The following is a 122,085-nucleotide window of genomic DNA, read 5'->3' as shown; positions in this document are numbered from 1 at the left end:
GGCACTTTGAGTATGAACAACCTGTTAAGGTCACACTACTTGTCTATGTCAAATATATATTCAGATGTTGACTAGGCCACTCAAAAATCTCTTTTTTTTTTTGTAAGCCAAACATAGGTAGACTTTCTGCTGGACTTCATATTACTGTCTTACAGGAACTTATCTTTTTTTTTCTACTGGAGTGGGGTTGTGTTTCTCTACAGCAAGTTGTCCAGGTCCTGAAGCAGTAAAGAAAAGCCCCCAATCATCACACTAACACCGCCATGTTTTTTTTACGAATTGATATTTTTACTAAAAGATGGCAGGAAGGCACACCCTTCCAAAAGGTTTAACTTTCATGTGAAGTGTAAATAGTATTTCCTCAAAGTCTTGGGGATTATCAACACGTTATGAGACTTTGGGTATCTTTGTTATTTTTGGTTACCAAGGGATTTGACTTGGAACTCTCTTATGGGCCTTTTTGTAACCTCTTGGATTACTGTTTGATGCACTCCTGGAGTAGTTTTGGTAGGTCAGCCACACCTGGGAAGACCGCTGCTCCATGTTTTCCCCACTTGTGGATAACAGCTCTCACTGTGGTTCACTGGAGTCCCAAAGCATTAGAAATTGCTTTGTAACACTTTCCAGTCTGAGAAATGTCAATCTTAAATTTCTTTTAATTGGAAGATGATGTGTTGCGTTTTGAGATCTACTTTATGTGGGCATAAATGTTCTAGTTAGGGGATTTCTTCTTTGTGCAAGTGTGTAAGCAACCAGTCCTGTTTGTGGCAAAAGAAACTGAGCTAAAAGAAGTGTGGTTAACCACAGTTAATTCATGAATTAACAAGACTGTAAGAAATACATTTTTCACGTAAGGCCAGGACGGTTAGCAGGTGTTGTTTTTTTCTTTATCAGTCAAAGGCCAGGGTAAAAAGCTGAGCTTTTAAAAGACAATTAAATGATGATATGCTCTGTGCAGTGCGGACAGGTACAAGTCGAGTTTTCCAGCCTTGGGGCAGCCACACTGAAAGCTTGATCACCTCTGCATTTCAATATTGATCTTTGAACATAAAGGAGAAACTGGCTGGTTGATTGGAGTGTTCTCAAAGGTGTTTGGATGTTGAGATTATGTAGATACGATGAGCTAAACAATTAAAACTTTAAAAGTGAGCATTACAATTATAAATCAATGCGAGGATGGACAAGAAACCAATGAAGGGATTTTAAAACTGTAGGTATGTGTTTATGCTTCTTTGTACCAGTTAAAAGATGAGCTGCGGCGTTCTGAACTATTTGCAGACGCTGCAGGGTTGATTTATCTATATAAAGAGTTAAAAATCAAGGGCGCGAAAAGATAAAAACATGAATACATTTCTCGAGGTCCCTAAAAAAGAGAGAAAGCTTTGTTTTAGCAATGAGTCACAGTTAGAAAAAGACTGAATTAATAACATCGCTCGACTGTTTGTCCAACTTAAGGGAACTATCCAGAAAAACACCCAAATTCCTTACTGCAGAGTGACCGCTAAAGAACCAAGAGCATCAGCTGCCAAACCAAATTACCCCAGTCTTCTTTTTATTATGGTTAAGAAAATGTAACCCCGTTATTTCAGCCAGACAATTTAAAAAAGGTGTAAGTGCATCACTGCAAATAGTTTAACTCGCATATAGGCGGGAACGTCATCGGAAAAACAATGAAAAGGTCTGCTGTGCTACCTGAAGATAGATCCTAGTGGCAAAATGTACAAAACAATCAGCATTGGTCCTAATATGTACCCTTGAGGAACCCCAAAAATGGATAGGGGCTGCTGAAGAAATTTAAGATTGACATGCCCTAGTTTTGTCTCATGAACGATGAAAACTAAGCCAATCTGCAAAATAATTCTTGCATTCTTGTATGCATTCACATGCACACAAGAATCCTTCTTGTACCGCTCCTGCTTCAACCTTTTGTGTCCGAATCAAAAATGGTTTGGGAAAATCACGTTGTAGCATTGTGGTCTAAGACGAGACATACCGCTGCGACGAAAGCAAGAGCAGCTGAGCCCACAGCCGAACCAACATAAACTTGGCAACGCAGGAGGACGCATGCACAGCTACGGCTATCACATCTGTTTTGTAAGAATCCACGATTTAATCTTTGACAGAAGAACAACAAGAAGTGCCTTGACTAGCTTACCTTCTTGTGGTTTACTCATAACTCTTGCTGCTTATGTTTTAATTCGATACCGTGATTGGCTAAAACAAACCTTTGGTAGGCGGGCACTAGGTGTCGTTTCGCCCAATCAGCTCTGAGAGCCCTGCTTCAATTCCCTCCTTTCCTCAAACGGATTCAAATGAAGCAGTCCAATATTGATAATGTGCAGAACTAGAGTGCTACACATTATCAATCTGGTTGGCCAGGTTAATTGCAGACCTCTAAATGTTTAAACATTTAAAAAAGTTATTTAAGAACTATTTAAAACAAAAAGGAGCAAATCTTTGCACATGTGAAAGTTAGACCTCATATTTTAAAATAAGAAATTACTTAAATGTAATTGCCGTAAATATTTCTGCCTCAAGTGTTTTCACTGCTCTTTATAGAGAGCCTGAACTAACGTGGTCTCAAAAGTATCTAATTGCAGTGATATTTTTATCTATTGCAGAAATAAACCATGCAGCTGCATGCAGTGTCAATTTGACATATTAGCTTTGCAGAAACTATTTATTGTTTACCTATTTACTGTTAAAAGTTACAGGTATAATGGTACTGTAAATGATCATTATCTTGAAGTTCTGGGTTAAATTTTTAAATGTGCAATGTAACATCAGCACTTTTTTGATCAAGTTTAGTCGAACATACTTTTTCCTCTGTGACTACAGTTATTAATTCTTACTTTGTAATTAGAAAGGATGTTTAGTTTGTTTAAGTTTTAGCATTCAGAGCTTGAAACATAGTATTTAACTGAGGATTTGCATGGCTTTACTTTCCTTAGAGACATGAGTGAAAAAAAACTCAGTTGGAATTAACTACTTTGGTTTAATCTTAGGAAACTGGACTACTAAGAAAGAGCTCAGTTATTATATTTCTTCTCAATAATCTGTTTTTAGAAACATTTTAAAAACTTTCTCATAATTTCAAATAACAGGTACCACTTTAGAAGAAGGGCTTAGGAGCAATTAATAATTATATTTAAAAAGCTATTAACACTTATAAGTCATTTTAAATTAGCATTTATAAGCACTTGTAAATGACAACTTGTCTCAATTAAATCACTTGTACAAATCAATGTTTCTAATAATAATAATCATAATAATAATCATAATAATTACGCAATTATAGGGCAGTTACAAGACACTTCATTCACTAATGTAAAATCACTATTTAGTGAGGCACTGGTCACTTAGAACATCTCTCTTAGTCTCCAATGCATTTTAACTCTCTTTTAATGGTTTTCACAATATTTATTTGGTACAGCTTCATTATCAACAGGACCCTTAACTGTTTATTAGTTATTTGAAAGTGAAAACTTATTGTGAGCTTACAAAAATAGCAGTTTACCTAACAGTCTTCTTTATGCCATCCTGCTGCTGCTAAAACACTCTCGACTCTAAATTATGGTTGAAAAATAATTCCTAAAAATGCCCCTTCATATGACATTTAGTACTTGTCTATACACTATTTATTAAAATCAAAATGTATTGCAATACATTAGCTTTTTTATATTTGACTACAGAATAATTTTAAATAATCATACTCTGAGCAAATTGACTTAGGTTTAAAGTTGCAGGAGAGGCAACTGATATCTAAAAAAGGCCTGAACCGGTGGTTTACATGACTACATAGGGTTTTGTTGGCAGTTAGCAGAATATAATTATCCCTAGGAACGAGTACAGTGTAAATATATGGTAATAACTCTGCTTTACATGGATCTGATACTCAGGTTGGCCTGTAGGAGGAGCTTGAACGATTAAAGTGAAGTCCTGAGAGGAGCAGCCGCCTGCCAGAAGAGATCGTCTATTAAAAAAGCAAAATTCAATATTTTGTTGCTTTCTCTGAAATTTTCATGAGATAAGTCCTTATTTATTTATTTATTTTTGTGTGCAGAATCTCACAATTAATTTTTTATTTTATTTATTTTTTTGCTTGCTTTGACACTTATACCTTTAAATCATTCAAACATGTAAAGGATCATAATTCAAGGAACCGCTCTTTGTTGTATATAACAAACAATGTGGCAAAAACCAAAATTTTCACTCCTTTACCAATTTTCTGGTTATTTTGTCTTTAATGTTTTCCATTTTGTATCCGTGGTTGCAATGTTGTAAAGTGATAAGTAATAAGAAAAATGCTAAAATCCCATGTAAAACTGCCTTTTGCTGTACACAGAGACGAGAGTAATTTTCACAGGTATGTCTCTAAGGTATTACACAAACAGGCTTCCCTGTTTGTGTAATATTTTTAGCAGGTTCTATATGTTATTTTAACGCTGACTCTCCTATCAAATACGATAAATTATGGCCCCTGATCAAATCAAAATAACTAGACAAAGATATGAGGAAGTTATAGAAGACTACTTTTAATCATCTATCAAAGTGCATACAGGAGATCCTCATGGCAGACATGGTTACAAAACCTCCCTCGGCGGAAAGCTCCTCCTGACCCAAAGGACACAAATGATGAACGGGTGAATTGGCCAGAAAAAATGGCAGTGATAATACCGATTGTCATGTAAAAAAATAGTTTTGGACCATATTAAAAAGTCAAAGAAAACCTTTTTTTTAAAGGAATACTGTAAAGGATATTTTCTAATGAACAGTTTTGTGGCTCACCACCCAGGGTGGCAAGAACTAAGGGGCGCCACAATTGTTCAATAGAAAAACGTTTTCACCGGCGGCTCTGGCTTTCTGACACAATCCAAAAACATGACAGTTTGGTAAATTTGTTGCTCTAAATTGCACAAGTGTGTTTTTGTATAGTTGTGTGTTCTCTGTGATAGAATGGCAGCCTGTCCAGGTTGTACCCATCCTCAGTATCAAATGCATACTGTTCATCGTCTTAGTAGCAGGCAAAGCAGCTGTAGGTGGATGAGCGCCAACTACTGGACTGGAGTGTGTGCATCAGTGTAACCACTGGGCCAGAAATTTGAAGCTGAGAAAGGAACCATTACATTTTTTTACATGGGAAATTAAAGCTGTAGATTATTAATTGACCAGCTTAACATAAAACAGATTCATGTGGTGTTTTTTATTATTATTATTTCTTACAGTTTCAGAGAGGTTACTAGCTAAAATGTTTCAGTTTTTTTGGAGAATGAGAAGCTCTGTGTAATTAAGAGCCTAAACGTGACACGTGAGACCTGTGCTTTTGCGTTTTGTGACTTTCAGAAATCATTTTGTTAAAAAAAAAGAACAAAAAAATCAACACACACTGTGAATCCTCCCCATTTAATCAGACCTCAGCGTAAAGGGAGACAGAGCGGGTCCCCTGCAGTTTATAATACATTTAGACACCTGTACAGCAACGGCATCCTCACTCTCTTTTGAAGGCACCCTGGGAATTGATCACCTGTAAAGCCCAAGGTTTGACATTTTGCAGACAAAAGAAATGTCGGTGAGAGTCAACTTTGCCTAATGATAGATCCCCATTGCTGCTGCTTTGTTGCACGGTGCTGTATATTTTATTTTTTTTCCCTGATAAAGTTAAGAGCAAACAGGCCTGCCACAGAGAGTCTCCTGCAGCCTCAGCCGCCTTAATGAGACAAATAAATGAATTTAGAGTTGCCACATAGAGCTCCTGAAAGCTTATTATCAGGATTATTATTGAACTGTTATGAATGGTGGAGAAAAAAAAAAAGATGTTGGACTGTAAGGAGGGGGGGGGGTGCATGATGGGGCTGATGCTACATATGTCCTTGATTACCTTCCTTCGGCTTTTATTCTAATAAGTGGCATTCTTTGTACTCCATGGGACAGCTAGACAGTCTGACACACGATGAGAATAAATATTGCATGTGGTAGACATTAAGCTGTCATCCTGAAGAAGAAAAAAAAAAAAAGGAGACAAGATGGAGAAATCTGTGTGGTGTTCGTCGGCGCTACACTTTGCCTGCTCTTGTCACAATTGTCACATCTTGATGACTCCCCCCTCTCTACCCCAGCCCCCTTATTTTCTCTCGCCCAGTCAACCGCCATAAATGACAGCATGGATACCCCATATAGAGAAAAAAAAATTTGGTGATGCAGATTGTACTCTTGCGGGCTTGAATTCATAATGTTTGCCTTCTCCTTTTCCTCGCCTACTCGTAAATACCCCTAAACACTGATCTAGCTTTGAAAACGTCGCCTCGGCGACCATTTTGAAGACCAAAAAAAAAAAAAAAAAAAACTGGGACCAGCGGTTTGTTAAGCTTCGTAGTGTGTGCGGATATTTAAAGTTGGGAAATTTAATGGGTGCACGTATCAAAGAAAATCAAGTTGCTTTAAGAAAAAAAGCTTGTTACCAGCACACCCTCGAGGTTTGTTAGAGATACGATGCTCTTAATTAAAGCTGCTCCCATTGTGCATGCACCGTGTTCTGTTTCCTCCAGCCTGTGATTGCTTTGAAGGCTAAAAGAAGTTGATAATATTGAGGATAAAGTGCATGTGTGTGTGTGTGTGTGTGTGTGTGCTGCTCCGAGGCTGATGTGTAATGCTTCTCTGTGCAGCTATGGCCACAGGGAGGAGAGAGCGTCTGCACTCTTGTCGCTCAGGAGCTCACCACTGGGAGGATGAAAAGCATCCCACAGAGACCCTGACTTCCCAGCCTCAAAAGCGACCATGAGCTCATACCTCTCATTTCTGTCTTCCTAAGCAGAAGAAGCCGGGGAGGGGATCGTGTGCTGCAGCATCCTAACGTCATAAATGACTAATCTTATTCAACCTGCGACCAGCAGAACAGAGATATTTTGGTGTGTGTGTGTGTGTGTGTGAAATAGCTCAGGTTCAGGTGCTGGAGCCTCCACCTGCGGGCGTGGAGCAGATTACTCGTGCGGCTTCCCAGCGTTCAGTTGCATCTGAAAGGAGAACTCAAACTGGAGGTTGTGACCCACCGCTTTCGCTGGCTTAACTGGTGCCCCTCGTTAATAAAGTCTACCTGCGTACAGACGCAGGTCATTGTCTCAGGTAGAGCTGTCCCTGTACTTAAAAAAAAAAGTGCCATTGTTTTCCCCCTCCTGAGCCGTTTAGGCAGATCAAAGCTGGGACAAAGCCCAGGAAAGCCCCGGGCATACAGAAAGACAGGAATTATCCCCCCCCCCTCAGGATTCCCACACAAAGAAAGGACAAATAAGCTCCAGAGGGTGGCCCCCTGTGGGACGTCACTATTCAGAGCCAATCTGTCGTAGATGGTTCAATTGTTTGTTTGTTTTCCTCATTATTTGCAATGCGACGTTTCAACACGGGAGAACCCGTAAACGAAACGGCCATTGACTCAAATATTCATATCCCCTTGAAGTTTTACACATTTATCCCACGTTACAACCACACATCAACGTGTTATTGGAGGTTTTATGCGACGGACCGCCATGTCAGGAAGGCCAAGAAGTTGAATTTTAGTCTCATCATCTCACCAGAGCCAGTTCTTCCACATGTTTTCTGCACCTCCAGCATGGCTTGGAGAAAATTGCAAATAGGATTTCTTTCAACGACAGCTTTCTTCCTGCCACTATATTTCTCAAAGGTATGACCACACAGTTAACAGCTGCTCTTCCACCTGAGCTGGTGATCTCCACAGCTCCTCCAGAGTTACTATACTGCTTCTCGCTGTGTTTTTTTGGTCTTCATGATGCTATTTTTTCACCAACGTTCTCTAACAAACCTCTTAAGCCTTCGAACAACAGCTGGATTTATGCTTAGATTAAATCACATCCAGGTGGATTAGTTAGGTGACTTCTGAAGGGAATAGACTATACAGGATTATATTTAAGGGTATCAGCGTATAGAGGGCTGAATACAAATGAACACCACAATTTTTATATATTTCCTTCCCCTTCATAATTATGTGCTCCTATGTGTCGGCCCTTCACCAAAAGTGCGTGTTTAAACATTCAGGCCGCGCAAGATGAGCACGATGCTTTCATCTTGACCTGTTTTATTCATTTAAACGAGAACAATGGTGTATATTTCTGAAAGGTTTGATCAAACAGCGAGCAGCAGAGCTGGGTTTCTGTCTGTGATCTGAGACCAAAAAGCAGCAAACATGGCTCGCGCCTTTGCCTTGTTTGAAGCCTTCATGCCGCTGAATGATTAGCAGAAATAATGTCCCTGTCACCCTTAATCACATTAAAACGTGGTTAACATTTAATTTTTCCCACTTGATATGCAAGAATTTCCACTTGATTTGCAGCCGAGGCCATTGAAGTTCCATTATAAAGAGAATAAAAATTTCAGGCATCATTTGTTCAGAGGGGGATATCAGGACCAGAAAGTGCTGAATCTGTCTATTAGCAGAGCAGTGAGAGATGGCACTCAGCATTGGGACATAATGGGAGACTGACAAGAGACACTTGCACTCAAACAGTCTTTCTTTAGACTTGTAAAAAGCTTTCAAAAGTGTATCTTACTAAAGGAGCGGGTTATTCGTAGCTTTTATTGTTGGATTTATGAAATACCACGCAAGGGGGAAGAAATCGGATCGCAAAGCCGCGCAGAAACACATGAAAGGTGAACTGAAGCAGGGTTTACATAAATATTTCATCAAATTTGAACATCCACATAAATAATTGGAAGCCACATAAATACACATAGCAAAGTGAGACCAGGACGTGGTTGCGATGCTGACAGAAGTGCTTTCGGGCGCGGTGTTGACGGTGCATCAAAGCTCTTAATTGACAGCGCTTTGTTTCTGGAGTTGAGGCAAGGGGGTGTTTCATGTTCCCTCATGGCAAGGTGTTTTGTCTGCACCTATGTCACTCAGTGTAAGGTACCGGAGACCCCCGGTGCTCATTTGCGGCTCACATTCTCCGTCTCGGCTTCACATTATTAAAATCATCCCTCAGCCCTCCACCAATAGCCTCTTTGTTACCCGGCCGGCTCGGCTCGGCTCTGTCAAAGTCTTCACCAATTACAGTCCCAGGTACAATGGTCTATTCAAAGGATCACAGCCCTTGACTGGTGTGGAGAGAGTGATTTGTGAATCGTTATTCAAGCCGCCTGTAGAGAAAGCAATACCTGAGGAATGCAAATAACGTGCCACCAAATAGACAGCTGTGCCGCTAAAAGTGACAAACTACAGCTGTTATTATCTCAGATTGGATTTTTCCCCCCTCTTGGAGCACCCTTCCATCTCCTATGTTTTGAGGCTTTTTGGCTTTTTTCTCGCATTCCCGTGAGACCTTGGTTGCCACCTTTTATTCAAAATGCAGAAAGAAAAGGGAAATATTAGGTTATGGCTCTTAATAGCTGTGCATGTAAACTGAGAAACAAACTGACACATAAACAGCATTCAGTCAAAGCAAACGCCGTCGTCCTTGCGTGTGTTTTACCCTGTCATATGTTGTGTATTGATAATCATTAGGTAGGAGCGGTGATCTGGTGATGCGGGCAATAACGCCCGGGACATTGTTATTGGAAGTGATCTGATATTGAGGCGCTCTGGGTTCCTCCTGGCCTTTGATTCCTTATGGGGCCTTTAAACAGGAAACCCGGGATTACACATAATGACAGGGACCCCCTCAGAATCAATCCGGGGCCCAGGAGCCGACGTGTGAAAATGGATTTGTGCGATGCTGCTCTTTGCCGTCCATCCAATCCCAGCCTTGAAGCTTGCCGGGCTAATCTCATAATTGCCCTAACCACCTTGTATTGTTCTGACTGAGGGTTGCCATTAAGTATGGGGATATCTTTGTCCTGTAATGTCAGGTGTCCTGCTGGAACGGGGGGGGGACCAAAAAATAAAAAGACGACGTGACAAAGGCATTTAAAAGTAAGGAAACACTTAGTGCTTATTTGTTCTTTTTTACTCCAGGCTCTAGGCTAAACGCTTATTTAACAAAGGTTAATTAAATGTCCTCCATTGTAAAAGATTTGGCAAAACAGCTGAAGGTTTGGGTTTTCTGTTATCTCTGGAAACATTAGGTTCCTTTTTAGCTGAATTTAGAGGGATACACCATGTTTTTTTATTTTATTTTAGTTATATCGTTTTATTGTTAGATATATAGCTGAAAAACCCTCAACCATTAAATTGTGCCCTTTATTTATATCTGCCAACATTTTTTTATTTTATCCTCTTCTCTGTGCATGTTGGCAACATGATCTTGGTTTCTGGCCCAGCCCCATTTGTCACAGGTCCAGCTGTTTTAAGCTGCTTAGTTATTGGTATTATAAGAGCAGGTTTAGGCCAGGAGCTGTTTTCTCGTAGCCCTTTTCAGACTTATTAAGGCCAACATACATTTGGTTACTTGAGCAACATGTGACTAGGGCTACATTCATACCACATGCCCTGTCATAGAGGACATTTCTTTGCAAGGCTGTTGACAGAAAGATTTAAATATGAATCAATCTCCGGTGGTGACCTGCATACACAGAAGATTCAACGTCATACTAGTCACGCTGTGGTGACGGCAATAAATGAGGATGCAACAGGGTTCAGTGTGTGTTAGAGATGCTTGTTTAGTCCATTGTTTGTATTTGATGGGACCGCTCTTCACTACTACCGGGCGCAAAAGTGTGATATGTGTCACCTTTAATTGATGAAATATTTGGATATAATACAACATGAAGGCTCAGAATGGGTTCGCTTTGAAAAATAACACATGCATATTTGATTTAGGACCACATATGATAAGCCCAAAGTCTGATTTGGGGAAAAAAAACATGGATTTGCCCTGTTCAGGTCACATTTATGGTATGCTCAGTTTGACTCAGGACTGGGTCTGACATCAGAATCGAGCAGAGTGCCTTCTCTTGGCAGCTGGGATTTGCTTATTGTTGTGTTTACTTACTGGTATTACTGGTATTTGTGTAGCAGATGGTATTTCTCCTTATTTTATGTATTCAAACACTGAAGAAACATGGATACTAACAGATACTGGACTGTGAATAGTGTACTGTGTCACTAGCTTAAGGAGATATAAGCCATCATTACCCATGTTCTCTATGCACAACAGCTATATTGATCGCATGAAGTGAGAATTCCTACTTAATCAATTTATTTCAGTACTTTACAGAGAGAGGGGAAAATTCATATTTGAGATTTATTAAATAGGGAAATAGTTCAAGCCTTTTTATGTTGTTTTCTGCTAATGATTATAGCTTATTTCTAAGGAAGCCCCAATGTTTAGTCTCTCAGAAAAGTAGAATATACCTGAAAAATATATATTTTTTATAACATTTTGCCATTGTATGGCCTATAGATATGTCTATCTTATGGCCTTCATGAATATCAGGAAAACTGTTGTTCACAGAGGGCTGCACCAGAGAGCGCCACAAGTGGCGCAACAGAAAATTGAGTGGAAGGAAGACATGCAGTTCCTCACGATTGTGTAGGCCATGTCATAACATTTCTTTATTAAGAATCCTGTTTCTATTGCTCTTCTAAATTTGTAAGAGACACATTTCAGAGTTTTCATTAGCTGTGAGCATCAACATGAATGTGAACATTTAAATATAAGTAAAACTGTGTATTTACTGCATATTCAGCTAAGACTAAGAAAAAGCCAACACCTATTTGGAAAATTGCAACATTATGCCAGAGGTAAGCAGGAAGTCACAGAATAAAATTTAAATGGCTCTTTTTCAATAAAAATCACCGAACAGCTTTAGTTATATATATTTCATAAAGGGGCTGGATGGGGCACTTATGACTAAAAAACAATTTGTCAGGGAACTTTTGTAATAAAGTGTAATAAATAAATATTTTCAACGTTAAGGATGGATTATTTTAAATGTGGGTGATCTAATTAAAAAATCTATTTATTTGATACCTTCTTACACATTCTTATTACAAGCACCAATAATTGTGTAGGCTTTTATAATAAACTCTGATCTATTTTTTTGGAACATACAATTGCAAAAAATAGCCACATTTGTTGTTTTCATAACAAATGACACACTTTTTAAGTCCCCTATACAGATCCGAAACCTGTATGAAACAAAAATATGCATGGCCATTTTTTTTTCACTTCCCCCCTAACCTAAACTTTAAAGTAAATTACAACCTTTGTAGCAATGATTGATGAAAAATTTCAAAGCTAATATTTGCTCTTATTGAATATCTAAGATAATATTCAGCTTTCTTTGTGTTCCAAAGAAGTATCAGTTAGAATAAACACTAATATTAAGTGTACAATTTACTTCTGGCACTCTAAAACCCTTTTTGGTATCATTTAATTTACAGAAAATTTTAAAAAAGTAATCTTTGTGCTTATTTTACTCTGGTATATAAGTCAAAACAAACCCTTTTTACACTCTCTGGAAGAAAGCTTCCAAATATATATATATATATATATATATATATATATATATATATATATATATATATATATATATATATATATATATATATATATATATATATATTCCTATTCTCTGCTACTCTCATGAATATGCATTTCAGAGGCAACAACAAATACTTCCTTCTCAGTCGAACCTGGTTGTCGTTGTTGTTTCTCCGTCAGGTTGGTGAAAATAAAGGAGTGGGTGGACAGTCACGACCCCGGAGCCTTGGTCATCCCCTTCAGCGGCAACCTGGAGAGTCAGCTGCAGGACATGAGCGAAGAGGAGAGACAGAAGTGCTGCAAGGAGCACAAGACGCAGAGGTTAATTAGCATTCAGTCTCCCCACACTTTATTATCAGCTGTGTCCTCCATGCACTCCTTTAATTGCATGTGCTGATAGAATAATAAATGGCAGAGTAATTACCATTATAAAGCAAAGGATCCCTCTTCTTCCTGAACAACTCAGTCAAAGGGTTTTCCTCCAAATTAAGTTTTTAACTGTCATCTGTCATCTGTAGGTATAATTATAACTTGGTGCATTTTGGGTTTATTGTTCTCGTCTGAAAACCTCTATGGAGAGAAAAATTGTGACAGCGACGACATTTTTTTTTTTCCTTCTTTTTTTTTTTTTTTCTTCTTCTTCTCAGCAAAGACCGAGGCGTCGAGTTGAATTCTTAAAAACGTTAAATGGGACTACAAGCATTCTAATTAATCATGCAAACCATTGGAGAGTTGAATGTCTCGTGTGAAATGAAGTGACCCATCTCGCTCACTTAATGAGTTTGTATTAGAACAAACGGCGCCGTGCCGCTGGAGCGGACTTTGCCTAGGCGTCAGTGTCAGCGGAGTATAATGAAACAATTCAGACCCTTTTTGATTCACGCTGAAATATCTCTCCGCCAGCGCCCTGGGCAAGATCATCAAGGCAGGCTACGCGGCCCTGCAGCTGGAGTACTTCTTCACCGCCGGCCCAGATGAGGTCCGCGCCTGGACCATCCGGGTAAGAGTCGGCCGCAGCGGCACGCCGTGAACACGCACACACAGCATCCCACGTTCCACCCTGCTGGCACCCTCGCTGATATCACACGCTTCCAACTTTGTCATGGTCGTGCTTTAGCTAGTCATTACAGGCCGAGGATAACTTCAATTACTGGTGAGCTGCTGAACGGTGAAAGTGGGGGCCCACATTGATTGAGGAGGACAACAATTGATTTTGCCCATTACGTCCGTGAGAATGTTTCCATCCTGTGCAGATCTGCCTGCCCTCCTCCTGCCGCTGGAGATAAGGAGGCCGTGCATTGTGCCTGCCTAATCTGTGTGACGGAGGGTGTCTGTGCCAAAATTGATGTCGCTTTTCATCCGACTGTTTGCGGGCCTTGCTGGGGGCTCCTCCTCCGTGTGTGTCTCAGTTTACAGAGCCCTGCCCGCCAAGAGCTGCGTGCAATGGGATCACAGGATTTACATCAATACAGATGTCGGCTTTGCATGTTGGTATTGTGTGTTTTCCTCTTCTTTTTTTTTTCTTCTTTGAGTGGATGGAAGTGCAGATTTAAAAAGGTTGCGTTAAAAGGCTATATATTTTTAAAAAAAGGATTATATCTTATTGATTGTATGCTATTCAAGCTGTTTTCAATCACAGTGTTGCCATGGAGATTGAATTTAATTAATTTCAAAAAGAATATACGGACATTGTATTGTAGCACAAAGAAATGATCTCCAAGCAGATCAGAGTAGCTCTTTTTCCCGCTGAGTCTCGGTCATTCTTACGCAGAGTTTAACAAACCTCTAAATGGGTCGCTATAGATTTATTGTTTTTACCATTTAGACATCACAAAATCCTTACTGAATTGTAAACTCCAGCAATGTTTGCGTTGTTAGTTCATCTTTTTGATTAATAGTTCAAAGAAAATGTTTGTTTCACACATTTTCACTTTTTTCCCTCTCAGGCCATTAATAACCTCTCCTCCTTATAATGAACACCATTCAGAGTCGCTTAAAGTCCTTGTGAAAACAGACTAAAGAAGGAAGGTAAAAATAGTTTTTATCTAAATTTTAGAAATAGCTCTTGATTTTTTTTTTTTTTTTTTTTTTTCTTATTCAAGTTATGGCCACAAACTTCATATTCATATTTCTTGGAGATTTTATAGATGAAAAGAAACACAGTTGTGCGTAACTGATGGATAATTGTCTAAATGTTTATCGTAGGGAAATCTGAAAAGAGTGGCGTGCGTTAATATTCAGCCCCCAGGATTGTAGTTGTTGGTCAGAAATATTTGCTTCTTCTTTGTGAAATAACTCATTCTGATTCAGGTTGGATGAAGAGCTGTAAGCAGCAATTTTTCAGGTCTTGCCACAGGTGCTCATTTAGCTTTTGGTCTGGACTTTGACCGGGCCATTCTAACACATGAATATGCGTTGATGTGAACCACTCCAGGGGAGCTCTGGCTGTATGTTTAGGGTTGTTGTCCTGCTGGGAGGTGAACTTTCACCCCCGGTCTGAAGTCTTTTTCTGCCTCTGACCGGTTTTCTTCAAGCTTCTCCAATCTTCATCCATCTCCCCATCAGCTCTTGCCAGCTTTCCTGTTCCTGTGAAGAAAATAATCCCCACAGCATAAAGCTGCCACCGCCGTGTTTCATTATAGGGATTGTGTTCAGGGTTATGTGCAGTAGTGATTTTCCAGCCAGAACACCAGATAGCCAGTTTCATGCTTGCTGTGTCCCCTTTAGATGGCTTTAAAGATAACTCCTTGTGACGTCTGTGGTGCTGTTTATTCACTACTGTTTTCTAGCGGACCTTTTGAGGCCTTCACTGAGCAGAACAGCTGTATTTACGGAGATTGTATTGCCCACAGGAAAACTATATTTGCTAATTTGCTGTATTCTGAAGTAACACAGTATTTAATTTAGGGATATCAAAGTAAGGTAAGATACTTGGCACACTGGTCAGGTTTGTGTTTGTAAGAAAAGTTTGAAAACGTTTTATTATTTGTATTCCCATGTATAATCCTTACTGGTTGTAAAATGGCAAACTGTGAGGGACGATGATGTATAAATGCTTGGCCGTGTATATCCCAGTACCGTGCTCCACAATGATGAAAAAGATGATTTTGGTATTGATAATGCAAAGCAGATGCAGAACTATGGCCAGGTTCTGATCAGGCCCATAAAATCAAACTGGAAATTACAAATTTACTAACATGCTTCTATAAATCATTTATATGTTGCAAACAATCCAGGTCATTTCCAGCAATATAGGCTCTAATTCAGCCCAGATTCAGTTCTAATCAATCCGGTCAATTCAAAGCCAATCCATGACATGAAAAGATTTAATCCAATTCAGTGCAAATAATAAGAAAATTGCAAGCCCAAGTATGGTATGTTAGTATTATTGAACTCTCCTGCTATTAGAAAATATGCAAAACAAGAAGTATTTTACTTATTCAGGTTTTGAATTAGAAATTAAAGTTTAACATACATTAAATTAAATCCTTCCGAACAACGTTGAACACAAAATATTTAAACAAAATTACTACAGGGTGCTTTTAACACTTTTCGTACCATTAGCTTTTGAATTTGAACACAAAAACAACACATAAAAAACAGCCACACTGTTCACTGTGCTCCATCAAATCCCTCTGGTCGTACAGGTCAGCCTTTCCGACACTTCCCAGGACGCTTTCGCTCTTATGCATCTAATTTGCGGAAGAATCCAAAACTTTTCGCAAGGCCTGGGGTGAAGGTGAGCTCACTTCCTGTTTTCTCGTGCAGAACTCGTTATGTCCCAGTCCGATGACATCACCGGATTTATCTCATGATGACTGATGTCCTTGCAATTTACAATAAAAGCCCCCGAATGCTTCAAAGGTATCCTTAAAAAACAGGCATGTGTCTCCTCGGTGTAAGTGATTACAGCTAGCCTTGATTTGTGCGTGAGGGGCATTTAGTCAGGTAAGCATCAGTGAGTAACTATATTAGGCCAATACATCTTGCATTGTAAAAACTACGCTCAGTAATGTCATGTTCCTAAGTTCTTTAACATGCTTTATTAGGCAGCCTCGAGGTGACCATTATCTATCAGCCTGCTCTGCATAGCTCTTAACTAGGACAATGTGGCTCTCCTGTAAAGCACCGGATGAAAAAAAAAAAAAAACCTTAATCTATTTTTCCCCCCCCCCCACATAGACAAACCTTGATGCTGATTAATGGTAGTTAAACACACAAGTGCTCTGTCAGTGAGATTGCAAATAGATGGTAATATATTAGAGTCATTAAATACGCATCATTCTTGTGGCATGAAATATGTTGACCCCAAACCTGATTATATACATAATTAAAACCGCTAAACAGCCCCTGAGCACGGAGCTGTGGAGCGGCTCGACAGGCAGCAGTCACGATGATGCACGGCAGCCATGTCACTTGTTTGGCGCATTTGTCATTTGCGCGCACCATTTCGGTGCATATAAATGACACATTTCATCATTTATCCCTCGTGTCTTATGGTGTTTTTTAAAACTATTCAACTAATACCAAATATCTCTCCAAATATGTTCTGTAGCACGAGGCAACCTTTAGATTCTGACTTTTTAACTTAAGAAAGTTTCTGCTCTTCTGCTTACTACTTATGTAGTTGATAGCACCTAATATTCTATGCCTAATAATATACCTAATATTCTGCTATCATTCTGTTTGTATAAAAGCCATCTGCAACTGCAGCTGACTCCTTGATTTGAGACAAAACCAAAGAATGTGAAGTTTAATTTCCTTTTCATTAAAATATCTATAAATGATCACTGTAAGGTCTGAAATTCAGGTTTATGTCTGGGTGCCTCTATCCTGAGAAATGAAGAAATGCGTGAAAAAGCTTGAATGTGCAGAACAGCAGCAGCCAGATTATTGGTTGCTGTTAAGAATTAAAGCATCTTTTAATAATGCCGCACAGTTGTAAATATGTGAAACTGTCCAGAAGATCTTTGATTTGCTAACTTTAGACACCCTTTTACTCATTGGCTGTACAACGCCACTTAACTCACACGTAAAAAAAAAATATATATATATTAGTTAAGTTGATATTTAAGATCGTAGCTGTAGTTGGGTGTACCAATTCCTTTAAAATCTCCTTCATTTCCACTGGTATCTTTGTCCTTTTATCTTTGGTAATGAGCTCCAACTCTTGACGCTAACCTGCAGTTCCCTCCACCTGCTTCCTTCAAGACAGACTTCGTCATGTTGCTTCCAATCTGAAGAAGCATGTTTGTAAAATTAGAAGACCACTTTAAACATGTCTTTCCCAAGGGTGTCAGTACTAGTGAGATAAAATGCAAGTTTTTGTGTGTGACACCAAACCCCAGCACAAAGCTTCTATCCATGAAAGAGACTGGACCAGGTTGCTTTGAGTCGTACACCACACTAAGTTCCCCCAATGTTTGTGTGAACTTGTTGGAGAGTTTCGTCCAAAGCATCACTTTGTGACTTTCTTCAAGTGCATCACCTGGTTCTGAGTCCAAACAGGGGACGACTATAGAGCCAGAACAAAGATGGCTGCTAGACCCGAAGCAACTATTCCTGCAGTCATGTGAGGGTCTGAGCTGGCAGAACCACAGAGCAGGAACACATATTGACAGCCTCTTCTGACCTACAGTGGGCTTTAAGTCAAACTAATGCTAATGATGACGAGTCACGCCGGTCATAGTTGGCCTTCTCTACACATTCCCACTACAGAAAAGAAGCTGATTGCTGTAACTACTGACTTTTTAAGTTGTAATTAAAGCAACAGTCTTTGCTCATTTGCTCCGTTTGTAGCAGATCTGTGGGGAACTGATCTAGACCAACACACAGCCAATCTACCAGCATTTCTACACTGGTACAGCTTAAAACACAAGCTTTAACTATAACTAATACTCAAGCAGACTACCAAGACATTTCCAATCTAAACGTTCAATCTGTATTCAGTTTTACTGCAGGGTTAACTAAGAGAACCGTTGTAGAATCCACACTAAATTATGTCAAAGCAAGTTTTGGGAACAGAGGGCTCATTTCAATGCAACAGACTATAGATATTTGTAAAATTACTGCAGAAAAATCAGAAGAATCAGCTTTACTCACAGTAGATGCTCAGTTGTCCATTTAAATTAATCTGTCATATTAATCTATCCATACGGTTCCAAAAGCCTCGCTGTGATTTTTATCTTATCATGATTATTAGCATTATTAGCGTTGCAACATTTGTTTTCTGAGACCCCTTTAGGGCTTGTTTGAACACAAACATGTCCGATGTGACTAATTCGATTCAAATTAGTCATTTAAATCACAGAATATTTAAAGATTTCATAAGTCAAACTACAACAGACTCTAAAACACAGCGGTTCTTGGCAGCACATCTCACAACAGCAATATCTCTGGGGGCTAAACATGAATTTGAATTACCAAACTGTGGTGTCTCACAATAGTTTGACCTGATAGAGTGAGGTCTATACCACCTTAGCCTCTCACTGCAACACTGGGTCTTGTTGCTGTCATGACCAGAGAGCTGAGCAGCGACCCACAATGAGACAAGATTGCCTGGACAGAAATCAATACGGCCGAGGAATGGGAATCAGAAGGCATTGATAGCAGCGCTAGGTCCTTATCGGTGTCCAGGCTGCCCTAGCAGGGCCACAGTCGAGTGGAAAGCTATCCAGAAATCTGGACAGAGGCAAGAATACCCCTCGACTGAAAAAAAAAAAAAAAACACCCCTGGAGTCATTACGCCGCTATCACCCTATCAAACACCATGTCGCTCGCATGCTGTAATCCATCTTCTCCAAAACAATTCATTTGTCCTCTTCCTCTCCTTCCTCTGTGACAGAAAGGAACTAAGGCTCCACAGGCTGCGGGGAAGATCCACACGGACTTCGAGAGGGGCTTCATTATGGCAGAAGTAATGAAATTCCAGGATTTTAAAGAAGAAGGCAGCGAGAGCGCTGTCAAGGTGAGCAGTTAGTGTGCCGGAGGAGATGAGGGGAAGTCTCCTGTGATCAGTGGAGCTGACAGTCGCCACGCAGCTCCGACTGAAAACTCCTCTTCACCTTTACTCGGGGGAAGAAATTACTGCACACACTCAGGCACCACCAGTGACAAGCCAGCTGATTGTGGCTCTAAACAATGCCATTGTGCTCCAGCTGTGCATATCTTTATCACAATGTGTTCTAACTGGCTGATGGTAGCTCTTGCTTTTGGCTCGGCGCAGACACTCAGAGGAGGCACTTCCTCAGCTCGCCAGGCGTTTATCAGATCGGTACGGCGCGCCTCAGGCTCGGCGCTCCCTCTCGCCAAGTCCCCACTGCAGGCATGTGACAGTGATATAAAGCGGCAAGTTAAATAAAGTGTAAAATTTCTCAAATAAGGACTGCTTCATGGATGGGTAGCACAGAAATGCGACTTGCATGTCTTCGTTACACATCTGCCAGCCTTTGTTTTGCTCTATTAACTAGTTATGTGCACCGTCGTGTTGTGTGCAATAACATACAGTGCTTTGGAAAGTTGTTCACACCTGCTGAAGTATTTAAAGGTTTTGTCACATTTTAACCACAGCAGTAAAAGCATGGTAGTTTATTGGGATCTAATTTGATAGATCAGTGCAAAGTATTGCATACTTGTGATGTTGGAAGGAGGCGTTACCTGATCATTTTTACCGATGAAAATCTGCAGTGTCATTAATTTCTGTTCCCCTTGACACTGATAGCACTAAATAAAATCCAGTGCAACCAAATTAACATGTGTTTTTTCTCCAGTCTCATTCCATCTATTGGATTTAGATCTGGACTTTGATTAGGCCACTCTGCAACCATTCTAACAAAGCTCTGGCTGCATGTTTAGCGCTGTTCTTCTGCTGGAAGAAGAACAGACTGTAATATATTTGGCACCACCCAACTCCACGCAGCGTCCCCTCAGCATGATGCTGCCAACATCATGTTTTTCCTTGGGGATGGTCCAGGGTGATGGGTAGGGTTGGTTTCAATGATAAAAAGCATTTTGTGTTGGTTTCAATGATAAAAAGCATTTTGCATGTAAAACAATGATAAGTTTTAGTCTCATCTGACCAAAGCTCCTTCTTGCCCGTGGTTGCTGTGGCTTGGAGCAAACCAGAAATGTCTTGGGAAGCTTGATATTTATATTATTATACCATATTTGGTATTTTGTTTTACAAACCAACCCTGCTGTCATTTTGCCACTAGTTCCTCCCCGAGCAGTCTGATGTGTCTCTTGGTCTCCAACAAGCAGCATCATGAATTATCACGAACCTTTCAAGGCAGTTGGTTATCCTGGGTTTTATTTAGGGTTATCACTTGAAAGGGGATTAAACACATTTTTGAGATTATTCACGGTTAAAAACATTGAAAATCCTTTTTTCTTCCACCTTACAATTATGTGCTGCTTTTTGATGGACTCTGACATAAAATCCTGATTAAAATACACCAAAGATGAGGGTTGTAATGTGTTTAAGTGTCAAAAGGGTTATTAATAATAATTTTACAAGATACTATATGTCATGGCATTTTTTTTTTATGAATTATATGAATTTCTCCCCAAAGGGTGTCGGAGATGCTCTAAAGTTCGGGTCTGACATGAGTTTATAAACTTCAAGCGGAAAGTACGGAAAAAGAAATCAACCGATTAAATACTACACTTTTTTTTTTCCTGATGAAACAAACCTCTATTAAGTTGTTGGCTCATTAAATGAAAGCAGAAGTGGCTAACTTTGTTCTGTATGAAGCTTGTGATCAGCAGCCGTAAGCCATGCTGGCGCGATCTCTTTATCAGCAGAATCGACTCCATGTGCCCACTTACAGACTCAGCTAATGTAATTATGGTGGCACAAAAGGCCCATGGAGACCAGCGAGGAAGGAAGCACTAAAAAAAAAAAAACATTTAAACCTCTTTAGTATTCAAGTCCCCTTTTTTATTTTTTTTATATATTTTTTTTTACATTTAATGCAGTGGCAGTGTATTGTCCACACCCCCCCATAAGCTGCTAACAGAGAGTGAATCGTGTTGGTCTCTGGGGGGGTTTCACCATTGTTATCCGGGGTTGAGATCTGAGTGTCAGGTCCTCACTGCTTGCTCTCTCTTTAATCCCTTTTTGAGCCTCAGAAGAACATGGAGCGTCTCTGACTGCGGCATTAAGGTCCATGCTATTTAATGCCAGTTGTGGGAATAGGCTGCATGAATAGGGCCAGAGTACGGGGATATCACATTATTAGTAATCATATCTGCTTAAGCCAAGCTTGCTGCTCCAGATGGCTGCTTTCAAGTGCAAATGAACCAGTTAGATGTGTCGGGTTTAATACATACTCAGGAATCACAAATAGCCATTGATTATTTTTTTTTTCCTGTCTGCCTCTCCATCCTGTGTTTCTGGTGGTATTGAGCTTGGATTAAATGGTCTCCTGAGCCTTTTAAAGGGACATTGATTCCTCTAATTAATTGTGCGCCGTGCAGAACCAGAATGCATAAACCTGTCTATGTTAGCACTTCAAGTCAATTATTTTTTGTTCGCCGGGATGGAGAACAAACACTTACAGTATACAAAAGAAATGTTAGAACTTATTTAGTTTCCTTGAGAAGTTTCGCATCGCCGTAATCAAAGACTTATTAACATTTTGTGCCTGTGCACAAGAAGCTCAAATGGGCAGACGAGAGGATTACTCGCTCAGTGGGAATTCAGCCCCTTCCCCACAAGCAAAACTTACATGCGTTTCTGGGTGTTTGATTCAGTGTGTGGGTTATTGCCAGACGGCCATATGCAGTTTTAGTATTATTTGTTATCATTAGAGTTATTTGTTCTCCTAAATGTGTGGACTTTCATTTTTTTCACATAATTCTTTGGGTGTGCTTCTCCAAGATTATAAGGGTTCCCCGTTTAACCACGATTTTCAAAGTGTTCTGGGAGCGCCCCTGGCAAGTGGAGTTTTGTACACATTTTTTGTACTAATGCGTTAAACCACATATTTCACGTAGTTGGTGTAATGGTATCGAAAGCTTACCTCTGTTCTGTTTTTTGTCATTTTATTAAATCTTTTTTTTTTATGTTTCTTACAGGCAGCTGGGAAATACAGACAGCAGGGAAGAAACTACACCGTTGAGGATGGAGACATCATCTTTTTCAAATTCAACGCACCAAACGCACCAAAGAAGAAGTGACTTGGGAAGGATGTTGTTGATGTTTACACAACTGACTTTATTTTTCTTCATTTTTTTGGGGGTCGGATATATGCAGTGTCATCAAAGTATTCACAACCCTTCACTTTTTCCACATTGTGTTACGTTACCGACCTATTCTGAAATTGATTTTGGTAAAGTTTTCTTTTGAAACAAAAAAAAAAAAAGTCTACTCAGAATACCCCATAAAGACAATGTGAAAATGTCATGGTTGTCAGACATGTTTGGAAATGTATACAAACCTTAACATTTAACTATAACAGATATGTAAGTATTCACACCCTTTGCTGTGACAAATGCTGCTCAGTTGCATCTGATTTCCATTGATTTTCTTTCCCTTTAGATGTTTCATTCTGCAACTTGACAGGAGTCCACCTGTATTAAAATTCAACCGATTGAACAGAATTTGAAAAGGAACTCATTTGTCTTAATGAGGTCTCATGTTGACAGTGGATATCGCAGCACAAACCAAGCGATGATGTCGGCCTCTGAGATTGGTTTGTACTTTCGTTCTGTTCGCACTTTGTGCAAACAAAATGACAATAAAGATATCTATCGATCTATCTTTGTCTCAAGGTACAAATCTGAAGAAGGGGAAAAAAACATATCCACATCACCTAATGTCCTGAAAAGCACCAGGACCTCTTGTGGATTTGACCAAACCGAGTAATCAGAACACATGGTAATTTAGGTGGAGCTCCAATCAGTGCTTGTGGAGAAAAGACCATCCAGAAGGTCCTCTTTCACTAGCCCTCCCCATCAGTCAGGTCTTTATGGTAGGGTGGCCAAACAGAAACGACTCCTCACAAAGATGCACATGGCAGCCAGCTTGAGTTCTCCTCAAACAAACACTTTTTTGGGCAGGAGAAACAAAAGAAGGCCTCCAGGATCCAAAACAAATCTTTTGTGCCTGAACTCAAAGCATCTTGTCTAGAGGAAAACAGACATCGCTCAATACTTTGCTCATGGCATTCCTGCTCTCCAGCATGGCGGTGGCAGCATCATGCTGTGTGAACGTTTTGCCCAAGCAGGATCTGAATGACTCGATAAGAAAACAGCAGCCAACTATGCAGAGGTGTTTCAAGAAAGCCCGCTCCAGAAAGCTCTGGAACGATTCATCTTCCAACACGTCTATGCACCGAAGCACACAGCCAGGATAACAAAGGAATGGCTTCAGGCCAAGCTGTGAATGTCCTTGAGTAGCCCAGTCAGAGCTGGACTTAAATCCAAATAATAATCTCAGGGAAAGATATTAAAGTGGCTGTTTACTAAAGGTAACCATCAGACCTGACTGGGGTTGAGGGAATCTACCATGAAGAATGATAGCTACTCAAAGCAGGTGTATCAAGCTTGTAGAGAAAAAAAAAAGTAAGACATGGGCGTGAAACATCCATCCAATTTTCAAATCTGTCTAAGTAACTAATTTCCATTATAATTTTGGGGTACTGTGTGTAGATATGTGTAATAAAAATCCTCAGATCGATTTTTAAAAAAGTTTCTACTACAAAGTGTGGAATAAGCGAAGGGGTGTGAATAATTTCTGGTGGCACTGGAGTGCTTCTTCCTACATTTTAGTTCCCCAGCTCGAGAGCCAAAACACAGGTTCTGTGCGCTCTGACAGCTTCTCTGTATAAGATCAGGATCGGGGATCAACCCCCCCACCCCACCCAACCCCCCACCTCCAAATCGTAGCAGCATTTTAAGGAGCATATTACTCTCCAGATACTTCATTAATCTCCATCACAGGTGCCAGCGCTGACACAGCTGACAGTGGAGACAATGCCACCTGCTCTGCTCCCCCTGCTGCAGATAATGCATGTTTTACAGTAGGCCAGATGTCTACACTCAATAAAACATTTGACAAAAAACAGCCTGTGTGTGTTTAGGGATGTCTGTATTGAGTGGAGAGCTGCATGGGGACGACGATAGCGGTCCTGCCGGCCACTGATTAGAGAATTAAAAGACACAGCTGACATTGACTGTGGTGTAGAGGGGACAATTATAATTAAGTCTGTTAAGTGATGCTGATTTTGGAAGGGCACATGGAAGATGCAGGTGCTTTTTGGCAAAAGGAAGTGGTCATTTTGAATTATTATTTCCAAGCAGATTAAGTTAACCTTTCACTGAATGTGCTCTCTCTCTCCTGATAAACCGCAGCTGGCCCAAGGCATAAGCAAACTAAACCACGGAAACTTAGGACTCTGAGGCCAGAAAGGCAGGAATATTTTAAGCCAAATCCACAAAGAACAGGCCTGCTTCTTACTTGGCTCCTACGGTTTCTGAATGATACATTTGGATTATTTTAAATGTTAGAATTGCAGTAAAAATTGTATTTAAGATTTTTAGTTCAATTCAGTTTTGTTACATGATGCCCGTTCGCAACCTAACTTGCCTAAAGGCACATTACAAAAAAGGTAATTCAAACAAATCATACAGACGGAGTCCTAGTCAAGGTCATACATTTCAATTGATCTTAGTTATCAAACAGTGCAGTAACGTTTAGTTTATCATTCAAATTGGTTAAAAAGTTTTAGATCTATCTTACATTGAGTCGTTGACTTGCAGCATTAACTCCTCCTGAATTAGCATGCAGCAATAGTGAACAGTAGTCTGCATTGTGTTGTTGACTTTGCAGCATCCCTTCATACCGAGCATGCATGTAGCGACAGTGGAGAGGAAAACTCACCTTTAACAGGTAGAAACCTCCAGCAGAACCAGACTTAGTGTAAATGCCCATCTGACACGACTGACTGGGGGATTGAGACATTGTGCACACGCACAAAAAAATAACTGGCAAATATACTACTTTTAAAAATCTATTACATTTTCATAGTGTAATTGTTATCATTTGTCCTAAATGAACACTGCTTTGTGCTTTATTAAGTTTTTGCTGATATTTTGTGCATTTTTCATGTCTGCGAAGAAATTCAAGCAAGTAACGACTTCTACGGCTCCTTAAAAACACAACCAATTAAACTTGGCCTCTGCATTACTCTGCAGAGTTTGTATTGAAATGCTTCGCACTGGACACAACTACCAGGGCAAAGGACTTGAGTCAGTGAAATTACGTATCTCCACTATGTATGAACAGCTGGAACCTTCTCACTCTCTTTTAGACCAAGTGCTAATTATTTAATAAATGACGTGAAGTAACTGACCATATTCTGTCCACCAGTGAATTTATCATCAGTCAACAAAATATGCATTACATGTACAATATGCAAACAATCAAGCATGATCAATTTGAAGGTGATGGTAATGGTGTAACTGTAAATGGGCCACAAAGGAAAATTCTGCTTTGGTCTGCAGACAATCTTTGCTGTAGTAATTCTGAAAATCCATTGTCTGATCCAGGTAAGTCAATCCAGACCAAGCCCACACCTTATTTTTAGGGCAGGCTCCACTGACGTCAATTCATCTAGAACACATCAGTCAGTAATTATTATGATTTTTATAGTGCCCAGTTTATAAAGGAGGGAGAAAACTCATTCTGCAAGTTTTGGAAGGTATTAATAAGTGAAACTGCAAAAACAATGTGGTATTATCAATGAGTCATATAAAAACAGAGAGTAAGAAAGCTAACCTTAACCTAGCACTTCCGTCTGTAAAGACCTGAGTGGACTGGTGCCCATCTCCAACAGACATTAGGCAACAGGTGGGTACAACCTGGACAGCATTCCAGTCCATCACAGGGAGAAACAACCACACCATACACACACTCACACCTAATGGGCTATTTTGAAGAGAGCAATTAATCAAACACTCATGTTTTTGGACTGTGGGAGGAAACTGGAGTACCCAGAGAGAGCAAAGCAAAACCAGGAGTCTGGTATGAATCCGATAGTGAATCTGTATAGAGAGCTAAAGACTAGGGTGATGGCACATAGGCCTTCCTACCTTAAAGATTTGGAGCTCATTACCAAAGTTGAATCATGAAAATAACAGTGGAAACATGCGAAATATTGGTGAGCAGTTATAAAAAGGATTTGATTTTTGTGATGACAATAAAAATGTTTGCCATTATTTCTTAAGAAAGGTGAAAAAAAGAGAAAAAAGGAGGAAAAAAGAGGGGACAAAAAGAAAAAAAGGGAAAAAAGGGGAAAAAGGAAAAAGAAAGAAAGGTGTAAATAATTTTCAACATGCCAATTTTTGATTTGAATATTTAAAAAAACTAACTTTTTTTAAAGTAATACCCATCATACATTCATTCATTCTTGGATAATGAGAGGAAACAACTTATTTTTCTATGATGATTTAAACAGGTTATTGGATAGTGGTGTAAATACACAAAGTACACAGAACACAGATGTGTTGGTATTGCTGTGTCTTTTTTTGCACTTCAGGTTAAGTTCAATTGTGTTATGTATTCTTTATTTGTTGAGGCATGAAAAATAACTAAGTTAAATTGCTCAAAACAACTTACTGTCAAAAATCAGAACAGCTTAAGGTCACAAATGAAGATGTGAAGGCATAAAGTGCCATTACTTTTAGCTTTGACTTAATGAAAAGGATTTGCTCATCAGAGGTTCTTCTTGACATTTGACCTTACCCAGAAAACAGACTTTCGGGAAGCCCTTCTTTCCAGGATGAGGCGTTTACGTTTTGTCCCTCTGTGTCCGAACTGCGAGGCCCAAAGACGTATTAACAAAACGAGAAGAAGCACTAATTCCCAGCGCGTTTTCCTGCGGAGAAAAACTCCACATTTCAGAACATTCGGTATAGCATGAAAATAGAAGTCTGCACAATCTGGCGGTGCAGCCAGAAAACGATTCCTGTTGTTTGAAGTAGTGTTTTTCTTGCCCCTATACTTTGTGTGTGAGTGTTTGTGAAGCATTTATGCTGATGGAATTGCGGCGCTGCAGCCCGAGCTACTTCGGAGTAAGATTGTGTTCTCGGCGGGAGTCCGGACAAAAGAGCTGTAGATCAGCAGCGCTTTGCTGAATATCTCGTAAGCATTAAGAGTGCAGCGAAAGAAAATGGCCATTTGATGGGGACGAAAAGATTGAATAAAAATGGTCATTTTGCAGGGAGAGAAAAAAAATGTGTTGCATATCCAACTTTTGGATGGGATGTTTTGTGGGGGCTGTAGAAAGCATGGTGTTTGTGATGGAAATAAGGTGGATTACAGTCTTTGAGGTCTGAGATCAGTGGCAAAATATAGGAGGGTGCTCGTTGTGCTTATTTAAAAAGCATCACAGAGGAATATATGTGTATCATAAACCGCTGGGCTTATTTTGCTTCGTTTTAACCACCGATTTTAATCACTCAAACGCCACGCAACAGACAAAGGAGGGACCCAACACTTAGAGGCCTCATATATACTCCTTCGACGAAGCCTCAGCTGACAGTTTTTTAAATGAAACCATTAAAATCCTCTGGAGATCACAATGGGGGCTTGAGACAAAAACTGCTCTTGCATTCTTCTTGGGATGGCAGTGGTGTTGGCCAACCTAAACCCCACACAGAAGATTATTCATCTGCTGCCATTTTGAGGCTCGGGGATTGATGAGCTCTTCCCAGCGGTCTGGTTCGAGGAGAATTTTGTTTTTCATAAAGTGCCAATAAATCTCTCCAGTGCAAGTAATAAAGCTATTTAGAATCAAAACATCATGCAAAAAAAAAAAAAAAAAACCCTTGTTCTATCCCCAACATGATGTTTCAGGCTTTGATAGCAGCAATTTTGCTGTCACATGAAAGGGAAGATTTAGGGATTCAAAAGAGGATTTTGAGTCCTTTCTGCTTTGACATCATGGTTCTTATTTCAAATGAACGTTTGAACGCGGCACCATTAAGAACACAGGCGTGCACGCCGCTGTTCGCCGCTGCTATCAGGTGGATTTTAAAAAAAGCCGACCTGCAGGACTAATAAACGGTCTAACGTGACAGAATCTCTGCAGAAATCTTCTGTCAGTGCCATCAATTAAGTGGTGCCACTCTGGCCCGAGGCAAACCACAGCGGCATCAAATCAAGAAGAGCAAAGAGTGGAAGGCTCGCTTTTAAAACACACACCCAACAAAACAGACCGCGGCCTGCCGTCGTAAATCAAGCTGCGCTCTCACCAACAACCTTTGAAGAATAAAAAAAAAAAAGGATGTATGAGTTTTAACAAATAAACAAGAGGCATTTTTTTCAGAGCTGTAACTATGCACGGGGATTGTGTTGGGAAATCTGATGGTTGTAGCAAACACACTGCAGTGTATCATTACAAAGAAGAAATTATCCTTATTTTGGATGACAATAAAAAGCCGTGTTGTAATTGTTGTTATTGTGCGATTTCCTGCCTGACACTATATGCTGCGCATTGTCAAAACGGCACCGTGATGTGACAAAAATAACAGTAAAATGTTCATATAGGAGGGTTTATGCAGCAATTTCCCCTCCCTTATGTTGCACCACCATGATACAGCGAACTGCTTTGATTTATTGTTCACGCTGTCAAAAGGATGACACTTTGTTGATGCAGCGCTGAGTGAAAAGAATGATATAAACAGCTGAGCTTGGCAAGGAGTCATTAGATTTTACACCATGAAGTTTTGGGTTCTAGTTTTTGCTCTATATATTCTCTGCCATGGTTTTATTGTTTAATATGAGGGTATTTATTGTTAATATTACTAAGTGTACATCCATGTTAAGACTTACATAATTATGAAAATATAAGCAGATAAATTATAGCCATCCAAACTTAAATGGATGTCTTATAACTCTTGTGCTTTTACACCTCAGTTTTCTGATTTCAACACTTTTTTTATAAGATATGATGAGAAGATAGAAAATCCTTTACGGTTGAATCCAAACACATATGTTCTGTGCCCGGTCATGTCTTTTGACAAAATTTTTATAACTATTTGGATTTCACGACAGATGAATAGTTAGGGGCCTTATTTGTTGTTTGGTTTTGTGGACTTTTCCTTTCTGCTTGTGACAAGTATGTGCAGCTGGCAGGGCCCATTTTACACCCAGCTTCATGTATTATACTTATGAAACAGTCAATGTTGTCATTATGTTTTAATAAATCAAAATAGTGTCAAGCAAAAAAAAATGACTGAAAAAAATGCTCCAAATATAAATTTAATCTAGTATGCTGGCTTTTTAACATCTTGCTGACCTACGATCTATATCATCTATGGACGTCCCTGTGTTGTTCTTGAACTTTTAACAACTCTATCTCTGGAGGCAATGGTTCAACAGCTTTTACTGAGAATCAGCTGTAATAGGGTTTGTAGGCCACTAAGTATTTTTCGCAACAGCAAAGCTCTGTAAGACATTAAAGATTCGCACTCTTTTAAGGTTTGACCTAAACATGAAGACATTGCTATGGAATAGTATAATGAAATACAATACATAATTAAATCCATATTATCTCTCAAAAGTGTAATTCAATTCAGTTTATGTATATAGTCCCACTTCACAACAATCAATCCAATCATACACACAGATTCCGAGTCAAGTAAATACATTCCAGTAGTTATCAAATGATGCAATGAAGTTCGGTTTATTATTTAAACTGTTTAAAAAGTTTTCGATCTAAGGAAACCCAAACGTTGTGTCGAGTCACTGACTTGCAGCATTCTCTCCTGGATGAGCATGTAGCAGCCAGTGGCCAGCCATGTTGATTGCAGCAATCCCTTATACCAAGCATGCATGTAGCGAAGGTGGAAAGAAAAACTCAGAGTTAACAGGAAGGACACCTCCAGAAGAACCTGGGTCAGTGTGCACATCAACTTGCCTGCAGGATGAATTCTTGCCTATTTGTGTGTTCACAAACACGAGAATCCATCTTGCACCGCTCCAGCTTAAACAGTTTGTGTCCGAACCAAAAACAGTTCGGGCCAATCACGTTGCATTATATTGGTTTAAGGCGGGACATATCGGTGCAATAAAAGAAAGAGCTGCCGAGCCCACAGCCGAACCAAAATAAACACGGCAGCGCAGGAGGACGCACCCAAAATCCAAGATTTAAGCTTTTAAAGAAGAACAGCAAGAAGTGCCTTGACTAGCTTACCTTCTTGTGGTTTCTCATGACACCTGCTGCTTACATTTTCATTTGATGCCATGATTGGCTGAAACCAACCTTTGGTAGGCGAGCACTAGGTGTCGCTTCGTCCAATCAGCTCAAAGAGTTCTACTGTATGTCCCTCCTTTCCTCAAATGGTTTCGATGGGAGCAGTCCAAGATTGCTAATATGCAGTAGAGTGCTACACACGTTATCTACACGTTATCAATATTGTTGGCCAGGTTACTGTGAACAGCCATCTGTCACAACAGCCTGAGGAATTGAGAAGACAGCATGCACACAGAAGCACTGATCCAGGAGTACTTTCTTTGCGAAAGAAAAGTAAAACAAAAAGGCAATACCAGCTGCATTAATGTGAGATCAATCTTTATTTGTCATCACAACATACAATGAAATTTGTCCTCTGGATTTAACCCAACCTTTTTTTAAAAGAGGAGTGGGCTGCTACTGTGCAGTGCCCAGAGAGCATTCTGAAGAGTCTTGCACAGGGACCCAGATTGGCAGTCAGTGGGATTCAAACCCAAGAACTTGCGGCAACCAAGCCTGAAAGAGGATTTAAGATTATCTCATCGGCACATACAGTGATGAAGGTGATAAGAAAGGTACATTAAATGTCTGCTGAACAGCAGCAACATTTTCTGTGTGAAATTATGCAAATGCAATAAAAGAGCAATTTGTTACCATTTAGCATGTTTGGAAATAATTAGTTTTGGTCTCTTCCTAATGTTTGCTGTGCCCCCTACATGCCAGCAAACAAGACCGCTAATGGCTTTTTTTAACAGTGGCTTTTTTCCTTTATTGTTCAATTTGTGGAGTGCAAAACTACTAGTTACCCTGCTGAGTTGTGGGTTTCTGCAGCTACTCCAGAGTTAACATGGGTCTGTTGACTGCTTCCCTAAATAATGTTACATTTTCAGATTTTTATCAGCAAAAGTTTTTTGTGTGTTTTTTAAATCTTGCATTATTTCCTTCCACTTCGCACTCATGCACTACTCTAATCCATCCTATAAAATACCAGTGAGTTTTTGGAGAAAAAGAGGAATACTACAAATAAATATGAAGACATCCCACTCACAGGTATAAAAACTGCATTACTGATGATGGACCCGATGACTTGGACTGTTCTTCACCCCGTTTATGTATATTATGGCAAAATTAAATTAGGCTCTCTTTATACATTTTTGTCCTGTATTGTTAAAATTAAAATAGAAAACTAAAGTAAATAGAAAACATCCAAATAACATATATTGAAGTTCATGACTGAAGCACAAAAATATGGGGGCCCGAGGGGTATGAATACTTTTGCAAGGTACTGTAAGACCTGTAGTCATTTTATAGTTCTGCAATGTGCTCAAACTACCATAAACTGCAGTTAAATACATGAGACTAATCTAGTTTGTAAAACCGTCTCTTTTGTAATTTATTCTCTAAAATTCCAGCATTTTTCTGCATCCACAGGTAAATATTTTTTGAAATTATGCCAAAAATAAATCTGTGTTCATGAAGTAGATAACAGATGTAGCTGTGTGCAGATTTTTTTGTTGCTTTGAGTTTTTATTGAAGCACTAAAACTCCACCAGAGAAATAACTCTGTCGACTTCAGATTCCTCTCATGAGTTGAATACGAGATCTGTCAATATATTCTCATTTCTTTTGTTTGCGGCTCCATCTGGAGACAACACTCATGCAGCTCTGAAGACAAAACGCGGCTGAAGTTACACGTCTGTGTAGACCACTGCGTCCATCACTGAGTTGCATTTGTATTGCTTTTAGGATATTTGACTTTCCCCTTTAACTTGGAGGTCTTCGCAGAAATTGTTGATACATTTCCAAGGACTCCTGGAGCAAGACAGACGTAGCCGTGAGGTTTTCTAAAGCTGTTTCCATTGGCCTGTGTTTACCTGACACTTGGATTGACAGCAGAGTGATTGGAAATATCCACCATTCACTGCCGTGAGCTCCTGAGTGCAAGAAAAGTGCTTTTGTAGTCTGGCTGTAATGGGCCAAGTTTGAATTGAAGGTTGGGGAGAAATAGCCTCACTGCGGCCGCGCACTGTGAGGAACTGACACACCACAAATAATACTCAGAAGTGGGGTCCTGATAGCATCACAGCCACGGAGCAGATACAATAGCATGCAGGCTCTCATTTCAATGCACTTTCACAATGTCGTAATCTGCACAGTCAGACTGAGGCAAAGAAATCAAGTCAGACACAAAGTCAGGTTCGGTCTTCTCTGTGTATTTTTCTAAAGATACTAGGAAGAAAAGTCCTATATGTGAAAAAAAATCTAATAATTCAACATGAAGTTTCTAATTATTTCACAAGAACACACATCATGAGTAGCTTCTAACATGTAAATCTTAACAACATATTTTGATCTCAATCACTGGTTTTATTTTACCGCTTCTCTTGATTTAACCCTATTAAGCAATTTCATTGGTGTGCTATATATTTTGTTTTTCAGATGAATAAACACCTCATTGAGATAAATGTACATAGGAACATAACTGTATTTCCAACACAAAGTGTATAGATTTTAGACCTTGACAAAGGAGTGGTTGAATGACTTTGGATCTATTCCAAATATCAATAAAGACACAAAAAGATAAATAAAAAAATTATTCACCACATCTTACACTGGGTGAGACATGTTTAGGTGCAGAAAAACGTGTCACAATATTTTTAATTAAAAAAACTTGAAAAACAATCTCGAGCAGGAACTGCTAATCAAACATTCTCACTTAGATAGGAAATCTTTGACCAATCTGTATAATATGATTGATTTTGACTTTGTGAAGTACCTCGAGATGACATGTTTCATGAATTGGAGCTATATAAATATAGTTGAATTTAATTAACTGATCATCACAAAAGGTGATTACCCCCCCCCCCCCCCCCCCATAAATAAAAGTTAAAACTTTTATTCACTGTAGCCTTCAGGTGTCTGTTAACTCAATGGCAAGGAGGAGAAGGTTCAACACTGAACTTAGAGAAGCAATTGCTGCTCTGCGTCAATCTGCCGGGGGTTATAAGGTAATTTGCAAACAATTCCCAGGCCATCTTCTTTGCAGTGAGACAGATTGTTTACAAGTGGAAAACATTCAAGAGAGTTGCTGGTCTTTCCGGAAACTGACATCCAAGCAGGTTTACTCCGAGGTCACAGCCTCCAATGCTTAAAGAAACTGCAAGAAAAAAAAAAAAAAGGAAGAAAAAAAAGAAAGAAAGACGAAGAACCAAAGCAATGTCAAGAATCAAGAATCTTTTAATGTCACTATGTGCTACCATGGTGAAATTACCTTTGAGGCAGATAACGGCTCAGGACGTACACAAATAACATGACACACATACACAACAGACTTAGTATTTGCAGGTTTTTTCCACACATTAGAGCATGCAAGTTCGTATCAGAGTCCGAGAGCTCTGATATTAATCCCTTCGCGAGTGATATGAGCCGTGCTGCATGGATTAGTCCCTCCTTCATAAATCTCAAGTAATGAGGTAATTGCATGTTTCTGGCCATAACAAGTCTGCAAGAATCCAAAAGGTATGCTACAGTGTGCAGAATGTCTAATAAAGGTATCTTTGGAATTAGCTCCAATAATGAGGAGCATTCAGGACTCTTGTTCGTGTATTTTTTGATTACTTTAAACACCTTGTCCTCTATAGATATTTTCAGTGCTCACTTCCTTTCCTTTATGCACAGATAGCCCTGGCATTGGTCTTTTAACAAAGATCAATTTACAAAGATTTAATTCAGGATCTGCAAAGTACTGACTCATTAGACTTGATCATAAATACATGCTACATCTTTCAAAATTGTATTTGCAAATAATAAAAAAAAGCACACATTATTTTCCTTCTACTTCACGATTATGCATACTTTTGAGTAGATCTATCACACAAAATTGCAATAAGGTGTACTGAAAAGTTATCTATGTGTTTGCATTACACTGGGCACAGACTTGATGCAGGAAAACTAAGAATTAAAAAATGCGACACATACCACATGATGTCGTAATACCTGTTCAAAACCCAACTAAGGTAGTATAGAGCCATTCCAAAGTGGGCCCAATACAAAAAGCACACTGTGAGTCCAGGTTCTCTTGGCATTTAGCAAATCTGAGAAAAATCCATATCGGGCCCACATACATGAACCGCACACAGTGTGATAAGACTAAGAGAGGCAAAACTGATGAAGTACTTGCCAAATCATAAAGAGTAAACACAGTATGTTAAAAAGGATTTCTGAAAACCGTGATTTTGTCTGTCCAGGGTGGGCCCTGCCTCTCTCCTAGTGACTGCTGGAAATAGGCACCAGCTAGTGGCAGTTCTAGACCAAATGTTACAGAGGGGGCAGGGTGGTGGCAGTGTTTTTTTCATGGGGGCACAGAACAAAAGAATGAAACAAAAAAAAAAACAGGGCAATATTTCATTGTTGAATTTATTAATAGAGGCACAGAGCCAAGGAGCAATTTGTGGCTCTGAAACTGCAGGTTGCAGGACCCTATATCAATATGGCAGAAGCTAAAAATGAAACTAAAGTGCAATTAATTTGCATTAGTTTGACAAAATAATGACCAGAATATTTAGACAGTACTTCAAAAAAACATGTTAACAGTTGATTTTTGGGGCAAGTTACCCTTTAAAGGAGCACTAAGTGACATTTCACCACTAGGTGGGCTGTTGTGCACTGTCTGTAAACCAAAACAAGATATGTGACAAGCCATGACTCTACACTTTGTTAGACTCTTTCTATCAAAAACAATTAAATTTCACTTATTGCTCCTTCAATTTTAAAAAGTATTGTTAAAGGAAAACTGTAAAGGTAATATATTAAATTGGTCTAAGGATCCAATCGTTTACAGTCTCATGATGATATGCCAGAACATATCATAAGAAACTGATCTAGAGCTATGTCTTTAGTACAAGGTGCCAGGACATGTTCTACATGGTCCGTTATCCCGCTTATCTTGGTCTAATTCTTTTTAAATGGTGCAATTTTAACAGGTGTCTGTAGACTGTTGTGAGCCTCTGTATATTTACAAAGCTGCCTAACTAGCACTGCCTCCCCACCCAACCCCAAAATAAATTAGCAGATTTAAAAAGCTTGTGTTTCTGCAGTGCCCTGCGACAGACTGGCGACCTGTCCAGGGTGTCCCCCGCCTCTCGCCCAGTGTATGCCGGAGATAGGCACCAGCAACCCCCGCGACCCCATGAGGGATAAAGCGGTTTGGAAAATGGATGGATGGATGGATGGTGTTTCTGCAGTTTCTTTGCACAGACCTCCATATTTTTCTACCTAGTCTCTTTTTGCACAAATATAAAACAGCACAATTTTGGCAAGTACTCTTTATCTCAACACACTTGTATATTTTAGGATGTGCATTTCCGATTCTCTTGTCACAACTTAATAGTTGTTTTTTATTGTTTTTCTTTTATGTGTCTGTTTTTTATATATACAATTTTGCTGCTGTCATTTACAGCAAAAATAAAGGTTTATTAAATAAAAGCGCGTTATAAGCTGTACGCACACTTATGCACACAGGCTTATTTGTGGCCAGGTGTGACTTTGTGTTAAGAACAATGTAACTAAAGCTAAACAATATAACTACCGTCTTCACTGCCACAACTTGAACGCTGAACAAGTCCAACAAAGAATAAATGACACTGACAGCGGCAAATGGCAGCAATTCGAAGCTAAGCAACAGCCAATCAGCTTTCAGCAGGGCGGTGGGACTTCCTGTATGCGGCGCAGTCAACAGCGGAGGCCCCACCCTTTGTGTAACCTACCGCCCGTCAATCAAAACAGAAATAAATCAGTCAGTTATCACCTATTTCTGCGCGTATGCAATCAGTTTAATCAGCTCATCATGCCCCGTGGCTTTTGACTATCACGACTTCCCGTTCAAAGACAAGTCACGCGATGACTGGTATGTTCTCTTGTTATCATTCTTCACCCTACGGAAGCTAACTAGCTAACTCGGGCTAGCAGGGATGCTCGTTTGTGATACAGCTAATTATCGCTGTATTCCCGAGCAGTTAAGTAGTTGTCTGGGCGATAGCGCTGTCTAATGCCGCTCGACGTGTTGGTGTTTATGCTAACTTGTCCGCCGACATCTTAAGTCGTCTATATAATTGCCAGGCATGTACAGCTAACATTAGCATCAGTTGCTGTTTTATTGAGCTAACCTCCAGCTTATTTTTACCTCACAGCCCCAGAACAGCCGCTGAAACCGGATGAAATGGACGGCGGTCAGGACAGTTTTATCCAGCAGGATGAAGGCAGGGGCAATCAGGTGAGGTTTCGATCTTGTTTTCGCGACTGCATTGTAAGTCTCGTTGCGGTCTTGCCACCCCCTTAAGGATGGGGACTGAAGTTCGGACATTTCAAACTTGGAAGTGAGGGGGGTCTCATACCCACATTTGAACCTCTCAGGCAACACTCCTCACGAATCCCGCCTCCTTTATCACTGGGACAGATTGTAAACTCCCCTAAGGCTCAAACTTGTTCTGGATTGGTCTCAGGTGCTGCCTGAGGGGCTCAATATCGGGACGCTGTAGTCCTTTTCATTGTCTTCAAGCAATGAGTCACTCTGTCTGTGTGGCCCTGACTAATGGCCACCCACTTTCTTCCCTTTAAACTGCCCCGTTGTGGGGTAGGACGCTCAGCCATCACCCCTCGACCTGCTAGCAACGACCTGCACTCAGGTTGAGTCGCCATCGTCAGAGGTGAACAGAGGTGCTGCAGCTGATGTGGTAAGTCGGCACCTCTGCTACATCTGGTTCAATGTTAGCTGGAGTGAGTCGCTCAGACACAGCTCTTCAAAACTGGTGGTGGGCTTTTACCTACATACGCATGTACAGAGCAGAGCTGCACAGTATATCCAATCACGTTGATCATCACAACAGAAATGCGTGCAACGTTGCAGACCATGGGTCCGTTCTTCGTACGTTGCTTAAAGTACCCGAGATCAAATGAGACATCCAAGATGATTTCATCCGGCTAATCATGATCCGGCTAACTGGGTTCTTCCAACACATCTGTTGTTTATGATTAGTATGGCTGGATTGAGTTATCTGAGACAACTGCGCGTTCATGCGTTTGTTTAAAAGGGGAAATGTATCGATAGTAGAAACATTGATCAGCAACGCTGCTATTGGCTGTTCAGCATGGCTAAAGAACACTCACAGTTTTTCTCCCAAGCAGAACAAGAGCTTTTGAAAGAAGGTTATGCTGAATTTGAGTCATTTATTAAAACGACAGGGAACACCTCAAAGTCTGTTTAAGCCAGGACAGAGGGCTGGCAAAAAGTAGCAGACAAATTAATTCGTAAATACTGTCCATGGTAGATGTTTCTATCACTTTCTACAGTATGAATTTTTGCATTTTAATAATTTGATATTAACTTTGTTCTTTTATATCAGAGCCTCCACGGGACCCACTAGAACATGGGGACAAGTAAAAGTGAAATACAAAAATATTCTACAAAATGGTAGCCTTTAATTATTACACTTTATTTTAAAAAGGCACTTGTTATGTCAAGAGATCTAAATTTCAGTGTCATTCCTTAGAGACGGAAAGTAAAGGACACGTGCAAATTAGGAATTTTAACCAAAAAAAAATCTTTATCCATAAAAAATTCCATTTCCAAGTCATCCACAGTTTACACAGTAAAACTGTATTGCTCCGTGTCTAGATAATCCGTCCATAGTTTTTTCTAATACAATATACGGCTCGACAGGAAGCAAGCCTTTCAAAGTAAACTAAACTTCACAATAAAATGGCCCGAACAAATCTTCTTACTGAATAGGATAAAAATAAAAAGCAAACCATCATACAAATAACTTAAATATTTTAGATTTATAGCTCCAACATCACTTTTTCCTCTTTAAAAGCCACTCTTAAATTATGTGTTTGTCTGTTTATAACAGCCACCAAGAAAAAAATCTCTACTGTCGCGCTGCGCTAAAGGATCCTGTCTATTGCGCAATACGCGATTAATTCGAAAAACTCTGCAAATTATTCTTGCACCTTCCGCAACAGGTTGCTGTCGTAAAAATGGACATGGCTACGGCAGACTTCCCATCTCCTCCGCTTATACAGCCGTGATCTAATCTTGTTTACATGAAATAAGCCTGCTCTGGAGCAGGCTCAAGCTGGCGCACTTGTTGCTATGACAACAAGTGCAGGAAGTCTTTCGAAGAACCAAACGATCCAAGATCATGCCAAATCGTCAACAATGAAATCCTGCTAACTGAGTTAGCGACGTACGAAGAACGGACCCCATCTCTTGGGTGCAATGTTAGGTTACTAGGTGATTAGATTTCATGTGCAGTGTATTCACACTATGCGTGCCAATTAAGTATTTGGCCCGCTGGATGATGTTCCCCCTGCCCTTTGAAGCCCACAGCTGATACAGATTTAGGGTAATCAGGTTATAGATCAAGGTAGAAGGTTTTGGGGATCTGCTTCTTTTATGTTGTGATGATGAAAAAAGAAACAAACGGATGTAGAAAATGTGAGTTAACCATCGCTCATGTCGTCACAAAGTTATACAATACCTCTCAGGTGCATGTTTTCCTGGTATTGTTTAGCCTTTTTACAAAGCAACTGCATTTTGGTGTTAATTTTGGAGAAAGTCCAGCCGTGACTACTTGCCATGTGCTGGTTACAAGTAGCAAGGTTATATGGATTTATTTAAAGTTGTGACGGCAAACGGCTAAGGAGAACGACAACTACACAAGCTTGTTCTAAGTAGTGTCGCAAAATATATGAACTCATAGCAATCACTGCAAAATGGATGTTTACCAACTTGCCAAAGATTGCTGGGGTTGCATTATTAAATCAATAGGTTAGTAGGTTAATTTATTTCCAATTGAATGCATTTGTACTCCGCATACCAACCATGTATTTGGTCAGTTGGAAGATTTTTCCTGGCTTTGATACCCACACTGGATATAGATTTAGATTAATAGATCAAAACAAATAAAGTTTGGGGTTTAACAGTTTTTTTTTGTTGTTGTTTTTTTTTTTTTGGGGGGAGGGGGGGGTGTTATAATAAATATATGGAAAGAAGTAAAAAAGAAAAAATTGGTTAATTGTTACCACGATCGTCCTCAAAACATTTCCCAATTCCAGTGCAATTGCAAGTGGACTAATGTCTTGCTGTCCTTTTACAAAGCAGCTGCATTCGGGTACCAGTCCAACTGTGATAACTAGAATTGGTTGGTTACTATTGACAAGGTATACAATGGTTATAAAATAGTACAACTGCAAAACAGCTAAAACGTTATGACGCATTTCCTATAGTTTAAAGTCCTTTAGAGGTGATCCCAACAAAGGGCATCGTAGTGACTTAAGTTTTCTCCGAATGTACGAAGAGTGGAGTAAAACATTCTGCTTGTCCCCACTTGTTGTTGCACATCTGTTCTGCTTGGTGAAAAAAATCCTCCTCAGCTTTGCCCCTCGCTTACAATAAGGACAAATATGTCTATTTGGAAATAAAACCGCAGACAATCATATTACTGAATCTGCTGCATATCTACCAATAACCTTAGCTATCAGCTAAACGAATTAAGTCGATAAAATTAGCTTTATATATTCCCTGTGTTTCTCTGTAATGGTATATTTAACAAGGAAGTTTACCTAAAATTACTTCAAACTTTAGCAGGTATTTATTCTATATTTTGATTAGGTTTAAATATCAAATTCAAAATCACAATGAAGATAACTGGGAATATAACAAATCATTACCTATTTCTGTTGTTACAGCAGTGCTTGGTTCTGTTTTTTTTTTTACTTTTTAAACAAAAGTATTTTCATTACACCATAAGATATTTACATTTTTTGTGTAGCTACTGTAATACTTTGGTTACTTTACTTAAGGTTTTATAGTAAGAGTCTCACACCAGTCCAATGCCAAGAAAATCAACACAAATTTCCCTCCAATCATTCAACAAACGATTATCTGACCCTTTCTAATGACTGCTGAGCCTTAGCGTACTTATCTATTTAAGACCAGCGTGACTAGATGTGCCATATGTGATGCAAGTCGCTTTAAACCATATCCGTTTTGCACTTTGTTTGAACGTCACTTTCAGAAGTGAACTAGAAGAGCAGCAGCTCTACAAGTAGCTGGCGTTATAAGCTGATACCGATTGTAGATTTCAGTTTTCTGTTATATCTCTTTTTTTGTCACTGGACATTATTTACTTCAGTCCTTCAAACTCAAGTAAGGATTAAATATCTGGTAAAGTTTTCTGTAGGTCATGTACAGTATTTATAACTGTTAGAAAAAGATTTGTGCATTTTTAAGTGTGCTGATTAGTTTAGAGAAAACCATCTAAGTTGTTCCTCTTTTCTGATTAACTCACACTTTGTTCATACTCTTCAAGTTTAAGTAATGCTAAGAATCACAGATGACTTATAAGAAAGAAGTTGCACCCTCTAAAGTAGCTATGTGAGTTGTTATATTTTTCATACTTTGTCCACAAACTTAGTGGGGTTTGACTATTTACTCAGGGTGATTTTTCTTTTTTTTTAGCTCTTCAAAAAGATCTCTTAAAACCTGACACTTGTACAACATCTGAAAATATAGGAAAAGAAGGGCTCAATGCTTAAAGTCAAGATAAAGACAGCAGCTACATTAAACTTATGACATTCATTCATTAGAAGTAGGAAAAATGAATATAAACAATATGCTGTTCTAACATTTCTGCTGTTGCACAACTGCTTTTCTTATAAGTCTTTTTTTATCTAATATTTATTGTATAATTTGTTTGACCATGTAAAACATTATAGACTGCCAGTCAGTGTGAGTCATTGACATTAACAATAAATATTCAGATGTACACCACTGTTCACATTGGGTTGAATTTCCACTATTAGATTTTTATAGACACACCAACCAATGTTAGTGTCCTATTATAGAAGTATGTACATTTTGATTCATCCATGCAATTATTATTTATTATAATTGTTTCCATATGCTTGTGAATTTGATGATACAAATTCATTTTACTACTAAAGGATAAGTAAAGTATCATTCTTTACTACAGCAAATGGTTTAAAAAAACATGGATTTGGCACTCACATGCCCATGCAAATGGGTCTGGCTCCACCATAAACTGTAGTAGTACGTGTTATTATTAGCCACATTAACCTCCTATAGTGCTACAGCTAAACCAAGAAGCTATGGAGAGGCACTGGTTTGCAACACAGTAGTACCAAACGGTACGTGACTAGAACCGAGCATTGTGTAACTGGAATGACCCGTTGCATGACCAGAACTGGGTGCTGCATCATCAGAACGGGACGTCGCATCATTAGAACGTAACGCTGCGTGTTTTCATATCCTTTAAGCTAAATGCATTAATAATAAGCATTGGCTTATGTCACGTGGGAGGATTGCTATTTAAGTGTTGCGTGTACAGGCGCTTTACTGGCCCTTTTTTGAGATAATCGTACACATTAGTGTCATAGAGTTAGCTTGTAGCGTTTGTACAGCTAGCATGTGGCATGGTCATTTCCCTGTCTGTGTCTTATAGGGAAAGTACCTCCAAACAACACTTTTGTGTTTGCCCTGTCAGTTTAAGAGGGTTGTATTTGTTTATCTCTGAATATACTCCCCATTTTAGCAGAGTTTAAAATGGGCCAAAAATGAGGAGATATATACTTGGGGCATTTTGTTAATTAAGAACTGCTTTGTTGATGGAGTAAACCCTGACTGGTTTGACATGATGGAAAAGCAGTGTCTCAAATAATACATTTTTACAACACATGTATAAGAATAGATGTCTTAATGCATAGCAGTAGCAGATTGTAAACAAAATGCATGAGGTAGTATAGTAGAAATCAGCAGTTTAGGCTGCTGGTGGTGGTATAATGGTATGAGGTAGCTTCTCTCTGCACGCTTGCACATTGTTTTTCTAATGGCTACTTCCAGCTGGATAATTCATCACTTTGCAAAGCTCAAATAATCTCAGACTGGTTTCTTAAACATGATAGGTTCTCTGTAGTCTAATGCCTCCACAGTCACCAAGCATGGTGGAACAGTAGATTCTCATTGTGTCTGTGCAACCAACTAATCTGCAGCAGCTGCTTGACGCTATTATCCCAATATGTACCAAAATCTCTGAGGAACCTTTCGGATCCCTTGGTGAATTTCTGCCTATATAAGGCAGTTCCAACCAGTTCTAACAAAGTGTACTTAATAAAATGTCTAGTGAGTTTATATAGCCAATTAAACGGACCCTCAGTGTCCTAGATGCCCAGATCTGATATAGATTTTGGTGACTATGTCACAAAACCTCTCGGAGAGTGGTGGGGGGTATCCTGAAGATGAAAGAGTAGCAGTAAATAGTGAGTAAACTAGGTCAATCACAATTGGTAACATCATCCTTATATTTATTACTAATATTGCAATTGCATGTTTTCTTAATATCCTGTCATCCTAGTCTGAGCTGTGTATTTACAGTAAATGTTCCCACTGAGTTCTAAAAATGGCAACAGATTCATCTGACATTTCTGGAAATGTAACCCTGTAGATGTCTAGAACATTTTGAAACAGTATCCCTGTATGAAGTGGTGATTTCACCAGAGTTTGATTTGCTTTTTATTTAAATAGGAGTATAACTTTGTGGTTATAGAGCTGTCAAGTAAATGGTCAGCAAAGAGTTGTGGTTATTTCAGCGTGTACTCTTTGAATTTCTGCAGCTAAGTTTAATTGGTAAGAAAAATAAAATTTAAAAACTGTACTAATCATTCAATTTCTTTTCTTAGGCATCAGAACCATCTTCTCAGCTTACAGGGACTGAGAAATGGGAAGTGCTAACCCCCACAACAGCAGCAAAGGACGAGTCTGGAATAATACAGATCCCGAGTCAAGGAATATTGACATCAAATGGACAGTATGTTCTTCCTCTCCAAAGCTTACAGAGTCAGCCGATCTTTGTGACGTCTGGCACAGACGCCTCATCTGCCAATTCAGTGCCTAACATTCAGTACCAAGTGATTCCTCAGATTCAGACAGCAGACGGACAGCTGAGCTTCTCCACAACCGGTGTGGAAGGACCAACCCTGACTCAGGATGGCACAGGGCAGATTCAGATCTTGCCTGATGGTAGCCAGAGTCTCAATGTGGCATCATCTGCAAGCATCCTTAACAACCAAAACCTCATGTCACAGACTGGCAGCATCCAGCAGATCCAAGGGGTGTCCTTTGGTGGATCCACTTTTAACAACCAGGGCCAGGTTGTTGCCAACGTGCCTGTGGGCCTGCCTGGGAACATTACTTTTGTTCCTATTAACAGTGTTGACTTGGACTCCCTCGGCCTGTCGGGTGCTCAGACTATAGCAACGGGGGTCACGGCTGATGGCCAGCTGATTATGGCGAATCAGCCAGGAGATAACGCAGAGAGTTTGAACAAGACAGATGATCAGCTCTCACAGACACTACCAGGACATAACTCAAATGCAAATGCTGAGATATTTGTGCCAACGTCTTCCTCTCAGCTACATGTTTCTGCAAACGAAGCCAGTCTGCAGACACAAGACCATTCGTTACAATCTGTGGCTACAGTTCAAGCAGACTCAAGCGCTGCCCTACAAGAAAGCTTCCTCCAACAAAATCAGGAGCAGAGCGTCCAGGTTTCCTCAGCTCAGTCCATCATCCAGCTGCAGCAGATGCCCATTCAGACCACCAATGGCCAGGTGGTCCAGTCCATGACTGCAGGAGGACAGAACCTGCAAAATGTCCAGCTCATCAACCCAGGAACCTTCATTATCCAAGCCCAGACAGTCACCCCATCAGGTCAGATACAATGGCAGACCTTTCAGGTACAGGGCGTGCAGAACCTTCAGAACCTCCAGCTTCCCACCACACCACCCCAGCAGATTACCCTGGCACCCGTCCAGACCCTGTCTCTGGGCAACATCAGTGCAAGTCAGATCCCAAACCTGCAGACGGTGACGGTCAACTCAGTAGCCCAACAGGAAGGAGGTGGACAAACAGAAACCCCAGGAGGTACAGCAGATCTTTTTTTGTTATATATCAATAATACTCTACATCAGGGCTGAAACAGTTAACTGGATTAATCAGGGCCTGAAATTCAAAGCGGGGATTGCGACAGTGGCGCAGAGGTTAGGGAGTTCGTCCAGAAATTTGTGGGTTGCTGGCTCTGACCGTCAGTCGTTGTCGTTGTGACACTTCACCCAAATTCACCCGGTGGTCAGAGGGCCCGTTGGCGGCGATGTACGGCAGCCTGACTTAGTAGCTGTGGCTACTAACATAGCTCACCACCGTCACGGTGTAAATGTGTGTGTTAATGGGTGAATGACTGACTAATGTGAAGCACTTTGGGGTCGTCTGACTAGTTAAAGCACTATACAAGTACAAGCCATTTACCATTTATTGCGCATTATTTTTATATATATATATATATATATATATATATATATATATATATATATATATATATATATATATATATATATATATATATATATATATATATATATATATGAGCGCTTCTGCTACATACTGTGCACAACCTCTACTTCTCTCTAGCGATACGAGCGCGCCCTCTGCCCTCAGATTATCTCTTTTGTTAGCCAACCTACAAGGATTCAACGCTATTAACCATAAAGTAAACCAAACACAGAGCGCTGGTTAAAACGTAAATCCACTGTTACATCAGTGGAAGGGGAACCCATTCCCAAACAAACTCCATAAGAAAGAACTGCTTGCCCCGCCGGAGCCAGTGATGTCGGAAATGACCTGGATACTCCGACAGGTGTCATTACGAAGCAGCCAAAGACAAGTTTGGCTCAAAATATATCCATGACTTGAACACAATAATGGTGAAATGAACTGCTCTCTTTGTAAAACATACAGTGCTGTGCCTTTTACCAGCCGCTGTTATAAGACGTTCACTGTGCGCCGCCACTCAGACGGTGTTTCTCATATAGCAGCGGTGAAAAGAAAACAAGAGGCAGATTCAGCAAATAATGTGATGGCTGAAACTATTGAAAATACACAGTGGCAGTGTGAAGAGGAAACGAAGGGGCTTCTAAACCTGCCTGCTTTATTGCAGACATCGAATTGGCCAAAGCATCTGGTTAAATTCATGAAAGAGATGGAGTGTCCCATTTTTTTTATTTTTTTTATTTAACACAGAGGCAGCAAGCTATGGTACTTACCTTAATTAGAAAGGATTGTCTGAAATTAATAAATTAATTTCTTCCTTTGACTCTTGTGTTATTAACTGAAATAAGTGAATAGAGGAGAACAAACAAGGAACAGAGGAGACGAGAAAGAGAGCCACCTAAGATGACAACTAGGAAGGGAGAAAGTGACAAGAAACTAAAGCTGCGTATCAATCTAAGGTACAAGTAGGACAGTGTAAGACCTCTTTTCAAGCTCATTAACAAAAGTATAAATCCCCCACTGCAAAGCTTGTAAGGGGGGAATTCCCCCCTATTTTGAAAACTGAATTTCAGGCCCTGATTAATCGTGATTAATCTATTATTAAAGTATTCATCAGCTAATTTATTTGTCGAATAATTGTTAACTGGGTTATACAGACTCTAAAACATGTAATTTGTGGAAAGAACAATGCACTCAGAGTAATAATAAAGCCATGTGCATAGAACATATACATTTTGCGTTTAGGATGAAAAACCTTCTTTGTAAATATGCTCTATCCAAGTAAGGGGCATAGTTTTAGCTTCACCTAGTGCAAACTCTGTAAAAATAAAACCGAAAGGAGAATGCTACAAGTTTAACTCCTCCCGGCCAGTAGGTGGCAGACTTGTGCTCACCCGCTCTCTTTCCGACCCTCAATTGTAATTAGTGAAGATTGGAATAAGTGGTTGCCAGGTCCTTCGGTTAGCATTAGCAAACATTTAACTTACCATATTTTTCAGACTATAAGGCACACTTAAAATTCTTAAATCATCAGTATTGCGTTATAGTCCAGTGTGATTTATATATGATTAAAGTTGTGCTTACTGACGGATTTTACTCTGCGCATACAGGTGCGTGTCACACTATAAACTCCTCGGAGGCAAGAAGTCTTTACATCAAACTGATTTATTTGATACACTAAGCTGCTACAAGCAGGCGGTCACAAGGACGCACGGCATCACAGTTCCTCTCTGGTCTCACTGAAAGGTGTGCTGTGGGAGATTGCTGGAAATAAAACTGTGAAAGCCATAGGTGCTCAGCTAGCTAATCACACATTTTACCGTCTGTAAAAAGTCGCTATAGGGTTTGAAAAGTGCAATCGTGCTCGCTATGGAGGCATAAGAGCTGTTTTTTGTTGGGTTTTTTTTTTTTTTTTTTTATAACCCGTATCGGCAGAGCTACCGACATCACAGTCTCAGATTTACATCACATCACCCCAAAGCAATGTCAAATCGAAATTCAATGCAAGACCACCGTTTTACCCCTGGAGGGTGCCACACGGACGATTTTAGACACAAAAGTGGGATTTCAACAAATATGCACTCATTTTTTTTTTCAAAATAATGACCAGGATATGTAGACAGTACTATAAGACAACCATGCTAACAGTTTATTGGCAAAAAAAAGTTGATTTAGGGGTGAGTTAGCAATATAATTAACAGCAATGTAATCAAGCTGCTGTATTTGTGCTTAAGGTTATCATATAGTGAGAATGTTTTAGCCTATGCCTCCCTGAGTTTGTGCTCACACTCCTGAAGGGTTTTTATTTAGCAGGGGTTTTGAAGTGAACATTACAGTAGCCATTGCTATGTGCAAAAACCTTTTTTATTTTATTTAAAAAAATCTCATTCTTATAGTATCTATTGTTAAATTATAATCACTTACTACTACTACTACTATTATTATTATTATTATTATTATTATTATTATTATTATTATTATTATTATTATTATTATTATTATTAGATATTTGTATACTTTTGCAAGGATGTTTTCTATCTGACGCACTTTTACTCTGAGGGAATTTACTTAAATTTTTTTTTAAAGACAAGTGAAAATGTCACATTGCATGAATGAAAGCGCACATATAAAGATTGCAGTAAACAACGGCCATAGAGGTTTTCAGTCCCCAACACTGTGCACTGTCCCTGTCATGCTGTCATTGGTTATGCGGGCACTTAGAGTAGAACAGCAGTTGCTGATGGTTTTAATTACACCTGTGCCTGTCATGTGTGACAAAATGTCTGCTGTTAAGTATGTGAAACAATGACGGATTTAAATAAATAGTTGCCCATTTTAAATCTGGCAAAATAAAAATAAAAAAACGCCATCTTGGACAAACTGAACTACAGACTGCAGTTTGTTTAGAAAGCTTATGGTAAATATGGAATGCATCCAAACAAAATATTATTTTTTTTATCTGTTGTTCAGTTTACCGTAAGAACAGCTGATAAATCACATGTGAATATTTATTTTGTACATTTTCATCCATTCATTTAAGTAATGAAATTCTCAGATATTGCTTGAAAAGCGATTCAAACGGAAACTATAAGAAGCACAAACAAGATCCCAGTTTTTCACCTCTACTTGACCTTTCTTACCCTGACCACAGAGGTGCTTTTTTTTTGTTGTTGTTGTTTTTTTGTTTTGTTTTTTTAGCTTAAACACAAAACAATGCTTTGAGCTTTTTCTGATGGGCGGGATTCTCTCAAGACTATTGGTGCGTTCCTCTACATCGAGGACAAACTGTTATAATTACAATCCGGTGCGTTATCGGAATTTTATCCAAAATAGTTTTCTTCTTTCTACTCAGAAATATGTGCAAACGTATGATATTAAAGGATATCCCGATGAATATAAGCTTTTCTCAAATAAGTGTCCTCTGTTAAAATTAAGACCCATGAGTGTCTGTGTCCAGTCCAGTTTGGTTGACCTTCACAATTCTTTCCACAGATGCTAAATTCAATAATCCTAGGTTAGTTTTCTTGTCTCAACACCTCACCTTTAGTATCCCTGACCAGATAGTGGCTAAAACGTCTTACTATAAAATAAGACAACGCTAAGCTTCAAGAAGTCTACATGCCATTGTTGCTGTTGATTCATTTTATAGGGCTCAAAAGGCCACATGCAATGCATTGTGGGATTGGGGTCGCTATTTTCCAGGGCAACTTGGCTTTTATTTACATTGCTAATTCGCAAAGTGGTTAAAGTGGTTAAAAATGGACCATACTAAAGAGAAAATCGATTGACTGTACAGAGACAAGATAGACGCTATTCCGAAGGTTCTTTATCCGATAAGCTTAGGATTGATCCATATGAGCATGCTAAATGGACAGAGGATTTACATGGCCTGCCACCGCCCACTCGGAAGCTAAGCTTGCTTTCTATCTCGTCATTAGTTAGTTTTCATGGACTAGCAGCCTTGAGATGGTCCACGATCGTCAACTTTTTCATCTTAAAGAGAAAACTCATCATTTCAGGCGTACGTGAACGACAGCTTCACCTCACAGTACACCTCCTCACCTCCAGTGTATACCGGACAAATTTATTTAAAATAATTTTAAGTCTGGCATCCACTCTGCATTTATGTTGGAAATATTTAGGGGTTCATTGGTTAATCTATTTATGAAGCAGGGAATATTCACAAAGGATGTCCTTTACATTCACTTTGATTGCTATCCTTAGCTGGCTAGGTTAGCGCTAGCTGACTTTAGCATAGCCTGCTAAGAGCTCTGTCTGAAACAGCATAACAAGCTTTGACACACATGCCCATTTTTACATTTAAATTACTTCAGTTTTAATGAAATATCACAGATAACCTCGAAGGAGTGAGGATAGTTTATGATGTAATGCCTAAATAAATCTCTCATGCTGTTGAGGCTCTCCTTTACTCATGCTGTTTTTTGTAGCCTCAGCTGACAAGGCTAGTGCTAGCAGCCTGCTAAAAGCTCTGTGTAAAATAGCACAACAAGCTTTGATTCAAACTCATCAATCTGAAAATGCACTGAACTCATACATGTATCGAGATATGCCGTTGGAAGTGAGGTTTGGTCGTCTCACAGCTGCAATCCAGAGTTCATTCTGCATCTATTTGTTAGTTCAGAGATCCGAGCTCCTTGGCTTTGATTCCATGCTGGTAAACTTAAAAATCTCGATCCATCGTTGTTGTTCCTGAGGTGATCGTGTGAACAGGTGTGACAATTGATGACAATTAATGTTTTTAACTTTTTAAAATCAGAAATCAAAGACAGCATTGTGAATGAAGGCAATGTAAACAAGCAGAAACCGGTTTCCCCTGATGCAGTGCGGTTGTGACATCACACTTTCAAGCCCCACTGTGCAAGTTGCATTTGAGTCCCTGTTGGAGCAGTGGGAAATCATGGGGTCACTGGGTCTCCAAAACAAACATAACACACTATGTACTTATTCAGTTCTTTTTATTTTTTGAAGCTTTGGAAGAGGAAAAAAAGCCCTTTTCTCTCTCACCTACCACCATAAACGTAAACGCGTGGACCTTTCTAAACTATTGGTACTTTTCCTACAACTGTGTGCTTTGATTAGATGAGACTATTGAGAAAATTTAATGAAAGGCACCTTGTATTCCTTGTTCAGTATTGGTATTTTTCCAATGCAGGAACCTTTTGAGGGAAGCAAGTGAGTTGTCGGGGGGTAGTTTTTTTTCTCCCTGCTAGAGAAACCAGAACCTCATCAGGCAACAGCGGGTAGAAATCTACCCTTAAATGGCTCTGCTAGGGAGGTAGGACTTTTTGAGTGGACCCTGAACTAAAGGTGGAGTTTTGTGGTGGGAGGATACCAAACATTTCTCACAATTGCCCTCATATTTATTCAGTCATCTCCTCTGCAGGTCATGTTCTCTGTTAACTTCAGTTTTTTTCTTTCCAAACACAACAGTGTTTAAAATCATACCTCATGCTGAATCAGTTTTGTTTTTGTACAGAGTTTACATTCAAATGCAATGATAATATCAGTCAACCAGAGTGGAGATATTTAATTAAAGGAAGCACAGAGTTCCACTTTCAACGCACATGGGAAGAGGAAGAGTAAAGCCTTCATCAAAGCCTTTTTCAACCAGTAATATTAAAATATTTCTCAGGATCTATGTTTTAAGATGCAGATTAAAGCGATCACAGCTGTCCAGGGTTTACCAAAGTGAAGTTTTTTTTGTTGCACACCTGGTCGCTTAGGATCAGAGGAGGTAATCTACATAAACGGCTCGAGTTTGACATTGCTGTGGAAATGGACATAGTAAACAACCTATGTAGATTAAAGGTTTCAGGAAGTTAAGTTCAAGAGAAATGGGGTTCAAAAACCCAAAGCGGAAACTTGTACTCTGGTGGAGGATGTACAGCTTCTGTCAGAAAGGTCCTGGCAGGGTCCATTGTTGAAGTTCATGGCATTATGAGTTTTTAAAATGGCAGAAGATTTCCGATGAAACTATACAAACCTCTCCCAGTAAACTGGAAACGAGATACAATGGATTCTTTAAACTGAATAATGTCCCAGGACATATGGCCAAACCAGCACAGAAATGGCCAAAACGTTTTCCAGACCTAAATCGACAAGAAAACATAAGAGAATCTTCAGGAACCGTCAAAGATCACTCGTTTGGTACGCTCCGATTATGTGAAAATATAGGAGTGCTGATCCAATGGGACAGAGCTAATCAGCAAGGATGCAATTGTGCGTCTGGGAAGTTTGGTCTAAAACATTTTTGGACTTCAAATTAAAGGTTGTTTCACTATTAAAGAAAGAGGCATGGGGTTACATTTGTTAATACATATGTTTTGATTTGGTTCTGTGATAATTTCCAGCTCAGAGGTAAATTACTCGCTGTATCTCACAGAAATAATGAGTAGATGAACTTTGGGGTGAGCAATCTGGACTTGAAATTCGATCCCATCTGGTGATATTTATTGCAATAAAATACAAAAGTGACAATAGAAAATATGTAAAGATTCCTCACAGTCAATCTTGTGTTGCTGCATAAAGTCAGAGCCCCACAAACACAAACAGTGCTCTTAATAATGAAGCTCATTGTCAAATGAGCTACTTTAGTGCACAGGCTACATTACAACTGCGCAATGATGCATCAAAACAGAAAACAACAAAATTAATATTAATCGATGCCCTCATGAAACAAACTGAGAAAGTATGAAAAGTGACTATTTTAAACACGGTTAGTTTTATGGGTTTGCAAACATTGTCAGTTTATAGTTGTCACGCCAAATCACAGTTCCCCCCTCCTAAAACCTATAAATGATGTAGTTGCCATCAATACGTGAACGAGTTGCTGTTGTCTCCCTATAAACGGGTCTCGTAAACAGCTATTGGTGTTAGAACTGCCTGTTGATTGTCATTAGAAATGGACTTTCAGTCAACGAGCTGCTGCAGTGGTTTTCCACTAACATCCATTTACACATTATCGTCAGATATTCGGATAAAGGAAGAGCCAGACTCCGGAGACTGGATGAGCACAGACTCCACCCTAAATGCGGACGATCTGTCTCACCTCCCTGTCAGACTGGGAGAAGAAGAGGACCAGCTCGGTCAGGAGGGCAAGAGGCTGCGCAGAGTCGCGTGTACTTGTCCCAACTGCAAAGAGTCGGGCGGCAGGTGAGGAAGCCCGGCTTGTCTTTACAGCAGTTCTCAGGCCTGGAATGCGTAATGCAAACATAAGGTACCCATTTCTGTGTTTTGCAGAGGATCAAACACGGGGAAGAAGAAGCAGCACATCTGCCACATCGCGGGCTGTGGGAAGGTGTACGGGAAAACGTCGCACCTGCGAGCGCACCTGCGCTGGCACTCGGGGGAGCGGCCTTTCGTCTGCAGCTGGATGTTCTGTGGGAAGAGGTTCACACGCAGCGACGAGCTGCAGAGGCACAGGCGGACACACACAGGTGCGCATCTCTTTTCGGTTCCTCACACCACCATAAAATTTGTGAAATGTGTTAACTTGTGGCTAGTAAACTGAGTCATGTAAGAAAATTACAACCTTGTCCCTGTGTTGACTAGAATGCCAGACTAGGACTGGACACCGGTCAGAGCAAAAATGTGCAGTCTTTGCTTAATTGTTGTTGTTTTTTCCAGTTGTTTTTAAATTACAGTCACGCATATCTGGTTAAAGGCTAGACAGACCTTTGAAAGTCTTGTTGTTCTGATATATTATAGCGAAGTCTCTGCAAGGATGCCTCGTAGTTTCATCCCACTGTCTGCTGCACCTGTTGTCATAATCCATTAAACTACAACCACAGATTAAATTAGATTGTTTGAAAGTTTGCTCCATTTCATTTACAGAACATGCCTACAGCTCTGAAGATCTATTAACTGCTCACCTCCCCTAAATTCGGTACTTTGTCGATCCTCATTTTGCAGCAGTTCCAGCTGCAAGTTGCTTTAGATAAATTTCCTATGAGCTCGCCACATTTTCCGTCTGGGATGTTTGTCCATTCCTCAAAGCTAAACTGCTCCAGCTCCTTCATGTTGGATGGTTTTCACTGGTATAATCACAGCTTCTCAATTGAATTGAGGTCTGGACTTTGACTAGGTCATTCCAACACGTTTCCCCCCTTTTAAACCACTGAAGCTTTGCTGTAGCCGTATGTTTCAGGTTGTTGTCCTGCTGAAAGGTGAACCTCCGTCACAGGCAGACTGTGATATTCTGGTGTTTAGCTCCATCCATCCTTCCTTCCACTTTCTACCAGTTTTTCAGTCCCCACAGCATGATGCTGCCACTACCATGTTTTACTATGGGGATTGTGCTGATGGGGTGTGTTGGGTTTCCGCCAGACATGGTGTTTTCCTTGGTGGCCGAACAGTTAAATCTTTGTCTCATCTGATCAGAACATCTTCCTGCGGACATTTGGGGATTCACCCATATGCCTTTTAGAAAACTCCAAATCTGCCCTCTTATTTTAACACCAAGTAATGGCTTTTCTTCTGGCCCCTCTTCCATAAAGCCCAGCTCTACGGAGAGTACGGCTTGTTGTGGTCCTGGGGACAGATACTCCAGTCTCTCTAACTCCTTCTGTGCTGCCTCTCTGATTAATGCCCTTCTTGCCCTGGTTTGTGAGTTGAGGTGGGCACACCTCTCTTGGAAGGTTTGTTGTGTTACCATCTGCTTTTTATATGATGATGGATGATGCTCTGGGGGAACATGAGATTTCAGTATTATTTTATAACCTCACCCTGACTTGGTTGGAGAGCTCCTTGGTCTTCATGGTGTGATGCGTCCTGCTTAAGGGTGCTGCAGCCTCTGGATGCTTTCAGAAAGGTCTGTTTATACTAGTGTTGCGCCGATGCCCTTTGTTGGCTATTTTTTGGATACCGATAGCTGGCTGTGCAGTATTGGCCGATACCGATACCATCTGTTTGAAATTGATGTGTGTGTGTGTGTGTGTGTATATACAGGGTTCCCGCGCATCCTTAAAAAGTCTTAAAAGGCATTGAATTCTGTAATATAAAACTTGTCAGGATGCAGCTTATTGGCTGCATGCTGAGCCTCTCTCCCTCTCTCTTGTTCCTGCGCAGCCTGATCAGTTTCACCTGGCAGGCTGCAATTAACCCACAACTGCTTCCACCTGTTCCCACTGCTTTATCAGACTCACCTCTTTCGGTTCCCGTTGCCGGTCCATAGCGTTCACTCCCGCTCAGTCCCTGCCAGTTTTTCTTGTCAGCTCCGTTTGTACCCGTCAGCCTGAAGACTCCTTTCACCTGGTCTTGTTACAGTCAGCCCAAAGACTTTCCGACAGTTTGTTTTCTCCAGTATTCAGCTCAGAAGTTCAGACCTCCACCGCTCGGCTCAGACGTTCAGACCTCCACCGCTCGGCTCAGACGCTCAGACCTCCACCGCTCGACTCAGACGTTCAGACCTCTACCGCTCGGCTCGGACGTTCAGCCCTCCACTGCACGGCTCGGACGTCCTGTGCTCCACTACTCGGCTCTGAGGTTCTGCTCGCCTCTGCTCAGCTCTGATGCTCTGCTCGACACTGCTTGGCTCTGACGTTCTGCTCGCCTCTGCTCGGCTCTGATGCTCTGCTCGCCTCAGCTCGGCTCTGACGTTCTGCTCGCCTCTGCTCGGCTCTGATGCTCTGCTCGCCTCTGCTCGGCTCTGACGTTCTGCTCGCCACTGCTCGGCTCTGATGTTCTGCTCGGCTCTGATGCTCTGCTCGCCTCTGCTCGGCTCTGACGTTCTGCTCGCCACTGCTCGGCTCTGATGCTCTGCTCGGCTCTGATGCTCTGCGCTCCACGGCTCTGCTCAGATGTCCTGCTCTCCAGTGCTCGGCTCCAGAGTTCCTCCCGGTCAGTCTCTCCACACTCCTCCTGCCAGCCAGCTTCTACACCCTTCACCTCCGTCCGTTGAAAGACTCTGGTCTAATCATCCATCTTCCACACTATTCAATAAAAACTCACTCATAAGAACTGACTCTGTGTGTGCGTGCTGTGTCCGGGTTCATCCCAGAAAAATATATCATAACATTATGGACCGGCCCAGGGATGAACCCGAGCACGCACAGAGCCTGGTGTAGAAGCTGGTAGGATCTGCCTCGCCTCCGGTTCGTCTCGCCTGGGTCGCAAAGTTGCGACGCCACGCTTCTGGATTCATCTTGCCTGGGTCGCTGTGTTGCGACGCCACGTTTCTGTCTCGTCTCGCCTGGGTCGCAGAGTTGCGACGCCCCGCCTCTGACTCTGTTTTCCTGGTCCGCCTTCCCCGCTGCTCAGCACTAAGGACGGCGCTCCTCGTCGTCGCTGCCCAGCGCTAACTTTTGCTGCTGCCCAGCATATTCAGACTTTGCTGCCCAGCGCCTTCTGGTTTTTGTTTGGAGTTATTTTTTGGTGTTGTGTTCTAGATCTGCTTTAGTTTCTAGTCTTTTTGTATATTTTTTATTGTTTTAGAAGATTTATTTCCGCCTTCTGTTCTTTGTTTTGGCTCAACCTTAGTTTTTGCTTTACTTAGGATTTTTTGAGATTTATGTTGCTTTTGAGTATTTATTTTGTTGGTTTTGTCCGGGTTTTTGTGTCCCAGGTTTACTCTAGTCGTTCGGGGTTTTTTTTAGTAGTCTAGTTTTTGGTTTTCTTAGTCAGCTAGTTCGGGTTTTGTTCTCCGTCTTCTTGTTTTAGCTATAGCCCTGATTTAGTGTTCTAGGTTCGCCTTAGTCTTCTGAGTTTTGTTTTTGAGTTCCAGTTTTTATTTTAGACTTCTCGCTTGCTTCTGTACAGATTTCTAGCTCTAGTTATCTAGTTTTTCATTAGTTAGTCGTACTCGCCCTCACCTCCCTGTTCTGTTTCGTTTCATAGTTTTGCCTTAGCTTTTGGTTCCTTTCCTAGTTTACCAGTCTTGTTTTGGATTTTTCAGTTTGAGATCCTGTAGTTTCGTCAGTCCTGTAGTTTCGTTAGCTCTGTAGTCCCTGTCTAGCCCCTGTAGTTTCAGTCTAGCCCCTGTAAATCCAGTCTAGCCTCTGTAGTTTCTGTCCTAGCCCTGTAGTTCTAGTCTTGTTCTGTACTTGTTTTTTTTTTCTTTATTTTAGTTTTGTTTTGTCTTTATTTTTCCCCCTTTAGTATTTAGGTGTCAGGGTTCCTGCGCCATCTGGGTTCCTGCGTTGGATGGAGTCCAGCGCTCTTAAAGGTCCCTGCGTTCTCTAGGTCCCTGCGCTTTCTAGGTCCCTACACCCTTCTCCTGTTTTCGTTGTATGTTTTGCCCTGTTTAGGTTAGTTTAGTTCCCTTCCGTAGTTGTTTTGTTCTGTCTTGCCCTAGTGTATCTGTGTTGTTCCCCTGTTTAGGCGCGTGCAGGTCGCTGCCAGAGCCCTCCGGCGCACCCATGTCGCCGGCTGAGCCTCTGGTGGGCCAGACTGTCGCTGCCCTGCGCATGCAGGTTGCCGCCAGAGCCCTCCGGCGCTCCTATGTCGCCGGCTGAGCCCTCTGGTGCGCCAGCCTGTCGCTACCCAGTGCACGCAGGTCGCCGCCAGAGCCCTCCGGTGCTTAAGTCGCTGTCTGTGCCCTCTGGCGCGCCTGGCCTGTTACTGCCTAGCTCACCCTCTTGTTGTTGTTCCCTTGTTTAGGCGCTGCCAGAGCCCTCCGGCGCCCCTATGTCGCCGGCTGAGCCCTCTGGTGCGCCAACCTGTCGCTGCCCAGCGCACGCAGGTCGCCGCCAGAGCCCTCCGGTGCTTAAGTCGCTGTCTGTGCCCTCTGGCGCGCTTGGCCTGTTGCTGCCTAGCTCACCCTCTAGTTCCCTGGTGTTTAGGTCTTGTTTTCCTGGCGTTTAGATTTAGTGTTCCCCGGCGTGTTAGGACGCCTTCTGATTCTCGGTTCCCCGGCGTGTTAGGATGCCCTCTAATTCGTGGTTCCCCGGCGTGTTAGGACGCCCTCTTTTCTCGGTTCCTCGGCGTGTTAGTACGCCCTCCGTTCTTGTTCCCTGGTGTTTTAGATATTCCTGTTTCCCTTGTGCCCCGGCGTTCCCTTTGCGCCCCGGCATTCTTCTTCCTTGCGTCCCGGTGTTTTCTTTCCTCGTGTCCCGGTGTTTTCTTTCCTCGCGCCCCGGCGTTCTCCCCACGCCCCGGCGTTCTCTTCCCCAAGCCCCGGTGTTTCCCTCACGCCCCGGCGGGTTTTCCCCTGGCGTTTCTGTACACCAGTCGTGTTCCAGCAGGAGTTGTTGAGCCTTAGTGTTGTCGTACGCCTGTTCTTCCCTCTGGCGTTGTCGTACGCTTGTTCTTCCCTCTGGCGTTGTCGTACGCTTGTTCTTCCCTCTGGCGTTGTCGTACGCTTATTCTTCCCTCTGGCGTTGTCGTACGCCTGTTCTTCCCTCTGGCGTTGTCGTACGCCTGTTCTTCCCTCTGGCGTTGTCGTACGCTTGTTCTTCCCTCTGGCGTTGTCGTACGCTTATCCTTCCCTTTGGCGTTAAGTACGCCCGTTCCTTCCCCTTGGCGTTAAGTACGCCCGTTCCTTCCCTTTGGCGTTAAGTACGCCCGTTCCTTCCCTTTGGCGTTAAGTACGCCCGTTCCTTCCCTTAGGCGTTAAGTACGCCCATTCCTTCCCTTAGGCGTTAAGTACGCCCGTTCCTTCCCCTTGGCGTTAAGTACGCCCGTTCCTTCCCTTTGGCGTTAAGTACGCCCGTTCCTTCCCTTTGGCGTTAAGTACGCCCGTTCCTTCCCTTTGGCGTTAAGTACGCCCGTTCCTTCCCTTTGGCGTTAAGTACGCCCGTTCCTTCCCTTTGGCGTTAAGTACGCCCGTTCTTTCCCCTTGGCGTTTTGTACGCCCGTTCTTTTCCTTTGGCGTTAAGTACGTCCGTTCTTCCCTCTTGGCGTTTTCGTACGCCTATATTTTCCCCGTGACGCTGTCATGCGTCCGTTTCGCCTCGGCGTTTCCCTCACGCCCCGGCGATCTCGCCCCTTGGGCCCCTGCGCTCCTCTCACGCTTCGGCGTTGTTTCTCCTTGGCGTTTCCACACGCCCGTTCCTTGCCCTTGGCGTTTCCACACGCCCGTTCCTTGCCCTTGGCGTTTCCATACGCCCGTTCCTTCCCCTTGGCGTTTCCATACGCCCGTTCCTTCCCTTTTGGCGTTTCCATACGCCCGATCCTTCCCTTTTTGGCGTTTCCATACGCCCGATCCTTCCCTTTTGGCGTTGTGTTGCGCCCGCTCCTTCCCTTTGGCGCTGTGTTGCGCCCGTTCCTTCCCTTTGGCGCTGTGTTGCGCTCGCTCTTTCCCCAGCGCTGTCAAGTACTCGCTTTTTCCCCGGCGCAGTCAAGCGTTCGTGTCTTTCCCTGATGTGCCGCCCCCTGATTGTGCTTTGGCACATCAGTGTTCTCTAGCTCCTTGGTTCCCCCCGTGTTCTTTGGCTCCTTGATTCCCCGCTGTTCTCTAGTTCCTTGGTTCCCCGCTGTTCTCTAGCTCCTTGGTTCCCCGTGTTCTCTGGCCCCTTTGGTTCCCCGTATTCTCTGGCCCCTTTTGTGTTTGCAGGCTCTTTGGTCCCTCAGTGTTCGGTTTCGACTCTTGCCCGCCTTCCTGGGCCCCCTCCACCCGCCCGGCGTGGGGATTCTGGGCCGTCCGGTGTCCGGCCTTGGGGGGGGGGGTACTGTCAGGATGCAGCTTATTGGCTGCATGCTGAGCCTCTCTCCCTCTCTCTTGTTCCTGCGCAGCCTGATCAGTTTCACCTGGCAGGCTGCAATTAACCCACAACTGCTTCCACCTGTTCCCACTGCTTTATCAGACTCACCTCTTTCGGTTCCCGTTGCCGGTCCATAGCGTTCACTCCCGCTCAGTCCCTGCCAGTTTTTCTTGTCAGCTCCGTTTGTACCCGTCAGCCTGAAGACTCCTTTCACCTGGTCTTGTTACAGTCAGCCCAAAGACTTTCCGACAGTTTGTTTTCTCCAGTATTCAGCTCAGAAGTTCAGACCTCCACCGCTCGGCTCAGACGTTCAGACCTCCACCGCTCGGCTCAGACGCTCAGACCTCCACCGCTCGACTCAGACGTTCAGACCTCTACCGCTCGGCTCGGACGTTCAGCCCTCCACTGCACGGCTCGGACGTCCTGTGCTCCACTACTCGGCTCTGAGGTTCTGCTCGCCTCTGCTCAGCTCTGATGCTCTGCTCGACACTGCTTGGCTCTGACGTTCTGCTCGCCTCTGCTCGGCTCTGATGCTCTGCTCGCCTCAGCTCGGCTCTGACGTTCTGCTCGCCTCTGCTCGGCTCTGATGCTCTGCTCGCCTCTGCTCGGCTCTGACGTTCTGCTCGCCACTGCTCGGCTCTGATGTTCTGCTCGGCTCTGATGCTCTGCTCGCCTCTGCTCGGCTCTGACGTTCTGCTCGCCACTGCTCGGCTCTGATGCTCTGCTCGGCTCTGATGCTCTGCGCTCCACGGCTCTGCTCAGATGTCCTGCTCTCCAGTGCTCGGCTCCAGAGTTCCTCCCGGTCAGTCTCTCCACACTCCTCCTGCCAGCCAGCTTCTACACCCTTCACCTCCGTCCGTTGAAAGACTCTGGTCTAATCATCCATCTTCCACACTATTCAATAAAAACTCACTCATAAGAACTGACTCTGTGTGTGCGTGCTGTGTCCGGGTTCATCCCAGAAAAATATATCATAACAAAACTAAGGCCTTAATTGGCATTAAAATGTCTTAAATCAGTCTTTCTTAGGTCTTAATTGTTACCAGGCCATAAATAGGATTTAGTTTTTGTAATCCTTACCAAACAGTAAAATAATTGACACAATTATATATATTTTTAATTTACCGAATGGCTCAATGTAACCATTATTGGTTCCGTCCCGATAGCGGAACCAATAAAAACTGTTGCGGCCGGACCATAGCAAGAGTTGGCACTGGTTATGTTGTGGTTTTTAATACTGATTTATAGTTTATTTTAGTAGGTAACAAAGCAAAGTTTGTGCATTGAGTTCAGTAGTTGTTAAAAATATATCTGTAATTTGTGTGTTTTTTAGCTTTATTCCTATATGGAATGTTTTTCAAAATTTTAAACATGTCTACTGGGCCACAAAGTAATGGTTTATGTTAAAATAAACATTTGGGTGAAGTTGTCGCAACGAGGTTTATCTTGTTTATCGTGAAGTTGGTCTTAACTTTTTATTTCAAGTGGCATTAAAAAGTCTTAAAATGTCTTGAATTTAACTTCCCTTATGCTGTAGGAACCCTGATATATGAAGAACTGCATACTACTTAGGGTAGTAGAACTTTTTATTGCCTACCTGGAATGAGTGACAATAGTTGAATAAACGTTTGGCTCTCAAAGGCCAAAATAGTGCAACATTTGTTAAATTATAACATGTATAATAGTAGTGCAACAGTACAATTACATTATTAATTAAATAATCTCTTTTAAACCCTCAGTTTTGGCTGTCAAATGCCGAAATAGTGCAACTTTCATGAACTTATATAACATGTATAATACTAGTCGGGAGAGAGAAGGCTGCGTTCCAGTGACATATAAACATCAGAATGGTATCAGTGCCCTATTTGTTGGTACTCACCGATACCGATACCACCATTTTAGTGCTGGATCGGGGCCCAGTCCAATACTGGTATCGGTGCAAGCACTAGTTTATACTGACTTCATTTCACTAGTAATGTGACTTTTGAAGGTAATTAATTTATTGCAGAGATCCAAAAGACTCTGGCACAACTTCACCTACGCCCAAGGTGCTTGTAGAGGGTCAAAGAGCTGCTGAAGTGAAGACTCCAGCAACGCTGGTGCAAAACTTAGTTTGCTGACCAACACATTTCGGCTTGTGGCCTTCACCAGGGTCGCCATAAAGAGACAAAACGTTTGGGGAGGTTGTCTAGAGACACACAGCTAGACTGAAGGAGCTGCGTGAATCTCTAGTGGGCGTTGATTGTGGTTTATATGTGACGGCCGTCTGCTGTATTCTGTGTTGTGTACATCTGCAACAAGGAAAGGGTTGAAAGATGGAAGCCTTTACTTTAAAACAAAAAAAAAATCTATAGCTGACTAAAATCTCCCAAAATCTAGCAAAAAAGGTCTGATAAAAGTAAGATTGGACCTTTATCTGCCTCTTTAAGGAGTAAGTTTGATTCGAAAGCTCTAGCATATCACAAAAGGAGCACCATACCCAAAGTGAATAAGGTGGTGGCAGCATTATGCCATTTTGCCAACTGTCTAACTCCATCTCAGTTTGGAGTCCAAGCACAGAACAAAACCAACTAAATAACAACAGTATGGTCTGACCGGACCAGAGTCCAGAATTAAATCTGTCAGAAAATCCGTGGCGTCGCCTGAAAAGAGCTGCTGCCGAGGCGTGTCATCACGATCTGACAGGTTTGGAGAACTTTTGCTAGATATTGGGCTGATGTCACCAAGCCCAGATTAATCTGAGTGTCTAAACATGTTATTATTTTAAGGATGTCGCAGCTTTAAAAAAATGTCCTCCATCCAGCAATCTTTAATCCTTTTATAGCTGTATTGCTATATGGATATATCTTGTGTAATGATTTATTTTATTTTTTATCAGCCTTACCTTATTGCGACACACTGCAGGAGTGTGTTGGCGTATCGTGCACCAAGCTTTTATCAAACTATGTTTTATTTTTCCGGCAGGAGAGAAGAAGTTCGTCTGCCCCGAATGTTCCAAGCGCTTCATGCGGAGCGACCACCTGGCGAAACACATTAAAACCCACCTGAACAAAAAGGGCGTGAACTCTAGCGGCGCCGTGGCGTCGTCCGTGGAGTCGGCAGGCTCCTCGGACAGCATCATCACGGCGGGCGGCACCACCCTCATCCTCACCAACATCCAGCAGGGCTCCAACAACGCCCAGGACATACTGGCCAACGCCGAGATCCCCCTCCAGCTCGTCACCACGGTCGCCGCCAGCGAAGTCATGAAGTGATTCGCTCCCTCGAACTTTCTGCGTTTTTCATACTGTATACCCCAACTTGCATTTTTATTCAAGTTTTGAAGGAAAGTTATAGATTATATATAAATATATATAAATATATATTTTACCACAGAAAATAGTCCATGTCCATCTTTAGTGTCCAAAAAGGAAAAACAAGCAAATGGAGACTAAAAGGTGGAAAAAAGACATTGCAGTAAACACACAAAGAAATGCCTTATTTTGTACAATATTGTGTAGTTTAAATGCCACTTTGTTTAAATTTACCTATTTCTCAATTATGTATTTCTGGGAAAAACTGTTGCTAAGTCAAGCAAATATATTCTCACCTTTCGTTGCTATTGCATCTAAATGATCTTTGTTTGTCTTTTTTTTTTTTAAAAGAGCGATTTAGACCCAACCACAGCAAGTTTTATGCAGCTGAAATGAATTTTTAAAATCCATGCAACAGTTAATTTTTTTTATTATTATTATTGTTGTAATGCATCATTTCCTGGCAGTCAGTCTACTTCCAAAGTTGTTTTTCATCCAGATACATTTTTTTTTATTCCTATACCTATATAAAATTGTTCACACCTGCAACATTAAGCAGGTGAAAATGGAATGAATATATATATATATATATATATATATATATATATATATATATATATATATATATATAAATAATTAATTAATTACACTTCTTCTGGAACATCGAAAAAGTACATTTGTGATATCTAAAATTACAACAGTTCCATACCGTGTAATTCAAATGTTTTTGTACCCTTTTTGGAGGAGGAAAAAAATCTGCAGAGAAAGAATATGTGTTGTAATATAAAAAAGAAATAAAAGCCATTTTCTTTGGAGAATATTTGCCAAATTTGACTCCAAACTCAGGGTGAATCCTGCCTGCGTGCTGTAAGTAGAGTAAATCACCCGTCTAGTTTCTCAGGCCATGTTTCTGTTTGGGATTTTTGTTTTTCTTCTCTGTCATTTTTACAAGTGAAAAGCTTACAAACCTGTCACCATGCCATGTTAATACATGAATACATGTACTGAATATTTTTATAACAAACTTTGTGTTAGGAAAACAGCTTTGCAAAAAGTTTTTTTTTTTTTACTTTTGTCCATTGATCTTATTATGATATCAAAAACTGATTGTTGAAAGTGGTACTTGTAAAGCAGCACTGTTCTCATCACTTTAATCTTGTTTTATCCTCTGATTTCAATGTTTAGTTGGAAACTTTGTTAAAGCCGCCATCAGCGCATGTACAGCTTCTCTAGCCCTGTGTCATTTCAAGTGTTTTACATTCCCCATTTTTCCTCATGTCTTTATCTCATTTCAGACACCCCCCTCCCTCAATCCCCCAAACTGTAAAATTAAATGCACATAACACACTGAGTAGTGACTTTAATGATGATGTGGGAAAGTTGGGTCTGTTTTTTTTGTTTTTTCACATTTTTGTGATCAGTTTTTTTTGTTTGTTTGTTTTTTTTTGGCCAATCTGGCTTCTTTGGGAGCTTTCTCCAACACGCTAAATAAAACATGCAGCATATTAATGTTATTTACTAAATACTGAAAGGTTTATGTTTATTCCACTCTTCTGTAGTAAGAAACAACAGAAATCTGTTAGCATATAACATCAATACAAATATTTTCTGTTAACCTGTCAAATGTCCTTCCTGCTTTATTTTAAAATGCCCTTTTTTTTAATATAACTTAATACAACCATCTGCCGTGGGTGATTTCTTTCACGCTAATTCGACTACAGTGACAAACGTCTCAACCTTTATCATTTTATTTTTTTTTGTCTTCTCTCAACACTTTCACCGTGTTTCCCTGTAAAAAGGCGTCGCCCCGTGGAGTGGTTCATTTCCCCTGTGCGTCCTACACCCTGGGGTAGTAGTCCAGTAGATGTCACTGCAGCTAAGGGAGCGGGAGGAGAGCCATGGTCGACCCCTTGACCTTCCTCTTGTAGCGCTGCCAGGATGAAGATGGGAGTCGGCGAGGCCACCAGCAGGTGCAGACCCTCAATTAGCTGCGAGTTAATGTCACACGGAAATGTCAGGAGGAGAACAAAGCGCTGCCTCGTGACTTTGAGCAAACCTCACACAGGCAGGAGCGGTAATGATTCATAGACAGTGAATGAAAAACATATAATGCTATCTCAAACGTACGGGCCAGCTGTTGAGGTCTGCAGTGTAAGATATTAATATTTAGGCTGTTTTCCATCGATGTTAGATATTAAATACTACCCACAATGTTAATGGTTGTATAAAAGCGCATTATCCCTCCTGGTGTTTAGGAACATCAGTGAGAAGACGCTCTCCTGACGGCTTCGTCTGGTCATTCTTAGTGAGAAGAGCGAGCTTTTTAAGGCCGTATTTAATTTAGAGCACAGCACTTCAGGAAAAAAAAAAAGGAAAAAAAAGTGGCCTATCGTGCACCAAAAAGAAGGACTCGTCTGTTTTCTCGTTTCTTTTAATTTGCATAATTTAATGAATCAAATTCATTGTAATGCAATACCAAGTGCGCCAGCAACATAGAATGACAGTTTGAGTTAATGAAATGTGTTAACGGTATCATCATTTACTTGTATGTTAATTAGTCCAATTAATTTCCCCCGCTCGGTAATCTGAATATTGTAATAATCTTTGCTTCCCTGCAGGAATGAAACCTATGATTCACAGACCTCAGGGACGATCAGTGCTGGGAATCAACGTTTTATTTTCTTTAAGTTGTGGGACCCGTACTGCAAATTTTTTTTTTTTTTTTTTTTTTTGGAAAATTGGAAATTTAGTTATAAACATGCAAATTTTTACTCCCAATTTAAGGATGATTTGCCTGAAGGACTAATACTGGAAATGGTACGCCGCCATTGTATAATGTTTCAACCAGGAGGGTTTTCTGTGCGACTTAGTGTAGTGGGACGGGTTGCCTTGTAGTGTCTGAGGCAGAATTTCTCTATAAAAGAGAGAAAAGGTTAAACGAAAAGGATATTAACCCTGTTGTGCAGTTCAATTTATTATTGTATTAATTGGCCTACAGGCTGTATCTGGACAAATTGGTCTGGTTATAACAATTAAAAAGACATCAAGCCTGTTGCATCTATGGGTTCTTAAGGGGTCAGAGGTGTTAGGAAAATAACACAAAATGTTAATAACACAATATATATTATATAATTATAATAATGATAAGACTATTTTCCTAGCTGTATCATGCTCCTTGTGTGCACATAAATTTGTTGTAGTACCTGCTTTTATGGGCTTGTTCTGTCTGCAGTTGACAGGGTCTCTGCGCTGTTCCTACAAAAATGTATTTCCTTTTTTTCTAGGTCAGAATTCACATTGAAAAATGCAAATAAGTGAAGTGCCAATTCATTTTTTGTGTTACCCATCTAATCCCCTGATCCAGCGTTTCAGATTATTTATTTTCTTCATTTCAGCCTTTCCTTGCCTTTGACCTTCGGTCCTTCTTTGCTTTTGTTCTTCCTGTCTTTCTTCCTTTATGGTTTTGGAAATTGCTTATTAAGAGTCTACCCTCTGCAGAAGTATCTCCCCTAAATTCCCCATGATGAACTTCCATATTTTCAGGTAGTATCAAATGAACTTAAAGTACTGGGTAAGATGGGTCTGGGAAAGCCAGAACTTTTTTATTTAAAAAAAGAAAATGCAGGATCCTTAAATTGGGATGCAGAGGTAGGCCAATGTTTACCAATGCTAGGCCTGGGACCCATCATGCCCCTTCCACCAAGCCCGGGGCCAGTCACCCCTGGGAGCGGGCTACCCACTCCTCCAAAACCGCAAAAATAGACAAAAACTGATCCTTTTTTGACCGATCAAAATCAAACATGAATTTCTCTTGCAGCTCGGTGTGTTTAAATAAGGAAAGAAACGAATAAGTGGTCGCTGTCCTTTCTTTCATATCAAGTGACTAACTTGATTTATGACAAACTTTGCCAACAAACTTCCTCTCTCCCTGGCTCTGTTTTATAAGTATGTCGGCAACACTGTAATAAGAGGAGCTCTCATCGTTCCAATTAGTGAGTCTTAACAGGAACCTTTGGGTTTAATCCCAAAGAAACGGCGGCTTTGATTGGGCGAAAAGCGCCCATCTCGCTGCAGCAAACACTCAGAGAATCTTTGTAATTGTTGCAGCGCAGACATAATGTGAAGCACATTTTGCAGAAAACGAGTCAAACAATTTGACTTGGGTCTCATTTTTTTTTTTAAAAAAGACTTCAGCTATACGAACACAGTGTCTTTTGTGACGGTCCACATTACAAGTTCTCTGTGCGATTTCGTCGCGGCAGATAGCGGTGCTTGTTCTTGCTCCCTTTTTCCGAATTGCTGTGTAATTGAACGCGGCGCTCGGCTTCTCCAATTCATGTGCAAAATGCATAAATAAAATAACTATGTGGAGGGAGAGGAACACTGTAATCATGCAATAACATTTCCCACTGTACGTGTGGTAGAATTCAAAATGCTATTGGGATTATGGATCTTAACCATTGGGAGGTAATGTGAACTGTTGGCAGAAATGACTTATTTCATTATGCTGTCCCAAAAATATGAAATACTTCAGTAAGAGGGCTGCTTCTTCCCTAGCCGTGCCCAATTCTAACTGTTTTCCCCAGTTGTTGAAGGATAGGCCTGCAATTTTGCAAAATGACTATTATTTGCCTTTCTCAAGGGAATCAACAACTTGAAAGTACAGTGCAATGAATTGTTGGGGTTCTGCAGCTGCATTCATTTACAATGTTCCCTTTTTTTTTTTCCTACAGCGGCTCAAAGAATTTAGAGCGGAGAGCTGTTATTTATTTTCTTTTGGATATGAGCTGCAAGCCTCTTCATAAGTGGAAAGCACTTACCACCCAGCCTAATGTATTTGTTTACAACAGAGTAGTGATGCTTGCTTCTTCTTTCTTTTTTTTTTTTTTCTCTTTTTTCCTTTAAACCATTAGGACATTTGGGGCAACATTTTTAAAAGTGTCGCGCCTCCACACACACATTCTTGCCCTTGATCTACTGGAGAAGTCAGACAATAGCATAGATCATTCTTCCCAGGCGCAGAAACCCAGCATGGATCAACTCAATAACCTGATATTCCACGAATGTGGACAATTTAGCAGAAGGTCAGCACCTTTTTTTTTTTTTTTACGCCAGAGACTATTTAGTGACCTCCCTCTGGATCCCCAGCAGGACCGGAGGAGACAAACAGAATTGTCGAGCCAGAAGGTCCATGTGTGCACACTGGACTTCTCAAGGTGAACAGACACCTGGTGTGGGACAGGGGAGCTATTATAAACAGTGTCTTGTAAAAGTATTCATGCTCCTTGAACTTTTTCATATGTTCCATGTTACATCCGCAAACTTCATTGAGATTAATGTGATAGACCAAAACAAAGTAGTACATAATTCTGATTTGGTAACAAAGTTGACTTTGTTTTTTTTAAAACATTTAGATGAATAAAACTCTGAAATTATCGAGGGCTTGGCCGATTACAAGATGGGCATCGAGTTAGCAAAGTATTTTAGGCCCGACGGGAAACATTTAGTCTATTCTCAGCAAAACTGGACTTTGGTTGCTGTATTTAGCGCACCAAAGTCTGCACTTGAGTAAAAGTCACTAGATAGATGTGGTCCTATTTACTATGAAATTAAACAATGTAAAAAGTGTGGTTGTTAAAAGATGAATATTTTGTGTTTCCAACATCATTAGTTGGAAGGAGATTTTAACTTGTCATTTTTGCCCTGATTAAAACTTAAGATTCTCTATCTGCATCACTCACCTGTACTGAACCTCAGACCCACAGTCCCTAGTCTTTAGGCTCTGGCATGTTTTCTTCTACAAGTGCCTTGTATGTATCCCCATCCATCTTCCTGCTAACTCTGACCAGCGTCCCTGTTCCTGCTGAAGAAAAGTAACCCCACAGCGTGATGCTGCCACCAACCTGTTTGGATTTGTAGTGTCTTCCGCTACAAACTGGATTTTGCTTTTAGGCCAAAAGGCTCAATTCTGGTCTCATCTGACCAGGGCAGCTTCTTCGATGTGTTCACCTATATGGGTTGCGCCAAACTGCAAACTTTTAAGCATTTGCCACGGTTCCAGATTTGTGGATTACGTATGTAATGTTTGCCAAATGAACAGATTCTCAAACAAGAGCTACAGATCTCCGCAGCTCCTCCAGAGTCACCAGTGGCCCATTTGTCTGCTCCTCTATTCTCTGGCCAGTTTAGGGGGACAGCCATTTTTTAACCTAACTCTGCCTTTAACTTCTCCACAACGTTTTCCCTTGTCTGTTTGTTGTGTCCCTTGGTCTTTATGACGCTGTTGGTTCTCTAATGTTCTCTAACAAACCTCTGAGGCATTCACAGCACAGCTGGATTTGTACTATTAATAACTTATTCACATGCTGACCTTTAGTACTAATTATGTGGCGTTTAAAGGCCGTTGTTTGTATTCTATTTAGAGTAGTTGCACATCACACTTTTTCAGATTTTTTTGTTTTTTTATTAAAGCATTCATCCTTTTGACCTTTTTTCCCATATTGTCACTTTAAAACCACAAAGTGCAATGTATTTCTTTCATATAACACTTGACACCGGATTTTTCTAAGTAGTGCTTTGATACTTGAGGACTCCGTGCTTCTTGTGTTTCTGCAATGTTCAGGGGGGGATGCAAAAATCTAAAGTACACTGGGTCGAAAAGTACAGCCTGCGCGTCTCCGTGTGTGGTTGGTGTGTCTGCAAATTGCCTTCCATCTTCTTTTTTATTTGCAGAGGTGCCCTTCACAGTTTTAAATTAAACACTCTAGTCTCGGGGAAATTATGGTCTGACCATGTCCTATTTCAAGAGGGTGGAATTCAGACTAGATCCATCTTTGCTGTCTTTATTGCAAAATTTCTTATTCCTGCTGTTTTGCATTTATACTATATGTTTTTTTATCCAGATCCAACTGTGAAAATTGAATCGACAACAATGAGACGCCCGCGTCAACATTTTCCACATTATGCTGTCGCGTTCAAACACAGTGTGTCTGTTTTTTTTAAGCAAGAAGAAAATTGAATGCGATTACGTTATAGATCTATGAGAAGATTAGACGGATAATTTTTAGCCAGTCCTCACAGCAGTCATATAGTTTTCACTCTGTATGAAGTGACTCTCCCCATTGTGCACCTCAAGGTCGGGCCAATGCAACTTTCCTAGCGTTGACTGAGAGGGGGGGGAAAATATGGGACCTTGGGTTCAGTATTTTCTTTTGGTGACAAGAGGTGGCCTCCAACCCATTGAGAGTGATTTCAGATATGAAAGGAGACGTTTTGTATCTGAAAATGTACATTAAACGGTGTCAACAACATCCGAGAGGTCAGGCTATAGAGTCCCCATGGAGACTGAGTCTGGCTGCTGCGCTCGAAGACCCGACAGCCCTTCCCTGAGTGGCGGCTCCGTGATGGCTCTCACTTTCTCTCGTCATGTCCCTGGCAGCTTTGACACAAGTAATATGCATGGAGGCTGACAGTGGCTGGGATGTGCAGCAGAGACAATGATGTACATATCATTTTCCTTGGTGACTGATTGAAGACTGTAATCTGTGCTGGACTTTCTCTCTGATTACACACGTCTCAGGGAGCAAAACAAGGACTCTGAGCTGCCACTGGGCACTGTGCTCATTCAGGGCTTTCAGCCTTCAAGAGGACTGAAGTCCGCCTTTAAGGTGAGCTCAATTTTTGTCCCATTTACACCATTGTTACAAGTGTCGGATAGAATGCATCTAGTAGATAGTGGTCAAACATTGGCTGTCTGAAGATGACACAGAAACAGAGATGTGTCTGCCACCCAAGGTCATCCCATTCTCCCGTCTCTGGTGCAGCCACACTTTAGCTTACCTGTGAAGGCACTCAGGAACAGAGAAACAGTGAATTTTTCCACGCACAGACTGCGTGCTTATAAACTATCCTGGAGGTGCAGCTATGACATGCACATAGAGAACACGATCACCTTATAAAGAATTTTTTTTTTATTAATTCACAGAGATTGAATTTTGAGAAGGTTTTGTATACCACTTATTATCATCACCGTTTAGTTCAAATGTGTTAAAACATGCAAAATATATGACTACAGGCTAAATTGACGACGCTAATACTTTATTTTTATGCGCTTCCACACAGTGTGTTGTTGCCATGGTGCATTCAAATGCACTTCGTACATTATAATATCTGTACCAGGGGTCTGCCACCTGGGGCTCCTGAGCTGCAAGTGGCTCTTTGGACCTTCAGTGAAGAATCTTGAAGAACAAAAAACTCAGATTGTGTAATAATGCATTTGCATTAAATACCATTGTAGTCTTAACACTTCTCAAATAACACTGAGAACCATTTTTATGTTTTTTTAATACGTTTTTTTTAATTGTCAAACCTTGCCAACACTTAATGCTATAATTTTTTTAAAATGTTTTTAAAAAAACACATTATGGGAAAAACTAACATTTACGATTTTGATAATTACTTAATTGACCATGCAGCTTAATTGTTAAACTGTTACAGTGGTTTTGAAAATGTTATTTCTTTAGCTAATAACAAAGCCATAGAGAACAGCAATCCAGAGGTTGGCTTCAGTCAGACTCAGACTGCTGATGTTCATTGTGTGTGCAGGAAGTCTCTTCTAGGCTCAGCAAAATCTAAAATCCTCTTTTACAAAGGAAATATACAGTATTTAACATAAGAACAATTTCAGCACATCACATTAAGGTTCAGTTTTAATGCACTGAGGTTATATTGAACCCCATTCTCCACACAGGATCTGAAGTCACTGAAGCTTTGAGGCTTTTCTAAACAAAACTGAAGCATTGGCTGAAAGAAGATCAACACTGTGAACATTAATAATCTAATTTGGAGATGTGATTTCTTTATGTATTTTGCCTTTGCAATGTAATTTGTAGTTTTATAGTACTTTTATATGAATTATCAATTTGTAACTTTGAATTTGCACAAGCAATTTTAAATTTGTTCTCCTGGATCAAAAGCCTGACTAGGGACGGATCAGGCTGAAATCGTTTTCATGGCTTAGAATGAGTAGTTTATAAATATATGAGTGGGGGTCCACCCAATGAAAGACGGCACGTTGCGTCACCATTTTTGATTACTGTAGCCGAAAGGGGAATAACCTGTTAGCCTTACATGTTTTGCTTGTATGTGGACACATGTTGGTGGAGGAGCAGTATAAAACAAGCAAAGGCGACTGAGGATCACTCTACTTGCCATTTTCTGTTGAAATGGAGTACCATCCATACTATTTACCCCGCGGGTGTCAGGTATAAGGTCAGGTCAGCCATGGTGTGTATGTTGTTCTTATCCGTCTCCAGGTAAGAACAACCGGTGTCCTCCTTGCTGGCGGACACCGGCATGGTGGTGTTTTCCATCCACGACTGATTGGAGGAGTATTTAGGTGGTCGGAAAAGAGAAGGAAGGCAAGGCAAGGCAAGGCAAATTTATTTATATAGCACAATTCAGTACAGAGACAATGCAAAGTGCTTTACATGATTAAAATATAGGAAAATAAAACAGAATAAAAGCAAGTAGGGATAGTGTAGAAACAAAAAAGAACATTTGAAAACAGTAAAACATTTTAACTTGAACATTCAAAGGCAATTCTAAACAAATGTGTTTTTAATCTCGATTTAAAGGAACTCAGGCTTTCTGCACTTTTACAGTTTTCTGGAAGTTTGTTCCAGATAAGTGGAGCATAGGAACTAAATGCTGCTTCTCCTTGTTTAGTTCTGGTTCTAGGTATGCAGAGTAGGCTGGAGCCAGAAGACCTTAATGGTCTGGATGGTTGATACACTGATAACAAGTCTGTGATGTATTTAGGTGCTAAGCCATTCAGGGATTTATAGACTAACAGAAGTATTTTAAAGTCTATTCTCTGAGATACAGGGAGCCAGTGTAATGACTTTAGAACTGGGGTTATGTGCTCTACTTTCTTAGTCTTAGTGAGGACGCGGGCAGCAGCGTTCTGGATCAGCTGCAGCTGTCTGATCCACTTTTTAGGCAGACCTGTGAAAACACCGTTGCAGTAATCAATTCTACTAAAAATAAACGCATGGATTAGTTTTTCCAGATCCTGCTGAGACATTAGTCCTTTAATCCTAGAAATGTTCTTCAGGTGGTAGAAAGCCGACCTTGTAACTGTCTTTAGATGCTTTTGGAGGTTCAGGTCTGAGTCCATCACTACTCCCAGGTTTCGGGCCTGATCAGTGGTTTTTAGCTGAAGCAGCTGGAGCTGTGTGCTAAGTTTTGATCTCTCCTCTATTGGTCCAAATATTATTACTTCTGTTTTGTTTTTGTTCAACTGAAGAAAATTTTGACACATCCATGCATTGATTTCTTCTAGGCATTTACTCAGTGCTTGAACTGAGTAAATGGGAAGGAGTCAGAACATTAGCTCTGCTGAGCGGTACCTGACCTTGTCCTAGCTCCTCAATGTTCTTCTCCTCCTGTGTCTACTGCTCACTGATCCTGCCTTTCTATCTCCTAGCTTAATTCCTATTCCTGCACAGTTCCTGCCATCCAGCTTCTGGTTCATCCTGATTCTCTGACTCTGCTCCAGCTCAGCCATTACCACTCCGCCGCTGCTTCTCTCCGTCCCAACTCCCTGGCAAGTCAGAAACTTGTGGAGCCTTCCTGGATCTCTGGTTGTCCAGCTCACCTTCTCTGTCGGTGTCTTTGACAGATGCAGCCTGACTAGCCTCTCCCCGGCTCCCGTCAAACATCCAACCATTAGTCAACTTCCGCTCGCCATTCCACTAGTTTGTTGTTGTTGCTGGTGTTCATTATCTTTCCTCTCCACACAGTCTGTGACCAGAGCCTCACCAGTGAGCCCCCACCTCGCACCACTTCTTACTATGATCTTCTATCATTCTCTTTTGTCAATAAACACCTTTTACCCCATACTGCCTCTGTGTTTGATGCTTCCAGGTTGTCATGGAAAAACCCTACCGTGACAGAGCGAAGAGAAAGTAACCAAGAAAAGAAAAAGAAGTAATAACTGGGAGAAAACGAGAGGATGCATCGGTGATGCTGTGATGACCAGGTGAAGACAATTCATGAGGAACAGGGACTCCCAAACGGATACGGAGGTTGCAGGCTTTCTGCTGGGCAGGTAAGTTAACTTAATATAACTGAGACATTTATGTTGGCATCTTGTTAGAAACAGGGCAGTGTAGTCCAACTGTCCTCCTGGCAGAGAAAGCTAGTTTTTGTGTTAGCCATCACGTGACGGGACATTTGTACACATGCAGGATGCAGGATGTTGACATTGTCACATTAATGACACTGCATGGCTTCCGTAGTAGTTATTACGCGTTTAATGGTGAGGAACCAGAGGGCACTTCTCGGTTGCTTGTAATTGATTTAGCACAACACTGGATGGAAATAAATCTTACACACTGGGGCTTTAACTTTTTGCAAAGGCATCATCCCATTATGGTGTATTGCTGGAATTCACCGAGCCCATGTGGGCGACCATTTCTTTCACCAATAGGTGCTGGATTTCATACACCTGTGAGTGTGGTAGTGGTTTGAAAGCCTAAATGCAATGGTTCGGATAGAGTTTTGGTAATAAAGTGTATGTCAGTTGTTTGGTGTATAACACAGACTATCAAACACTTGGATTTTTAATATCACTACTGTGACAAAAGGTTTTAATGGTAGTTTTCTTTTAAAACAGTAATACTAATCGGCAGGAAATGTCATCTTGGTAATAATTTCATTGATATTAACAAACCAGCACTACAGCTTACATGATCCAAGAAGTTAGCATTTTTTCACCCGCCAGGATAACCTTGTGAGGTCTTTTTATGAAAGCCGAGAGATTTCCCTGTTGACAACAGATCAGTCCTTTACAGAAGGTACCTTGCACATTACAAGGTTGGTCTCCAGGGAGAAGTAATGGGTTCTGGGCAATTGACCAACCCGCCATGCTTTACTGCACCTGCAGTGAGTTAGAGCTGTCATCATTACCACTTCCTCTAACGTTCCCCCGCAGCAACCCAGACACTCCCACTTAGGGCGATATTTCACTTTGGTGGAACATTTTCCCTTTGCATGCATCTCTCTGCACACAAATGGAGATAGCTTTAAGATTCAAAGCGCTGAGGTTATATTGAATGGGAATTTGGGGTGCTGAATAGTTTTTTAGAATAGCCACCATCAATGATCTGCCTTAAACTTTTGAGACTGACAACTAAGCCTTTCGAAAAGAGAAATTCTTGGGGATAAAAGGTTGTAAGAAATGTCTACCCATACTTTATATGTGTCAAAATATGAAGAAGATGAGGTTAGTCATTTCAATGGCATTTACCCTCTATTTCAGTTGGGTTATTCAAAAGTGATTGCAAGATTGTATAGTCTGAAAATAATTATTAGGCCGTTCTGTGAAAAGCCATTTGAATGGTTCATTAAAGTGAATCAGAAGGGGAACAAGCTCCTGCATTAGTTGGTTAATCAGGACTTACAGCTAGAAAGCACCTTTAACTTAATTTTTCATTAGTACAAGCCTTTAGAAACTGTTGAACATTCAAATGAGTGCAGCCACACTACAGGCAGACAGAGGAGGAATCATAGCTGTGGAGGTCACAGACATCACGCACATATAGCTTACTGATTACAGCGGCGTCTCCAATTCGGACTAATCAACATCTACAACAAAGTCTTTGAGCTCCTTTTGTAGTTTGACCCATTGCAATATAGTCAGTGGATGATGTATTTATTTATCTTTTTTTTTTAATGAGCAAATGACTGTTTTTCGCTACAGAGTCCATTTCATGATGACCAGTATCATAGTAAAGAACATCAATCTGGAGCCAAGTAAGGTAGAGATTGAAACGAGACTGAAACTTTAAGCTGTGGACACTAAGTTAAGTCCTAACCTAGATGAAAACCTGATTTGTTCATGTGCATTTGTACAAGGAGAATAAGATAGACACATGAATTCAATCAAGTTTCACCGAATTTTGTTTTGTTTTATGAATTCTTAACGTAACATTTTTGCTAGCATGACACCTAGCTAATGTTTCTCGTCTCTTCTAAGTGCCAAAACGTCCCTTAAAGGAATGCATTTTATCGAAATGTGCATCATGTTGTCGGGTATTTTTGCCAATAGTATTTCTGGATGAGTAGCTCATCCATCCATCCATCTTTTGTCTAGACTTGTTCCTTCTGTTTCAGGTTCATGAAGGTGCCGGTGGCTATCTTCTGCTGCCGGTGGGCGAGAGGCAGGGTTCACCTTAAACAGGTCGCCAGTCCCTCACATGTTAATAGGTTGTAATTTACAAAAGAAAAACAATGTGGCTGACATTTTAGCAGTCACTCACAGCCTCATCCCCTGAATACCAAATGTAGTGTTGCAGTGTAGCTGCAACACTACATTTGGTATCCCCCCCCCCCCCCCCCCCCATCCCCTTACAGATTTATTCTGTTTGTGCTTTTTTGTCGCATCTAAGTGTTGCAGATCAAACAAATTTAATGTCAACCAAAGTTAACCTGAGTAAATCAAAAAATAACTTTCATTATTTAATTTATAAACAGAAAAAAGCTATCCAAACCAACCTGACGCCTTGCTAAATCTTGGATTAATCGTTTTTCTGTAATGTATCCATTTTCACCCAAATATGCCATGTTAGCAATTACTAATTTCACAATTTTTTTCCCCACCTTCTGATGAGTTCATTCTCCTTTGCTTTAGAACTTAATGTTAAATTATCTTTTTTATTCTCATTACTTAATCTAATGAGTAACTTTGGTGTAAGGTCTGTGTGTTTTTGCTACTGTCACATTCGAATTTCCCCCATTGTGGGACAATAAAGGTATTTCTAATCTATTCCATTATTTGAACAGCTAAATGCAATTTTAAAAGCAACACCCTAAGCAAAAATCCTGACCATTAGAATCACCAAACCATTTAAAGAAAACCTGTATGACAGTATGAAGTGATAACAAATAGAAAAATGGTTGAACCTTACAAGGAGCAGCCCACCTACCAACATTGACAACTGACAACTCATCCGGGAGGTCTCATAAAAGCCTGAACAACACCTAGAGCACATTAATCCTTTCTTCTCTTATTTAAGGTCATTGTTCATGACTCAACAGGGAAGAGAAACTGGGCAGAAACGGCATCCATCTGAAAGTTTAAAGGGAAAAATCAGTGCTGAGCGAAAAACACAATACAAAGTTCTGTCTCACATTTTGCCAATAAAAACGTAATGATCCCAAAAAAGTTAGGTAAAATATGTGCAGTGAAGAAACATTGGATTATTTGACACTTGTTACATCTAGAGTAAAACTGTTATGGTATAAGGAAGCTTCTTGACCCACATGCAGAAATAAATTAGGTAGATGATTTATCAAAATTTAGCACAGTTTTAAAAAAAATTGTAAACCAAGCTTAATGAACAATGGCTATTCAGTAACAGTGGAAGGAGAAAGGTAACCCTGCTGTGCAGGTTGATCTGAGTTGAGTTTGATTCCAGACGTTTGTCCAGTAAAGTGGCAGTGATGAAGACTTGAGAAAGCTGAACAGAGAACATTGAAGAGTACAAAGATCGAGGAGCTGATGAACTGATCGTGGTTTTCCACAAGGTTGTTGTCCAGGAGGGTTCTTGTAACTGGGTCCGAGGGAAGCCTGGAGCTCAAGAAGAACTGCAACCCGGGAGGCACAGGGACCCAACGATGAGATCTAAGGTAAACCATGAAACGACAGTTCTTACCCAAGTCAGATACTCATGGCTTGATTCTAACCAGGTAGGTCAGGTCGGCTCACAGCTCCTTATATCTCCAGCAGCTGATGAGAAAGTTGCAGTTAAGTGTCCTCTGCAATAGGCGGTCACACCCACCACCAAAGATCCTCTGCTCTGGAGAGACCTCACACTCAAACATGCTCATACGCCAGCATCAGGACAAACGCAGTATTTCAGAAAATACCATTGAACCATCAGACTGGAACTGCTTTGCGGTTTCAGAACCTGGTGGTCCTGTTTTAATTGATGGAACCAGGATATATGCTCTCTAGCATAAAATCCTGACTAAGACTGTCTAGAAATCAACCCATGATCTTAAGCTCAAGTGCCTTTAGGTTATGTTGCAGGACAAGGACCCAAGGCACACCAGCAAGTCCACCTGTGAATGGTAGAAAAAAACAAAAAGGCTTTTGTCAAGGCCTATTCAAAGTTCAGATTTAAATCAGTCGAGAGACTGTTCATGACCACTGTGCAAACGTCCAACTTGGCCGAATAATCGGACGGATTATTGAACTCCACTTAACTCCAGAGTTATAAAAGGCAGTGTCTAATTTGACAAATGCAACTCCTATTTGACATAGGGACAAATTATTATTTAAAAATGGCATTTTGTTTTTATAGTTTGTTTTTTTTGGGGGGGGGGGGGTGATTCAAATTAGTTTGAGGATCTGGAACATTTATTATGTAAAAAAGAAAAAACAAAAACTTGATTTTGATCTAGACTACATGTTGAATTCATGTCCTCTTTGCATGACACGAAGACAAAACTAAATGAACACGTAGTTATTTAGCAACATTTAAAAGCCATTGAAATCTTGAAAGTTTTCTTTCCTCTTACCGTATTAAATATTTTTTTACCAGCATTGCTTTTGAACCAGAATCGATCAAGTCTCATTGTTGCGAGCCAGTAGCAACTTTGCTCTGACTCGCAGATGTTTTTCTCTCAGTTTTCACTTCCTCCTCCCACACATGTCTTATATCAGTATTTGCCGGATCCAAAACGACCAGCTTCGAAAATGAAGGAGAGGAACTTTACATTGTGCCAGAAAAAGGAATGGAAATTGCGGGCAGTGTCAGATAATTGAGCTTGTCGTAAAAGACATGTTAATAACAGACGAAGATGCAGAAGACTTGTCACTCCGTACCCCGGGTGACAGACTCTCTCTGCTGTTGATGAGCTGTTTTAGAGGGGAAATTGTTCCACGCAAACACCATCGTTATTACAAGCTGGCAAGCTGCTCGCTTGTGTACCCAATTCTGCTCGAACTGACAGAATCCAATTGACCGGCACATATTCATGCACTTTATTTTCTTTATTCTCACCAACAATGCAGATAATTACTGCACCAAGTAAGACTGAAAATAGAATTTCACTGTGTCCCAGAAAACAATGCTGGAGCTGTCTCAGCAACATGTCTGCTGAAATTGCTGTGACTGGGAGTCCTACTGTAAGACAAGCAGCAATCCAATATAACTTGTCAACTTACAATCTACTGAAACCATACTGACACTTTCTTTTGCAATGAGGTGCAGCCAAATAACGTGTATTTTTTTATTGCGTTTTTTTGCTTTAAAGAGAAGCTAAACGATCGTCTCTATTCAACAGAGCATTTGTGGTTGCTGCAGCGTTAGAACGTAACTAGTGTTGATCTTGTCATAGGTAAACACCTGCATTTACTATCGCTCAGTCCTAGACTTGGCCTGTTTCTTTGCTTTGAAACATTGCAATCAATGTCTTTAGACATTAGGTCTTACAAAGTCCGAAATTACAGTATCAGCACTGAAACTTGCCACGAGGTCAGTAAGTGCAGCTTTGGCTTGACTTTTATTTGGAATTTATGGCATACTGTATTTTCTTGGCTTTTAAATCTCAGTATTATCAGTCAGGTGGAAATTAGATGCTACCTCATGCTCAGTGGATGACACTGATTTCTGAGTCTTGTACCTCAGCAGATCCTGGGCCCTCTGCTCTGTGTGTTATTTATCAGGGGCCGCATTTGGCTCTTTAAGTGGCTCTGAATAACTTTAACTAGAATTGATGTATAACTGTTTTTAGATATCTGAATAAGAAAAAGTCTGCTTTACCAGGTTGTCTATGTTTTCAATCCTTTATCTGCATAGAAATGGCAGAAGGAGTCCCTTTTTTGCTGTTCATTCATCTTTCACACAGGGTTTTGTTTTTCACCTTTTTTGTTAGTAAATCTGGATTTTTTTTAATTTAAGAAAATGTATTGATTCTGTTTTAGAAAAATATTGATTGTTTTCACACTGATGTCGTTTCAAATTGTCGCCAGAGGGGGCAGATGTCTGCAAAACCCTTGGAACTTTTGCTATGCTCCTTTAAAGTCTAAACATAGATATAACATACTGGTTTGGTAATAGTTAGAAACAAATTTTGTACACCAGGTGTAACATTTTCTTAGCTCTTTTGAAGGGTTGTGTCGGTTTTGCAGGCAGGTTTTGCAGTGAACTACCCAGACCCAAATTACTCAGTTCATTAACCACTCTATGGGGATCTGAAGGTCCCAAAAAGCGTGCGGATGTAGGCGTAGTCCTCCAGGTGCATAAGGTCTGTTTGCAGACCTGTTCTTTCTGCTTCCTATGTTGCTTTCTTTGATCTGTATGCAAACTGAAATTGGTTGTTGTCAACAGGAAGAACATTTTAAATGTTTGGGAGGAAATGTCTTTCAAAGCATTTGGTGATGATTGTGATGAGAGCAACTGGGCAATACATTAATACGGTTAACTTGACTCTGTCTCCATACTGGAGTCAGCAGACTTCAGGCACGTGGGAAGAACTGAGTGAAATAGGTCAGGTCGAAAATGGTGATGAATGCAGCTGTTAGCTACTGCTGATGCCATCCGGACCATCAGTCTTCCTCGCACTGTTAGTAAGGCCGTTCATTTCTATCGCCGTTACTCCCAACACTGGTATCTACTTACTTTGATAGTGCTGCAAATGAGTTACAAACCCATGTACCCATTAAGGGATAGAAAAACCAGGCATTACTTGTTGCTTCTTAAACCTAAAATCACACTTGATCTACTCTTAGCAGCGCTGTCAATCTTTTACAGAAGCCAACATTTCCTTTCTGGTGGTTGGGTTCAGCCAAAGTATACCATGGAGTAACGATTTTCCTCTGATGGCTTTTAGTTGAAACGAGGAACTGGTCCATTTGTCATCTTTAATGTGGACGTCACAGTCGTCTTGATTCCTTGTCTATTGGTAACCAATTGAAAATAATCTATTGATCACAGGAAGTATCCCGTGGATGTTGAACACACCTCCTGTGACAACTCAAGAAGGACAGCCATCTACAGGAGCTGCTGATCGTCATCTATATGGCCATTATTTAGTCTGCTAGAAATATCACACGTCCTGAGCACAAACTGTTTGGCCTTTTACCTTTAGGTTGGTGCTACAGACCTCCGTTTACAAAAACCAGCCACCACAGAGACAGTTTGTTCCTCAGGGCTTTCTATCTGATGAACACAACAAACCCCTTCAAGCCCGTGTAGTCAGCTACTCTGCTGTGAAACAAAATAGGCATTTGCACTGTTTTAATCTCTTAAAAAGGATGTGGGGTGTGTACAAATAAGTCTCCACTAAAGTTTATAAATTTATATTTGATACGGTGTGAACATTTGAAGCCAATGTCTAATTCCTTATTTGTGTGCACAAACGTGGCCGGTGAAGCTTATCCTGACAACAGCTAACTCTTACAGAAGGTTAGAAAAATCACCCTCTAAATGTTTCAAGGGAAAAATGTGTCCATATACGATTTGTTGACAGTTTTTGCCAGGAAGCTGTAGGGATATAACTATTGTTTTTGAGTGTGTTTAGCAGTTTTCAGTTTTAGTGGTGCTGATGTCTTTACTGTAATGTTGATAAATGACTGCGTGCTGAGTGATAAAGGCTATGTTCAGTTAAATTTCATTCAGTTTCAATGTTACCACTGATCAGTCTTATTTTTAATAATTAACTCGATGAGTTAATTATTTTCTTTAATGACATTCTAATCACATTCTCTAAAGAAAAGTGAGATTTGGGTGTTATTTTTTTATTTTAAAATTTTAAGATTTACAATAAATCACTATAACGAAACTAGTAATTAACACAATTATTTAACATATTCATTAACCTATCATGCAAACTGATACTAATAAATAATTAAATAAAGAAACAAACAAATAAACAACTAGTTTAATCCCAAAGGGAACTGAAAACAAACATTTAAAGTCAGAATAAATGCCTGATTTAGTTAAACGTTTTACCATTGATGTTTGGATGGATATAAATAATCAGAAAAAGGAGCCAATCAGAATAAAAATGTGTTATGTGCACATGCCAACTGGAATATTGTAATCGGATTAAAACTCAATCGGAATGAAATTGTAATCTGAATGAGACGGGTGGTTTATGCCGATCGGTAATCCGAACAGCGTCCATCTAAACACTTGTTCTGATCATGTCGTTCGGATTGGGGCAAACTGCCATGACTGAGCATGTGTGCCCTAGGTCTCTTGTTCTGAAGGCCGACAGCATGTGTTGCTGAGCCTGCAGCTTATTCACGGCGTACAGTCATTTGTCAATTGATCTAAGAACCTGCCACAGGTCCATTCTGGGCGCTCGGAAGACACAGAACAAAGACACTTCTGAATTTCTTTGTTGTGTTTTTCAGCACAGACGGAACTACAACTTCTTCTTCTGTGGTTGTTTGGGGAAATTTGACATTGCACAGGTCAGAGTGCTTCTATTCTGAATAAAGCCTGGTAAACGCATGTCATGATCGGATTAATAGATTTTGTGCCCTTTTCTTTTCTTTGAAGAAAAGAAAAAAAAGACTGTGCAGTTGTTAGTATGCTAAAAATAGCATACTCAAAAACATAGATGTGGGTAACTGAGTAGGTTACATTTAAAGAAGGAGGAAAATGGTTAATTCTTAGGGAAAGTTTGGGAGAAAGAGTGAGACAACAGGAAGAACAAATTTAATTAAATTCAGTTCAGTTAAATTTTATTTATATAGTGCCAATTCATGAAACATGTTATCTCGAGGCACTTTCCAAAGTCAAATTCAATCAGATTCAATCAGGTCAGCCACCTTTAATCCTTGAGCCCAGGCTACCATTGAACCGTTCGGATAGAACTGGTCCGGAATAAAAAATTGTGTCACATTGTTCTGGGAAAATGACGTAAACCTCCGTAGGTCCAGTTCTCACATCTGTTAGCGTGTGCCGTCTCGGTAGATGCCATGATGTGTTGAGACAGAGCTGTTTTTCAGCCTGGCAGGTCGCTGTCGGACTGGCCGGCAGTTCCCTTCCAGACAGTGAGTTTGAACCTCTTGGTGGTTCCTCTTTAACATTGACAAAACTAAGCAGCTGTAATGAGTAGTTGTCAAAAAAAAAAAAAAAAAAACTTGACACACACAGCTGGACAGAGTAACACAAAGTGCGTAGGGAAGACATTGCAACCTTAACCAGCTTGACCAGACCGGATAGAGCTGAGTCTTTCTTAATCTGCTCTGCTGCTCTCTATTTTAGCACTCAGAGATTTAACTTGTGACACATGTCTCATCATGCAACCAATAAGAAAAAATAATTAGCATTTTTTTTCAACCCTTTTGTTTACGTTTTAGAGAAGAGACACTTTAATACGCCAGATAACAATCTTAGGTTGATAGCAGCAGTCTCCACTTTAAGGTCTATGACATGCAGCCATTAAGAAAGAGTTCAGGCAAGCGTGTGTTTCCAGGAAAAACACGAAACTTCTGTTTTATTGTTATAAGTGATCAAGAATTAATTATATATCATTTCAAAAGCTTACTAGTTTTTAAACTTGAAGAAATAGTTTTATAGAGCATTACTTGACGTGTAGTGACATTAACCTAAATCAAACAGGCTTTGATTATGGCACAATAAGGTTCGTAAACATTGAACATTTTGATCATTTCAGGCAAACCCCCTGCATCATAGAGGATTATTTCAGGTCTATTTAAGGACCTTCTATTTAAGGGCCTCCATGGAAGTGTTATAATTTTTTTTACTTAACATGTGAAACTAACTGTGGCATTTTTGAAAAATATCCAGCATCCGCATCCATAAAAATGGCCATGGTGCACTGAAACTTCAAAAGTAGTTTCTTAAATAAAATTTGATTTAGAAAATAGTAGCTTTGGATTTTTTTTTTATTATTTCTCAACAGACATCATCATACCTTTATTTAGCAGCGCAGCCGATAGTTTTGACATCACAGATGACTCAGAACCACATTTGGCCAGAGGGCTGAAAGACGTCTGTGAACATTAAACCCTAAATGTGTTCGCTTGTATAAAAATGACTGGACATGGATTTTGGTCCGGTTAAAAGGTACATTTACTCTAAATTTCATGTCTGTGTTCCCATCATTAATCCCCTTGGGAGTTGATGTGATCAGCGGTGTAGCAAATGGCTCGTTGTCTGTGATGCCTTCGCCCTCGGAGAATACTGCCGATGGCCTGAAGTGTCTCGCAGGGACCGGAGCACATCTGCTGAGTTCATGTCCCTCTGCCGCGTCCAGCAGCTCATTAATAAGGGGACGTTACCAACGCCACGACAGCGTGTCATGTATTTTCCTGAACTTTAACTTTTCCCAGTGTGTAGAGAATGTGAGGCCGGCTGCCATACTAACGTATAGGGACACCGTAGTGCCGCTGTCCAACAAGTCGTCCGTTATCTGAAGGAAATATGTCCGTCCAGAGGAGGGAGCAGCTTTGTGCTCTCAACCGGGCCATCTCTCAGCCTTTGTGCCAGTAACAAGCTCAGCTCAGGCTCCAACGAAGCGAGAAATTGTAAACTCTCCGGAGAGGCCCAGCGGAGAGATAAGGGCTTAGTGTTTGCTGGCAATGTGCATGGGGATGAATCTGATACGGCCGAGTCCCACGCCAGAATGGGAGTGATGATACCTCCCCTTCTATGGAGAGTTATGTTTAATCCCCTTTACCAGTGTATTCACTTGCAAATATTCCTGTCACCATTAATATGTATTAACATCCTTCACAAGCTGTTCAATACAGATTTATCAGACTCCTTTTCCTCCCCCTGCCTCTTGTGCTCACCATTATTTCTGTGCTGCTCTTGGACCAGAGGTTTTCATGAGCAGAGAAAGACCTGCTGATGTTCAACCAGCTCGGAGATGCAGCAGCGACTCCTCAGCCTGCCGACAAAAAGAAGGAAGAAAGTCCTGCATGGTTGTTTCTGTCCTACTCATTCTAGACACATGTTTGCTAAGCTTTGATTTTAAATCATTGGTTATGAGTGTTGGGGGGGGAAAGAATAATACTTTTTAAACTTTAATTAGAAAAAAAACTAGACACACAGGCAGCAATCCAGGTAAGAGAGGAGAAATATCCACAATTGAAGAATTAAAGACACAAACGCATACATATTCAAAGTTTCCATTAAATTCAAACAGTCTAAATATCTACAGACAGATGTTTTTGGCTCCAATTCACTGTGAAGTCCTTTAAAAGTGTGCAAGTAGAAAATGTTCGTATTTATTTAAGGTCATTCTACAAACGAGTTCCTGCTTAGTTACAGCATGAAATACCTTTTTTCTCCAGAACTTTGTATGGATCTTTTAGTAAAAACCGTGAGACGACAACCTGGGACCAAAGACTCGACCCACCTAAGCATCATTGTTTAAAAAACACAATATTTACTTTTACACATATGATCATGCTCTCCTTTTACTTTACCGCTAATTCCTACTGTTAAATGCTATACGTTTCTATACTCCTGTGAATCAGTTTAGTTGTAAGTTACTGTAAAATGTAACATTTTATGCATACATAACAAATTAAAACATTTCTTGTAATTTACTTTTGGGTTTTTTGTACTGTAAATCTTCACATATAACACATTGTGGCAGTCAGTGTGCTTACAGTTTTCTTTCAAATCAAGATAACTTTCATTGGCGTTCTTACATATTGTATACATTTGCACACAAAAAAATCCATTGTTTACATTAGTATGTCAAGTAATTAAATGTAGTTAATTTTCAAATTATATAGAATCGAGATCTTTTTCATGCGAGCAGAAACGTTACATGAAACGCTAATTCCCCCAAAATGGGTTTAAGTTTACCAACATTTAATTTAGTTGATATTTCACTTCAGTTTATTGTAATTTAGTGCTCCGAGCAACAGGATAAAGAATGTTGGATGGGATTTGTGGGAGATTTCTGTTTGTGTTCGGTAGTCTAATCCAGACAAAGCCCTGAGAAGCTCATTACAGCCTGGTGAGGCCTTAAGCCTGCTTCGTCTGCATTAAAGCAGCCAAGAACTGTCTGTCAGCTTCCTGGCAGAGCCAAAATCAAGCTGTCAATTACTGGACGTGTTTATGGAAATTATATGTTTGTTAACATGCTGGAAAAATGTGCTCTCGGCTCAAGCAGCATGTGTTCAGGGAAAACAATTTTGCTCGGAAATCACCTTTCAAATGGGATGAAGGTGATCCTCATCAGATCACAGACAGAAGAGGCATTTTAACTCTCCCCGTCCTGATATATGTGAGGGAGGTGGAAAAAAAAAAGCCAAGACGGGAGGAGACAAAGCTAACAATCATAGGTGGATACGTAAATGACAGCATGTTTTTGTTTATTAAGTCATTTCTTGTGTGTCGCTGGAGCTCCTTTGTTTCTCTTTAGGATGCGGAAAATGCAGTTTTTGGCATCCGATGCAGAAGAGAAGCATCTCTGCGGGATTTAAAAAGCTAACCGCAGTTAGTATACATCCCACTTTGCAGATGTTCCACAACGTGCCAAAAGGTGAGTTTGTAACACTTGCACTCCTTCCTTTACCTGTTAAATGTATAGATGTGCACATGGAAAAAAAAAAAAAAAGAACTCTTAAAGTATAGCTCCACTTTGAATAGATTCATGAAAATGGCCTGTCAAAATGGAGCTCTCTGTACAATTCCCTGTAATATCTCCAATGAGATGTTTATGTCAATTTCCGCTCTGATTTTCTCTCACATAAAGGCCCTGATTTCAGCCTCCCAATGATCGTGAAATTGAGCCAATCGACATGCATGTCTCGGATGTCTGGTCGAGCTCATCTAAGACAAGGTAATTTTGCCGGGAGCAATTACCATTGTAATGTATTCCAAAGCCGGGGCATTTGCCGCTGCTTAGGTGAGCCGCTGACAGCATGTTTTGATTTTTAAGCAATTGTGCTTTTCACTCCGAGATCATGCCCAGGTCTGCGTTTCTCCCTATGTAACAACCCTCCATGATTCCATTATTCCACATTAACATCTAATTACCGCACTCAGACCTGCAGCTACATAGAAAAACCGCGTCGTGTTCTGGGGGGGGTTTGGCGGAGCTGTAAGTAAAGATGGGCTGGTGGGTGTTTATAGGAAGAAGAAACTCTGACTGTACGCCGTACGCGGCTCCCAGCGGACCCGTATAACCTGTCATGGATGATGACAATACCTCTGAGAATGTCGCTGTGCAGTGAAACTGTCATCACACGATTGCTCTCACCATTACTGGCCCAGACGTCTCCGTGTAATGGCTGTGGCACACTTAACAATTCAGATCGTATTTTCAGTCATTGCCACTTAAATGCCGCAGTCCATTTTATGAAAAGATACAGATCCATGTAATCTGCCGGGAGCTCAACCGTCCTCGGAGAGCTTGTCAGGCGGCATTTTTTTGTTGTTCATAAGAAGTCGCCCTTTGTTGGTCCGGAGGAAGTGTGTCTTTGAGTGCCCTATTGTGCACCAGTTGATAGATCTTGTACATAGACATGGATGTTTGAGTCCAATTACCTGTTCGAGCCATCACAGGATGAACTGTGATGTTACATTATCATCTTGTGATGCCACATTGCTAATGTGATGTGGCATCACAAAAGGAAATGTGGCATGTTGAGGTGTGTAGCTAGTGAGTAAAGATCAGCTCAGGATGTCAAAGGATCCTTTAGTCATGGGTCAACAAATTTATATAAAACTGGTGTGGATTGTATATTCTCATAACTCCTTGTTGCTAAAGAAATAAGGCTGAAAATGTATAGATTTGTATTTGCAATAAAAGACTTTGGAATGACTGGTATGTGTAACTTCACTCATAAAGCCTGTCTAGTTCAAAGGGGAAATTTGCAAGTTTGATTTTTACAGCATTTTAAAGGCCTTTACATTGAAACAACAGAACAGGATTAATTAAACTTCATCTAAAATATAAGAATACAATTGAACTTTGAGTATTACTAGAAATAAAGACATGATAAAAAAAAACGTAACCGATAAAGGAATCTTTGTCGTACATGACAAAGCTCCAACAGCCAATGCTTTTATTTCTAATTGAAAAGAGCTGACTGTTTCAACACATCTCAGGTTTTCAAGGAGTCGGTTCCAGAGCCGAGGAATAAGAACTAAATGATTCCTGTTGTCTAGTTCTGGACCTACGGAAGACCGAGTAAAAAGGCATCTGATAACCAGAGGGTGGTATATTGGTTCCCAATGACTGGCGACTCTCAAATGTAGGTGCAAGATAATTCAGTGCCTTATGGACCAATAATATTTGTCAAACAGGGAGTCAGTTCACCGATTTAAAAGTTGATGTGATGTGATCTTTATTTTTTTATTGAGGCTTGATGATTTCTTACTTCTGGCACTACATTTTTTGGGACCCAAAACAATTACTTCTGCATTAGGTTGAATTTGAAATACTAAGATAGTCACTGACTGATTAAACAAACAAAAGCTAAAAGGGATTGGGGTCATGTGATGACATGGGAACAGAAGGTTGCGTGTTAGAATATGTGTGTAAAAGACGTTGCATTAGTCTACGGGGGGAAAAACGTCAAACATTGACAGTTTGAAGACCCTTCAAGAAACTAGAGCATGTTTTGCGTCTAGATCAGAACTTTTAAGAAACTTTTTTATTTGAACCTTAGCATTATAAAAATCGCATCGGGTGAGGCAAAGCATGCCTAATATTAGAGATGCGCTAATCATCCGAGCAAATATCGGAACCCTTCATCGGCTCTGATGAGTCTGAATTTCTTCTCCTTTTCTTTTAATGCATCAAAACTAAAAGCTCCCACAATTTTTGGTCAATAGACGTATCACAACATTGCAGCATTTAGAAAACAGTGAGTCTAGAATAGAAAATGTTTGAGATTTTGTTTCTCTAAATTTGTCAGATTATCCATTTTCTACCAAATATACACAAATACTCCTTTTTCTTACCCCCTGTTGAAAATGGGAAATATAAGAGAACATGCCATTCAAGTGAGGTTGATATGTGTTGATTATTATGCATTGGAAATTGGCTATAAGAAACTCAAACTTACCCGTGGGGAGAAAATCAATGTTAGGAGTGCTTTTTAAATATGCAGGGTGCTGTATATGTTTTTAATTCAAATTAAGGAACAAATTAAATATCTCCATCTTACCTGGTTGGGTTGTTGCAGATCTCACAACAGTGTAATGCAAAAAAAAATTTAATTAATAAATAAATACATCCAGCCTTTGGATGACAACAGATTGAGTTTAACAAGCCAGATGGGATGTAATTGTCTGATCAATCCCATGTTTGTGAGCTTTTATGCCTTTTCTTATGGTTTGTTTTCCTTACGTGCTATTTCCTCTGCTGATTTGCCATCCCCTCGGGGAGTGCCTGAGTCTGAAACGCTTGCTGCCTGACCAGCGCTGGTCTGCTCCGTTTGCGGAGTCATATTGGGCGTGCTGTCTCAGTTTGGCAGGGAGAGAGGGGTTTTATCTCTGCTCCATGTCGGCCATGCCGCGGCGGTTTCACTGTTCAGCTTCTCAGAACGCTACCCTGTTCAAGTTCTTTATGATTTACGGTGTCCTTCTGCAGAGGTCGCTGAGGACTTCACCACAGCACGGTGTTTCAAACTTTAGAAAGATTGCTCTGAACTGATTTACTTTTACTTTAAAGCCGATTTCAAAAGTGAACATAATCCTCTTAAAAAAAATAAAACCCAGATAAATGGTTTTGAAAGTGTTTTAATATTTAATGTGACATCAGGTAAAATGAAAAACAAATATATCTGTTAAATGTAAAAAGAAAAAGCCACAATTGTCTGATCGATAAGCAAGCACCACCCTTAAACTAGCAACACATTTTTATTTAGTTTCGCTATTTAATCTTGTTGAATACACACCTGATATCATTCATAGTACATATGGACCAGAAGTTTGGATGATTTTGCTCTTTTGCATCCTTTAGTCAAAGCCACAGTTTGCAGAGATTTTAGAGCCTGACAATAAACGTAAACTGCATGTTTCCAACGACTGGTTGTGCTCTATTTGCGACAATAATCTTCTGTGTAATCTATTCGTCTGAACTAAGCATTTAGGGTTGCAAGACAAGAAGCCTTTTCTACCAGCAAAAAAACAGAGAACCTACGAAAAAGTAGTATTGGCAAGTACTGTGAAGTTATGATGAGGGATGCTGATGATGTCCTGTCAAAAAACGAAATGCTTGAGTTTAATCGAAAGGTGCTTAAATTCAAAATATATAGGTTTATGTTGGTACATACCCAATCCTTTTGCAATTGAGTTGCACAGGATATGTGATATTAAAGGTGGAAATTTTGAAAAAAAAAAAAAAATCTTTATCATGAGAGCACTTTTCTACCTCACCAGAAACCTGCCGTTAACCAGGGTGCCCACTCCGCCTGGAGCCACCGTACATCAAGACAAGCCCTAAATTCATTACGCTGAAATGAGCGCAGGGGAAGCAAACACACGATGGACTCAAAAGTTTTCCAAGACAAATGCGAGCATTGTTATTTCCAGACAGGTAAGTAAGTAACAGCAGGTACTCTTTCCAATCACAACTTAAGAGTTGTTCTCTGTACAGAGGTGAAGAGGTTAACCCTTCACTTTTTGAAGCCACTGCCTGGTTTTCTTGCTTCTCCTTTACTTTATCACAGTAATTGAGTCTATTTCGTGGCACTCCTGTTTCTTTTCCCAGATATATAATGCGCTGGATTGATGCTCAACATGCTCAATCACACAGAACTAATTTGACTCTATTGTTTGACAAGTGTTCCTTACAGCTTGGTGTGAGCGCAATGCAATCTAAGAACAATTATGCCATTTTCCTAGAACAGTATGGGGCAGGTAAGAACCGTTTTAGATTTTCGCAGGTTAAATGTAATGACCACTCTTAAGTACTGAATTGCAGAGTTTGGGAGAAAGAAAAACTTGACTGCTTTTTCTTCAGGGAAAGAAAGGGAAAGTGAAAAGTGAGATTCCAACACACCCATCTGTGGCACCTTGTTCTTACATCTTGTTTAAAACCCGGCGGATCGGTGACAGCTGCAGAAAAAGAGAGCCGAGTCATTTTATGCACTATTTGGTGAGCGTTTAATTTTAATTCTGTATCACATCGGGAACCTAATCTTGAAAAATGGGGGCCGGTAAAAGATCCTGACCGTTTCCGGGCATTTTGGGAGGCAGTGAAGTCACAGAGCTCAAGGTTGCAGGGGACTGAAACCCACCTGAATCACATCTTTAAAGCCCCCGTTGGACTTTTAATTTTTTATCACCCCTGATATTTGTTCTCAATGGCAAATTAACAGCCTTCCGTGTGCCATTCAGTTTCCTTTTCGAAGACGAGGCTTAAATTTTAGTCTAACTGCCTGAATTTACTACTCTTCTATTTTTCACACGACAGAATCGATAGCGGGGCTGAAGAGGAGAGGATAAAAATTTATGGTATCTTGCAATTTAATGGTTGAAAAGATGCAATTTGAAAGATCATAAATTGTGAAGGAGCTCATGCTTCATTGCTCTTGATTCAGTGCTTGCTGTTAGAACTTGATTTGCGAGTGTCTGCAAAGTGTGATTAACGAGGCGATCAATGTGCAGCGCGGCACACTATGGCACTCCTAATGCTCTTCATTAGAATAAATAAAATAAATTGACTGCAGCTCTGTGAAAACTCTGTAATGGTTAAAAATCAAAGAATGTCATCCCCCCTTACTCCCTCCCTCAGCCTCGATTTAGCTTCTCCCAGCCTGCACCCACCTTGATCACATTATCCTGACAGCCTTGTCTCTTAGCCTGCAGGGGCCCGGAGACGAGCCCACGGCGAGGGAAGTAAAAGGTAGTGCCGTGTCAACGGGGGCCACAGGCTGTTGCTTAGTTGACTGGTAATCATAAATCGGAGGCTTTTCTACTGAAAGACTGGAGGTGGGGAGGGGGGGGGGTGATGCAGTCTGTGGAGTATTAATGCATGAAATAGCATTTCAAGCTGATAAACGGTTTGCAGGATGGTCAGCCTGCATAGACCGCTTCTCCCCTCGGTCTTGTTTCATATTGTTTGGAATAACATTTACGGGAAAAATTTATTCCACTCCATCTCGTCTTCTTACCAGACGCCGGCCTGTCATGGTGACGGGCGCTCGGACTCTGCTGTGATGTTTGCCTCCTCCCCCCCCCCCCCCCCCCCCGGCCATGTTGTTTTTGGATTATTGTCCTGCTAGATTATTCTTGGATTGTGCTCAATACAAGCTGTCATGCAGTCACTTAACATGGCCCCATGCATTGATTTCTTGTTACCTCATCTGTGAAGCTGTTAAAATCAATTAGGTATGAGCAAGCGGGCTACAGAATGTATTTGTAAATGAGCTGGTATTGATGTTTTCATCTTTCTCTATTAAAAGCAAAGTATCGACTCCAACGTTGACCGCTTGTGACATGCTCTCTCTTTATTAAAGTCAGAAAATTAGAGCGAAGGCAAACTCTCCCAGTCAGAATCACATCAGAGGAGTGTGATTGCATGTGATGTTTTTTTTTTTTTTTTTTTTTTTTAATTTGTGTGCTGTAGCAGGATTGTAGATGCTGATGAGATGGGGCTCTTTGCAGGATCGTGGTAAGGGGCGTGATGGAGTCTGTACTGTAAGGTGAGTCACCTCTCCTGCCATTCAGAGCCACCTGTATTAGCTCTCCGGCCATTAAACCTGCTCTGAGAGCTCATTTTTCATGGAGATGTTTAATTGCGAGCCCGCCGAGGCTCTGGCTCTAATAGGCTAAGTGCCGGCTCCTACGGAGACCAAGCGTGCTGTATGTGCACAGCAAAAGTTTGCTCCATTCTGCAGCACCTCAACACTCATTACTTTAATCATGCTGGAAATCACACTCTGCTTTCTAATCACCATACATTTGTTTATAATCTATTTATAAATTACCCAAAAAGTAATTTCTCCTTCGCAAATATTTCCATTGACAGACGACTCATTTATTTGTAAAATAAAAAAAAGTCATTATTTCAGCTCGATTTAAAAGAGAAAAACTTCAACGCACACTACAATCACCCTGAAGTGATTGCTTAAATGCATTCATGTGAATCAGATAAAATGAACTAATTATGCTGACATGAGGTGCAGTCTTGTAAAAAAAAAAATTTGTGCTGGAAATTAACTTCAACGACTTGAATTTCTAGAGTTTAGAGTTTAAACAATCTGACAAACTCCACAGTGGGACTTTCTGGGAAGCAAAAAGACTGAGAATCAAAACTTCTGAGAAAGACAGAGAAGAGTAAAATGAAAAACAGATTTTTGAAATTTATTTACATTTATTTATTTCATAAATGCATTTTATTTACATTCAGGCACCTGCGGTTCCTGAGCCGCATTTGGCTCTTTGGCCCTTCCACAAAGGCCCTTAATAGCTTTTACTATATAAAAAGGATTTAGATATAATAACAAATGCAGGTTTATTAGATTTTTTGAGGTTATTTTTCACGGAATAATTCCATTGAATTTCCGCCACAGAATGATGCAAAAAGTAACAGCAACATTTTTTAGATCTATCTTGTGATAAAGTTGCAAATTATGTGCTTTTTTTATCTTAGTTTTCCATAAATATCAACATCCCATCAAAACAAAATATGGTTCTATGTTTTCTTCTCAATATTTTAACATATAAAAGAAACAAAAATACAATGGTAGATCTTTAAAATGACAAGTTTTTTTTACAATAGATATTAATCAAAACTTTTAGGTTGTCTTTCTTTCTATGTCTGGTCAGAGTTCACGGGAAGATGGGTGACCTTAAATACTGGAAGAAAACCTGCAAAAGACTTGAGACTAGAGCGGAGGTTTGCCTTCCAGCAGGACAACAACCCTAAACACTCAGCGGGAGCTAAGATGAAACGGTTTAGTTCAACGTTTATTTGTGTGCTTGAACGGCCCAGTCAAAGTCCGAAAATGCATGTTCACAACCAGCATTCATCAAATCTAAACAGCTGTCATTGCACTTAAAGGTGGTGCTACAGGGCAGGGAAGCTGGAAAACTGTGATGGTAAAAATTAGGAAAAGTTCAACAGGTGTGAATATTCACTACAGGAATAAAGAAATAGATTGACCAGCAAACACAACAATCTTTGCATGTTTTTGTTTCCAAATCCACATCTAAATGCAGCAGAAAACTGATGTTTTTAAAGGGCTAATAAAGCAAGATTGAGAAATAAGTGGTCCAGTCTTGACAAAATGACAGGTAATGGTTAACTAATGAAATCTGAACAGTCTAACCTTTTACTGTGGTGATGAAAATAGATTTTCTTTTCTCTCTCCTAATGATCAAATATGAAAATTAAGTGCTGAAGAGAAAAGGTTTGGCATATTTAAATAAACTTCTCCATTAATTGTATGAAAATGGGGGTGGGGGATGTTATAGATGTTCTTCTAATCAGTTTATTAGAGTAACACAGAACAAGAGTGCTTGTTATCAGATAATATCCCTAATACAGTGCGGCTGCAATGCAGCTGTAATTGATTTTGACTTAGGATTGTAGGATTGTATGAGTCCCTTCCATTGATGGGAGTCATTTAAGATGCTGATATCAAATACCAGCTCGATACTAAATGAAGGTTGATCAAATAAATGCCCTGTGCATGTTTGAACCCTAACTGCTAAGTGTAATATTCATATTACATGGTTATGACATTAGTATTGGGTTTGTGTACCATCTAATTTAATTAACAATGATCTTTATGAAGTTTCAGTCTCTCACACATTTGTAGGTTCCCTCCAGGTACTCCAGCTTCCTCCCACAGTCCAAAAATATACATGTTAAGTTAACAGACCACTCTAATCTGCCCTTAGATCTGAGTTGTATGTTAACTGTGGCCACTGGTTTAAAGAAACTCGGGTTGTCTAAAACATCTTAGAGATCTAACCACAGATCTTCTGTAAATGTAGGCTTCTTCAGGTGCTTCTGTCTCTTCGTGTTATCCCAGACACACTCAATCATGTTGAGATCAGGAATCTGTGGGGCCAATAACATCACTTCCTGGACTTCTTGTTCTTCTTTACGCTGACAATAACTCAGAATGACGATGGTTGTATATCTGGGGTCAGTGTCGTACTGCGGGTCAATCATATTTCTCCCTGATGGTGGAGGGGAGGATGGCCATAATGAATGTCAGCTTTGCCAACATTCTCCTTTCACCCACCTCCTCGGTGAGGTCCAATGGCTGGTTCTCCTAAGCTGTTTGTTCAATGTCTTTCTGGCCTGCTCGGCGTTGCCATACCCCCAGCAGACCACAACATAAAACAGATGCCACCACAGCGTCATAGAAAGTTTTTAACAGTATCCTTCAGACTCCGAAGGACCTCAGTTTCCTCAGAAGTTGGAGGCAAGTTTGATCCTTCTTGAGTAGGCTGTTTCTTGGACCAATCCAGTTTAATGTTCAGATGAGCACCCAGGTGCTTAATGTTTGAGCGCTACATGTTTGCTGTTGATGTGGACTTCCTGTGGAAGTTGGTCACCATCTCCTTTGTCTTGGTTATGTCGATGTGAAGCTTCACGACCTCAAACCAGGTGAAAAAATCTGAGTTGTGTCCGAAGGTGAACTTGATGACTGGAACCAAGCAGGAGGGTTTCCACTGGACCGGTGGCTTCTCAAGGCTGAGGCTCAGGAGGAAGAAGGGAAGCAGTACATCATAGCTGGTCTCCACAGTCCCAGAACAGTCTGGGAATGATCCCACCTAGACCGACTGCTTTCCTTGATTTGATATTCTTTAACTTCCTCTTCACCTGATGTGGATGGGGTTGATGAGAGTGCTTGTTGAGGGGGAGTGGTGGTGGCAGGTACTGCTACAGGGTTCTTAAGCAGGAGAAGAAGGTGGGTAGCAGGTCAGTGTCTAGGTTTTTCAATTGATTTGATCAATCAAATCAATTGAAAAACACATTCAGTTAGTTGGCCCACTCCCCATCTCCAGGTTCCAGGCCCTCCCACTGTCCTTTCTGTGGCCGAAGACTGTCTTCAAACCTGTCAACACCTCTTTTTCATACTACCATTACAGAAAATGTATTATCCAAGACATTCATATTCTTCATTGTTCTGTTATAAACATGCTAAGAACCACATCAGTGACATAGCCATACCGCTAATGGTAAATCTAGCCCATCTACATAAAAGTTCAACAACTGCATTTTCTATTCTTTTCAGTTTAATTCATTTTTTGTCTTTTTGATTTATCTGAGAAATTCTGATCATGTGCTTTCAGTAGGTCACCCCTGTTTGCCTGACATGAAATATATGAACTGTTGTGGGTGGAAAGCCCCCTCCTTTCATACTTTTGATACTATTTTTAAAGGCCCCTTCTACTTTTCCCAGATAATGTTATCATTGATAATCTTGAGGTAATTTACATTTTTAATTCTCTAAAATGTCTAAACAAGATGCTCTAAAATACAACAAAAACAATCTGACAAACTATTTGCGAAATATGTAACATTATTTTGAAGTAAAACTTTAAAACGCAACATGTCTATCAATTAATTGCAAACAGACCGAATGCCGTGATTGGATGCAAAGAGAGAATAAAAGAGGCAGAAACTGTGAGAAGAAAACCAGGGATGGGGTTGGACCACTGTGGGAAAGAATGAGTGTGTAAATATTTAATCGTTTCAAGAATACTATTGTGTGGAGTCTGAAACACTTCAGAAAATGATTGTGTGGGAACAAAGACAGTTGCAGCAGAAAAAAATCTAAGTTATAACAACTTGGTCCAATCAAAAGTATATATAAAGATTAGCCATTGTTTTTTATGGGCTTAATTTCCTTTAGGACAGTTGTCCTGATGGGTCAGGAGCCAAACATGGGTCCCAAACTTGTTTTCAGTGGTTTGTGGGCATCTGGCTAGGCAAAAAAATAATAAAAAAAAAAAGTTAAGGAAAACATTTCAAATTTCTTAACGGCAGTTTAAGGCAATGTCCTGCTTGGTGAGACTCGTTATGTCCAACCACCGAAGACCTGCAATATATGATAAGAACAGAGATATACAAATTCCAGTTGATTTCATTGTCTTATATATAATTTATAATATAATACATTAAATATTATAAGACCAAAGGTACTTTTTGTAGGTAACAACAATTAAATAGGTATTAAACATACCTTTCACTAAACCCACATTCCTGTATTAACTATATTTCTTTCTAGGCAGGTGTAATATTCTAATCTTAAATGTTGTGGCTTCATTAGCTGTGGGCAGAAAATCATCATAATTAACAGAAATAAAGGCTTGAAAACATTAGACTGTGTAACTAATTTATCATGTTTCACTTCGCAAACTGAGTTACTAAAATGTTTTTTTTCTACAGTATTCTAATTTATTGAATATGCCTATTTATGTCACAACTCTTCAGTATGTGAGTTTTGTTTTTTATATCTGTTTCCTTCCTGCTGTTGTATGTTCTCTAGTTGCTCAAATTTAATTTATTTGTTTTTGGATTAGGTTCTTAGTTCATTCAGGTGTTCTATGTACATTTTGTATTCATTCTTCTGTCTGATCATTCCTCTTCTCCCCTTAACGTCCCTCTCTTCATTTGCATGAGCTGTTCCTCCTCTCCATAATCTGATTGCTCTTTTCTTTTTCTGTCATACCCTTCTCCACACTTCCCTCAGTATAAAAGCTCCCTGGTTTTCACAGCTCATCCCTGGTTTCTTCTATTGTTCTGTCTCAAGTTTTCTAAACTGCTGTTTTAGGACGTACGTAGGTAATGTGCAAAACTTTATTTTAATATGATCAACATTGGATATGTTGAAAGCTGCATAAGCTATTTCAACCCTAATCTACATATTGCAGGAGCATTTACATTGGTGCATCTTAGATGGGTGTATTTCCCTCCCCCCAATTTTGACCCAAAGAAATCTGATCGCCTCCTGCAGTAAACAAATTGACCTCTGTGAAATACCTTTTTAATGTGGAGATATCATGCTTTTCAGTTCTTCTTTTTCATATTGAAATCATTATGTTGTGGTCTGTATAAAGTGGAGCTGCAATGCTTTGGTCTGAATTCCTTGTTAATTTACCCCCATGTTCCGCCTTTTTACTGCTGTTCTGAGGTGCGTCTGAGAGTAACTGGTTTTGGTGCGGTCTCTTTAAATCTGAAAGGAGGTACTTCACATCCTGCCACCTCACCCACCAGCCCCCTCCAGGTCACAGAGTGTTTCACTCCACACCATTCGGCCATTTTTGGGAAATGCTGGGGGATGGTGTAATGAACAACGGATGACTTATACACTTGAAGGTTCGGCATCCTTCAGCTTGGACTACAAAATCGCTCAAAGAATTAAAAATTGTGGCTTCACGAGACTGTTAAGCTGGAAGTCCATGATCTTGTTTAGCAGCTTCTGGACAGAATACATTCAACTTTTCTGCACTCCTATAGACTCCAGGTGCACAACAAAACGTATTTGAAAACTGAAAAAGTGATTTATTTTTTTATATATTATGTCCCTTTCAACCAAGTAAAATCTGTCAGAAACAGTTGCTAATCATTTGTCCTACACTCCACCTTTAAATTAACGCTTTTTAAAATGTAACAACAGTGCTGAATTTCTCCAACTAAATGTAAATCAGATAAGATAAAGCAGAAGACTTCGCACAGCACTGAACGCGCAGTGACATACAAACACATGCAATTGTCTAGTGCTCCCCACAACTCTCAGGATATTATCCCAGTGAATATTTTCAAACAAATTCTAGCCATAAACTCTTTAAAAAGGCTTGTTTGTGAAATTTGATAATTGTCCCGAATTTTCTTCCTAACATTATAACACAATTGGGCACCCCTCTAAGATTTGCTGTGTCTAAAGGCCCCACTAATGCAGAATAAAATATATGAGCACACGTTTTAGAACACATTTTGCAAAAGCCTGACTTAGTAAAACTAGTCTAAATTGTCCTGCCTGCTGTCCAGAACTATCATCCTCAGAAAACATTTTGTTCATCATGAGATGGATAATGTATCACAGAAGGCTCTAAAGTGTTGAAATCTTATATCAAGCAAAAATGGAAAGTGGACTGCGTTTGGGTAGCGCGATGTCAAGCGCTCAAAGCACTTTACTGGACATGACACATTCACACATTTCTATACACAGAGCTTTTTATTTCAGTGCATTTTGCCATCACACTTAACACTGAGCATATTGGGGAAAATATGGGGTCTGGTGTCTTGCACAAAGACACTTCAACATGGGGAATTGAGAGTCTGGAGGGTATGACCTGATTTTATTCTCTGAGAGTTTGGTCTCCTCAGAGCTCAAGCAAAACGAACGACTTTAGAAGATGGAGAGGCAAAAAGAGCAACATGCCCCTTGTTATTATTTATTTATCTATTTACATTTACATTTTTAAACTGTTTCCTATTGTCCCGGTTTATATTTGAAAATAGAAATTAAAAAAATCACCACTTGCTGCTGATTTACCTCCTTTGTCTTCAGAGTTGCAGCTCAATCCTTTCTAAAACTACACTTTAGACTACTACTACAAAAAAAATCTTTATTTATTCATTTAACACCTTAGTTGTCCATAAAAACAAAAGCACTGAATATAATACAAGTTCCCCGCAGACTTACGGCCTGCTGTGTTGTTTTTGTCCAGTTGGTCAGTGTCTGCAGGGGTTTCTTCTCTTGCAGCCGTCCATGATGGGAGGTCCATTTCTGCTCCCTTGTTTGCTTCAGATTTCTGCAGCTAAACTGCAGGTCAAACTGCAGACATGGCGGCCACTGATAGATTTCATAAGAGAGTACTGGATACCCTAAAGTAATTATGGCAGCATTTTGTTTTTTGTTCTCTCGATGATTTCCCCAGGCGACTCCTTTCAAAAGGAAGACAATGTGTGCAGTCATTTCTATATTTTTGTTTTTCACCCATCAGCCAGAATACTGCTAATAGTCTTCTTTTTTTTTCATCAGAAAGGTAAATTGTAACACAGTGAATTAAGTAAAGGGTCAGTTCTGAAACAAAACAAAATTTCTGATTTATATCAATGTTTATTAAACCGAATCTACATTTTTTTTATGAATATACAGAGAGGGATTTATTTTTTCCCCCAAAGATTGTTTCAAGCAAACAGGCTTTAATTTATTTAGCTCATAATGTCACAATCAAAATGATGTCACATCATTAGTATTTCTGATGCACAGAGCTTAAGTAGGGGAAGTTGAAAACCTTCAGCTCTACTGGTTTTGGCGTGGTCACGGTTAGAAATTTACTGGCTTCAGGTGTGTTAAAGTAAAGAACTAGAAAATACTTTCATAAAACTTGTCTTATTAGACAAATGTCTGCTTTTTACCGGTGTTTAAAAAGACAACTTGCATCTTCAAAATTTGAACTTGACAAACTGCTCTAAAAGTGTTTTAGGTAAAAGCATATCACTCTGCTGTTATAAACATATAGGCTTGTTTTTTTACCATCCAGTAGACCAACTGCTTGTGTGCTTTGGGTGTTGTTGTTTTTTGTTTTGTTTTTTATTGTGAGCTCTGCAGCACACATTGTTCTTTTCGAACAGTTGGAGCCTCCATGGCCTCAACACATAAAATAATGGCAATATCTCCATCATGTTTTACTGTGTTTGATTCTTTCAGGCAGCTTTTTGCAGCTGATGTGAATAAAAAACACGATCTGTTCTTGTTTCACTGCTCCTGCTTTAGCGCATTGAGATTACATTGTTCATTTTCGCATTTGCATTAGGTTTTGACAAAAATGCATTTAATATATTGTAAAGTTTTGGATATAGTCCATCTTGGAAACAGAAAAGGAAATTTATTGCACAATAATTAATGTTAAAGGTAGCATATATTACAGATGTTTTTTTATCTTCTTTTTTAGGTCAACTTTGAGACTCTTTAAGAGAAAGACTGAGGAGCAACCATTGATTCACACGCTGCTGTCTGCTTGTCTGATGTTGAGGGCTATGCAGGTTCTGGAGGGAAACCCAAACCGATTAAAGAGTAGAGGAACCCATACCCTGTCTCTTACATTAAGACTAGCTATGCTTTCATCCAGGATCTTGTTCTTTCATGCATAATCTCCGTCTTGAGTCTGTAGCTAAGTGTTCGGTACCTGATCAACTAGAGCAGCTCCATAGCCAAGTTTCCACAGATGCACCCTGATCCATTTATCAATCTCCTGCAATCAACATTGAACAAGACGAGACACTCAAACTCCTCTGCTTGAGACAGAGGAGGAGCCAAAACTCAGATGGAGAGCTCTATCTTTTTTTAGTCAAGAATCATGGTCTCAGGCTTAAAGGACCTGTTTCTCATCTCTGATCCTAACCACTCTAATGTATGCTGAAGGTCATGACTCGAAGGATTCAACCGAACCTGAGGTTCCCTCCCCTCCCGTTTGTGGACACCACAAACGCGATCTGTAACAAGCATCAGCCTTTAGAAAGGATCAACTCACGCGATGAACAACCTTGCCTTTGTAATAAGAATGAAGGCAGAGACCTTGCTTTGAAAGTAGTCTTTATAAGCAATCCCACCATCCTTATGCTCCCACAACATCCCCAACAAAACGCCTCAAGGGACAAAGTCCCTTGGACATGACAGCCAAAGCCCTTCGCCCATCTGTGGGAGGGAAGTTCTGGTCCACTCTTCCACAGGTGGGATGAAAGCAATGTTGCGCCCTGCAGAATTCAAATTAGTCAGAGCCTCTTTCCCAGCTTGCTACAGAACAGTTTTGCAGTAACACCAAGAAGTGGAACCTCCCAAATACCTGGATCACACTCTCTGTTCCCCTGTTTGCCAGATAAAATGACAACCTCCTTAGTTCCACTTTGTGGAAGCTGTGCACTACAGAAATCTGCACAGTGATGCGAAGGAGAGGTTTGAGCACCTCTGGGAATTGGGTCTTTAGCCACCTTGAAAACCCTGCCTCTGAGATCGGCTCAGACGAAAGGCAGTTCAAAGAGCTCGCGGACAACCATGAAACTCACTGGAAAGAAGGAAACCAGGATACTCTCCTGGAAAATGGCTCTTTTTGTTTAGCCAGGTTTCAAAAACAAAGGAGCAACAGGACACTTGGTGTAAACTGGCCCAGCTCCCGAGGAGAGGAGCGTAGAGGTCTGGTGCCGAGCGAGCTGGACGGACCTCGTTGTGATCCAAGCATACAGGCTTGGTGGAGCAATCTGAAGGCCAGGTAAGTTGTATTTGATGTTGAGCTAAGTGCAGCTAAGCTGTGATTTAACAAATATCTGTTAAATCACAGCTTGGAATAATTGGTTATTAGTTAGTTGGAATCCATGTGGGAAGTTCTATACTGCTAATTGGTTACTATTGACATTATTTTGTTCATTTCACAGACAGAAATAAAACAAATTTAACTCGAGGTGCATGTTAGATTTTTTTATAGTACGAAGCTTACCGAAAACAAAATTTTTTTGTATATATTATCTTCTTTTATATAAGCTTTATGTTCTCTGCGAGTTTAGCTGTTACACGGTTTCAGGTATGTCTTTTGCTTCTCCTCTTCCTGCGCGCTGACAAAATCCCCCCGCTGTTGCTTTCTGCCTCATAATAGTATAAATTCCCTCATTTGAAACTTTGACATCACACTTCATATCACGCCCGAGAACAAGAAGCCGGGAGGGGGCACAGGGCAGCCGAGCTGTGAATAGACCTCATCAGTGAGGGTGCGGGTTCACATCCTTATATTAGTTATACTGGAGTCACCCTCCCCAACCTAAGGCAAATAAGCCACTTAACGCAATTATTTGCAATCACTAAAGGTGGTATTCATTATAAAAGATTTTTTTTCTTTCTTTGCCTCAACATAATTTCCTATTGTTCATGTGAAAATGGCAACCAAAAGAGCATTTTAAGTGTTATTATGGAACGAAGGGCTTTTTTTTTTTTTCCCCCTCCAGAGCCGGCTTTTAAAGTCTGAATAAACTTTTAAATTGTGAGATAAAACTCTGCTTTACTGTGCGGTGACCCATGCTGGGGGAGAAAATGGCATGCCTCGGGAGCACATTGTATTGGGCATGATTTGTAAATAGGAGCTTTTTAAACGCAGCACAACGCTCCATCATGAATATTTCAGTAGTTACACATTGCAAGCCATTGTAGTACTTGGACTGCTTTTATTAACCTTATCAGGAGGTATTGTGGTTTGAGATTTTTCATCTCAAGGAGAATCGTCCCTTTAGACAGAAGAACAATCACTCCAAACTTTTTTTCTCGTCTTTTTATCTCTACATCTGTTTTTATTTGATTGCAGCTTCAGGAGCAGCAGCCTTGCTACCTTTGCCCTCCCTCCTGCACAGGCCGGATTGTGCTGCTTGGTAATGGATGCCAAATATGTGACTAATTAACAACTCGCTCACGTTGCTATATGTTTTTTTTTTCTTTCTCGCTCTGCATATTTCTGCCTTCCAGATAGTAATGCAATTAGTCGCAACATTTTTTTCCCTTCGCAAAATTGCTTAAGTAGATGTAATTAGGGAGGGAATGTTTTGATGAGAAGAGAACTTATGGAATATATCCATAAACCTTTCTGGTGGAACATCCTAAAGTTGCTGTAAGAACTGCGAATCTGTAATTTCTGTAGTGTCTATTTTAATACAATACTCCACATGAAGATTAGGAGCCTGATTGGTTGCTATAATTGGTCTTCAGCTTCTGGATAAGTGCCTCCTTCTGTGTTTTGGTTATTTTAGAAGAAACTTTCTTGTTTCTGCTTTCCTTTATTGAACACAAGACTTAATATGAACAAAACTAGAGCCAAAGTTAAATTTGATGTAGTAATTATTGCTCTTGGATGCAGTTCTGCAAAGAAAGAGGGAAAAAACTGTAGCACAAGTAGTCAAGGTGGGATTATCACCACCACAGAAGATCACAGAAGAATGCAGTGATGTAATCCAATATTATTTTTTATTTCAATGGTTTATCTCTGAATGAAACTGTAAAAGAGCCAATATTCCCCTTAAAGTGAGTCTTGTTTGAGCAGAGTGAACAAATTAGGAAAACCTTCCCATCACACTATTTAAGACACAGAAAACAAAACTGTAGATATTATTTTCAACACCCCCGCTGTATTTAAATGGCAAAACAAAAATGGATGTAACCCGGTACAGTGCATCCAATTTGTATAGTAAACATGTAAGATATGGTAAATTTACCATTTGACCCTTTGGCCCTTTTTTCACTCATGGATCTTCATAAATATCTCATGTACAAATATCCTTTTATGGTTTGAAAATTTGTTTTTGTTAAAAGCTCAAATTTTATTATAAGACAATTATTACTTAAAGGAAGTGTTACATATTTATGGAAAATTAGAACAAGAAAAGCACATAGATTGCATACTACTGACAAACGGCTCAAGAACACAATTACTTGTAATGTTAGTTTCATTTGCTTTTGGAAACTGAAGATATTGCGTGAGAAAAACGAATTAGTAAACTTAGTCAATTTATTAGCATAATATATATTTTTTTGAAATAGCTCTGTCATTTTAATTCAATTCAATTACATTTTATTTATATAGCACCAATTCACAACACACGTCTGCTCAAGGGAAGTCAATTCAATCCAATCAGCCAGACTTGGTCAAAGCTACTTTTTGACCAATCGGTCAAAACGTTTCCTATCTAAGGAAACCCAGCAGATTGCATTGACAGACAGCCGTCTGCATTGTCGTTGGCTTTACATCAATCCCTCATACTGAGCATGCATGAAGCGACAGTGGAGAGGAAAACTCCCCTTTAACAGGGAGAAAAACCTCCAGCAGAACCAGGCTCAATAGTTTTCTGGCTAAAACTACTGAGAACAGCTGTGGAGGGTCCAGCTCTAGAAACTGTTGGACTAGATTAGTGGGAGAGAGGTGGCCTTGTCTACTCATTAGGGCTGGGGACTTGCATCCTGGGAAGGCTTCCAGATCCTTGGTTTGAATCCCACAGACTGCCACTCTGGGTCCCTGAGCAAGACCCTTAGTCCCAGAATGCTCCCCGTGGCAGTCCACTGCTCTCTAAAGGGTGGGCAAGATGGAAAAGGCAAATTTCACTGGAATGTACAAAGTTGTAATGACAAAGTAAAGATCATTATTAATCATTATTATCAGTTAGACAATACAATAGAGGCAAAGCAAAGAAATCAGTAGACACAGGGAAACTGGGCAAATAAGTAAGAAAAAGGTCTTCAAAGTAAAATCTAAAAACATAAAACATAATATTAGATTAACTGAAATAGGCAAACAGCTAAATAAAGATAGCGACATGTGAAACGTGCATCACATGCATAAGCATGTAATGCATTTTAATACTGTGCATTTATTTACCCACTATACTGTGCAGAACAGCGGGTGAAGATAACCAGGTGTTTTGGGATACTTCAGTATTCAGAGCTTCCTGTTGCATTTATATACGGCAAAGTATTTGTCCCCCAACAGATTTCTTATCATTTTTACTCACTGAAAATTACAGATTATCAAATATTTTTTGATATCAGACAAAAACCAACCCGAGTGTATTCAATACTCAGTTTTGAAATCATGCTTTTATTTTTTAAAGGGGGAGGAAACTATTCAAACCAAGCCTAACCCATTTGTTAAACTATGATTTTAAAATCTAATTGAAGGTCTCTAAAGCATTGACGAAACACCTTTTAAGAGCTTCTAGTGATGTCTAAACATATAGATCCCTGACAACCTCCAGAAACTGTTTTCTCCTTTAAATAAGAACTAAATCATTATTGTTTACAGCAGCTTTATCATTAAATTCCTATCATGCCTTATCTTTTGATTTACTTTAATAGGTCATTTTAACATTTTGTTCTTTTCATGATACTTGATTGTTATTTTTATTTTTTCACTATTGTTCCTCAAATGTGTTTCTTTGTTTTAAAACGTGATTCTTTCACCTCAGTTCCTGTCCTGTAAAGCAAACTGAGTTTCCCTGTGTATCAATGGTTCCAAACAAAAAAGCTTTCCTTCGCTTTGGGGCATTAAATTGGGCCTCCCTGGTATATTCTTCAACTCATTAATTAACTGTTTATAAGATTTCTGTTGGTATTGTCTCGATTTAAGTCGACCGCAGCTCTGAGCGAAGCGTCGGAAAGCGCTTTGCCTGCCATTACGTCCCAAACAGAAAAAGTGAATTTTGTGGAGACACAAGCATCTGTGTGAAAACTGGAAGCAGCACGGTGCGTCACAATCGCCTCTGATCAGTTACAAAGGGAATAAATAATTCATGCTGGAGCAAACGAGTCTAATTAGCAGGCAGTTTGGGTCCTTTGATAAAGCCGAGGACTAATTCTGTGAAGGGCAGGAAGCTCTGTCATCAGTCAGCCCTGAACAGATTAGCATCTATTATGAATGAGGGACGAGCAGCCTGGTGAAACCGAGTGTGTCCAAGAGACAAACTTAATAACTCCTGCGATGGGACGCAACTTCCCCAACCCACCCCCCCTCTGTGACTGGAGCACACATACACCCCCCCCCCCCTCCGTTCCTCCTCTCTTCAGACAACGCCACCATGCTGCAGGTCTACAGACTGCAGGTAGCAGCAGTGGAGTCCATCACCCTGACAGCTGTGGAAATGCATTTGCCACACTGCATTAAGGAGGATCCACCAGGATTTAACAGCACGCCTAAACACAATAGAGATCCCTGACACCCCCCCCCCTACCCTCCCCTCCTTCCATGCCTGTTCTCCTCATCCTATGTGAAGCAAATACCAGTGAGTCTTAATGCAGTGTTTCCTCCTTCTTGGAGGATTTGTCGGAGCTGCTCAGAGTTCACAGCTTGTGCCTCACGTCTTTTTTTTTTTTTTTTTTTTTTCCTCCAAGATCAACACAATTGAGGCCAATTAGAACTGAGCATGACAAGCAAAGGTCCCGGTATCAGGCGGGACAAGCGTGGGCGGGGTGAACTTGTCAGCCCTACATTGAGGGAGATAACAATAAATAGCTAATAATGGCACTTAATTGAGCTTGATTAAGTTGATTTGTTATGGAAAAAGAGCTGCGAATGGTGAACGTGACGAGAGATGGATTTTAATAGATAGAAAATACTGTTGGGGCTTTGCCGCACAAAGGGGCTGCAGAGGGAAAATAAGGTGGCGGATAGACCCTGAATGGGTCCTCCTGAGACACATTTGAGATAATTAGATAAATTTCACTCTAACATACATCTCTCAGTCAAGGACACAGTGATGAACATGTTATATTTCTCATACATCTCCAAGAACCGGCTGCTCTGATTATTTTCCCGTTCCCAACAAGCAATATGTTCATACAGTATATGAATGTGGTTAAATGCTATAATGGGAGCAGTAATGACTGCCAGATAATTATCCCTCCCACTCAGACTTGACGGCTGCTGAATTTCTTTCATTTCACCACATAATTGTCTGTGATTGAACTGGAGATTTCATATAGTTTTCTGTTCTTTCAGGCAGAGTTGACTTTCCATGAGGATGGCGGATGGATGTTATGGGGGGCCCTACGTGTCTCCCGAATTGCCCCGTAAACAACAAGCAATAGTGAGCGAAGTTTCCCTCCGGCTTTGAATGTGCCGCCGCCAATTTTCCCTCGAAAGCCGCAGAAAGTCAGATGAAGGGAAGTTTAATTAAGTAAGAACCTGTTGAGGAAGATTTCCAATCATGGTCTTCAGAATGAGAGCATTCAACGTATTCATCTCCAGGCGATACGCGCTCTCTTTATCCAAGTGTGAGCCGGAGTTCTCTAGAGGGACCCCAGTTAATTGAATACATTAAAGTGTGGCGCCCGGGGCTTTATTTATTTTTCTACTTTAGTCAGGCTTGTTTAAAGGAGACCAACTGCTGATGTTTGGCCCCTTCTAGAGTATAAATGGTCTCTACACTGGGAGTGGCACGCAGGAGCAGCGCCCTGAGAGGGGATCTGATTTAATCCACTGCTTCCTTTATTCACCCAGCCCCCCTGAGACCGAACCTAGTTTGTATACTTGGCAGTCGCTCAAATGTGCATCTTGGCCCGCAGGCCGACTCCCATTGTTCATCCATGGGACTCAAAATATGGAAAACTGTGATTTTGTTCCTTTTAAAGCTTGTCTGCCCCTCTGACTGTACTCCTTCACTTCTTTGACCAGTTGCACAAGATTCTCTGCCAATGAAGTGAAGTTCGGGGCCACACCACTAATTACCCCGCAGTCTACCTATACCCAGTTTAACCATCCTTCACAGGATGTTATGTTATTTTAACCCCACCCTCCCTTACCCTCAACCTCATCTCACCTCATACCTCTTCTGTCTTCATCCCAATCACACTCATCCCTCTTCCTCCTCCTCCTCCTCCTATCACCCCTACTTCTGTTCTCATTCTTCGTCTACTCTTTGTCGCAGGTTCCACCTGGGGGTCCTAAGCGGGCATGGGAAAAGCCATTTCCTGAAGACTGTGGCCCTACGCCGAGTCTCCACTTCCCAAACCTTCTGCTATGTTCCATTTGCCTCGGAAATTGAAACTAACAAATTGAAGATTATGCCATCTCTGCCTTTTTGCGTTCCAGTTTCCATCTTGTAGGACAGTGGTAAAAAAAAAAAAAAAAAAAAGAAACATGGACGTTCGCACAAAAGTTATTATTTAATGTACAAATACAGTCAATCTTAGTGTCTGAATAGGCTACAAGTTTAACGTGAGGCGCACTTGCTCTCGTTCCAATCTTCAGTGGTAATGTTTGTCAGGCGGTTGCCAGGTCCTTTGGTAAGTATTTGCCAACATTTAACGTACCTGTGCAGCAGGAAAGCTTCTGAGTCCCTTTGCCTCCTTAAATTGGCACCAACGCTCAAAAGTTTGACCTTTTTTCAACCTTGTTTTGCCTCTTTTTTTTTGTCTGCTTGAACCTGAGAAATGTAAAACCAAGAAGAAGCAATTTCTACAATCTAGCAACGCCTGAGGTGCGTCTCACACGACTTCAACCTACTATTCCCACTTTAGGGGTCGTCCCAGGTGAAATTTCCGACTAAGAGGTCAGAAATGCCGACTACTGATGGCAAACGGAACGCAGCATTAATCAGCAGGTTTCCTGAGGAAACACCTATTTCCCCCATTCCCCAAACCCCTGCCTTCAATAGACCTTTAAAGTCATATCACTGAGGCGTGGTCCTTGCTAGTAGTAAAACATGAGCTTGACTTTTATTCATAAATCAGTGTCTCACACTGTTTTGAAACTGTAGCTCGGCGTAGGTTTTTTTAAAATATCTAAATAATGTTTAATTTCCAAATATATTTTTGCTAATTTGTGCAAATCAGAATGCATAACATTTAGACTAAAGGAAGAAATATGAGTGAGACAGTATTCCTACAATATATTAAATATAACCTACAAAATTATATATGAAATAAACTAAGCTCTTTGTGCATAAGAAAATTAAAATTCCTACCTTTACTTTAAGTATATTTATTTAGAAGAGAGTTGAGAATTAATTGTTTTTAACACACAAAAAACAATGCCACAGTTTTTTTTTAACAAAAAGCATTTTTTCCTAAAAATGATACTTTTTTGAGTTTTTACTCAAAGTGTCTTGAAAATTTTAATCAGTACGTCTTGACTTCCTGTTTTGCAGCGAAGTAAATATGACATTTCACACCAATTTGTCTCAGCCGCTCTCCAAAAATGGGAAAGACAGGAGACCTTGCCATTCAAGTACAGCAGGTGGGTGTTGATCTTTAAAGATGGAGCAAGGCCGAAAGAAACTAGCTCTCCCAAACTTGCTGTCAGAGCAATAGGTAATATAACTCAGTATTTCACACATTTCTGTACCTTTGTATAATCATCATTAATGTCGCTATCATTGGACATCTTTGCCTGCTTTAATATTAGCCGTATAAAACTGTTTTGTCCTAAGATAATCAAAGACTGTGTGGTTTTGGTTAATACTGCATGCTTAGTGTGAGGGAAGTATGTAAGGCAGCTGGACCTAGAACAACTCGTTGGACTTTGAGGGTTTGTTTAACCTGAACTTGATTCAATAACTTCCCCAATCAAAGCCTGCCGTCTCTTGGGTCGTCAGTGTCTCACAGAGTCATGATAAGAGAGGAGGTAAAAAAAAACAACAACTTCAAAGCTCAACTTCATCCACTTTTTTTGGTGTAAAGATTAACTTCATTCAAGATTATCTTCACATCTTTACCACGGTCACAGCGGAGCATGGTGTAACTGCGTTTCCAAAAGTGCTCGACCGGCACATTTCCACAAAGGGGGATTTACATGAATTCTCATCCATTATCTTCTGCTTTGTATTATTGTCAGGGTTCCGCTGTAAAAATTGACAAAACAAACTCTGAGTCTGAAGAGCTTATTGTAGTGAATTTGAACAGATGGCTTCACAAAGTCTCCCTACTTCGGTTACTTATCAGAGATAAAATGTTTTGCGTTCTGAGTTTTCATTGTAAATAAAAGCTTTACACCGTATGTCATTCATATACCATTTGTCTGATGATCTATCTTTAAAACAGGGATTTTTAGATACCTTAGAAAAAGTGAAATATGTTTGTAATTAAAAAAACTAACTATGGGAATAAGGTTAAAAAAAACGTTAAGAGATCTAGAGCGTAAAACAAAAAACATCTTCATTCATCTTCATCTTCATTCCAACCTGCTGTCAGTAAGTTGCTTTTTTACCCATCTTCTTCAGATAGACGTTATTGCAAAATAAAATGCCATCGTATGCAGAAAAAACCTCACTCTTGAATTATTGTCTTTGTGTCTTTGCTTTGCTTTAAGAACACCCGTGCCTCCTTTAATAATCACCCGCTGACTCATTTCATTGCAGTGACTTTTACATACGTGTCCAGACTTCTTATTATAAAAGAAAAATTCGTCACATTTCAGGCTGCACTTCCGCTTAGACTTAGACTTAGACATCTTTATTTGTCATTTTGTATGTACAAAGTGCATACAGAATGCTATAGTTAAACTAGAGGAATTTTTCGTTGTTGTTTTTTTTTTTTTTTAAAAAGACAAAGTCGTGAGGATGCAATTTACAAAGTAAATGCTGCTTCTGAGCCTGAGGAGGGTCGAAGCTGTGTAGGAATGACACCCCCAGCACCCAGCCGCCTGTCTGGTGGACCCCGGGGTGTTGCCGTCATGTGATGTGTGAAATGCAGACTGCAGCTCTCCCCCCAGAGGGCAGGAGGTTCAGATCCCTGGACGATACTCATTAGTCAACATGCTCCTCACCTTCTTCATCACATTTATCACCACCGCACAGTGAAACTTACTTGCACAAGCATATTATATGCTCATTAATAACCTGCTGCAGCATTCATCTTGCAGGGAGGAAAATTAATTCCCTTTAATTCCCTCGCTCTTATGCGCTTGTTCATTTTAATGTCAATTGTCAGAAAGCTTTTTCTTTGTTTTGCTAAGCAGGCCTCGCAGTGTCCGTTCAATCACAGTTAAAAAGCTAATGGGACAAATTTTATTTGGCATTGTTACTCTGAGAGGCTGTTTTGAAAGGCTCAAACTTAAATTATTTTATTTTAGGGTAACAAACTTTTACAGGATGAAAGGAAAAACAAAAGGGGGCTTTTTAAATGTGAACATTCCCGCTGAGAAAGTTTAATCGGAATATGTGCCGAATGCCCCTTAATAATGAAAGAACGACCAGACTGAGATTTTACACGAACAAGGTGATTAAAAGCCTCTGAGCAGGGAATTTTATGAAGCAGGATGGCATGTAGTGAGTGAGGATTCATGTTTTAGGTCCAAAATAGAATTTCTTGCACAAAAAAAAAGGCAGCTTATAATCACTTTGCCGCTTTTCTTTTACCGTTCACTGATAATCACACATTTTGAAGGAGTATGGCAAAAAAAAGGGGGTCTCAAAGCACCATCCCAATTGTCACACATGGTGGTGGCGGTATCATGCTGTGGGAATGTTTCTCTTCAACAGGGAGGAAAAAACATGGAGACCTGTGACTGGGGCAAAGGCTCACCTTCCAGGAGAATAGAACAACCATCAGCATCCAGCTACAATAAAATGGTTTGGATAAAAGCATAGTCATCTTTTGCAATGTCCTAGTCAAACTACTTATTACTTATTACATATTACAAAGTCAAGAAGGAAATTTAAAAGAGAATATCTGGCAAAACGGATGTTCACTGACACCTCCCACTCCATTCTGAAAGAGCTAGAGCTGGCTGGCCAAGAAAAATAGGCAAAAGGAGGTTGTGTTTAAAGGTGCAACCTGACGGAGATCTTAAACTACTTTAATTACTTTATTTTAGGGCAACAAACTCTTACAGGGTGAAATAAATGAAAACAAAAACATTCTAAATGTGGACCCACTGCTGAGTAGGTTTAATTAGAGTCTGTGAAACACTCCGACTTAAATACTGGGATGCTTCTTAATAATAAAAAAAGGTCCGAACTCCGATTTTAAATGAACAAGGTGATTAAGAGCGACCGAGCTGGACATTTATGAACCAGGGCTGCATGTAATGAATGAAGATTCATGCTTTAGTCCCAAATTTGAATTTTTTTTTTTTTGCACAAAATGTGCCCGAAGAAGGCAGCTGTTAATCACCTCGCTGACAGGAGTAACTGCTTTCATTTAACCTTGACTGAAGATCGTGAATTCTGAAGCGTTTAATTGGATACATCATTTAACAGAATGAACAGAGAAAATTTTCACGTATTCAAAGGCTCAGATTGACAGACAGTGGCAGTAAGACCCACCACAATTAAAGCTGATCTGTATTCACTGGCCCTGTCACCCATTGCCATTAGTGATGTGACTGTTTGATCATCTCCGCAGAGAAACTTTGCTGAACTTCACCCTGTTTTGAAAGGACTAGACGCAGGATGAAAGACGAGGGTTCAGGAGGGGCTGGAAGAAGGGGGGGGGGGGGGGGTAGCAAAGCCCACACGCACCTCTGGGCCCAAAGTTCCCCCTGACGCACCTTCAGTCCTGAAAATGGTCATGACAGGACAAAAGAAAACAGTGAGATTCTCACGCTATTATGTTTATTATCTCCATCAGCGGCGTAATTGAAATGTTTCAAAATCAGAAAATGACAAACGTTGGGAGTAATGGCTTTGTCTCGACGCTCTCGGCAGACAATTGCCCCAGCGATGTGAGAAACTGTGTCAAGCGGCACTCAGTGAAATGTGCGGCAGACACTTAATTGTTTTCCTGCCTTTGACTTTGGAGAGAACAAATCCAATCTGCGTGCCAGACATTTCCTCTGTGACTAAGCCTAACCAGCCAAAGCGTGTTTGGTTAAGCAACAAGCCCCAGGGTTACATTTCAGATTTTGCAATTACACTTTTTGCTAATACACAAACTACATTGTGTTATTTAAATGAATATGGCTCTGGGATGTTTCTGTTAACCAGACCCACCGTGGAGCCTCTTAAAGTGGCTTCCCTGAGGCCGCCTTTGAGATCACTGGGAGGATTTCTCCAGAAAAAATGAATTCATTTCCCTCACTTTTAACTTACAATTGAAGAATTTCGATTTTTAGGTCATCAGCTAAACATCTATATGCTCTGCAGTGGATTATAAGCTCTTTAAAGCAACTCAGAATGCTTTATCATAATTTATTTAATGGGAATGTTTGTATTTTGTGTAAGGTTATGCATACACAACCTTCCAAAACAACTGATATAACTTCAACTATGTCACAGTTAGCCACATTACGACAACAAACTTCAACGCATCCTGTCTGGGTTGCATGTGACAGGCCAACACAAGGAGGGAATCCTTTACCCTGATCTCCTTTAAATGAAATTCAGCGCAACCAGTTTCCAACAGAAGGCACCCGGTTGGGTGAACAGAGTCCACCTGCATACAAAATAATCTCAGTACAGATCCAACTGTTTAGTGAAGGTCTCAGGTGTTTGTTAGAGAACATTAGTGGAAACTCAGCATGTAGGGAGACAGCAAACATGTGGGAGGAGGTGTTCGGGTCAGATGAGAACGACGCTGAACTTTTTGCCGTACATGCAAAGCGCTATGTGTGGCAGAAAACTAACAGTGAGCATCACCATGAACTCACTATTCCACCCTGGAAACAGGGTGATGGTAGCATCACGCTGTGGGGTGCTTTTCCTCTCCGAGACTCGATATTAGAGCGCCGGTTTGCCTTCCAGCAAAACAGTGACTCTATAGATGCAGCCAGAGCTGGAATGGTCAAAGCATATTCATGTGATAGAATGGCCTAGTTAAAGTCCAGGCCTAAATGCAACTGGAAATCTGTGGCAAGACTTCAAATGTGACATCCGTGAATCCCCTCCATCCAGTCTGACTGCTTGGCCAAAAACAATATGCAAAGATTTCAGTGGCTAGATCTGCAACGATGGTAGAAACTAAGATGAAATAACTTGCAACTGCAATCGCGGTGAAAGGTGGTTTTCTACAGGATCAGGAGGGCTGCATCCAAGTCCACTTTTCCAACCTTTATTTGTAAAAACCGAAACTACGTATCATTTCTTTTCCACTAAACAATTACGCGCTGCTCTCTGTTGATCTTTACATACAAAATACCAATAAAAATCCGTTAAAGTTTGTGCTTGCACACAAAATGTGGTAAAGTTTGAAGGGGTGCGAATACTTCGCCCAAACGCTGTGGCTGTTCAAGTCAGCGCTGAAGATCAAACTAAGCAGCTTTATTTACTTCACGGCATCCTCATGGGAAAAAAGAAAACGAGATCCTCTGAAAGACTTAGCAACTGTGAGTGCTAACAATGTCCCGCAGCTGGGTTTGATCGGCGCTGGCGTTTCTCAAACAGAAGAAAGGCATGTTAAAGGAAACGCAGATTAGGGAGACCGAGAGTCAAATCCTCTCGACTGTTGCTCATTCTGCCACTACCGCAATACAAACCATGTGTGCTGCTTTTAAGTGGTGAAAATAATCTTAAGATTACAGAGTGGTCCATGGTGCTAATTGTCTAAGAGCTGTTTTTGTTTTGCTCCCATTAATTCTCCCTTCAAGAGCTCACCCAGAAAGCTTTTCTTTTTTTTTTTTTTTTTCTTGCTTTTCTTTTACTGGATCTGGTCAAACTGTTAGCTTTGGAGATATTATCTGATGTCAAACGTAATGAGGGAATCATCGTTTCAACATGTGCGGTGGAAACAGAGCCTCACACATGTTCTGCGGGACAGCTGTCGTAACAGATTTGAAATGTGAAGAATTTCAGACGAGAGGCTCTCAGCGCTGTTGTGTGTGTTGTTCTCGTGCTGACTGAGGCAAGACGGCGGAAACTTCACGGTTTCAAGAGACATCAAAAAAATCAACAAAGGTATATGTCTGACTGAAATATGAGTCCATAACGTAAGCATGCCCAGTTATGTAAATTACTTATTCTTGTTGGAAAGAATATACTCACAAAGGTAATTCTTGTTTTATCCTCCTAATAAGGTCTTGATTAATAGTTTTTCAGGCTTTCTGAAGCTTTTTCAAAGGTTGTTTTTTTTTATTTTCGCCCTTCAGCTCATCACCTACTGTGTATTACCTTTCCCCCCCCTCCATATGGGAATCTCTTTTCAGTGCGAAAAATAGTATTTTATCAGACTACCTTTGGTATTTTTCCTAGATTCAGTTGATGGAATGGGGGTCAAGCCATGTCTTTTAACAAAGATGCTACCGAGTGTCTAAAGATCTAATTCAAACTGGTTTGTGTAACATCCATTTTTACTTGTTGAGACACTGACTCATCATTTGAGATTCGGAGCAATTTTGTGCAAGAAAAAAAAAACGTATCTGTAACCAATAAGAAAACAAAAACGTTCGCATGAAAAACTTTTGGTGATGGACTGATAATGAATGCGAAAGCAAGACCAAAGAAAGACATTGCTTAAATTAAACAAACAAACAAAAAAGCACCACTAGTCTTTACAACAGCATTAAAAAAAAGTATAAGAAAGTCTGGCTGCTTTAAAGAAAACTGAGATTTAACTCAAGACGTTCACTCCAATGTACGGGTAAGCCACTATTTCAAGTTTCACAAATTTAAAGAAATTGTGTGTTTTTTTTTGTTTGTTTTTTTTTTATATGTGATGAGTGCAGAATAACTCAGTCCAAGTTTATCTAGTGCATGTAGTTTGTCTATATTTAAGGTGGCCTTCACGCCAAAACTGCATTGAACTGGCTTGTACACTGTGTGTATACTTACAAATTGAATCGCATCGACTCAAGTTTCTGAAATCTCTGGGTGGGGGGGTTGTCTCAATCAATTTAGACCAACAAGTTCACAAATAATTGTGAACTTACCCCCAGGTAAGTTAATGATAGAAGTTGTTAATGATAGACAACTGTGCCGCCCCCTGATGGAATGGCTCCCTTGGCAGAGAGCCACATCACCCGTATTAAATAAACTACTACTAGTAAACCTGTTCAACCAATCCATCACCTGGATTACGTCGCTGAAATCATTTTGAACTGACCCCTGTTTTATTATATCAGGGTTTTTTTTTTGTTTCATAGTTTAACCTATTTAACCATTTAAAAAAAACTGATTATTGTAACACCAAGATTCATTTTATTTTATAGCTCTAATTTAAACAAATTAGACTGTATCTCATATATTGAACCATGTATCAAGGAAACATTTGTTTAAGTAACCCAATGAGAATATAATAAATAAAAAATTATGAATTAATGTCAAAAAGTTATATATAAATGTATTTATTTAAACAGAATTCCTTTATCATGAAATAAAGCCACATATAAAATCATATATAACCTCATATTTAATTTTGTGGAACATTTTTTTTGTTTGTTTTTTGTTTTGTTTTGAGGTTTTTTTACATTTGGTTGTGCATTGAAAATGAGCTTTAATGGATAAGTCCTCAGATGTTTTTAAAAATTGATGAACTATTGTTTTCCTCATATGTTGTGCAACTCAAAGACATTTTCATGTTCAAATATGTTCCCGTTCTGAACAGGTGAGGACATGCATGTTTATAGATGTATGTATTTCTCTGTGACTGCCACCTTTTCGGTCATGAATGCTGCACGCATGCAATTTGCACAGACGTCAGACGTGTGTTAAAACCAAGCTTTTGTGAGATTTGAGAGGTATAAGACGTCAATGGGTCCTTGTATTTTTATGAGACGGAAAATAGAACAAATCCAAGCAATTAAAGAGAACTAGTGGATGACATCTCTTGAAATATTGGGCAGGCATTCCAGTCTGCTGCATTTTTCTCAACTGAATCTCAGATCTAAAAAGTTTTGCTCCAACTTTTTCGCAAGACTTCAACATCCTTGCTTGATTCTCTGCTGAAAGACCCTCACACGCCTATACTGTTAGCAGAAAAAAATAAAATAAAGGTGAAGAAGGGTGGAAGCGGCCGAGTTGGGTGAGGGGAGGGGGGGTTGTGCTGCCACAGCAAACCAACACCATCCATTTATTTACCTCCAGACAGCCTCCCTCTGCTCTCCCTGCGATCCAGCGGAGGCCGTCACTTCTGTGGAGTTAATGGTGATGCAGGGCATAGCAGCATGCACAGGCGCTTTCAAGACTGATTGATATTGTTAGGTATAAGGCTATAATATTAAACAAATGGTCCATTCTAAAGGGGGAGGAGGGGGGGGGGGGGCCCACCGGGGACTTTGAAAACCAGGGACTTTGAAATTCCTCGCTGTGAGACCAAAAAGCGACTGCCGACGCACCACTCAGGCACAAAAACTAAGTGAAAACACTGCAGGAAAACAGAACTGCTATCCTTTAAATAAAGGCGTGTGGTTGCTGTTGTGAATTGACCTCATGGTGCCTTTTGTCTGTTGCAGAACTTTGACATCCTATTATTCTCTTTTCGGATTCGTCCAGATGAACTGACTGCACACATAAACAAGACGTGAGCCCTGGTTTCTCTGGGTTTTCTCGTTGCCGGATTTGTTTTGGCACGTGTCACTCTGTGCATCCGGCAGCTTGTGTCCATTTGCCCGCAGCCTGGACTTCATGACCTGCAATGAATCCTGCGTTGTAGGCTCTGAAGGAGAGAGTTAATGAAGTAAAAATTAATGAAGCACGTGAGGAGCACCATCTCAGGGCTACTCGGAGCTCCTCCATGCCCCATTTATAATGCATGATCTCAATAAAATCAATCCAGTGTACCAGCTCTTCCACTTTAAGAAAAGATTTACAGGTCACAGCTCTGGTCTTATTCACCCCCTTCCCCCCCACAAGCAGCTTCCACAACCTTCTCAGGGTCCTGGGCCCAATTTTGTTACTTGACTCCTATAAAATAAAAGGTAAGCTTCACAGCATTATGCTCCAATGTTCTGACTAATTCCTGGATGTTCAGCTGCAAACCCTAAAGTTAAAGCAAGAAAAGACTCTTTTGTTGCTGCATGGCATTTTAAGGCGGGTAAATAAAATGTTATGTTGTACTTGCAGCTTTTATTCTACTTTTTCCTTAGCACCAAAGACTTGTTGAAAGTTGAGAAGAGACAAAGTGGACCAGGTTACCTGTATTAGAGCTCCCCCTTCAGGTAATGAGGAGAACTCTTTATCTCAACAGCAACCTTTGTATGAACACCATCATTTATGAGAAATGTTTATTTATTGTATTCTTTGTTTATTTATTTTTAGTTATATTGTGTTTTCGGAAAAATGTTATTCATGCTTGCCAGAATTTCTGAAATATTGTTTATTTTTTTTTGTAATTAATAGCCATTAAATTCAGTGGTTGATAACTGCCATATAAAGACTTGGTATGTGATTATTACCAAAGAAATATAGAAATTATTATTATTATTAATATTATTATTGTTGCTGTTGTTATTATTATTATTATTATTATTATTATTATTATTATTATTATTATTATTATTATTATTATTATTATTATTGTGGATACTTTTTATCTGCATTCTCTTCCAAGTCTGCCTGCCATCCTGGAACTGATCTTAGATTTTGTGACCAGTGGCATTCCCAAGCAGGCTTTGGTTATAATATCCACAATTAAACGTAAACATATCTCCAGATGCATGACTCCCCTGCAGAATAAGCAGCAGAGGCTGTTTCAGACGAACCCGGAGAGTCTTTTGGACGTGCACGCGAGGAACTAAATTGCCAAGTTCAGCCGCCTGATGTGCCGAGCCCTCCACCTCTTGCGAACAATTCTGTATTTATAATGTCATCTTATCACGCTCCCCTTGAAGGCAGCAGCAAGTGCACTTATGCCTTCCTTTGTTAGGGTGAGTTGGCAATTTCCTGCAAGATGGAGCAACTGCAGGCAGCCCTTTTCTTTGATAATGTCCCTGACACCTGGACCAAACTGCTGTTTCCATCACTTTCCTGGCTGTTCCAGCCAGGAAAGGAACATGTCATAAGCCTCCTGCCACCCAGAGTCACTCACTATGCATTTAGCAGCACTTTCCTCACTGTACTTCACAGGATGTAGAGGTCAAAGCCGGTGGGGGAGATTTTATGTGGAAAGTCTTTATGATGAGCTGCATCAAAAATAGAAACAGTCCATCTTTTTTCTTTTTTTTTTTTTCCCCCACGGATAAATGTTTGCTCCTATTATATTTGTCCCATTGTGCATTCAGGGTAATGGAGTAGTTGTAGCATAGTCCACATTATTGTACCATGTAAAGCTGGTTATTAAGCAGCAAGCCTGAACGAGTGTTTATTACAGAGGCCTGACAGATTGATTCTAAATTATAATTAATCAGTTGATTTTGACCCACGGATTGTGATTGTGCCCTGTGAGTTTCATTTATTCAGCTTTTCTTCTGGCTCCGCCACAATCACCGTAGACCTGCAGGACTCTCAAGCAAATTAACAGTGTTCACGCTACCCTGCAGCCATAATGAAAATATCAGTCAATCAAAACCCATATTATGCTGTGAAATCCTACCGCATATCTCCAGACCTGTATGCAAATAGATTCTGCAGCCTGTTCCAGCTCCATGGTCTGCAGAATATCAGTGTTTTCAAAGCCTTTGCCGTGTGCCTCTGTAGCGCCTCTGTTGGGGGGAATCATGCGCGTTTAGGTGCAATAAGGCACCGTATTCAGATGTGACACTTCCAGGTGTCGGGTCACGCTGGAACGTGAGGTTCCATCTGCAGCCTGTCTGCAGGTCTGGATGCGAACATCTGTGAAGTGGACAGCCTCAGCCGGCAGCTACGAGTCGCTGCTCGCCATGCCGTGCTACTCAGGGCACTTCAACCCCCAGACCCTCCTCACAGGTACCCCACAGCCCACCACTGCGCGCTACTCATTTACTGCTACGCTGGTTTTCATAATTAGCGCCGCAAGGCCTCATTAAATCTGCTCTAATGAATAAATATTGTATTTCATAGCCTGATTACCAGATCAGCTCAATGCTCGAGCGTTGTAAACAATTACTTCCCTAAATATTCATCACCCCAAAGTGGATGATCATTGATATCTAATACAGGACCAGTATTCTCAAGTGCATCTTTATTATACTAATAATAGTTTTTGAAATGCTCTTTTTGAAAGGAAAAGCGTAAGAAAAAGAGTTGATTTTGTGATTTAATGTATATATTGTCTAAACAAAATGCATTCGTATGAACTCAACTGATTGATGGTTAATAAATGATCTAATAATTAACTAGAAATTACAGAAAACTACAAATGCATAGCGTGATTGTTGGTTTTACACGCTAATTCTTGATTTACAAACATTTAAAATCAGAGTTAATAGTTTAACTTGTTCTGAATTGTTTATTGCTTGAAGAACAATTAGTTGTTTTCAATTTTTCCTGCATAGTAGATCTCATTGAACTACCTTCTCAGCTTAGGAGAAAGACAGGGACAGTAGGATAGTAGTAAACCGTCCAAATCGACCTGACAGTTCCCCCAATCAATCACTGCCTTTAAATTTCAGCTACAGGTTTAGTTCTGTTTTTTCAGTCCGTTCTTTTTCCAGGCTGATTTATTAATCAGTCTTCATTTGCAGAGTAACACTTTTTGCAAGATTTGTTAATGCGCACAGTGCACTAAACTTCATGCCTGCTCCACAGCATGACCTAAGGATTTCTAGTTTATCTGAAGATTTAAAGAAAGGATTTCCATTGGCTGACATTTGTTATTTATGTGTTAATCATTTGATTGATTCTTTTAATTTGCTGTCCATTTAGTTATTTATTTTGTTGTTTTAAGGTGGCATGAAGCAGATGTTCCCCTTTGTGAAAGATGCTAAAGTCGCATGAAATGAAACAGAGACAAAATATTTAGTTAAACGCTAACCACATCATACAATCTAAAATCTCGATTGGCTCTAACAGGTACAAAGAGAAAATGGAGAAACAACACTGAGCATGTGTAACGTGACGCAGAGACGCAAAATGTGTAAAAAGGCTATTGAGAGTGGACAGGAGATTGAGAATGATCATTGTAAGCAGGTAAACGTGCATTTGCATTTGCATTTGGCATCATGTCTGCATATGGGAACTTAGTAACAATAATAGGTATTGTGCACCTAGGCCGAAGAATTGTCACGTCCTTGTCTCAGGAGTGTGTGTGTGTGTGTGTGTGTGTGTGTGTGTGTGTGTGTGTGTGTGTGTGTGTGTGTGTGTGTGTGTGTGTGTGTGTGTGTGTGTGTGTGGGAGGTGAGGGGGGCTGTAATCATAATAATAGCGGTAATGTACAGATGGGCCATATTGTGAACATTATGCTGAAAGTCACAGAGCACCAAAACACGACCAAAGGCTCTTGAAAATAGCAAATTGTTTTGCTATTTTCAGGTTAGTTAGTTTGGTTCGTCTCCTTTGACAATCCTCTGTGGTAACCATCCACCCATTTAGTCCTCTTCAGGGTCAAAGGCCAAGGTTAGAGCTAGACATTGGACCAGAGTTTGTCTTTCTGTCACAGAACCAACACAGACACACTCAGGGCATTTTAGAGATCTAAGATCCATTTCGTTGAACTCCGAGAGCAAGGTGGAGCACCTGCAAAACTCAAACTAACCACTAGAAATACCAAAAAAAATGTGTTGGGCATGGTTTGCATTCCAGTCGACTTTTTGTGAAGCTTCTTCTTAAGCCTGTGAAATGCTGTGCTGCAGTACAAGTGACAGGCTGAATGGCTAAGTGTCTTGATGGTTATGTCACAGGTAGTTGTGATATTTGTGTCGTGAAAATAGGAATCTGCAATGTTGCTGCAGTGTTGCAAAGTCTGCAATATATAAAGGAGTCGTCCTTGATCACACAAACTTCCATCGGCACTGCTTAATTTCAATTTTCTGCACAGGTTTCTCAAGGTCCCACTGCTGCATTGTGATCAGACTGAGGTCTGGACTTTGACTGCTCCATTGCAACACTCGCTGACTGCAGGGTCTACAATTCCTCCGGCTGCAAAACAAGCCCAAGTCATCACATCTCCACCCCCACATTTGACAGCTGGTGCTCAGTATTTGTGGTGAGATGCTGTGTTTTGATTTTGGACAAACATGGGGCTGTGCATTATGGCCGGACATCTCAACTTTGGTCTGTTCTGTCTGAAGGACATTCTTGCAGAGCTCTTGTGGTTCATTCAGGTGAAACTCACATATCCAGGTTTTCCTGGACATCCCCTGTCTTTGTGTCCTCTTGTGAGCAAATGTTTCTCGCTGTAAAGTGATGGACTTTAGACTGTTTGAACGTGACCTTTTAACCTTTCTCAGACTGATGGGGAGTCACAGTCGCCTCTCTGAGGGCATCGCTTATGTCTTTCTGCCTTGGCATTGTTAACAGACACACCTGTGTGCACCTGGCTGCCATCTTTCCTCTTAAATCTTATGTCAGCAGCAACAGCATACTCAGTTTTTCACACTTTGTTTGTGGCTTTGTTTTAGTTCAATAAAAAACTTTTGGATCGGTTGTCCATTTGTGTATTATTTGAGGTTATATTGAAAAACCAAGTACCAAGTTAGAGACCTGATTGTTTTTGTCATCTAGATCCAAGAATTGAAAGGGGGTGCTTTCTTTTTGCCTGTGACCGATAAAAAGTGAATTTTTTTTGTGTCCAGTTGAGGTTTACGTGTTTTTAAACATAACCAACATGGATTTCTGTTCTACTCTTAATGCAGCACCGTGCTGCTGTAAATGGTGATT

The 122,085-nt window shown here is 40.4% G+C and overlaps 2 protein-coding genes and 2 long non-coding RNA genes across 6 annotated transcripts; 3 read left to right on the top strand and 1 right to left on the bottom strand.

Annotated features, from left to right (window-relative positions):
- Nucleotides 1-11,680: 11,680 nt before the first annotated feature.
- On the top strand, nucleotides 11,681-24,498 carry LOC118563826 (obg-like ATPase 1). The gene is made up of 5 exons (XM_036139754.1): nucleotides 11,681-11,689; nucleotides 12,553-12,752; nucleotides 13,335-13,431; nucleotides 19,276-19,398; nucleotides 22,509-24,498. Exons 1-5 carry the CDS (start codon nucleotides 11,681-11,683, stop codon nucleotides 22,608-22,610), a joined length of 531 nt encoding a protein of 176 aa, XP_035995647.1. The 3' UTR covers nucleotides 22,611-24,498.
- Nucleotides 24,499-33,558: 9,060 nt separating this feature from the next.
- On the bottom strand, nucleotides 33,559-36,940 carry LOC118563726. Its single transcript, XR_004931393.1, has 2 exons — nucleotides 36,852-36,940; nucleotides 33,559-33,827 (listed from the first exon to the last, which is right to left on the bottom strand). It is a non-coding gene; the product is annotated as an uncharacterized LOC118563726 (long non-coding RNA).
- Nucleotides 36,362-63,637, top strand: sp3a (sp3a transcription factor). 3 transcript variants are annotated; one of them, XM_036139314.1, is made up of 7 exons: nucleotides 36,362-36,575; nucleotides 36,859-36,941; nucleotides 37,315-37,401; nucleotides 43,427-44,669; nucleotides 52,061-52,244; nucleotides 52,332-52,528; nucleotides 61,694-63,637. In XM_036139314.1, exons 1-7 carry the CDS (start codon nucleotides 36,569-36,571, stop codon nucleotides 61,981-61,983), a joined length of 2,091 nt encoding a protein of 696 aa, XP_035995207.1. In that variant the 5' UTR covers nucleotides 36,362-36,568; the 3' UTR covers nucleotides 61,984-63,637. The 3 variants fall into 3 exon arrangements, with proteins under 3 accessions (XP_035995207.1, XP_035995206.1, XP_035995208.1); XM_036139313.1 differs by having other exon boundaries at nucleotides 37,306-37,401; XM_036139315.1 differs by lacking the exon at nucleotides 37,315-37,401 and having other exon boundaries at nucleotides 36,363-36,575.
- Nucleotides 63,638-85,074: 21,437 nt separating this feature from the next.
- On the top strand, nucleotides 85,075-85,945 carry LOC118563613. The gene is made up of 3 exons (XR_004931304.1): nucleotides 85,075-85,372; nucleotides 85,453-85,572; nucleotides 85,786-85,945. It is a non-coding gene; the product is annotated as an uncharacterized LOC118563613 (long non-coding RNA).
- Nucleotides 85,946-122,085: the final 36,140 nt, after the last annotated feature.

This window comes from Fundulus heteroclitus, chromosome 7, assembly GCF_011125445.2.
Source record: "Fundulus heteroclitus isolate FHET01 chromosome 7, MU-UCD_Fhet_4.1, whole genome shotgun sequence".
NCBI classification, from domain to species: domain Eukaryota; kingdom Metazoa; phylum Chordata; class Actinopteri; order Cyprinodontiformes; family Fundulidae; genus Fundulus; species Fundulus heteroclitus.
The sequence above is the reverse complement of the archived record's forward strand: the minus strand, read 5'-3'. Positions and strand labels throughout refer to the sequence as shown.

Bases quoted from the DNA above. Each gene is read 5' to 3' on its own strand.
- sp3a (XM_036139313.1), top strand. The intron at 36,942-37,305 runs GTGAGGTTTCGA...GTTGTGGGGTAG, and splicing joins ATGAAGGCAGGGGCAATCAG to GACGCTCAGCCATCACCCCT. The intron at 52,245-52,331 runs GTGAGGAAGCCC...TGTGTTTTGCAG, and splicing joins TGCAAAGAGTCGGGCGGCAG to AGGATCAAACACGGGGAAGA.
- LOC118563826 (XM_036139754.1), top strand. The intron at 12,753-13,334 runs GTTAATTAGCAT...TCTCTCCGCCAG, and splicing joins AAGGAGCACAAGACGCAGAG to CGCCCTGGGCAAGATCATCA. The intron at 13,432-19,275 runs GTAAGAGTCGGC...CCTCTGTGACAG, and splicing joins TCCGCGCCTGGACCATCCGG to AAAGGAACTAAGGCTCCACA.